Raw genomic sequence first — 144,179 nt, 5'->3', positions numbered from 1 at the left:
GTTCCATTTTCCAGAGTGTCTGGGCTGTTGAGGGCAGATCCATTTCTCAAGGCACCACTTGAGTATGAGTAATCCACTTGGTATGGTATGGACTGGAGCATCTATGGATCTGATATAGCTGTTTCCTTTGACACGCAATTGTTTTTCCTGCTTTTCGCCCAGACTCTATCACCCTTTACTGCCATGTTTAGACCACCAAAGTCTGTCATATTACTGAACATCAAAAAGTATGATGCATAGCATAGTTTTACAGTAAGATTATCTCACAAACAAATAAATTGTCTCCAGTAATATAGTGAGCAGATGTCATCATGTGGTATTTCCAGGCGCCTGCCACTGATAATGGAATTACGCAGTACACCACCCCCACTAAAAGCCTTGCGTGTGCACACTTACAGCACTAACAGCACGGGCAGCGTTTCTCTCCCTTAGCTAAAAAAAAGAGATAACAGCTTGATGGTGCGAGGAAAACACACACTTTTGTAGATTTTTGCTGCACTTTCCCCGTCAACAACTTAAGAGCTCTACCAGTGCTCTGCGCACCCCCGCTACCCCGCTCGCAGGAGCACCGCGGCCAATCTCGGTTGCTATGCAACGCTGGGTGTCCTATAAATTTGACAACATCCGTGCTCTTGATTATTATTTGAGCGCTGCGGTGGGAAGCCTTCCTTCAGGTCATTGCAGCAGATCAGAGTGAGGCTGCAGCTGGGGAAGGCTCACTCTGTGTGTGTGTGTGTGTGTGTGTGTGTGTGTGTGTGTGTGTGTGTGTATGTGACTGTGTGTGTGTGCACAGTGTGTGATTTTGCGCGTACATGTGTGGGTAGATGTGTGCACACGTGGGGTGTGTATGAGTGTGTGCGTGTGTGTGTGTGTGCGTGTGTGTGTGTGTATGTGACTGTGTGTGTGCACAGTGTGTGAGTTTGCGCGTACATGTGTGGGTAGATGTGTGCGCACGTGGGGTGTGTATGAGTGTGTGTGTGTGTGTGTGTGTGTGAGTTTGTCTGTGTGTGTCTGTCTGTGTATGTGTGTGCGGTTTGCGTGTCATCGTGCTTTTGCTTTGTTGTGTGTGTGTGATGGTATGTGTGTCCACAGTGCATGTCTGTGTGAGCTTGCTCGTAACATACATGCGCGTGTGTATGGTGTGTGGGTGCCCATCTAAGGAGGAAATGATGCAAGATCACTGCAGAGGAGCTTTCAGGAGTCGGGAGGAAAGGAGGAAAGGGCTGGCTGGAGCTGGCCTCTTCAGCAGAGGCATGGAAGCAGCAGGCATCAGGCAGCGGCTCAGCCCTTCAGCACATTAACACTTTATCCTGCCAGTGCACTAATAGTGCCAATTCAGGCAAACTCGATACCCTGGGGACGGAAGTGAACGCAGCCAGTCCCATGGCTCTTAAAATCGGAGATGTCCTACAGCGCTGGTTGCCAACCTCTCTAGCCCCCAGCACCCCGCAACCATACCCCGCTCTGATCCAATCAAGTCTCTTGTCTGCAGGCCTGTGGACACACACCCACACATTCTCACACACACACACACACACACACACACACACACCCTACCCCCACCCTAGTATGTGTGTGTGGCGTAAGCTGAGACAGGTTGGCACGCTGGCCATCGGAACGAGAGAAGTGTTCCCATGTCGCATCCTTCCGCTAAGGTCCAAAGAGCAAATAAACAAGACGGATCCCACACACTGCACCTTGTGAGCCCCGGTCATAATCCTGCACACAAATGTCAACAGTTCCACTCAAGACTGGTGGAGGGGGGTCAGAGGGGTCAGCGCTGGTTCAAATGGGGAGAATGGAGGGACTGGTGGCAGGGGTGGACATGGGGGATGAGGTGAGGCTGAGTGGGCCAGCAGGGTTGCAGTGGGGGGGGCGAAGGCGGAGGCGGAGGGGAGGGGAAGGGAGGATGGAGGCTGCTTTGGTGACATTAGAGGAGATAGAGCATTTCAAAAGCTCCAGTAATCCGCCAGACGCACACTTCCCCTGTCAGGCGGGGTCAGCCGATAAGCCAGAGGAGCTGTGTGTAATGTGCGCCATTAAAACCCATCTCATCCCCCACAGAGGGGCAGGCATGTGCACACTGGCATGTAACAGCTCCCTGTCCCATCCCAGAAATCATAAACACACACACACACACACACACACACACACACACCGGCCTACATCAGCTTGAAAAACAGCATAAATCTCTCCACTAATCTGGTCAGTATTTATCTGATGTTTAACATAATTAGCTTGTAATTACCAACTCTGAAGTATCCTCTTTATTATCACCACCATCATTTATCTTACGCCACTCCATAAACGCCTGATCAAACTCTGTAAAGCTCTGTAAAGCACACAAAACAGCTTTAAGAATCTGCCAAGTGCTACTCCTTCAGGGTCAGATCGTTGATTTCAACAGCGTTTGCACAACGTTTGCTCGTTACTTCGAACTGCAGCCCATGGGCCCCATTTGAAGGATGGACAGCTCTCCAATTTCACCACGAAACCCAGACCCAGGGGGGTCTTGAGTCACAAACACAGCTATCTTATCCCCCGCACACATAATGACAGTTACGCCCCCTCACTGAGCTTGGGACCTGAGTCCAATGAGATGTTCCGAATGGAGCACCGATGTTTTTTTTTTCAGCAGCAGAAAAGCAGAAAGAAAGAAAGCCTTGCCCTCGCTAAATTGCACGATGACACTGACAGCATGAGCAGGACAGAAAATTGCCAGAAGATTGCCCTTCCTCACTGTTAGGTCTCTGAGATTTTAGCAGACGGGAGAGCGAGCGACAGGCTCGGCAGGGAAAATAAGAACAGCAGGAGCATTTGAAGAGTGGCCACACCGGCAGACTCCAGCCAAAAGTGCCAGAGAAACTGGAGGAGATGGAGATGGAAAAAAGCTGAATAGCATCAGCAGCCCGTGGCCCCCTCTGCTTGAAAACTCCACCATTACCCCAGCCAATCCTCACACCAATGAGAGAAGTCATTCACAAGTCATTTGCCACTTGGAACAAAAAAAAAGATTAATTTTATTCCACAGAATTGGGACAGTCTTGAGGACAAAACACACCGCAGAGGCGCCAGGAGAAACCACACTGGGCCCTTTTTAGATGCTGCATATAAAGCAGCACTGACACTACAGTAGGAAACACCAGCCAACACATCCAGAGCCACGAGAGCCGTGAGACACATAAGATAAGTCATAAGAACACAGTGATATCTTTTGAATCCAGTGCGCTCATGACACACTGCTTCTCTCCCACCTCTGTTTGATGTTAGCATAAGAAAGACACAGAATCTTCCGCTCTGCATCTTCACACCTTTATATCTATTCCCTGGCTGGGGCTCACGCCTGTGTGTGTGTGGCCTTTCAGTGACAAAAGAGGGAAGGCATCACCGCAGAGAGACAACGTATACAAAACAGACGTCTTGGATCCTCTCGGTCCGAAAATCCATTCGGTGAGACGCTAACCTTTCCTATCAGAGCAGTCATTATTCCCTGACTCCGGCAATTACCCTAACTGTCTACCGGCAGCATGCAAACATTGCTAATTAATTGCAATAATTAAGATTAATTCCGAAATGTCATCCCTTCTCCCCCGTGCAGATGTTTTCCGCATCCTTCACACACAACTTTTTTGCTTGGCACGCAGCAAAACTTTCTGAGGGGAGCACTCGAGGGAGGGATCTCAAATTTTTTCCACACTCCGGCGGGTTTACCCAAACACGAATCGCAGTCTCCCAACCTGCAAACAGAATTCACACTTCTTTGACAATGTGACACTTCGGTTATTCAGAAATAAACCGGAAAATAGAAAGAGAAAAGCACAGTGGAGCAATACCCTGCTTGATTCACCAAACAATTCTGACTTAGGCTATTAGACCAACTCTTTGTGAAGCATTTAAAAGACCAGAAAAGGACTAATGGATCCAAAAACGAAGTTAACACGAGGTGACTCATCTCTCATTTTCTATTTTCCTCACCATCTACTCATTTCCAGAAAAGGAACAATAGATTTAGTGGAAAAAAAAAACTCAGCTATCATCTCTAAATGCCAGCAGACTTGGTTCTTATCAACATTCCTGCAAGCAGAGAGGAGGAGAGCCAAGGTGAGGCAGAGCAGATCAGCTGTACCTGGGCGCCATTGATTTTTCACATCTCTTTGAGAAATCGCAGCAGGCTGCAGGTCATGCTTAATAGATCACATTTTGAAAAGGGTGGATGGCATTGGGGTGGATGGGGTTGGTGGAGGAGGCTGCAGGTGGCAGTGCTGGATGGATGGTGGGAGGGGGGTGAGAAGCATTCCACCATTCCTGCCTGCCTTTGCGCTGAGTGCCACATTCCCTCTCAGCACTCAACACCCCCCATCCTACACCCCCGTGAAAAAGCCAAACCTCGGAGCTCGCAGCGAGCCCTGCTGTATCTTGGAGAAGCCTCAATAAAACAGGATTTGTTCCAGTTGTTTACCAGGGGAGGGGGGTGGTGGTTGGGGGGGGTTGAAGAGCAGCGGCCGGGGCAGGGAGAAAACCGCTAAAGCCGACAGCTGCCTGGCAGCCTCTCAAAACACAGCTTAGCTTCTTCTCTCTCTCCTCGTGCCCCTGGTGTCACCCTAGGCACTCACCAACTCTTCAACGCCCCGAAAGAAAGAAAAAAGTCTGATTATTCAGACTGACTGACACTCAGGAGCACGTCGATGCGACCAAAATGGCCGATGTTTAACCCTTCCACAAAGCCTTTTATTCCCTGCCCCAATCTCAATCATCGCCGGCTCTGAACAAGAGATTTACCGGGGGCTTTTTTGTCAACCACTAGGTGGCGAACTTGTTTCATGTTTGGAGACGTAGTGCTTGCAGGAGGAGGAAACGGAGGAAAGGTGGCATGGAGAAAAAAACGGAGCCAAGGAGAGGCTGGCATACGTCGGTAGTGCATAAATATGCTGGCTTGAGTCCAAAAATAAATATCTTTGGAGGAATTCTGGGGGAAAAAGTTTCACGGTGGACATATTTGCAAAGTATGATTTGCTTTTCCATGTGCAGATTGTGTGTATGTGAGTGTGTGTATATGTAAGAGTGTGTGTGTGTGTGTGTGGGGGGGTAAGATAGAGGGAGAGAGAGAGACAAAGAGAGAAAGAAGAGAATCTGCTACAATGCAGGCTATTTCTACACATACAATGCACAAAACTATTATGAAAAGAAAAAGACTACATGAAAACCTAAGCTGAGCTTAACCCTCTTCTGAGGCAGAGGGAAGAGAATGCCTCTCTCTCTCGTCTTCTCTCTCTTCTCTCTTTTCTCTCTCTCCCTCCCTCCCTCCCTCTCTCTCTCTCTCTCACTCCTCCAGGTCCAGAGTCTTGCAGATCTCCTTCGATGGACTTTAAGAGCTAATTGACTTTAACAGCTGATGAGAACTCTACAGAGTGCTAATGCCATTAATGAATCTGCATTTTTATGTGGGCGAGCGGCAATGAACCTCCGTTTAAGTACCCGCTTCCCTTTTACACTCGCAAGGCCAGAGGGATGCACATGCCCATCTCAAGCCCAAACTCGGTGACATCGGAACACGCTCTCCCACCGAGTTTCACCAGAGGCTCAGAGTGGGCTTCCGGCTGCTAATGGATGTCACGATTGGTTCCAGCGTTCACTCATTTCATGGTGTGGTCTCATCTGGAAGCGCGTGTGAGGAGAACTGGATTCTGCCCTCTTACATCAACCTGTGTGGTTGGCTGCAGCCAGCTGGGAGCTCTTCCAGCTCTCTCCTCCTCTCTCCTCCTCTCTCCTCCTCTCCTGTGCTTCGCTCTGCGTGACGGAGATAACCGCCCCAGCCAAAGAGTTCAGGACATTCTCCCCTCCGGTGAAAAAACCCACCTCGCTTCAGTCGGTGACGACACGATTGCTATTACCTTGGTTTTTTGTCAAAGGAGCTAGGGTGGGTAAACATCTCGCAACTGTAGAGGATGCCAGTCCAGTGCCTGCCTGAGGTGATGCTAGCGCAGGACGGGTTGTTGGCACAGACTCAGATGTAAACGGATGTGATGTAGTGGAAGGCTGAAGAGAGGAGCAAAAGAGTGGAGGCCGTGTGTATGCGCGCGTGTGCATGTGTGTGAATGTGTGTGTGTGTGTGTGTGTGTGTGTGTGTGTGTGTGTGTGTGTGTGTGTATGTGTGTGTGTGTGTGTGTGTGTGCGTGTGTGTTTGCTCTGAGCGAGGAGAGGTGACCCACATTGCTCTCAGTTGTGGCGCTTGCCCTGCCTGCCACCGCCACCTTACCCACCCACCGCTATGTCTTTGGCACACACACAGACAATACACACACACACACACACACACACACACACACACACACCCGGAGAAAAACAGAAAGCAGCAGAGAAGAAACGCACCACAGGGGAAACAGGTAAACAGGCTCTCCTGCTTTGCTCCCTCTTACCCTCCCCCCATGCAATACTAAACAACAACAACAACAACAACAACAAGAGAGAAACAGAAAAATGGAGATGCTTGGGAGGTGATAGCATTGGGGGTGGGGAGTTGGTGGGCAGGTGGACATTCGAGAGCTACACACCCGGTCCCTTCTCTGTTTCGAAATCTATTTTGGTTGCAGTTGTGTCTGCTTGGAACCTTGAAGAGCGGAGTGGCGACCTGTCTAAAGGTTTTGTTACCCTGGCCGACCTGAGGCAGGGCCGTGGGACCCTGTGCCTCTTGACCTGCCCCCAGCCCCCGGTGCCTCCTATCCATACTGCAGACACATGCAAGGCTCCAGCTGAACACTACATCTATTAGGCTTTAGCCTCAGGGAGTCCGTGCCAGGCTGATCTGACACACAGACCCCCGGGTCTTGTGGAGTTTTCTCTCTTTTTTTTTTCTTTTCAAGTCCTTGTACTCGTAGTCGCTGCTTGACGTCCTCCATGTTATGTGAAGCCACGTCCCTAGGGACGTTTTGGACTGTGAGAGTGTGTGAGCGTGTGTGAGAGTGTGTGAGCGTGTGTGAGTGTGTGTGAGCGTGTGTGAGCGTGTGTGAGTGTGTGTGAGCGTGTGTGAGCGTCTGCGAACAAGGACCCGAGCCGTGCTCCTGGTGTAAGCACAAATGCATTGACCTACATTAGCCCTGCTCAGCATTACCGAGTGAGTCATTTCACATCAGCACCCTTTAACATACACACACACACACACACACACACACACACACACACACACACACACACACAGTCACATACACACACACACCCACACACAAAGTCACTTTCTAAACACCCACACAAAACATACACACCGGAACATCTACACACAGGTTAAAACACAGACGCACACAAAAACATACACTAAAAACACACAAATGTTCAATATGCATACTGGACACACACACACACACACACCCACCCACACATACACTAACACACACACACACAAACACACACACACACACGCATACACATACTCATACACACACTCCCCACAAACACACACAACACAGCCTAACACAGGAGGCCAGCACACACACACAAACACATATAGACACACCTGAAAGCCCTCTATTCAGCGGGTGAACAATGTGCAATCAGAAGCGTAGCCCTCTCAAGGTCTTGCCCCTAATATGAGCCCCTGTAATTAATTGGCCGCTTAACGTGTGTTTATTGAGGACGAGCTTGGGTTCTGCTTTAGGGAGGCTCACAGGGACCAGGCTCTGACAGACAGATAAATCATAGCCTTGCACATCTGTGCTACGCCTCCGCACACCCCACACCCCACACCCCACACCCTACTCCCCCACACACACATCCACACCCCAATACCCACAAACACACACACACACACACACACACACACACAAACACCCCTCCTGCCTCTTATTCCCCTACAGATGAGTCAAAACCAGAAGTATTATTGGTGAAGAGCTCTCTCTCCCTTTCTCTCTCTCTCTCTCTCTTTCTCTTTGTGCCCACTGTGCTGTGCTGAGAAAGGTTACTTCTCAAAGCCGTTTGAGCTGGGCGAGGTATGCGCCTTCCGGCATTTTCCAGGTGCCACAGCATATTCCCCAGGTCACCCTCTCAGCCAGCAGCGGGACGCTGTAATTTAAACTGTAGTCCCCCTCCGTTCCACAAAGGCTCCACACACACACAAAACACACCCTCTCTTCTCCTCACTGTCAGTGGTGCAGGGCCGAGGGTGAAGTGTAAATCTGACCGTAAAATCTCAGCTGTGAGATCTGCTGACCCCGTAAATTCCCCCACTGTCGCTCTGGTCGCCGTGGCCACCGCCGATGTCCTCCGCTCGGGCAGGGTCGGCCTATCCCATCACCCGCCTGCGGCAACCCGGAGCATTAGTCACGGATTACACCGTCCACATGCCGATAAGAGCAAATGGTTATCTGCATATGCCGGAGATGAGGAACGATCATCTAATGTTTCCCTGAACGCCCCCATGCTGATCGCTGCTGATCCATCCGTGACCCCCTCACACGAGAGGTCAGCTTGAGGTGTGGCAGAGCACACCACCAATGCAAGGGCAGCCGCAGCAATTTTTAAAGGACGCAGCGTCCTTCCTTTCTCCTATTTCCCTTCTCTCTCTCTCTCTCTCTCTCTCTCTCTCTCCCTCTCTCTCTCTCTTTACCGGGCAGCCGGAGTGCATTGTAAATAACCCAAGTAGCGTGCGCACGCCAGTAAGACTCAGGGTCACGGGACAAAAGGGAGGCAAAAGCGGAGTGAAACTTTCAGCAAAGCAATGACGTCAACGTCCGTGCCGACGTGGCAGATTGAGAAAGGGGGGCGCACTTTCTCGAAACCTTGTGGATAGAAAACTGCCCCCCCCCCCCCCCACCCCACCCCCCAAGAATGTCATGCCGGCCAGTCATCCATGGCTTCTGCTCCTGACGGATATTCCTTCCTCCCATGGATCACATCAGATGTTTACTGTTATGAAATATGTCCATTTTCACACTCCAGTTAGAACCTCTTGAAGCAGGTAACCGTAACGAGGTAATGGCGCATTTAAATGTTGTTGTTTTTTTATAATTTTTTTGTAACAGCAGACACGGTGTGTGTGCTATAAATAATACCGTGCCCTCTTCCTCCATGAGGTCTTGACAGTAATGGGGGAATATCAACGGGAGGCCATTTGGATAATAACCCTACGCTACAGGTGCTGGGCTGGAGGTCAGTGGCATATGTGCAAATATCAAGCCAGGTTCTTTTGACCTGCATAGAAGTGCACAGAAAACCTGGCTGTCGGCTACACACCCCACCTCCACCGTCGCAGCCGCCGCCGCCGCCACCGCCAGCCGTAAGTCTTCCACTAATCTCCAGCGCTAAACTGCCTCTCCTAAATTTAACAGACTCGATACTGTCAGTGGGTGACAATGACTGCTGTCTGACTGCCACAATCGAAGCGAGGTGAATCAAATCACATCAGGCATTTTCTCTCTTTTTTTCCCTTTTCTTCCGCAGAGGCAGAAGTGCAGGTGAAAGTGGCTCCAAACCAAGTTAGAACAGCTGTGACGCTGTTGCGAATCAGATTTAGCTCGATAATCAACTGGGTGGGTGGGTGGGGGGGTTTCTTTATGAGCAGAAAGAGCTTTGAGGGTGAATGATATCAGGTTGCCTGAAAAGTGAGCGGGCTGCAGAGGACACGAGGATGACTTTGTCACTCTGTGTGAGAAGCCACACCTCGCTATGACCTTGGACAGACCTTGTCTACATGCAGCGCGCCCGCAGGAAATTACACAGTGGGGTGTGTGTGTGTGTGTGTGTGTGTGTGTGTGTGTGTGTGTGTATGTGTGTGTCTCTGTGTGTTGAAATAAAACCCTTTCCACATCATAATTTGTGTGTGTATGTATATGTGTGTGTATGGTCACTCTAGGGCGTAAGTGTCTCAGTGTGTGTAGCTGTGCTGAGATGTAAGACGAGACGGGAGACGCGTCTGTCCCCAACATCCCACTCTGTACTGAAGGGGGTAACAGGATGTCTGATGAGGGGACGGAGTGGAGGACATATGTCAGTGTGGGAGCAGAGGAGAGTGACAAAGGATAAGCACAAGACAAAGGGTGTGTGTGTGTGTGTGTGTGTGTGTGTGTGTGAGAGAGAGAAAGAGAGAGAGAGAGAGAAAGAGAGAGAGAGAGGGAGGGAAAGAGAGACAGAACCCACAGTGAGAAAAAAAAAAAGAAAGAGACATGTGTGAGCTGCTAGTCTCATGGGCGTACAGACACACTCACACACACACACACACACACACACACACACACACACACACACACACACACACACACACACACACACACACAGCTGCTAGTGAGCAGTCATGTCATTCTGCATAGGAGGCTAGCAGTCCACTATAAACACAGCCACAAGCCACAACCTCAGTCAGATAGAGTTACCATCCTCATCCCACCCCACCCCACACCAGAGGGGCACTTTTCCCAGTCCATTCTGACTCTCACAGCCCTGCGGATCACACCATTATCTGGATTTCAAAAACAACTTGGGCCTTGTCATTGAGTAAAGAGTTCTCTCCTGAGAAGTATAATGAGTACAAACAAGTATAAATAAAAAATTAGCTCTTTCAACAACTTTAGATAGATTTGATTAAAATTTCATTATATCATACATGTTTGTTTACTGGAATTAGGTACAATCCAATTAGATTAGTTCCATGGATTAAATGTACCTATCTGCTGAATGCCTCTCATTGCACTCAGTGTGACGCTGTGCGAAAATAATAGCTTTTATGGGGTTGCAGAAACCCAGGCATGACTGTGAAGAATGCTGTTATGCGGCGCGCCTGTAACTCTGTGTCGCCATGCGTTTCTCCGACATGAATCTTAACACATCGCTCTTGCTCCGGCACACTGATATCTCTCCGCAGAGAGACGCGCCGTGCTCCCTGAAGACGCGTGTTTCCACGCGCGAGCCGGAGCTGGAGCCGGAGCGCCGTTCCGCGGCGGAATGACTTCACCGTGACACAATGATTCCCATCAATTATGGATGGGCTTAAACTGATATCACGGCTGCTGGGCCCTCGCGTTCTGGCGGGGCCCGTATTCTTTTACTTTCGGCTATCGTTCTTCCCCAGCTGCCGCGGCTCCGTCTGCTCCTCCCGGCACGAGAGAAAATGGCTTCTGACCCAACAACTGGCCCGCGGCGTTTCGCACACGAGTCAAACTCTTCTGTTTCTCTCTTTCACCCCATTTTTCTTTTGTAACAAGCGTAGTCTCCTGGCGAATCATTAGCACATTTCTCTGTTCATATCTGATAGGGCTAAGAGTGCAGGGGCAGGATCCACTGGGCCACTAGACTGGGCGAGGAGTTGAGAGGGGTAGCGACAGGTTAGCCGCCGGTTCAGCGTGGTATCTCTCGGCGGTGAGATAACACCGGACGGTAATTGCTTGTGTCCTCTTGAAAAAGGTCTGCGAGCAAATGAAGTGTATGAAGGAGAGTCAGAGGATGAAACGTTATTTAGAGCACGCGTCTTTAAGTTGTAGAGAAAACAAATTACCTTTAATTGACCGTAATTACAGCAATTAATATCAATTTGAGATTGAATTTCTTGAGGGGGTTTCCCTTATTTCCAAGGGAATGTTCAAGCACAACGGTTTACAGTCAAACCCAGCTGATACTGTAATTAGATGAAGACTATATAATTAGTCATTATTAGCTAAGCCATTATATAAGCAGAGTGGAAACTACAGTCACGGGCTTATGAGCTGTTCACGTTACTGTAAATACAGCCATGCTGAATCCATACGCATTGAGGGACACAATTCTTTATTTAAAGAGCCTTATTTAAAGTATATCATATCTACAAAGATAGAGGTGGCGGGTGATGTTGGGCAAATGTGTGCACAGTGTGGCTTTGGCGAAGCATTGTACATGTTGGGTCAAAAACCTACAAACGAGATTTGAAGTGTTCATGCTCACTAGAGAGCTGATGTTTTGTAGAAGTTGAACTGAGAACTGAGCAGGTAACCAAATGTACAGGTGTCCTATATCTCATGCTTGGGTCACAGGTGTTAGGCTGCTCATTTTTGTGCTCATTTTTCAAAGCTTTTATAGTAAAATATTGCCTTCTCCTCTTTGTCAACCTGGACATTAAACATGATATCAAAAGCACAACATATTCCGCAACATGCCTCCTGTAGCATAACATATGATGATCAGCAGCTGGTTAAACCCCATCTGTTTGAGAAGATTTTAATGATGAAATAAAAGTGTAATGAACGTTTAAGGCAAATCTACACCAGTGGACTGAAATTGATGTAACAGTTAAGATTGAAATGACAACATATCAGATGTCACGTCATACAAACTTACATTAAACCGGCAGTCTATGCAAGCTAAAAGTATACGCCATATGTATATGTTAGCCATATATATATTTGCATATCATTTATGTCTTAATTGTCTGTTCATTTTATGATTAATATGTTAACAATATGTATTTCAACATAATTGATGTCTAAATTGTCTGTTAATTGTATGATTAATGGCAATATTTGGTAAATGATTGTAGGCTATATTTATCTTTATCAAATATAACTGGTGTACAGCTAGAAAAATACTTTAAAATTCATTTAATTTCCATTTATTTGCTTTCCTCTCTCTGTGTCCTCCCACCCCCAACCCCACCTCAACCACTGTTGTTCTCTAAGTAAACCTTCCCGTGACAGACGCCTATGGTATGCCAACACACGACAGCACCCTGATCATTTGCCTCTTGACCTATGACCCTTCTCTGTTAGGCCTCAGGTCAGACTGGCCAGCGCCTCTCTTCCACCTGGTCTGTCTGAGAGGAGGTGAGGTGACTACAGGGTGGCACATGCTTCATTGTCAGGCTTGTACCCCTGTTATGCCCCATAATGACTCTTCACCCTGACTTCTCTTGCGTCCCCACGACAAAGGCACATACCACAAAGCAACAGGCTCAGGGCTTGTCTCGTCACCTCTGCCCCCTACAGCCCTCGGTTCAAATGCTGTGCTAACCTCTTGTTCCAAATGCAGCACCCTCTTTGAAGTGCCACGTGGGTGTGGGTTTAGGGGCAAGTTCAGTTTAATGCACCAGGCATGCTCAATCAACCAAAGAATACATACATGAAATGAGGAGACAAATGGCACTGCCAATCTCAGCTCTGTCACCTCATCCCTACTTCTAGATGTCTGGAAAGAATTTCAGTGTTCTAATTAGAGTGAAATGCATTTATACCGAGGGATCTTCTGCACGATTGATGGATACACGTCAAAATCCGGATCGGATGAGTTTCCCAAATGTACGCTGGGAATCCAGAACACACTTCAGGGGGATCACACACAACATACTTCATCTAGGCTGTGTGGTCTTAAGCCCGGGAATTGCAACCACAAAAGGACAACGCAAGCTCTTGCCTTCCTGTATGTCTTCTGGTGATTAAAGTGCATTTTAAATGCAATACCTAAATATACACTTTACTTCCTGCAACAGACTTCAAAGGCAAAGGGAAAAAATATTTACATAAACAATTTATGAAGCCGTGCATCGTTATAAAGCAAGATATAGCCGGTACACATTCCTGTCTTTTTCCCATTGAAAAATTAACCTTCGGTAGCTCCGAGGGCAACTTCGAAATGTCAACACGCTCGTCTTGAAGGCACTCTCTGCCCCGTAAACATTTAGCGCGAGGCCTGTTCATCGCATACTAATTAGCATACTATGGAAGGGCTCTCCGCCATGCCCTAACACAGAGCTGTGAATATATTTAAGCTGATATCTATTAATCCACAGCAGCCCACCGGCTTGCCCAGCGGTGAACACATGTCTGTACCCAGCCCACACATCATCCTGTGCCAGCCGGGCCGAGCAAGGCATGCTGGGAAACCTTGGCAGAACATGAAAAAAGACCATGTTCCTGTATGTTTTGGCTCAGAGCAAGGTTGATGCGCTGCCCAATCGCGTATGTGTGTGTGACTCCCCTGTCTCAGGCAAATGACACGCTGGTGAACATTTCGTTTTTTTTATGCTGTTTTTCTTTTCTAGCACAGGGTTGGTTGGGGGGTGGGCTTGTGGGGGTACAATGAGCAATTTCTTGTCTTTTTTTTCCTCATCTGAGTGCAGACTGTTGTTCCACTGTAAGGCTGGCTGCTGTCGTGGGACGGGAATGGCATTATTCAGCCTAATTGCCATCCTGCTGTCCAGACAATGCCAACTGGTGCGTTTGAGTGAAATCTCCAAAATCCTCATTGTCGCGAGCCAGCACATACGTACACCCTCTGCTCCTCCTGGTCTCATGTAGGGCGCAGGAAATGCACTGTGACAACACGGGGCTTAGCACATCAGTACAGATGCTGATAAATATTTCACAAGGGCCGCCAACGGCAAAGGAGGAGGAAACCTTTCTGTTTTTTTTCCCCTTTCCCTTTGCTGGTTCTTCTCCTCTTCCTCCTTCCCTCTTCCTGTTTGATCTCCCGCGGCGTGTCACACTGAGTCCCAAAGTCCTACTCTTTGCTTGCCATTCTATGTCAATGGCATCCATAATGGATGAAAGCAAGCAGTTCCCATTACTATTAATGCCGTCTCCTGGTGCAATCTAGGCGCAATGCATTATTATTTAAATCAGGTCCAACTCCCCTCCCCTTCCCTCACCCCACTCACTGTAATTACCATGGGCTAAAGTGGGCATACAGTACCTCACGTTATTGTTTTAAGAAGTTAGATTCGCCCATCCTCTTGACTGATTTGACAGCGCAGAAGCGGCGGAACCGTTAATTAACCATCTGCGAAAGGACAGTTATAGTGTGGGTGACTCGCCGACCTCTCCGAAATAACTCTTTGGCGGCGATTGTCAAATTTACATTCAAGAAATATTTCACCGGGGTTGGAGCTGTCCTCTGCCTCACGTTTTTAAATTACCCCCTGACACAAGAGAGGTGACTCATACTTTTCTTAGTCATTCAATTGATCAGACTACTCCGTGTGGGAAAGAAAAAGGAGTTTGGCGTGACATGTTTGACAGCTCCAGTGCTTCTTATGGTCACCCAGTAGCCCAATGGCTTATTTTAGAGGGGTTGTAGAATGGCCAAGGATAGCTTCTCAGATCGCCCCAGCTGCATAAGATGGCAGCTCGGAGTGGGGCCAAGAGCAGCGCGGTGTAATCGTGAGCGAGAGATGCTAATTGGGTGAGAGGCTCTCACCCTCAGTGTCTCTGGTAAAAGACACCCCGATAATGATACATGTCCCCTCGTACTGAAATAGACCATGGGATCGCAAAAGACACAGGTTAGTCAACAACCTCTGGGGCCACATGTGACCAGCCAGCGGGCTAAAAATAAGACGAAACTTTAGCACATTCACAGGCACTAGGAAGCCATCCAGCCATCAAAGAGAGTGTATTAATAGAGGCGGAGCTGTGTGTTTCTCCAACAAAACAACATACTCGGTGTTAATTTAAGTGTCAGGCTCTAAAGAAGTTTGCTCCCCTTGCCCAAGCGCACCGATTACCCACTCTGAATTCATTCATGTAAGAAATAAATGTTACTATATTCCCTGGCGCCTCCTGTGATTTTAATGAACACTTTGTGCCAAGCAGAAAGCTATTAGAACATAACGTGTGGATTATAAACACAGCCTTTTGCAGCCCAAACCAATTAAAAAAGGTATCATTTGGTTTAAGCTTGACACCGCGGTTAGATTCTATGGGTAAAAAGTAAAAAGGTCAAAAGCCTCTTGTGGACCTTTGACATTGAGTTGTACTTTTATCCTTTTTCCACAGCATTTGAACTAAAACAAAAAGTTCAGTGTAGGACTAAGCCAACTTCTTAGTTGAAAGGGACACTTTATCAAACAGTGAGCCTTATTTCCATTCTGGAAGTCTGTGTGGCCTCCGGTTCAACAGAAACGATGTGGTTTTTGTGAAACACCAGAAATGTTTTTAATTTTTCACGTTTCACTCTGACGGTTGAGAGTAGGCCTAGACTGGGAAAGAAATGTCTGGAGTACTGTGTACCACTAAAATTTCACTGGCTTTGCAGTCGCTCCCACCATCAAACTGTGAGAATCGCCCAGTTACACAAAGTTACCATAGTGAAGCAATTTCCATAAAGAATGCAACTAATAAAAATGTGTGCTTATATGGATATTAATTTACGGGCTAAGTGGTTCACACGGTACAAGCTGTTCAAGCATTCCATGAAATGTATGGAACATAGCAGGTGAAGCAGTGGTGCTGCCCAATTGTCCACAGATGACTGGAGCAGAGAGGGGGTCTTATTATATAATAATATATATATATATATATATATATATATATATATTATAATTTTATAATATTTTATAAAATATTATAAAATATAATATACATTTTATATAATATAACTACATATATAATATAATCTCTAAAATGTAGCATGGTTGACTTCACAACACCAATAACCCAGCAGTGTGCTATCAAATGTCTTAAATCTCCCCCCAACAACTCACTGCTCTCCAACAATAACAAGGAGAATGATAGCCCAAGTATCTTTGTTTCAGACTAAACAGAGAAGAAGAAGAAGGTCTCATCGGGGGCTTTTAATGGACAGAAACCCTATCTATTGTCTTCCTTCTTTTGGCCCCATTTTCTGATCTTAAATCACAGCGGAGACGGGGCTCCTGGAGGGCCTCGCCACGTGTGCTGTCAGTCACGCTCGGCAAACGTGGCCCCTGGGCCACTAGGCCTCTGTAATAATTGTCATTCTATTAGCATGACCCACCTTAACACCCTCCCTCCCCTGGCCCTCCCCCCTCCTCAACTGCCCCGGCCCTCGGCTGGCTGGCTTGGGCCCACCCACGCCCTGCACTCACATCCTCAGCTGTCGGTCCTGGTGCCCCCCCCCCCCCCCCCCCCCCCCCCCCCACACACACACACACACACACACACACACACACACACACGCGCGCGCACACACACACACACACACACACACACACACACACACACACACACACAGAAGCCTGGGCCACACAAACAGTGGCCTGCTGTCGTTTACTCACCCTTTTGCCCTCCTTGCCTGGCGCTCCTGACTGACCCGGCATCCCGGCCTCCCCCTGGGGACACAGGAAAGAGGGAAACACTATCAGATGGGACGTTAAGGAACCGCTGTGTGTGGTACCGCTCTACAGCCCCCGGTGAAGAGTTGAACTTGTTGGGCCTTTTGTTGCTGCAGCATAGAATAATGGGCTACAGGCGGAAGATGGTGGTGGAGTTGTGTTTTTGTTCAGTACTCACCTTGTCCCCTGCAGGACCCGGTAACCCCTGCCGAAGACATCAGAACAGAACAGATACAGTATTCCACTATATGCCCCCAAGCAGTCTGAATATGGCTAATCCAGTTCTAATGTAAATGCCTGATACATTATGCTAATTGTTTATTTGAAAATAATTTACATGACTAAAGTACAAATATGTTATATTCATTAATATGGCATACTCAAACACCCATTTATAAGTCATTCATAGACAAGGTCTGTTTTACCTGATCTCCCTTTAGGCCTGTCATTTCAGTCTGAGAAAACACAAGAGAAGAAAATTAAGACCATTAACCACATTCCTACAACAGCGATTAAAAGTAGCAGTTAATGCTGTTTACTGTTGTTGAAAGTCACACAGGTGTTTGTTTGATGTTTGATAGAAACGTAGTCATTGTCGACAGGTTTAAAAGCCCAAAGCGCTGGTAAACTAGGCAGAGGCCATGACCTTTTTGCTTAGGCAAGTTGTCTGTCCACACGGCCATACTAGAGGGACTGGACACACCAATGAAAACACACACACACACACACACCCACACACACCCACACACACACACACACACACACACACACACACACACACACACACACAGACACAGACACAGACACACACACAAATTGACTTTCACATGACAAGCAAACATTTGGTCATCCTCATCAGCTTGCATCTTCACAAATACTGACAACTTCTCGGAAACAACGGCAAAAATAGCCGTTCATTACACGCATTCAGAATGTGAAAGTCATCGACCTGGAGGCGGAAGCGGTATTTAAAAATCCAGGCTTTAACAAGGATTGACAACACTTTGGTATTTGCTGTAAACAAGACTGACAGCTCCCAAATGACAAGCTATTTTAAAGTGCGTCAGAAATATCAATGACAGAATTACTCAACAAACAACATTTACAAGGGATGTACAACGAGACAAGCATGCATCCATCGCCCCCCTCATGCAAACATGGCTGCAGAAAACACACACATACTCCTCTCTGATCTTCAATATGTAACATTTCACACTCTTGTCGTGTGCCCGGACATTCTTGCGTCAAAGACTTGGTGACATGATGGTCACGCTCTTTGTTGTCAGAGCAGAGATCGGTGCGATCACACCTCTGCTCGTAAAATGTAAAATTAGCGGGAACAAATAGCTGCTCATGCCGTGACAAAGTTCCCCGATGGGTTTACTGAGTGTTTTGGGTGACATGAAAGAAGCAGGGGCGAGCAGAAGGCTGGAAGAAAACACTGATTTAAACTGGCAGCCCTATCCTCTCTCATGATGTGCTAGTAATTAGCTAACCATCCATGGTATACTTTCTGCCAGTCTCATTTCCCCCCGACTCCACTGATTCCTGAGAGTATACAAACCATACGCATGTGTGAGTGACCATGTGTTTACATTCACGCATTCCCTCACAGTATGAATTTCAAGGCCATCTTTGGGTTTAGCCGCGAGATAATGGTGCGTGGTGTTATATTCTTATTTTGAGGGCGTAAAAAAAAAGGCCACATCCTCAATTATGAGAGTAGAATGGATAAAACTCGCCGCCTGTTCCCTAATGGATTGTGCAAATGCTGCGGATAAATACTCAAGGTCCTCTGGGACACAGGCTGAACAGACCGTGTCGCACAGGAGCCAATTCAATCTCACAGGCCTTCTTGCCTCAACTGAACTGCCTTTAGAAAAACTGCACAACAGCCCTTAACCATTTCCATAAGCATTCAGAGGCAGGCACTGTCATAAACTATGCTATGCTATGCTATTCTGTGCTATTCTGTACCGTGCTACATATGCTTGCATGCACAGCCTCTGTGCCTCTCCCATCAGTTCACCTCAAGGCTCATTGAAAAGAGCTGCATGACATTCCAATTCACAGTACAAACCACAATCTTGTCACGCCACTCGACACGATGCTAGACTAGACAGCAGGGAGACAAATGCATTCCGTTTGGGAAGATGGTTGTCACCTGCCTCAGCCGATAACCTTTCCACAACTTCCTTCCACATGATGACTGACTGATGCACACACAGGTAACTACCACCTTGGTGTTCTCAGATAGATTTCCAATGTAATCTGAAGTGTCAGGGTGCTCAATGTCAAGCCATTCTAAATTGGGTGCCAATGGCACGCTACACGGGCATATTTTAAGAACCACACTGTGCGTGTTGAGTTTGCAGTGTTTGGACATGGCTCAACCACAGCTGCTGTCTACCAAGTAATGAAACAGAAATGTTATTCATAAATCCTTGGATGGTTTTGCTCAAGCAAATAGGGAGAATAGTTGCCGGTTCTATACTGGTGCATGTTGAAAAAAGGCAATATTACTATCTAGAATCTATTACAAGACAAGCAATATGAAGGGCTATGGCTGGTGCCTATCTAGATTAAAATAAGACTGAGTTTCCTTGACAAACAATAAGGGTCTATGTGCATTCTTAATAATCGCAACTTCCATCTACTACCTGAAAAGGCACAAGAAAATGCACATACACAGTAGAAAATGTTAGAAATATTATTGATTAATTAATACTATAAACTTTATAATAGCCTACAGTATACTGTTACACTGTCTATTAAGTGTTAAACATCTACTGAAAACTCTAAGATAAAATAAAAGCATTTCCATCAACTGTCTGCATCATCCTGCTAACTCCATCCGGCCGGTTGGCCGACTGACTTCGTCTGTCCTTGCTCTGAGCTCCATAATTCAGAGTGAACACGCCAGTAATGTGACACCGAGTGTGTTCACCTGTGCTCTTAACCTCCCTCCCAACAGCGAGTGCCAGATGTTTCACAGCCCATCGAATGGCTGAGCAGCGTAAAACCCTGCCTTGCGCCCGACCAACCAGCCGTCAATAAATCCACCATCAGTTTTGGACTATGAGAAAGGGGGAGCACCGACAGCAATCCTTTATGGTGGAGAAAAATTATAATGATAATTTCCCTCTAGCACACGTGGACACACATCACCGCACACTCGATTGCCCCAGACCAGCTGTGTTAGTGAGTGTATGGGACATACATACCGATGATCCTGCAGGGCCAGGTGGGCCAGCGTCCCCCTGTAAGACAACACAAGAGAGATTAGAGCTGGTTTTAAAGCATGCCTGTGCCAATAGGAAACACACTGCACAGTGTAAACATGAGGAAGCCATGACATGCCTCCAGCTGAGGCAAGACACTGGGCGGTATTTTAAGAGCAGCAATGGCCGGCAGAAACATCACACACACAATTGGAAGATTTGTGGCAGAGGTGGTGCTTAAGAGACTAAAAGGTCTTGCCCGTGCAGAAGCAATTAGTTCTAGGTAGGGTGTCAGGCTCAACCAAAGAAGGTCGCTGAATGATCACTTTACAAGCCATGGATAAAGCGCAAATTAAATTATATACGGTACACTGTCAGGGAAAAGCCAGAGTCGGATTAGACAAATAGCATTTTCTCATTGACCTTGTTCACTGCTGTACCAAGAAGCGAACTAGGACTGCATGATTAAATGTCTTATGACCTTTTCAAAGAGTTAATGAGGACAATATTAAAATAATGACAATACCTGTATGACACACTAACATATATTATGTGGGCTATGGCTGTTTATCAATAAGGTTAATTTTCATCACAGTTTGTACTACAGTAAAATTGTAAACTGAATCAGATTCTGGCAACACATAGACTATGGCAGCTGGATACATGTGCCATAACTGTATTATCCTTGAGTTCTTGGATGGGGAACTGGTATTAGTTGGATGGGGAATTGTTAGTGAGAGAATTTTTTTTCCATTAAAAGGCAGGTGAGTTCTGCTAAACTAGACGATATAAAGCGAGAGAGAGAGAGAGAGAGAGAGAGAGAAAAGAAAGATACTGGCTGAGTCTAACTTGACACATAATAAATGCAATAAATGCTATTTCAGGGGCTTTGACATGTGGATGAAAAAGCTCACGGCTCATGCTCGCTGAAATCTAAAGGTCACGAAAATAAAAACCACTTGGCGTCATCACTGACATTTGGGTACGTGTCCACCAACCACTGCGCCACGGTCCCTTCCCCAGGTGCACCGCCAATATTGGAGTCATAAACAACACACCTGTGTCTTCTCTCTTAATTGTCAGGTATGAGCCATCAAGGCTTTCGGAGGCCTTAAATAAATACGGTGAGCTAAACATATAGATTAAAGCTTTGTTACAATAACAAAAAAGGAGAGGCACCGCAGGACAGAGCGTTTGGGAAATGTCACCCGTCAGATGGCGAGTGAGGCGGATGAGGCCTGCGTCTCCCAACCAGAGTAAACAGTAGCTCACAAGACACCTGACTTCCAAAGCCCTGCACTTTAAAACAAAGCAGAGAGAAGCTGAAAAAATAAACCCAGCACACCCGCCCTGCCTCCCAAAACGAATGTAAGCGACCTAATTATTTTTGTCGCTTTCTGGCCTGGAAAAGAAAAAGTGTAATTTAACACGGTTTGAATCACAGGAAGCTGGGGCAAAGAATTTGCAAACTTTTAAATGATACCCCATTATTTATTTTCCAGCACACTGAACGCCTCAATGGGAAGGTGAAGTACAGTAACTTATTACGGCACTTCCTCTAATACCCACCTAGCATTTGTGGGTACTGCAGGTGCAGATTCATTTCCACTAAGACTTTTTTTTTAACTCTAGTGTGCTATTCCACTGAGGTAGGTAAAACAGTAGTAACACAATTCATCTTCCACAGATCAGCTCTGATATGGAACCAGCTCTAGCCACAATCTGCCTTTTTAACTACATACGTGGATTTACTCGGCATGTACGAACGGCACGACAGGTCTACCTCCCTCTGTCAGTTTCAGTACAAATAAACAGTTTCTCTCCTCCGTCCTTGCAGGGGGAGACATGGGTATAAAATAGCTGGTAATTCGCTGTCCTAGACAGATCAACATGGCGAGCTCATTACGGCTTCAAGGCCGGGTGACGGTGCACCTACAATCATGTGCAATCAGACAGTTCCTATGGAAGACAAAAACAATAACAAAAAAGACCTAACCAGAGAGTCTGGGATATCAAAGAAAACAGGCGATAGGACAACTAATTAGAGGAGTAATCCCTCAGCAGTGGAGTGAGTGAGCGAGAGAGAAAGAGAGAGAGAGAGAGAGAGAGAAAGAAAGAGTGAGATTGAAGGAGAAACTCATGCTGAAAAGATACAGCCTCAATGCTTTTCAGCTGCATGCAAAATAAAACTCATTTAAATTCATATTTTTGTGAACAGGCTGTGTAAAAAGACGTGCTGATATGATTTTTTTTTGCTATTTGAGCTTGTTTGAAGTCTGTAGAGCATCCTGCTGTGTCGTCATAACTAGTTCTCATTGACTCGGCCCGACTGCAAAACCTGCAACATCTCCATTTCAATCTGAGGTCAACTGCATTTCAGTGGATATGGATCATTTTTTCACCACGTAATCACTGAGGTAACATTTAAAAAACAGACAGAAAGTCAAAGGCAGAGGTTACTTCAGACCTGGCCGACAAAGTCTGAATTCTCAGACATTAAACAGGACTGCTGTTGGGTCCGTTCACGACCTGTCAGTTTGAAACGTGTGTGTGTGATGTAGTGTTGCTGATGCGTGTTGCTGGACACCTTCACTGAAAGCTTTCGCCTCACATGAGAATCACATGAGAATGGAATTCTGTTTTCACGGGGCGTGTCTATTTTGATAATCATATTAATCACGTGTAGATACCAGCGTCAGGCGTGGACTCTGATCAAAAATAAGTTTGCTGGCAAGATAACGCGACGTCTGAACCATTCCATGGCATGGAGCTGGAAAGTGCAATTACAGGATCATATCTTAAAAGCGACATTACGCAAGTAGCTGGTAAAGTCTACTAGCTTGACAAAAGGTGGCTTTTTAGACATTTTAGCTGCGAAGTGATACTGTATGAAGATGAAACCAATCCATTGGTTCTTTGTGGTACCCTAGGTGAGATACCACGCTGTGTACTAATCTGGCTCTGACAGACACACAAACAGGGTCACCACTAGAGGTGTACAGGATCCTCATAATCTGAATTTGTATCTGTACAGACATTCCAATCAGCTTCATTTTGATGTGTAGGTTGAAGGAAATCCAGCTGCTACACCAGGCTTTTGGCTCATTCATGGCACCTTCTCCGCCTCAATGTGAGAGTTTCTCTGAGTGATAGCCGGGAACAGTCAGCTCTCTAGCTGTTGCCTGTAGTCTCGATCTAGCTACAGATTATACCAATCACTTTTCAATAATATGTAGTAAATTAAAACGACTAGTTAGTCAATTCAAAGTCCTATGTTGCAAACAGAATGGGAATTTGTATCTTGTGGCCATCCACAATGATATGATTCGATTTGAAGAAACGTAATGGCTGACGCACAGATATGGAGCCTACTTTTTTCCTTTGTTTAGAAGGATTATCTGTTTCCATCACATTATTTGTGCTTTCCTGAATAACGTGTTTGTATTCTGCTCCATCCCTAGTCACCAGCGAGAGAAGAAAGGCAGGCACAGACCGATGACATTAGCCATGACCCTTATCAAGCACAAGCAGCAGTAGACTCAAAGCAGAGGTGCCAATAAATAGGGGGGTTCAGAAGACTTGGAGAAAGAAGAGAGAGGAGAGGAGAGGAGAGGTGAGGAGAGGTGAGGGACACACAACAGCACAGGGGAGGAATATGCCCCTTTCACTGAACAAGGCCAAAGGAGAAGGTTGTGAGTAGCATCCTCCCCTCCACCCCTGTCCCTTCTATTGTTATGTGCTTTGCTGTAAATAATAAACATTCTGACTCACTTTATCACCTTTGAGGCCCGGTTCACCTGCAGGTCCTGGGTCACCTTTCAATCCCTGGGGAAAGCAACAAAAAACAACAAGAAAAGTGAACGAATGTAAAACAGGCTGTTTATCAAAAAATGCTCCATCTTTTTCCTCCTGGGTTATGTTGTGGAAATTATGATTGTACTGTGCTATACTGCTTCCCTGTTATGGCAACAACGCTCACCTTGTTACCCCCCCCCTCCCCCAGCCCCACAGTGTCATCAGCCAATATGAGGCCATTAAGCATGTAGAGGCCTGCGGCCCTGGCTGACTTTAGCTTTTTGTAATATTGTCCTCCTCTTGCTGAGAGGAAGGTGGTGTTGTGTGAGGTCCCCCTTTAAATCACGCGGCAGTATTCTTTCTTCTGACAGTTATGCGATTAACAGATATCAACCTTTCCAACCCCCCTCCTGATGCCTCTACCCCGACAATCCCCCGCCCCCAAGGAAACCTCCCCTCCCCCCCTCTAAAAAAAAAAAAACGCCCTGCTGGTCACAGCCAAGATTAGGATTTTCATCGCCTTTGCCTCTGGGCAGGGGCTGTTTGGGATCTGATTGGAGCTGAAGGGCCTCGGGCAAAGTCAGGACACCGCATGGTGAAAAGCAGGGGAGAGGACAGGGACAGCTGAGAGGGAAAAAAAGCGGGTGAATAAACGGCCACCGCCACCATCGCTGATGAATGAGTCCTGACATGTATCGACAGCCTAAATTTACAGCGGGCCTTGTTAGGTGTGACACATTTGGGACGGCAGCAAGAGGCGTTTGAAATAAGTTAAGGGGGGGTTGGGGGGTGCATCGCAGCAGGTCTTGGCGGACGGTAGGTGCTAAGAGGGCTCGAAACAGCGCAATTTGTCTTAGTTAGGCTGCCAAAGTGAGAGGGCCATTAATGCTGAGTTATATCAGCTGCGGATGATGGCCTTCTTTTTATCAGCGCGTCTCAAAGATTCCCAGGCAAAGAGATGTGACTAATACACCCAGTGCCTACTGTATGGAACTAAAAGCCGCTGACAAAAAGCTGACCGCAGATGTGTGGCCAGCCACTTCCATTTACTTCTCCGCAGGGAAAGGTAGTCGAGAGTGACTGGTACAAATGCAGCCAATCCAACTGCAGCTGTCCGCTTGACTTTTTTTTGGCAGTCAGCATGGACAAAGAAGAATACTCCAAATCAGTGGAACTTAGTGTGTGTCAAGAATTGAAACATGAAAAATTATTCTAAAACATACTGGGAAAAAAAGGATTGCACGCTTGTATTGTACCTTGACTCCATGGGTAGAGTAGGCCTATGTGCTAAATGAAAGAATGGTCCAGGGTTGTTCAAAACATTTTCTTTTATTTCTACCTGATAACCTTGACAACCACCCACATTCAGAGTGTATGCCGTCTGGCTTATTTGTGCTAACGTGATTTACCGTCGTTGCACATAGAAAGGGAAATAGTGGAATGAACAGCTTCCCACGGAACATGGAAAAATGGTGACCTAATAAAAGAATCCTAATTCATGAGATACAGCAGTTTAGCTCACAAGCACTGGAGGAAGAAAATTGCTTGCCGTCACAAATGCTTGACCATAGATGTAAATATATCGTGCTGCTGAACATAGACTGGTTGCTTGAATTAGTGGTGTGTTGTCGGGTCAATAAAAAAAGAAATGGATCCATATTTTTCTTTTCCTTTTTTTTCTCACATGGTCGGCTGCTTATTTCGTTAATGTTCCTGCTAGCCTCTCGCCGCATGCCACTTCTTGCTGCACCCGGTCAATATTTATGACACAGTTCATAAACAGAGGAAGCCTTCCTGGGATTACAGTTATGTTCAAAAAGATTGGGGCACTTGATTATGCTTTCTGTGCATACGAGCTGACCAAGTAACCTTGACTGCAATTCAATTAGACCACAGGCACACAAAAGTGTCACAGGGACATCAAAGAGGATCGTATTCATTGGGTGCACGGGATGACCATGAGTCACCCCACACACACACACACACACACACACACACACACACACACACACACACACACACACACACACACACACACACACACACACACTTACCCCACCACCGCCCTCATCCCATCTTCCAAACACTTTCTGGCAAATTGACAATGCACTAAAAGACGCGAGGATGGCGCCCTGGGGGGTCTTAAGGATCTTATCTTACATAAAAGATGGACACAGAGTGAGGGTGGCAGCGGACTGGCGTATGCTTTAAATGAATGGCATAATCAGAGAAAAGAAACGAAGAGATGATAGGAAAAAGAGAGGAGAACGTGACCACGTCTACGTGCCATGGTTACTGCAGGCCACTTCTAAATGATGTATGTTGTTGATCTTCAGAGATAGGTCCCCCTCTCTCCCCGTGGCAGTGTCTAATGACCCCTTCAGGGAAGAAGCGGCCCTTTTACTCACCCCCCCCCCCCCCTGCATGCCCCCCCCAACACCTCCTCCTCCAGCGTTCCACACAGGCCAGGCCAGTTAGGAAAGGCCTCCTCTGCCTCTGCCTCTGCCTCTGCCTCTCCTTCCCACCATTGCTATTGGCTCCTTGATCCGGGCCTTTCTCACTGTGGGGGGGGGCATGCAGTTGTGTCGTTAGCGCCTGGTTGTTGCTCTGGGCGCAGTGGTAGATATGGGGGGGGGGTGGTGGTGGTTTGGTGGCTGTGGGCGGTGGGGTGAGAGGTCTGCAGTAGCAGTGGGGTGAGAGAGGAGATACTGGGGGCCGATGCCCGATGCCTCCTCCTCAGCTTGGGCTCACGGAGCTGCAGGGGGGGCAGCTGTGCGCGCTTGCCTGATAATTAGGCAGAGCACAGTGTGTCCTGTCTCCAGCAGTGGGCCGGGCAGGAGCGCAATCTGGCATCTCCTCGGCAGGGGGAGAGCGCCAGCGCGGTGCGCAGGCAAACACACAAGAGAGAAAGAGAGAGAGAGAGAGACAGAGAGGCAGAGAGAGACCGATACACCAAGAGAGAGAGAAAAGGAGGGAGAGAGAGAGAGAGAGAAAGGTGTGCAAACGTTCACGTACCCACAGATGCGCAAGTACATGCAGACATACACTGATAGAGTGTTATTTAAACACACACAAACAGTAGTGATCCTTTCTCTCTCACAAACACACACACACACACACACACTCACACATGCTGTCTAGCTCTCACTCTCTCTCTCTCTCTCTCTCTCTCTCTCTCTCTCTCTGTCACACACACACACTGACGGACAAATAGGAAGAATAGAAAAACAGAGGCAAGCCCCCAACAAAACATTTCCTTTGCCACTTGCTCCTTCCCTCCTACAGTCAAAACAGATTTAGGTCCTCGTTGAAGCTTTATAGAAAAGCCTTTGTGTTTTATTAAACCTGCCACACACGTCAGATGATTAATCCATGTGTAGGCGAAATAAGTTGCGAAATAATAACGCAATTCTGTCTGTGGTAACATGAGCTCCTCTGGGAAAACGCTGTCATTCATTGTATTTAGAGACAGCTGTTTCAGTCCTTAAAAACTCACACCACTAATCGCATACCATCAATAATATTTGTTTTACGAGTGCTTTCAAACATCTATAGATTGAAAGTAGAGCAGTTGAGCCGGTTGCTTCCATTCGGTGGTGGGAAATGGTGGCAGGTGAAGCTCTGGCATCGGCTGCCTGAAAGGATCAAAGACAGCTTCACTAATGTGTGCGATGAAGGGGTGTGTGGGGGGGTGGTGGAGGGACATAAAAAATCCTCCTGAGTGTTTGTCTCCTCTGCTGTGGTGGAAACTGTTGATACGTTGAATGGCAGGCCTTCAAAGCCCCTCTCCCTCTCTCTCTCTGGAACCGGATCCCGCCAAGTAACAGAGATGTCTTGAGTGCCCGGCTCCCGGATGCCAGGGAGGTTAGCGAAGGAAATGTTTTTTTGCGACTTTCCATTTGCTCAGCGTTTGCCGCGGCAGATGTGGACCGTACGGTGGACGGGTGCCTGGCACGTCGTGGTCGCTGCGGCGGCGGACAGCAGGCAGAGGGAAGGAGAGAAGAATAAGAGAGAGAGAGCGAGATAGGCCTTTCTGATTAAGTGTCTATTTCTTCATCTCGGAACACAATGGCATCCCTGAGAAAGCTTTTTCATTCCGTCACAAAGGTAACAAAGGGCCTCTGTGCGGACACACATAAAGACGAGCCTTCCATCAAGGTGTCACTCTTTTTCTTGAGCTGCCATGACAGTTCCCTCCATATGATATTTTTATACCGCCTCTCAAGTCTGGGCCGATGCATGCACCACACTGCAGACTACAGTTCAGTATGCATACAGAGCCCTTACCTTGAAGTATCTGAAAATGATACGTGCTCACATGGACATTCATAGGATTCTATGCTCTCAAATGTCACTTTTAGCCCGCCATATCATGTACTGGTGCTAAAAGCTCACCTAAAGTTAGGTTATGTAAAGAGGACCAAGGGGAAAACATAATACAGGAATGCAGTTCCATTTTTGTGTGTGTTTTGTATGTGACCTGGCTGCCAAATGAAAGAGCAGAATATAGGAGAAGCATCTTACGTTCGGTCCAGGAAGGCCGTCGTTCCCACGCTCTCCGGGGTCTCCATTCTCACCCTGTGGAGCAGGAAGGGCAGAGGAGGAAATCATTTTCACTTCACATCACATCAAATCCCAATTCCAAGAGTTACAATTTCAGCCTCACTTGGAAACTGTCACATGAACAAGATGATGTTTAAATAAGTATCCTATTACAACATGACAGGCTTAACACAGCTGAGTAAACTTACATAAGCACTTCCAAAACCATCAGCGGGCACCTGGTGACCATAACCAGTTGGAGCACTCTCTAAAGTAGAACTTTGAAATCTCTAGAACTGTAATAACAGAATTTGAGGTAACTAAGCTTATTTTGTTATAGTCCTCTTGTTGCATGGCAACAGACTAGGGTCCTCCCGTTAGTTAGGCGTCCATAACTCAACAGTAAATCAGCGTACAGCCATTATGTTAAAAACATAGCAGTTTAGCATATAATAAACGAAAAATTCAGGCTTCATTTTCATACATTTTCATATACATTTCATGTAGAGACTGTTTTTATCCTCCTCTTTAACCGATGTTATGAGGAGGAAGTAAGCAAATGATTTAGGTCTGGATAAAAAAGAACAGAGAAAAAGGGAAAATCCAGGCGGCATTCGTTTCTCAACTCTTAATAGGAAGATGTAGAGGATCATGGGTTTTCACATAAAACCATTGTATGCACAGCAGATTGCATTATTCGGCTGTTCAGCTGTGGGGAAGTAAATCACTATTGTTTACACCTCAGCAGTGAATCAGTGCGCCCGTGTGAGTTACAGAGTGATAAAGGCCCAAATCTCCGAGGAGCCCATTATATACAGGTGTCTGGGCCGAGACCATTTTTTGTTTCCTGCCTGATTTGAGGCTTATCAGAAACAGTTGTGTCGGAGGGCTTTCTCTATTTTCTCTCGCATCTGAGCTGGAGAGTCTGTTTTCTCCCCGCCTCTCTCTGGGTGAGGGGTATTGGACAGAATTGGATGGCTTTGCAGTCCGCGTGCACTCCAGGAGTGTGGCGGCGACTATCTGAGAGAGACCATAAAACTGCCTGTCACCAGCCAGATGCAATCAGGGATGAAGTCACAGCTCCCTGGGCCAAGGTCTCTTGGAGGGATGTGTGTGTGTGTGTGTGGTGTGTGTGTGTGTGTGTGTGTGTGTGTGTGTGTGTGTGTGTGTGTGTGTGTGTGTGTGTGTGTGTGCGTGGGTAGGTGTGGGTGGGAAGCCAAAAATGGTGACAGACTCCAAAATAACGAGTGACAACTGTTTGAAGTTCTTCATCTGACCCATTACACACGCTATTATGCGCTACTCCAAAAAGAAGTGTGCTGAGATCCTTGCCAAAGTTTTCACCCGCACTCCTTCTCTCCCTCCCTTGGCCTACATTCACATTCATGGATAGACATACAAAGCTGAGAAAATGTTTATCTTGTACAGAGGCCCGGTGTCTGTCTTTCACACTTACAATTACAAAGGGAATTAACTTGAGTATTCAAACCTCGGCTAATACTCAATTATTTCTCATGTATTCTCAGGGACAATAATTCTGATCAGTTGTGTTTCGAGAGCGAAACACACACACACACACACACACACACACACACACCCTAATGCCCTGCCTTACCAATCCATCTCTGTGAACATTTGCATTAATTGCATTTATGCATTTGGTAATGTGCATTGTGTACTGAAACCAATACTTTATTTTATTAAATAATAGTATTTGTGGCTGTTGGCCTCAAGCGGTTTTTAAGATAAAACATCTTTTCATTAAATATGTCTTCAAGAGCGAGTACTTGTAAATACATTCTCATAATGGAACAACAAATAAGGGAACAGCGGGTTCACAGTAATGTGGACTTAATTATCAATTCTTAAACAGCTTGGAGTCATGGCGTGAATTTAATAGCCTTTTAAACAAGTCCACGCCAAGAGTGAGCGAGGTAGGCAACAGCTGCATAACTAAACTACTTAGCAATGTTGCCGTAGCGGTGCCTTTTGGCTAAATCTATTGTGTGATTCCTATTCTGTGCAGCACAGCCAAACACCAGCAAATGTTCTTTCAACATCCCTGGAGGCCGTCCACAGATGCATATTAATAATTATATCATTGCTCAAATCAGCTCATGAATTTTAACATCAGTGGCCTTTGACTTATTGGCTCCCTGTCAGACGACAAAAAAATCAACTTCTGCAAGAGTGACACGCTTTCATCCACTTTATTTTGAGCTAAGAATCTTGACGTTGATGCTAATGCCACAATGCTAGCCTCTTTCTTTATGACGTGGGACTGACAACGTTTGACAAAGCTAAACTTTACCTCTAAAGGCAAAAACGTACAGGGGGGACTTGCACTGCAAGGACAGTCGACTGATGATTGTAATTCATGATGGCTTCCCACATTACTCATTGCAGCATCTGCTCTGAGCCGTAAGCCTTTTCTGTAATACGGGGTGTTTACAAAATGACTTCATTGTAGCGCGTTAATAAAAACAACCGTCCAGTTCCGTGTGGCCCAGGTTCTTCATCATAATTAGAGCAGAACCTGTCCAGAGGAGCCTGCAGGCTAACGTGACGTGACAGAACAACGTTATCTCGCCTCGTCCTCTCTGACCAGATCGGGCGGAAATGATTACGAACAGGACAGCCTTAATTAAACCACTTTAAACCGTCCATCTGCTCAGGCCATCAAGGATGGGGCCAGCCTACCCTGAATGAGATAAATCTGCTGCTGCTCCCTCCCTTTCTCAACCCCCAAGCCCCCAACCCCCACCCCCACCCCCACCCAAAAACCCTCATCTTCTCGGTAACCCCCTACTGCATTGCTTCCTGAAACCTGAGCATGGAGTTTCAAGATGGCACAGGATGCAAGCACCACCACACGTCCCGCTGCACACTTCTGCAGCAGTGACACAGTATGGGACTGCCTCCAGTGTTAGCCGTGGCAGAGAAAGAAAGTATTGCTAAAATCACTTTGTGGACAATGCTGCACCACTGTTACTACCTCCTGTGGTGGTACATATCAGTAAACCAGAGTGTGATGAAGCGACCACTCAGCCAAAGAACCATCAACCCCATCAGGCACACTAGGAACGCAAGTCTGATTCCCCGTACAATTCTAAATGCATCTACAGAAGGTGAGAACATCCACTAATCGTATGAAAACAATCCTAATCGATCAGGATTAGACTTGGATTCATGCTTGAACACTTCTCACTGTCTGCTTCACTGAGACACATTAGATTCTTACCCATGTCTGCCTTGGATGGTGAAAGCCTACATAAAAGCTGCTGTATTCAAATCCAAACATGCTCTTCTGACGGGGGGCGGATTAATAACCCAAAGCCATTCAGGGAACTCCCATGATGCAATGAGAAGCCAGTCTGGCAGGAGCACTCACCTTTTCACCGCCGATTCCTTTCACTCCGTCTAATCCCGGCTCACCCTGCAAAGGCAGACAGATGGAGAACATGAGGGCCCTGAAATGTGTGTTATCGTGTTTGTTTCAGTCCTGGGATGGGCTCCACATTGCCCCATTTGTTTTGATACAAAATGAATGCGCGCTAGTGCACCACTAATCACTTTACAGAGATGCTTAATGTTTGATGTATTCCATGCATTACGTATGTCACATTTATAACCATGGAACTAAATACCAGATGCTTGCAGAATGATGTCTTTTTGATTCATTTCAAGAGTCAATTTTAACAGAATGTACAAATATACTTCACAAGGCCAAAGGTGACATCCACCTACCACAAAAGCATTGTGCTGTACTGTATGTTTTTATGGTTTCGTTATACTGAGCTTCACACGGAGATGATCCAAGCTGAACTTTACACAGCTAACCCCACCGCAGGCGGAAGTGCATTATGGAAGCCATGCGGCGATCAATATCCCACAACTCCAGACACTTTATTTTCAAACTGGATAATCCACACCAACTGAGGTAGAAGATTTCACTGTGGCGTTTTGATTTAACCTGATCCCTTTCAACAGATTATATTTGCTTTAGTCCAGCGGTACTTCATATCTCTACAGACTCAAGCTCCACTGGCTAAACAATCACTGCCTTTCTGCAGGAAGAAAAAAAAGCCCCCCCACAGAATATAGATTGTTTGGATTATCTTGACGCCCCAGTTTCCGTGGCACAGACGTAGATATTGTGGCTACTGTAGGTGATAAGGATCGAGCCCTATTCTATTTCAGGGACCACGACGGCCATTTTATTAGGCTTTAAAATCTTATTTAGGGGTGTGGTGAGATGCCTGCACTTTTAGGTTGCTACATAAACATGTGACAAACATGTCAAGGGACATGATTTATCTGTATTGGGATTACATGACCTACCTTACTCCCAGCAGTGCCGTCCAAACCAGAGACACCTTGAGCACCGTTATCCCCCTGAGAGAAAAACACCGCAAAGCAAAGACTTACTATATGACAGTGCTGAGATATGAAAGAATTGACGATGGAAGTAACAGCGGCAAAATAATCATCAATCATCAAGTATATTTCCGAGTGTCAGAGTTGTGAAGTTCTATTTTAACACACAGTGTTGCAGAAGGAGAGTGACTGGGGCCAAATGTTGGACCTCATCAGGCGAGACAAATGTTCGGGGCAGAGCTTTACCATTTAAACATGATGTCTTTAGCCTGGATCGAGTTACACCGGCTAATATGTCTCTGCACAGCATTCTTAACGTCCGCCATGGAAACACGTCTTGGATTAGCACATCCTCCACACGCGGCAATGAATATATTTATTGTTGAAGTGTGGCTTGCGAGAAATCTCTCCATGGTCTCATGCAGAATCCCCATGGGATCAGAGTAGATCTATTGGGTGTGATTATGCACATAGACATGCTATTCTCCTAATCCTAATGCATTTCAGAAACATTGCTTCTAATACAAAAAAACTGAGGCATATAGTAATGGGGGAAAAACAGTGAGAGATAGGGCCAAACTGACCAAAGGGAAGAATCAATGCTCCCAGTGGATTATGAGTCTTAACATACTAACACACATTATCATAGCTCTATCATAATTCTTTCCATAGGGATTAACCTGACAGAAAAAAACAATTCAACCAAATAGAATGTTGGACAAAAGAATTCTCACTTGCTAAAAAAGTGAATCAAAACACAAAGCAAAAATGCAATGCTGTCTCGTCCTGAAACACTGTGGTGCTATGGTACAATATCTGAACTCACTAAGACTGAGCTCAAACAAAGAAGCTCATTGAAAAAGCCCTGACTGAGTGAGCACAGCCTGGCCATTGAAACTGAAAGATATGACAGATCTTGGCTCCCAAAATGGGGGACATGCTGTGTCAACAGTGCCATCAGGGGTCGTCAGACACAGAAATGCACTTCCTGAGAGAATGCAATGAATTTTGGACTCCTCAGAGTTCAGCTTTCTTTGTCAAACGTCCTATTGAAGCAGCCACAGATGAAGACAGATTGTCAATCTTGCTTATGGCTGGAACAGGAGGGAGAGTAGCACCCTAACTGAAATATGTGATTATTAATGTTACATTGTGAGTTAGCACTATCATATTTCCAGCATATGTACATTCACAGATGCATACAGATGCTATTCTGCAGGCAATATTATTATGTACTGTTAATACTGCATTTGTTGCATACTAATCAAGCTCATGTCACTTTGACTGTCTGAGAGAAATAAAGAGAGAGAGAGAGAGAGAGAGAGAGAGAGAGAAAGTGAGAGAGAGAAAAACGGGTGTCGTTGCCTCTTAAAGGACGAGCACTAATTTCCCAAATGAAATACAGGCCTGAGAGTATAATAGAGTGGCCTTAGAGGAGCTGACTGTCTCAAGTGAGCTGGAATAAAACAGGTCTGGCATACATCTCAGCAGCCCACTGACAAGCCAACTTGTCTGCCAACTTCAGCAGTGACCCAGAAGAGAGGCTTGAAAGCGCCATACCTTGATGCCAGGGTTCCCCGGGTCTCCGTTCTCTCCGGTCTCGCCCTGCAACGGAAATCGGCTAGTTAGCAAAACGAGTACATTTTAATTTATCTGCATAGGATTTCCCACACTGGGTATGGTCACCAAGGTGCCAAAACAGCCGCAAAGCTGGGAGGAGAAGCGGGAACAGGGGGCGCAAAGGACAGTCCCCTGCTGACACATTAGTAAGTGGATTTGAAGGGTCACTTCATGGTGCTCCTATTCTCCTGCAGATCTATACAGCTGTTCTGGGCCCCCTTTTTAAAGCAGTGGACCAGCAGCTGCAGTCATGTATAATATTACCCATTAATTGGGAGGCTGCATGTTTCCAGACACACTGTGACCTCGTTGGACGTGCTTGGCTTCACAAAGGACTTGCCTGACCAAGTGAAAACACATTGTAAATTGCATTGCTACTTACACAAGTGTGAGTGTGTGTGTTGGGGGGGTGGGGGTGGGGGTGACAGGGCAAGAGGCCCACACTTCGGAGAGCTAAACAATTACGGCATCATGTGCTCAAGTGGCCAATGGAGGTCATATACATGTCGTCCAAACACTTGTGCGTGTGTGAATCAAAATGTTTGACATCTGACTGCATGGCTTTGGGAGGACGGGTTCAATTAATGGTCCAAATCACACACTGAACCCAAGTACACTGTGCAAGTTCAGCCACACACTTGAGAATTTGACATAGACTTAAACAGGTTGGAGCGCCTTGAACGTTTGCCATGAATGAATACAGAGATTTCAGATTAAAAGATTACAGATGGCACGCCTCACAGAGTCTCAACCTGAGTTTTTAATTTAAGAATGCTTGATGAATGCAGGTGACAGCATGTTGGATCACTTTAGTGACTGAAAAAATACAGTCTATCTGGTGGTCAGAACAACACTATTTCCATATATATATATAAATAATAATATAAATATGTTAAATTAAATAAATTGCTTTGAGCAAATCCCCACTCTTCAACATGACTCATATACAGATGATAAGATATTTTCAGTGGACAATAGAAATTATTTTTTTCTAAGGATAATGTTAATAATCTTGGATATATTGCTGAAAACAGCAGTTGTACAGTGAAATCTTAATTTTATGGCAGAATACTAATTTTAGAGTTTTTGTTCTTGCAGGGGCAGCATATCTGCTAATACTGGGATTTATGAGCAAGACCACGGAAAATGGATTTTCTTTAGTGGAACGTACATCCTTACTGCTCCCAGTTTATCTCCTTAATTTCCTGAAGGGCCGTAGATTAACTAAGGCTTTGTAATCCCTGCCAACGGAATTAAGGTCTTCCCCATAACTTTCACCATGATAATGAATATTCTACAGGAAGTCAACACATCCCATGTAATCCTTCTAAAACCTACCCGTGTAGGTCATAATTATCGACTTCACACAACCATTATGAGTGAAAAAACTGTTAGTGAGTCATACCGTGCCAGAAGGAAAACCAATTTGCCAATAACCTGAATCAAATACTCTTAAATATCCAGTGGTACAACACTTGGCAAGCTTGTCTAGTACATTTATATTAAACACACCTGGGCAAACAGAACTCGCTGCCACAAAATGATTTGATCGATTTGTTCCAGATATGTCCAGTTGGTTTGCGGTTTCCAATTTTCACACTGGGAGCTGTGGAAGCTCTGCTCTTAGTTTTGCCTTGGAAGCATTTCATCTGACACTGTTCGCATATATCCTACCTCTCTCTCTCATTCTTTGCTCTGCTGTCTTGCCTTACAATGGGGGTCGCACATGTTAATGTGTGAGGCGCGAGTCTTTGCAGACTTTTTGTGTCTATTATCAGACATCCCAGGAGGATTTTTACCGTGGGCAGATTTATATGCATTTATTCGCCCCTAGCTTCCCATAACTTGAGCTTTTTTTTGTCATTCATGTGAAAAAGGAAAAGAAAAATGGTGTCACCATGGAAGATGGAGGACAAATTATATCCTTGACTATGAGCGTGAAATGTGTTTGATATCAGGTTGACTCTTCAGTCAGCCGTATTCAAATGTCTTTCTCTCATGAAGCAATGACAGAATACACACTCAGCAGGAGACCCCCCAAATCCCTAAATGCATGACAAACAAGCATCATTCATGGTTAATGCCTTTTTCTTTTCTTTTTCTTTTTTCTCTCTTTCTTTTCTATGCACTGCCAAAAAAGACGTGTATCTACTCATGAATTCCCTGATCTGGGGGAGGAAATGTAGGTTAGGCCTCCCGCTCTGATTATTCGTGATAAAAACAAAACTGGAGCAAAAGTTCATCGGGAAACGGATCGGCGCGGTGGAGGAGACAGTGGTTTGTATACACTGATGTATCTTGATGACACTTAATCAAGTGCATGAGCGCAGCTCTCCATCTGTAGCGAGTCCACTCAACACCATTATGGCGCTTTCAGAAAAGCACTCGATTAAACAAAGATGGCGCCTGTTAACAGGATTGCCTTGACACGGATACACTGGTGCAGGTATGCGCTTCATTAGTGAATTATGTCGTAAAACAGATGAAGTATGAGCCTTGATTCAGGAATTGATTTAAGATTAAATAAGTACTTGACACTCTTCTAAAGATGGATGCCATACAAGACCTAAGGATCTTTACAAATTGCTTTGGCATTCACTGTTAAGCGCTCGACTCGATCCAACAATATCCCTACAGAGCTTGTTGCTATTCTAAAGGGACGTCAAACATTCCAAACCTGCCAGTCCAAAACCCTGTAAACCTGATAAGCCCTCTGCCAAACAATGGCCTTGAATGCCACACAAATCTGCCTTCAAGCAGTATAGAACAGGCTATCTAACACTCTAACTACCCTGACCGATTAGATTGTCAACAGTTAGAACAAACAATGTCCTTTGGCATATACTGATCAACTCCAGTCACCACATATGTCGTCTTTTAACTGTTCTGACAGCTTTGTCAACATCCCAAGCAACACATTATGCTTTCTGGAACTCATCTCCAAAGGCCTCTTCATCACTTGATTAGAACGTATCCAAACTAATTGGAGGTAATAATAACCTATCATGCTTCCTCCCACCAGAGGAGCTGCCTTCTGTCTAGTTTCATCTGGACGGCAAATTAATGAAATTGGACTAGGGGGTGGATAAAAGGTCAAACAATTCATTTTTCGTCCAGATCGATGTTATTTAATATTTAATGAATACACTTTGGAGAGAGCCACGGAGAAGAGTCTGCAAAGTTATCCACTAACCAAGATTTGGCAACACTTACGCCCAACACTAATTAGAGCTAATTGTTCTCTGTGTTGATGAGATAATTGATGACAAGAGTATTGATGACAGTGGCTCATAACCTCTCGTATTTAATGAAGCTTCAATTCAATCTTCAAAAGCGTCAAAAAGCTTTAAAAAAAAGATCAGCTTCTACTAAATGTAAGTCAATAAAGGCAGGCAAGATGAGACAATTGTTTTCTAATCACCAGTAGGCTCTGTGGCAACTTTTGTTGACTTTCAAAAGCTTTTCAAATGTGTTTACACAGAGGGTCGCTGTAATTGATCTCTGAGGTAAGTATCCGAGTTCACAAACGGAGAGAAATCAATAAAATTAACTTTCCTCTGCTCCTCATCCCTAATGAATTTGGTAACAAATTCAATGCCACTTTCCAACGAAGAACATACTAATTACAGGGAGTATGCAGCGAAAGAGCTCCATTCTCACTCGTAACGGTCGGTCCTACAGGTACAGTGATTTAAAGCCAGCGTTGCTCGCTGCTTCCATCAGGAATTCCTGAGTGCCTGCCGAAAAACAAAACAAGCCGAGGTCCTGAAAAATGTCCTCGTCCCTAAACCACAACATAGTAATTAGGCCACTGACCTCAAAGGCCATCTGGTCTTAATAGGCATATCACCACCTGTTCATCCGAATGAATTCCACTCATTCCACAACTAAGGCCTCTACTCTCTCCAAGACAGTGTGTATTGCTGGAGCCAGGCCAGAATGCACCCAAAGGCTTTCTAGACAAACTGCTCCTGGGCAGTTGATTTGCGATGAATACCTCCTGTGAAATTGCACTGAGCGTGAACATATAAAAGTGCTTTATTTAAAAACAGCTGGCCTCAACATTGTGTCCTCTCTGCCATTAGTATGCAAACATAATCACTGATTGGAAAAGAGAAAAGTTAAAGCACACAAACACGACACATGGAAAGGTTAAATGGATTATTCTTACCCTGTCTCCTTTATCTCCCTTTTGTCCTGGAAGTCCTGCCAATCCTGGCAAGCCCGGATCTCCCTTCAGAAAAAAAAGTCAGACTCAAATGATGTGCCTTTAATGGAGAGTAAACAATTTTTTCCCCTTCCCGTCAAAGTTAACCTAAAGGTGTGATAGAGATTCAAGCCGGCATCTCCAACCAGACTTCAATGAACTTCTATCTCTGTGTACTTCAGAGAAGATTAGTTTAACACACCGAGTGATTAAGAGCATGTCTCCCACCAAACACCATCTTATTTGTGCCAAACTGCAGCTAATAAGCTTTTATTTCTGCCTCTGGCCACCATCCAAGAACACTTGCTTTCAGAACTGGGGCCGCTAATTAGACATTTGCTTTTGCGTGCAGCACTACCTTTCAGCCACGGACTCACAGCCCCGCCACTGGCACTGATGTAAGCGGTGGTGTGGGTGTTATTGAGTAAACTGTCTCACCTTCTCCGCAGAGCACTGGCACCTGTCGCCGGACTGGAGTATGGGCTGCGAGAGCATCCTGGGAAGGTAGCCCGTGACCAGCGGAGGACTCGTGGCAGCCGGCGCCTCCTTGGGCCCACACTGTTCAAATGATTGAGTGCTTTAGTGATTCGACCGGGCTAATTCTGCTGAGAGCGAGCCGCAGTGATACATTGCAGTAAAGACAGCGCAGTAAATGCCTACACCCTGAAACAGCCTTTTTTAATCTCAAAAACTGTAATTATTTGTTGGGGGGTAGGGAGGGGTGGGGGGGTGGGGGTGGCACAGCGTGTTATTGGCTTGGTGGATTCCGATGCATATCTACATCCAGCCTTAGTGCAAGGGGTAACGTAACACTGGTTTAACAGCATAGCTATTAACACGCTAATGGCAGACGGCTAATGATGTCCTCTGTCACTGCTCACACGAGCACGGAGTCTTTCTTAATTGATCTTAAGGAACATGAGCCGTGGAGAGACCTCTTTGGAACTCTCAGAACATTTCAAGACGCTCTCATGGCGAAAACAACTAGCCACTGGGAGATGTTCCAGAACCATAAATACTAACTTGGATGGTCCTGACAGTCAGGCCACAGTAGTTCACCCACCAGTAATGAAAATATAAATACTAACCAAGCCTTGTATCTTCAAATACACTGTTTTTAGATGTTAGATACAAATGATTTCTCTTCTCTTACCGTGGACCCTGGAGCCTCACAACAGTTCACCATCTCTGCCAGTTGAGGATCACAAAAGATTAAGATTTGCTGCAACTCAATCTGTACCAACACAAACAAGACAACATGTAGAGAGAATCATATTACAAAGGGCGGTGTTGATACCCAATATCAACATAGTAAAGTGTCCAAACTGTCTCTATAAGCTGCAAACACAACTGTCAGTGTTTACAACCAAAATATTGTGCAAGTCTTCATTAAATCCCTTGTTATTTTGAGTAATGACCATATATTTGACATGGCATCACTAGTTTATGTCTTAACTGATGCAACATTTCATGACTATATTCATAACCCCAAACTGAGAACTTTGTTACAAAGAATTTGAGGTCATTTTGAGATGCACTACTCAGCTTTCTAACGTGAGGATGCTCTATTAAGAGACTCAGTGCTGACAGAAAATCCTCTCAAACACCTGGGGGAACGCCAGGCTCTTTTTACGGCAGAAAGGGGGCTGTAACTCAATCACTCACATCCACCGGCCTCCCATCCTCCGTCCGTGTGGTTATGAGGGTGCGTCCGTTCATGTCCGTGGAGTCTCGCTCGTCCAGCTCCCTCCTCTCTATTAGCTTACAGTCTAAGAAGATGGAGACAATGCTGGTCTGCACGGCTACCCCGAGCGTGTGCCACTGCCGGTCGAACAGGGCGTGCAGATCGCGACTCTTGAAGGTGTGATGAAGGTTGTTCTTCAGCAGGCCCAGGGAGGAGAACTCTACCACTTTCTTGGCACCGTCCACCACAATAGACACCTGGGCAGGGGAGCAGTCGAGGGAACATGTTAGATGAGTTATAGAGTCGAGAAAACGTCAGTCATGAGGAAAAATACTTTTTCTTTTTTCAATCCAGCTGAATGTCCTACCTGACTGCTCCCAGACTGATCAAATATCTGCCAGAGATACCAGCGATCTTTCTTTGTGGTTTTCCGGAGCCGGAATGTGGCAACAATGGAGTATTCGCTTGGCAGTCCATGCGGAAAGACCAATCTGCAGGGATAACAGAAAAATGGTTACTGGTTGCTTTGTTACACAACAAAAATGAACCTGTTTAGACCCCCCAAACAAAAGCTGAGCGCTGTCTGGGAAAATGCATTCCACTGTCCAAACAGTACATTAGCTCTTGAATTGGAAACTGAATTACAAGGACAATACTTTTTTGGGGGAAAATATGATTAATAAATGTCTAAATGGCTAAATGTCCTCTAAGCTCTTTGTTGTTGTTTGGAGAAAAAGGGGGACAATTGTTATTGACTGGCCTGTGATCAATCCTGCAGGTCTTACGTTAACATCTGTGCTCATCCATATGATTACAGGCAACTTAATGGCATGCACCTTGCTTTAAAGAAAACAGAGGAAATCAATGCTCTATATTAACCTGTAGGTGCATGCCTTTAGAGGTATATGAAACTGGAATAATTTTGAGTATGCTTTTTCCCCTCCCCATCTCCTACTCATACATATGCAAAGGGTCTGTACCATTAGCTCAAAAAGCTGTACAGCTGTCAAAGGCAATTTAAAAGATTAAATTAAATTCTTGACAGACTCCCACTACAATGCATAGGTTCTGAGAGGAGAATCGTCCTCTACCACCCTCATGCCAGCAGTAAAGAGCTGCTCATCGTTTCATAAAGAATGTGCTTAATTGCCTAGAACTAGAAGCTATGTATAATTAAATGCTATATCAGCTAAAATTGGGGAACCAAAACACAATCAGCAAATATTACAATGAAAAAAAAGTAGTCCAGGAAGTCCTTTCAGAGTGAGAGAGAGAGAGAGAAAGAGATTGAGAGAGAAAGAGAAAGAGAGGGAGAGAGAGATGGAAAAAAGGGAATAGGACTTCAGACAGGCTCGTAATTAGGTTTTGCTCCAATAGATCATCGTCTATTCTGTCAGTACTATACTTCTCCTGCAAAATATACCCCTTGCATTCAGCAGGAGCAGTGGAAACAGCAGATTATTTGAAATGATATATGTGCTGACTTTAAGCCATGGCAAGATCAAATGCTTTTGTGCAAAGAGAAGAGACTGTGGATGGTATGGAGAGAAGCCCGGCCTGAAGGCTTCCCAGTCATGTAGGAGGCCAATGGTGGCCAGGCCATTCTTAAGACTACATTTTCTACAGAGATGGACCTTCAAAACGAGGGAAAAATGCAATTAAGATTCCAGCCACACACAACTAGTTATACATATAAAAGCGAGAGCACTTGCTTTGTAGTACCAAGCTCCAGGACAACCCGGTGCCTTGAGATTTTTTTATGTTCTGAAATTGCTGAGCCATCAGTTTATAAAGTCACACTGAAATATAAACGTAGTTCTGGTTGTTGATTAGCCATCTCCAATGGGAGAGTGGAAGAAGGGGAAGGTACAGGACTTTGAGAGACTCCCTGAGTTCTAAAGCAGTAAGGTCACTTAATAGGTTATGGTGACCCAATGAGGGCAGTTATCTGAATGATTGAAGCTGAAGCTAGAAGCTGAAGTCTTGTCATGTATCTAAGAAAACAGTCATCTAATTTGCTTTTGAACTACATAAGCAAGGGCTTCTGTAAATACACAAAACAAACTGCAACACCAGTTACATAGTATATACTATAATGACATTACTGTTGTTTAAGTTGAATGACACAGAAAATGACTAAAATGTACAATAGACAGACATCTAATCTATCCTCTGTGACATACCAACAAATAATAAAAGCAGTCCTGAGCACAAAAAAGTGGTTACAGCAACTGCAAAAAACTATAGAGCAGAAACAAAACAAAGCAAAATGCTCAGAAAGTGACCTGCACTGGTATGTAACAGTACTGGCAGGAGCTGGGCACTGGCCAAACATGATCCAGACTCCGAAAGATGAGCCTGCCTGCATTTCCTGAGAGTAAAGTGAGAGATGTTTGGAGTTTGTGCTGGGGCTTCTTTGGCCCCTCTACCCCCAGCTGACGAGCACCATCACCTGTCAGAATGTTCCGATAATTGAAGATGGGGGGGAAGGGAAAATCTCTCTCTCACCCTCTCTCTCTCTCTCTCTGTATCTCTCTCTCTCACGTTCTCTCTCTCTCTGTAACTCTCTCCCTCACCCTCTCTCTCTCTGTATCTCTCTCTCTCTCTCTCTCTCTCTCTCACATTCTCTCTCTCTCTGTAACTCCCCCCCCCCCCCCCCCCCCTCTATTTTGTTCCTACTGTGCCAGTCTCAGCCGAATACTAACAGACTACCAGAGAGCCCAGCAGAGCGAGCCTGTGCGAGCCATGGGAGAAACAGATACACACACAACAGGGACTGACCGAAGTGACTGGGGATTGACGATGGAACAGATCGCAAATCACCTGCAGCAGCAATTCCTCTCTGCGGACACGGAGGACTCTGAGACTGCACGGTGTGTTTACAGTAGTGTAAAAATCTAAAAATACTCGAGCCTCCTCATTCCCTGAGACACCAACTGGGTGTTCTTTTTCACAGATAGAAGAGGCAGGAGAGCGGATCAACAGTGTCCCCACTTTGTAAACTCCTGAGGAGAAAACAGTCGGGGTGCCCTGCAAATGGGGTCCCTGGAGTGTTCATTCATTTTGTCCAAGTGTTTATTTATCTCTCATGAGAATACACATCTGAGACTGTGATTATATGTAATCACAATCATCTAAATAATTACCTGTATAATAACTATGTGTGTGCATAACGTTAAATGCAATATTAATTTCCCATAAATATGGAAAGCCCACATTTTAAGTGGCTTGTGCCTTGTGTGCAGATTATCTTGAATTACATCAAGCAGTAAATTACACAAACCATAAGACATGAATACAATTTTTCCAAAATAAATGGTGTGTGCACAAAATGGTAATTTCTTCTTCTAGCATAATGCACCGCAATATGGCCACACGACAGCACCAGGCCTCGCAAAGAGAATAGAAAAGCAATAACGTTGATGAAGTGCAACCTCTCAGTGTAATAAAATATGTTCATTTGATCTATTTCTTTCACAACCTGTCTTTTATTCTTCAAATAAAACCTACGTGCAACCATCTATGTCTTTTCCCCCCGGCCTGCCTGGTGTCCATTCAATTCACTCCAACAGATTCCACAGTGCTGCTATCATAGTTTACTCTTATTAGCAAACAGAGGCAGATTTATCTCTGTGACTAAGTGATATCTGGGTCAGCTCATGTCATCACGCCAGGAAAGCAGGCAATGGTTATACTGCTTTTTCTTCCGGATATCAGCTGAACTGGAGGCAAAGTTACACCCTGAGAAAATATTGGTTTGCAGCACGGAAACCCAATATTAACCTGGCATGTTTTCAAACCTCCAGTGGCCAGTGTGGGTGCTGATTTCATGCAGGGGGCTTTAGCCGTTTAATAGCTTAATGCGCCTTCCTTAACTACCCGGCAGCTTTGCAATGCTGTACATTCAGTCCACAGTCATTCATCAAGCCTGAAAATAGATAACCAAGCAATTTTAATAGCTTGCCTTTTATACTCAAAATCCCACTGACTAATTCCAGACTGCAATTATGCTCGTTCCACAGAAGTGAAATAACAACAGATCGTCTTGCCTTTTGTGGGCCGGAGCACAAATATTGTGTCTCCCAGCACAACTCAGCAGCCTAATCACACAGTGACATCTCCAGAGCAGAGGCAAGCTACTGTCTCATCACACCCAGCTTCCCCGCAGCACTTACTCTGTAGGCTTAATGAGGGGCCTGCTTCCCAGGCGATACATTGGTCTGTCGTCAACGACTTTTCTTAACAGGAACTTCTCTGCTAGGTCGAATCCTGCAGTGGTCAGAAACACACAAATGTATGAGATACATTTTCAAGGAATAAAAATGGTCCAAACAATTCTTTTTTTATCATGCTATATATTTCTCTTTCATCTGTAACTTTAGGCAGGATTATTTTTCACCGGTTGGACTCGTACCTGTGAACTCATGCGTTTCAGTCATACTTGATGCAAACCTGCTTTCCTCCAGCTTCAAGGGAGGACATGGAACATCTAAAGATGAAACATCACAGGCATTAATGGCTTAAAACCTACTACATACTTCATACTTGAATGCTACAGAGTGGAGACATGTTTTCCCACAAAATCTTTGAAAAAGCAAGTGAAGACCACTTCCACAGAGCCAAATTAGTATTTCTGACAGGGGGGGGGGGGGGGGGGGGGTTCTGGTTGGCATACATTCTGCATTCTAATTTGTCTTCAGTGGTGTTGAATTGTCTCTCACTTCATTTTAACACTGGGGTATATTACATGACTGCATATGATATATGGACTGTAATAAGGGTCGTAAATGCTTTTAGTGAGGGTTTGTTTGTCTCTTTTGTTTGTCTCAACCTGATATCCCCAACTGTTGTGACAGCTCTCCAAACATGCACAACATAGTCAGAGTGCCTGCAAAATCCCAGTGTTGCAAGAGGAGAACAGACAGACAGCCAACTGATCACTGACATGTTTTGGAAAAGGTGATGCTGGACAAAAGAGATCTCACATTAATCCTCTGTTGGAATTAGACACATCAACTGTCATAGCGTAGTGCTGTGTCATGTCCTCTGTTTTGTGGGGGGTTGTGAATACCAATAAGAGGCAGTAAAGTCAGTCAGCCATGTGACTACACACTGTCTATCATCACTAACAATCAATTAACACTATGGGTCATCCAAACAATTCACTGCCAGTTCATCTCGTGAGAGGTGCTGGAGAAAAAACAGCTGATTGAACTTGAGTCTGGTCCGCAATGACCTCTTTGGTTTGGTGCAAGTGCTAAACATGGACACCCAGACAGTCTAAACAGCAAGGGAAGAAAGAAAGGTGTCCTTTGACAAAAGCAGCCTGGTTAGTTAACAGCATACATACCAATTCGTTCATTCAGTGCCATTCCACAGCCCAAGGGAATGGTATTTACAATCCAGAGAAAAACAGTCCATCTCAGGAAGTTAGTCATGTCCTCCACGACATGTGGGAAAAGACTTCTTTGAAACCTGGAAATGTATCAAGGTCAACTTAATGACAACTCACACAGACAATTTATGTGACTGTTTACACAGTAACTACAGATGACAAGATGAGAATATGTAGGCTTATTTCAATGTGGTAAAACTCTCTCTGTTACATGAGGTTTCATAGAAAAAACATTTTACCTCTGAATTTCAAGCATGCAGGTTAAGAATCACCATGCAACCCCTTCAGTGCCAGGAATAATGTGAAGTGATGTGATGTGATGTGATGTGATGTGTCCTTGTGACTGACTGAATTGACTTGCTTTGACATACAAAACATGATTTATTTGAATAGTCGGATTCCTGCTTCTGGGCCCGGTTATACACCAAATCTGCATCAAGTGAATCAGTGTGGACATAGGTCTTTGGCAATTTAAGATAACATTGTAAACATCAACCTCAATACTCGTTGGTCAGTAGAGCTCAAATAAAGGTTGTATCGTCCAGTCGTGGTTCAATGTACGATAGTTTTGTTATCGTTCAAAGGTATTTTTTTTTTTACTTTGGTGAGTCATTTCGTTTGTTTATATACCGAAGGGTTTGTGCAGAATCTGCACACCATTTGGACGTGCCTGTGTGCGCTTTAAGCGCCCAAGAAAGAGCTGTTGACCTATGTTTTGAACTTGAACCTGAAACATGAATCCGCCGTCTCAGAGCTGTCTCGGATATGCAGTAACATATATCCCATTAATAAATAGTTGCTATAGATCACGTGGATCTTGACTCAGAGGGCGAGAAGCCAACTCTTCCACGTCCATCACCGAAGCGGAGCCAATGGTAAGTGTAGGCTTCCTCAGTTGATTCGTGTCTCACACGAGACAGCATAGACACGGAGTTGAAAACTTGTCAGCCAAAGAACCACAAAACACGCATTTATGCGAAGTTAAAAAAATGAATGAATAATTCCAGAATTGTTTTGGACATGCCATCATTCATTACTATGTTATAAAATAAAATTACATTTGTCCATAACTTAGCAAGCCATAAGGACGTGGTTTCAATCAAACTTATTATCTTAGCGAAAAAGCATAGGCAGAAACGCGGTTAACCGACCCAGTTAACCGACCCAGCGCCTGCTCTTCAAAACAGATAATCCATAAATCATTACGGAAGGAAAACACTTGTTCATTTCCTAAGGTGTATAATATTGTATCATCCACCGGACGCGCATCGGAATTGGTGCATTAAATTGGGAGCACTTCAGAAAAAGAGAACAACTAAACGTCCCATCGATACCCTGTAAACTATCCTGAAGGAAAGACGTGCCGATAGGGATGTTCATCACTAACATGTGAGAGAACATTAAACCAATGATACTTTTCAAAGAGACATATTGCACTTACATCTGCCGCGGAACTTTCCTCCGAATCACAGAAGAACAATCCTTTCAGGGTTTTGTGAACACATGTTATCGTAATCTGCAATTCCAAAGTTCACTTGGAAATAAAAAAGTGAGAATGGGATCTCACGCAGGATCCTAGTCCTTATTAGTCTCACTGACTGACCCTCCCACTCACTCATTACTAAAATACGGAGCCCGTACTATCATTGAGGACAGCCTGCCGCGATGACGCGTCACTTCATGAGAATAAACACGTTTGGTTTCATTCCTTTTTTTCAGTATGAAAACTCCAACCTTGAGAATAAGATAAATATTTGGTGAATAATTTTACGGATCCAGTATTAGTTCTTGTAATTTAGCCTACAACAGAATTTGTAAATATCAAGTATTTGTTGACACTATTATGGATCATGACACTATGTAGGCTACTTGTATTATCGACGGAAAACATTTGTTTATAATGTTTTTTAATGGTATTATTAAGTATGGAATCCTTGCCCGGCGTGCTGTCAGTTGCAGGAGTTTGAGACTATTTTGGTCGAGCCGAGTCAAATGCCAATGTTTCGCAATGTCTGAGCAAAGATTTTAGCTAAACTTACTACTATTCGTTTAATTCACTTGAACTATATTTGACTACGTTTCACTCTCAATGTTAATAGATGCCAGACCACACACCAGGCCACTTTACAAACAGCTGTTCATAACTGGCAATGTGTGAGGTTGTCTCATTATAAGTTCAAGAAAGTATGTGGGGTAGTGCCAGTTCAGTGCACAACTTCCAGACACCCATAGCTAAATGACGTAGCAAGTTTTTACTCTGGCTTCGATGAGAATGCCTGAAATGTTTTGTTTAAATTAAAACACTGCTTTGTTTTGTCAATATAAACATGTAAATGTATCCCATCAAACCATTTGGTGCATTAATTTTCTGGTTATTTACATGTAAAAAACTAATTTATTCAGAGATTTATGTTCTGTGATGGACTGAACAACATGATCACCACAAGTCTGCTGACCTAAAGGAGGTATGATATACCCCACCTTCTCTCTTGATGGATGTCCAAGACATCACATATATTATATTAAAGTTTTTGAAGACACTGTATTTTAGAATACTGAGATAGCTTGCTCTGTATTTTGATAGCTATGAAGAAAACTTGTTAGAAAAATGGTTCTGTGATAAATTAAAACATTTCAGTATGGTCCTTCTTTAAAAGAACCTGTGAGAGAGCTTTTTAAAGAGAAGAGGCATCCCTGCTTGCTGCTATTTAGTGTGTGCACTGAACAGTAAAGGGATGACATGGACTTCAGTGGCCACTGCAGGGGGCAAAAGTTTGGCAAATGCTATCATTGCTGAGAGCAGCTTTAACGTGAACGTTTTCTCTGAGCAGAAAAGCCCTCTATGGTTCCCTCAGAGTCCCATCCATTCATTCTCTTCTTCCCCCATGTCTCCTAGTTAGAGCTAATTGGGTCTGTGTGGAACCAAAACGGAGAAAGGTCATGTAGGAGCAGAAATGTTTTGCCTGGGAGCAAGGAAAAACAGAATAAGGTTTTGAACAGAATTGTACTGTATACCTATAGATAGCTGACTCACTGTAACACATGATTCAGAATTATAGTGTATACTTATAGCTCTGACAAAGGACTCTTTGGCAATGGATTCTACACGTTGAAGGGCATCCGTTTTGTCTTCTGGGAACCTCGATTTCTCTTAAACATCCTGACTGAGATTCAAAGCACAGCTCCAATATCACTTTTCATAATGAGTTCTGGACATCTGTTTAGTCCTCAAACAGTGCTGAGTGTGTGTTCAGTTTTGCATTTCCAATATTCAAAATAGCTGCCTTCCAAGCAAACAGAAGGAGCATAAAACATTGTGTACATAAAAGTAGATTTTTCTCAAACAGGCCTGCTCAACACCTGTTTTGTAGCGTTTGAAAAATGGCGTGTTCAAAAATGAAATAAGCTGCTTTCAGATGGTGACATATGCTCATCTAGCTTTTTTTCCTGCCAAATAAATTTCATTTGGTTTCATTAAAAAAAATGATTGTTTCCCTTGCTCTAAATGACCAGGTGTATGGCTTACTGGAAAAGGCATTCCGTAAAAGGCGCTTTGCCACTTGGTCACGTTAAAGCACTTGGCAAACAATATCACTGTTGACAGTCCAACCAGAGTGACTGATTGAATCTGAATGAGAGGTTGAAAACCCTGAACAGCAGACCCTAAAGTGCTCCAGTTACTAATCCAACAGAATCCCTATAAGGGGGCATACTGCATGCAAACTCAACATAATGGTTCAAAGGAAATGCAAGGCATTTCACTCTATGAGTTGCTATTCATTGTTCACTGTCCAGCTGACTCTAACCCACACACTCAGCAGGTACATCATTAATGTACTAAAGCATGTCATATGTTTTAAGGAATAATTGTAGGGCGCTACAGCACCACAGACCTTACATTAACCTCAGATAATCTTTCAACAAAGCATGACAGAAACAATGGATTGGCCAATATCCCTTTAGGTCATATGATACTCTTTTGACCTCTGCTGTATTTTGAATCCTGGATGATATGGGTACACCATATACATAGGGTCTGTAAATTGCCAAAGTTGATTTTTAGCCATCAATATATTGCTTACTGGATATATTTACCAGATCGTTTAGACTTGACAAGAAAGCAATGAAAGAGATTAGTAAGTATGCAGACAAAGATTTTTCAGCCAATGACATAAAAAATGTATGTTTCAGGTCAAATAATTTAATCAGAGACCCTGCCAATGGATAGATTGTAAGGAATGGGAATAAACCTGACATACAAGTGGTACATGTTTTACAAGCCATCACTAGTAAACACAATTAATCCTCATATTCTGTTCATTTCTTATAGCAAAGCAGTCTTTGAAAAATGACATCTGTCTGAACGGACTTCTTTATCATCTTGACTGCTACTCCAAACATGTACAGCAGGCATTCAATACTAATATTCTGAGCTTGAGCTTGGTAAGCTATCAACCACCATTCCAAATGACAGGTAAACCAAGAGATAAACTTCTTCATGAACGTTATCATTCTTCTTCATATGATGATATATTTGTGTGGCAGTTGTCTGAGATGTGCTTAATCCTGCTCCTTTGCCTTACACCAATAGGAAAAGGGAAAGAATTTGCTGCTGAAATACTATGCATCCATCAATACACCTACAATCCATATGCAGCTCTGGAAAAAAATGAAGAGACCACTGTTTTATTTATAAGTTAAATTATTAGTTGACCTGGTTTTACTATTTACAGACATGTGTTTGAGTAAAAATAATATTTTTGTTTTATTCTATAAACTACTGACAAACGTTTCTCCCAAATTCTAAATAAAAACATTGTCATTTTGAGCATATATACAGAAAATATATAAAAAAAAATATATACAGATTATTCAGACCCCGAATAATAAAACAAAAATGTTACTAAAATACATACCAATAAATGATAAAACCAGTGAAACTGACAGGTTTGCAGTGGTCTCTTACATTTTTCCAGCGCTGCATATTGTATATTCCCAAAGATGAACTATGAAGGAAGTGGTTTTTTTTTAAGTCTTAAGCCTTTTTATCCTTTTGTCTTTTAAGTCACTAGTGGCTGGGTAATATGTGTAGGGCAAAGCCAATCAAGAAAAGATACAAACAATATCTCAATGTAATTTATGGCTTCTCTCAAGGTTCACTACCACACTTGCCATCTACTGTTGGAGAGTAACACGAAACAATAGTACTCGACGGAAGATCTCATTGAAAATCAATCATATGGAGCACTTTGATCAATGAACAGAGTAGCCCACGTCATGGGAAAGCCACTAACAACCCCATCCCCCAACCCTCTGTGTCCCTGTCATTGGGAACAAGACACACTTACCAGTTAAATCATTTTAGATAGAGAGAAACCCTGTCAATAGCTTTTCAGGGTAGTGATGCCAAAACACAAAAACACTTGGCCCATTCATTCCCAAACAGACTGTTGTAGTTGAGTGGACCTTCAAAGAAACAAGCAGAGACTCTACTTCTACAAAGTAACTGTAACTAGTATGATCAGTTCTGAGGTTGTGTGAGGTCACTTTGTGACCTGATATCAATTTCCTCAAGCCATGTTCACTCCATAATCTAATGCCTTACGGTATTTGGCTCTCTAATATTTTGTCAGTTTCGTTTTTCGGAAGTGGTGATGGAGTGTCTGCTTTCCTTCCTGATCACTTTCCATGCTGTGTTAAATCGCTATAGCGACTGAATGGACTTCAACGTGGCTTCCAAGTAGGTAAACTGATGCTGTGTATAAATAAAGCACAGAGTCATAACTGGTAAGCACAACATGCATTACATTGGCAATCTACTTTAGTGCAGCTTGTATCTGACTGTCACTGTGTACAGCACTGATAAACAAGATTTACGTCAATGAAAACATTTACATGATTTTGTCATCTTTTAATGTGAATTAGAGGATATAAAAACATAAAGATAATCATTGTTCAAAAGGGACAGAGATGCTGGGCAGAGAGTATAATGCACAAGATCACTATGCATAGTTCAACTTAGCTCTATTTATTTAAAATGATTTTTTCTGATCTCAAAGTATTAACGGCAGGCAAGACTGCAACTGTCCAACTAACTGTACTCATGACTGCTGTGAAAGTTAGGGAAATATTTTGCCTTAAAGCTAACAATGAACTTTATTTAATATTTAGCTCATAAGGGCCGGTTCATACTATATTATAATATACATTTCATACTACATTTTTAATTCCCTCTTCATTACCATACCCCTAGCTGAAGAAGGTTGCAGCGTAATGCTTTTGGCTGGACTTCTAAACTAAATGATGTGCTACAACCTTGATGCTACCACTAACAAGTTTAGGTTACTTTGGGGTAACCTTCATGGATCATTCCGGAATTTTGAATTGGACCCCCAAGTTCTTCAGACTTCCAGTTTAAATGTGTATAGTTGCTGTCTATAGAGTGAGATCATTCTCACTCACCCTGGTTCCTCCGAGGGCAGCTTATTATACAGAACCAGTCCCCTCCTCCCATCCTCCTCTGCAATCAACTGACTCCTTTCACTTTTATAATGACTAATATTAAATATGACTGCACTGGGTTATATTTGTATTTTGGGCTGACTCATTTGAGGAGATGAAGAAAAAAAAACAATAATCATGAGAGTGGCTATATGGCAAGCAGTGCATCTGAATGAAAATTCAATATAGGAAATTGCTGAGTTGGCAACTATGGGGCGTCCCAAAGAAAGTAGAGCATCATCCCATAGCTGTGATACATGGCCCGTGGTAGATGACACAAGAGTAGATGACATTTACATGCATTCAGACAAAGCTGTATTGTGTATTTTTTTGAAAGCCCACTTTTGTGAAGCAGTTATGACTGAGCAGTCATCCCTGATGATTCATAGTCACTTCTAATGTCCACAGTGTAACCGGTAGATGTTGTTTTCTGCGTTGTTTTAAAAAAAATCTTTTGTAAAAGAAAGGAATGTAGACTACCGCAGCTGTAGCTTTATTAACCTGCACAAATGATATATCAACCAGACATAGCTGGTGAGTCCTCTGGTTAGCTCTGGCCAAGTCCTCTCTCCATAAGATACTGAAGAGGAAAGAGACGGGTAGGGGGTGCATATGGCATACTAGCATAACTATGGTACATAGTATGGCACATAACTATGTTGTGTAAGTAACATTGTCTACTAAATAACTGAACTTAACATTAATATTTGAGAATACGGTGGTCTCACAAGTTTGATTCATTACTCATTGACCTGTCACCTCCCACTATGACATCTCTGAATATTGTAAATAAACAGAATGGTAAATGACTACTAAAAAAGTTTCAGAAAGATGTATGTTATCTGCCTTTTCTTATTAAAAAGTGTATAAGCATTGAAACATTTTAAAAGTTGTGGCTTTCAGTATTTGGCATTTGATCCTGTGGCAGACAAAGAAATATGGGTGATTAGGAAAGGGATTTATTGGCTCTTGAAAAATAAATTAATAAATTGTCCCCCCCTCCCAGAGGCATGGACACTGGCTTAGTGCCCCTCAACCCCTTTCCCTCCCAGTTTCACACTTTCTGTATATAGTTCTGTATATGTTTTCTGATATATATTATTATATTGTATATATATATTATGCTATAGTTGTTGTTGTTGAATTTGTTATTGCAAATAAAAGTTTGTTTACAACAAAGATTTATACATTGTTCTTTTGTGAATAGAAGGATGTATTAACTGGAGCACAAATATTTTGTGAAACAATTAAAGTACCCCACACATAACTGTACATGAACTTGCATTGAAATATTCAATGTAGATTTATAAATATCTCACTAATATAAGGTAAATTAAAAGTAATATGCAAACAAATGGTGATTTCCAGTAATAAAATTGAACTTTGCAGTAAATAATGCACATCTACATTTCTGCTAACAGTGGGACTCGAACCGGGAACTTTGGGGTCAACTCTTCTCTCATAAATGCATATATGTATTGAAATATTCAATGTAGAATTATCCATATCTCACTAATATAAGGTTAATAAAAGGTAATATGCAAACAAATTGTGATTTCCAATAATGAAAATGAGCTTTGCATGAAATAATGCAAACCTCAATTTCTGCCAACGGTGGGACTCGAACCTGAAACCACATTTATGATGTACATCAACATTAAAAAACTTTAGTCATGGAGGATTAGGCCATACAAAATCCCTTCCTTCTTTTTTTCTCTCCTTTTCCCTTTTTTCTCTCTTTTTTCCTCTCTTTTCTTCTTCCCCCCTTCTTCCCCCCTTTTTCCTTTGTTCCCCCCTCATGGTGTGCGAGTGTGCCCCAGCTTTGGCGCAGAGTCTGACAGTTGGGCACACATCAGGCAGATTGATCTGTATTGGGTAAGACCTCAAATGACCATCCCTTCCTTCATTCCAAGGGCAGACTTATTGGGTCGTGGGGGGGCGTAGCCAAGACAGTATTCTAAAGAATAGAGGGAAGAAAACAAACTACAGAGTGTGCTTATGTGTTCCAGTATGTGGGAGCTTCAGCTGACAGAATGCACATAACATAGTCCTCTGGACTTTTGGAAGCTTTCTAGAATGCACTGGAACAGAAGGTTCGACTAAACTTGGGCAGAAATATCCCCGCCCTCTGCGTGACGTGAATTCAAACACGTGGTTAGCCTTATTTGTTGCAGGAAGTACGATGAAAATGGCGGCTACAGATGCACTGCTAACGGAATCGGTCCTTGGCTGGTCCATTTTTGCAATTGTACTTCTGGTAAGATACGATTTGAACCCTGCACCCACTACCTTAGATAATGCCCTAATGAAATGAAAAGATAAAACGGTATACAACGGTTCAAAAGGCTTAACATACAGAGTAGCTAGCTTGCTAGCTATAGAAGCTAGCTTATGGATTTGAAGTTTATAGTCCACATTAAGCTAACATCAGATAGCTTTTAGTACGTAAACATTTGAGGCATTGTATTCATGAATTGGCAATGTTCCTATGTTTTTGTTCCTTGTTCGCTGTACAATGCAATGTCTTCCTTATGAATAACGCCTGTCATATCAGCTTGTTTGAGTTCGTGTACGTCACCATCGACCTGCAATCAAAACAAAACAACATCAGCGTTGAGAGTTGTCAGATAGACATTTAATGTAGCCAACTCTGGTGTGTTTGAAACTGAGTTGAAGGGCTGAGTTGTCACATAGTCATGTAATTAGTGTAACATGACATGTGACGTTAGCGGTAAAACCTGACAGTGAGTGAGGTCAGAGCCCGTCTATTAGAGATTCTGTGGTTAGTTATCAAATAAGCTAACGAATTCAAGAAGCTGTGGGAGCAGTGAAGGACTGAGCATTAAAATGAAATAGCAGAGGGCAATGGAAAGACTCAGGCTATCAATAACATTAGTAAACACTTATTAAACGCATAATCAATGACTCTTATTGCTAAAGGTTCGTCAACACTTTAAAACACTAAAGTGCACAGAGACCGGTCTGCTTGCATTCCCACCATGAAATCTCCCCAATGCTTTCTCTGGGTTCATTAAAACACAGCAGCAGACTGCTTAAGGCTGTTTGTTATCACAGTTTAATGTTCCCAGTATTTTATTTACACTTAACAAGATGAGAAGTTGCACCTCACAAAACCTTCTCCTGTTAATTCATGCAATTCGCTCAGCGGGAACTGGTTTACATTCTGAGCGTGGAGCCACTATCTGACAGGATGCTCCGCCAGCGGCTTAAGAAAGCAGGCCTCTAATTGATCCTGTCTGAAAACGGCATCCCTTGATCACAGGGGATTGGGTTTAGCAGTGTCCTCACAGCGGTGTGCGCTCGCATGGAATATGACCTTGCTGGTTTGAATCAGTCCAAGGCCTGTTGTTCTGTGTAAGTCTGTCTCTGTGTTAAGAAGTCTACGGCGATGTCAAAAAAGACGTCATCAGACCGTGGTTTATAGTCTCCTCTTGCTCTTACAGAATGAACAGTGAAAGGATTGGTGACTGTCGATTGCATAATACCTTGGAGGAATTAACGTAATCTTCCTCTCCTAGATAAGGAAAGCCTTCTGTAATAGTGCTGATATTTTCTTAATTTCCTAACTGTGTCCAATATGGGGTACATCTCTATAAATTACATCTCTGATTTTTACTAAAAAATGTGACTAGTGACACTTTACTTTTTATGCACTTCACACAGTACAATGTTGCCCTCTCAATTCCCAGTGGACTTGAATATCTTTTTAAAAAGTTTCAAGCAGGCTACTTTCACTCAGTGATAGTCCACAGGGACCAGATTCTCAACACCAACATTCTCACCAGGGATTTAAGAGAACAGATAACCTGTCTACAAGTCAGTGTCATTGACTGCCCTAGATACCTTACATAGCACATAGCTATATTGCTATGAAACAGCAGTAGCACAATGCAACTGATAATGACTATAGAGCTCTTTCCCCTTGTTCTTTTATTTCCTTTTAGTTTTGCATCAATGCATTTTTGTAGGCTTATATAGCCTGACTCATCATCGCATCAATTTCACTTCCCTCTTTCTGCACCAGATGATTCCACAGCATTTGCATGCTTGTTCACCACAGTGCAGCTTGTACAGATCAACAAAATACATAGCCCAGGCCTAAATAACAACAGCTCTGTGACGTTTGGTTTCCTTAGTTCAGAGTTTACAAGGTAGGAATTAATGAAATTCAGCCCAGCATGTCATCTGCAGGTTAATTAAATGTCATAGTGCCAGAGGAGTCAAATCTCCCTTATCCATTTCCCAGCAGTTGTTTACCTTTTGGGCATTTAGTTGGGTAGTTAGCAGACATGCAGTGAGAGGATTATGGCCTCATTAAAATGTAACACCTGATCGAAATGGGAATGAAACAGACATTGTAGACAACGTGTGTTTCTCACTTGCCACACAAACACCATCAGCAGAGATGGCACTGATAAAAGCTATATAGGTTGCTAACTGATATAATTGGCAACGATTTATTTAGAGATGTGCTGTAGTCCAGCTTTTCTGACGTTTTGAGGGGTTTCCATTCCAGAGCACAAAACTACATAGTGTATGGTCTACGCGGCTAGTGGGACAGACAGGTGTGTTTATTTCTACTTCACATGACCATATACCATCAAAAAGTGCTTATAAAAGTATACTTTAAGAAACTATAATACGGCTCCTCAGAATATTTCGATAGTGCGCTGTGCGTTGGGGTCCTGTTCATCCTGTCGAGATTTATTTTTCAACAATGACCATTGGTACTATGCAGTATCCCTTACATAAAAACCTGCATAATTTGGCTTTAAGTAGAGGTTTATTTCCCCTCAGTTTTAGTTTTAAACTATCTTCCCAATTAAATGTATTCTTGGTCTTTGCGGCTTGGCTTATTAAAAGCGGTTATGATTGGGTAAATAGATTACAGCATATGCCAAGATTACTCGCACTCTTAAACAAGGCATAAAGCCAAGAGAGTCTCCAGATTGAAAACAAGGTGTCCAATGATCCTTTGCTTGGCTGCAGCAAAGAAAGGTATCTTGAGGTAAGGAAGAAGAGTAAAAATCTCCTAGTCCTGACATAAAGTCCTGACATAAAAAGAACAACATCTGTTGCAGTGAAATGGATAAATATTTATTATTTAATTGTTGAATTGTGTGTTGCCTTGCTTGCATGCACTGAATACTTGCTGAAACAGCGTTTGTTTTGTTTCCCCCCTAGGTCATCTTGGTCTTCTGTTGGGTCTACATCCGGAAGTATCAGAGTCGCCGCGAGAGTGAGGTGGTCTCAACCATTACTGCAATATGTTCCCTGGCTGTTGCTCTGATAACGTCTGCCCTCCTCCCTGTGGATATCTTCTTGGTGTCCTTCATGAAATTCCCAAACGGCACCTACAAGGTATTAGTTCAGTCCATTTGCTTAGATAGTCCTGATAGCCTATAGGCCTTGGAATCAGATCTATTCGGGGCTCGGCCGGCCTATCAGTCATTTTCTTGATAGTACGCTGCACTAATCTTATTATGGACAGATCTAAATCTAGAGGCTTAAAATCTAATTAGTTCAGTAATGAATTGAAGCTTGAGTGAGTATTACATATGACTGACCAGTGTCAGGATTTCTTAAAAGTGGTTTGATAACAGACCATAGATTACTATGGAAATGTCTGTGAAATAGTCAAATGTTGTATAATTTAGTTCACGCACACAGTTGCACATTTCAAATGCATACCACAGACCTCACGCAAATCTGGGAGATCGAGTTGAGATAATTGGATCAGTGGCACATTTTGCAATGAGCTGCAAAATATGAAGGCAAACGTGTCGGATCAATACTGAAGTGAGTGCGAAATGAATGTTAGTTCGGCTCACATGTTCCCCAGTGGTTGATTTTTAATTTGAAGGACAACCTGTCATTACAACTTAGGAAGATGAATGCAAGTGGAGATACACAAGTAGGAGCGTTCTACAGTTCTTGCATACGGTTTCTATCCAACCTGATTCGGCTGGCCTGTCTGCTCCGTGCTGTTGCAGAGCGCCTGCTCAGTGTGCAGAGGAGCAAGGGAGAAGAAAGCCCACAACACACTACACACGCTAGCGTTTACCTCCAGTAGCTCTACCCTAAAGAGATTATGGTAATGCCAGGCAGGTCACAGAGATGACTGATGATGCCTGCTAATAATTCCAAACTTGGACAGATTGCTTGAGGGTTGAGGGTAGGGTGGTGGGCTTGGGGGAGGGGGTTCAGGGTGTGGTGCAGACCAAAGTGCTTAAATCTATCCATGCTATTTTATAAAAGCCTGTATTTTCATTTTTTTTTTTTTGAGGAGTCGGTCCAAACGAGATTGAAATGGCTTTTATACAGGCCCAATACCATAAGTACACGGGAGAGGCTGTCTACTCCAGTTTTTGTTTCTGCGTGGGCTTGGACTGTTTGTGCAATCCTCTAGCATAAATCTCCCATGCATTTGCATTGTTTACCCCGCCTCAGACCATTTACATTAGAGCCCACTGTAAGTTTCCAACTGCAGAGATTTCCCCCTAATAATGAATTATAGCTGTGTCCTATGACAGAGCACTTACTCTATAATATAGACATGACACTTGGATGTCTGCTTGTTGTAGTATATTGCTGTTGTCATATACATTTGAAGTATGTTCAGCATCTTGTTTTATGGCTACAGAATTGTTTTTCTAAAGGCTTCCCAATTTGATTAGCAGAGGATATCAGTTGTGTTGCGTAGCATTTCAATGTGATGCAGGGGTTTGATCTTGAACTACTGGGGCCACGCAGTGGATTCAGGGCTTGGATAGAGTACACCAGCCCACTAGCAGCAGAAAAGAGTGATTTACTTCAGTGCCGTCGACAGCAATTCTCTCTGGCATTTGGATCAGCTTTGAAAACCTGTGAGTCATCATGGTGTCAGGTCACGTTTTTGATGGTGTCTCTGGTCACAAAGGAAAGGATTGAGAAGAAGAAAGTCTGACGAAAGAAACATCACGCCCTAATAGCATTGCAGTGACCCACTGTATGCAATTAGCCATAGACATTTATTTTCTTTAACATGCACATTTTTGATGTTTTGTCCAATGCCGGATGCCTTGCACCCTTTGAATTCGTCCTTTAGGAGTACACAGCAGCACATAGCAAAGTATTTTAAGTGCATTCATGTAATGATGTCATTATGTGGAAAGACTTAATGTGAAATCATGATTTTCAAAGCCTTTCGACATTATGTGTTTTGCGTTGATACACATAGAATTTATCGAACTTCCTATTGGGGCTCTTCCTCCTTCCCTTGTGTAAGCCTTGTGTTTATCCCTGATGGGAGTGAAATGTCCAGCCTGTGCTGTGCATACTTCAGTAACTGTGTGATGGCATGGTGTGTGGCGTCAGCTAATTGGGTTAGCCGAGCATCTGAATCATTACACAATCTGAGTGAACCTCAAGGTGAGGTGCTATCCTCGCTGACCCTAATTGGCAGACTGCTGTTCGCTTCTCAGAGAGCGCACTGAATCTCCCCGCTTAAAGTAACAGAGCGGCACCTCAGCAGGGCTTTCAGAGCAGAGGTGCTTGTGAAAGTCCCAATGGTGTTAGGTGTCTGAAAGCTAGGCAGCATCTCATTTGTACGCATCTGCAAATAAAGTTTCTTTTTTAAAAGACTGTGCACCCCTTTTTTTTCTCTCTGTACAGGACTGGGCTGCAAACAATGAAACAAGAGGTCAAATTGAAGACACAGTCCTGTATGGATATTACAGTAAGTAGGCTATGTTGCATAAGATGCTTTTGCATTTCCACATCTTCAGTTTCTAGTTTCTGGTCAGGAGAGCCCGAACCTCTCACCTCTCACCTCTCAATCTTTTTTTTTACTTGATATTACATAATATTCAGAATAATATGAATATTCATGAAAAGTAATTAGCTTGTTTTCCTTTCTTTTTCAAAATTCAATCCACCTATGGTCTCAGATGTGTCAGTCCTGATCTCTTTGTCATAGTCACATTTGTCTTTGCAGTGACCTGTCGGTAGCTATAGATACCAGCAGTGATTAGCTGTAGTTTGCTGTAAAGTTAATGGAGGATTTTATTAGTGAGAGACCTTCTTGGATTTCTGGAGTTAAGTGACTGCGCTCCTCAGGGTCACGGGGGTCGTCCTGTCAGAGGGGATACAACAGTTAAGCTATCAGTTAATGCATGGCGCTCACAGAAGCGTAAATACACACACACACACACACACACACACACACACACACACACACACACACACACACTCAATCACACCCTGCTCACACTTACACTTATTAGACTCACCCTCACCCTCACTCTCACCCTCTCACAACCACACACACACAGTTGCTCACACACTTACTCACGCACATACAGTTGCACACACACTCACATAAGCTCAAACAAATAACCTCTGTGTCTGAGTGCTTTATATGAATTGATATAATATGCCTGTATGTGTGACATTCACTTACTTACATGTGAAATTACATAAAAATCACATCAACATTACGACAATAAAGAGGATTTATTGGGATATTTTGGGACCACCAAATCTCTCTCAGTGGTACTGAAGAGACAGATCTAAACCTATTGGGGGTTGTGGAGTGTTGCTGTGCATACCCTCAAAATCACCAGCAAAGGCATCAGGCAGGTTGGCTAATGGGCATTATTAAAATAAATGTCAAGCCCACACTTGTGATCTATTAGGTGTATTATTGTTGAAGATTGTTTCATTGCCGCCACGAAGCCCCCTTCATTTACGCTCCCTCGGCTTCCCCCGTAGGTGCGCTGGGGCATTTTTTCCCGTCCGCTTTTTCTTCTTCCGCCTCCTCTTTTTCTTCTTTTTTTCTTCTTAATTTTGGTAAATTGAGTCACGTCACAGACGCTTGATCATCAGCCATTAGAGTTCTGCAGCAGATGCCGGCCCAACAGCCTGTCAGAGCCTGTGTGCGGGGACGTCTGTTTAGGAATGCCAAGCTCATGGGAGACAATCTGTCTCCCGGCTAAAAACCCAGCCAGTCCAAGGCGCTTCATTCTGTCGGGGAAATGGCATGATGGTATTAGCTGTGACAGTGCAGGTAGGGTCTATGCAATCCTACCATCGAGCTGCTGCTGTCGCTTTGTCCTTCAGACGAGCAAATATGATTTTGCGGCCACAATTGATTTTTTGGGGTTTCTGTCAAATAAGTCCTGAGGAAAGTGCCCTTAAAGCAAACTTTATCTGAGGGATACTTTTAAAGGCACATCCACTGCAGCCTGGACTCTTGGTATTTATTTGTATTAATGCACAGCCATTCCACAGCACCCGATCCATTTATCGGAACTGCTCCAATCTCAGTTTATTATCCTTTTATTTCCCATGTAACTGGAAGTAATTTGCTGTCTTGACTTACTGAGAATTAAATTTAAAGACATCGTCATGGAGCATTCTGTTTTCCTGCTTTCATAATCCACATGACAGGATGGTGTGACTAGCTCTAACTCTGTGAAGAGCTAAATTGACCAAATGATTGATATTACGGGGCTTGTGGTGAGAGGGGGTTGTTGGATGTGTGTAGTTGGTGTCTACTTAGAAAGTGAATGTGTAATTACTGATGTGCCAAATAATATCATACTGTACGCTCCAAACTTTACATACTCACATGGTATCCCTACTGTGTCTGACAACAATACCCTCAGAATTCAGTTAAATAACCCTTGTGCTGGTAAATGACGCACGCAAGTCACGCATAGCAAGCTGCATCAAGACGGCGTCTTTGAATCACAAACTTGCCATTTGTCCTTGAGGATAGTCTGCGCAAGATGACTGGTGGGATATTTTCTCATACCTCAAGCTGAGCTTAGGGATCCTGGTTATTCAATTTGCAGAAGTACACCGTCAGTTGGCCATGTGCAGTGTTTGGATACCATGAGCAGATACATTGCCAGTCTTTCCATCCTATCTGTCTCTTTCTGTCTGAGAGTTTCGTGGGATTTTCTGGCCCTTCCTCTAGTTCAGGGCTGTGAGGTCGACCCTGGGCCTCCTATTGTTTATATTGTCCTATTATTTTTCCACAAATCTTGTATACATTACCACCATGGCTTAGTTACAACATGGATAATGTCTGTTATTTACACCTGACATGTACACAAACGTCAAATGTGGTATGCATGCAAAATCACTGTGATCTCATTTATCACAGATTTAATTTCATTCTATGGGGAAAACTGGTCACACTTCGGTCCAAATCGGTTCAATGTGCTCTCGGCACAGGAAAACAAAAACCGAGCTCAGTACTGTCTTCTGATTTAACGAACGGCCATTCTCCCCGACATTAATTGTGTAGGAGTATCATAAAGATAACATGAAGACATTTGTTAATAATCAGTCCTGCGTGCTCACCCAACTGTTATTTGGCAAGGTTCTTGCTGAATTCCTAGAGAGGCCTTGTCAGAACACCAGACAAAAACACACTTTTCTTTTTGTTAGTGTTTCTACTGATGTTCTATTAGTTTCTCACTGGGAGTGGCGACCAGCGTGTCTCTGAGTTGTGACCCGAAGGGAGAGGGAACTGGAGATGTAGCCACTGTCATGGCTGTGATGGTCAACCAAGCAAGAGATGTTGCTCTTAACACATGGATATGAGCTGAACCAGAGGCTCCATGGCCGACTGACAGAGACCTACAGAACACACAGGTGTCCAAACATACAGGGACTAAAACAGTGTCTGTGTGTGTCTGTGTGTGTCTGAACAATCCTACCATCCTACCAATAATTTGTGTGGGTGTGTGTCTCTGTGTGTCTTTGTCTGTGTCTGTCTGTGTGCGTGTGTGTGTCTGTGCACGCCATGCGTTGTGGTGAGGGGAGCGAGGGGGAAAAGCATCACTGGAGAGAAGATAAAAAGAAAAGTCTGCTTTGTATGCCGCATGGGCTCTCTAAGGGGCTTAGGGGTAGCCGAGGGAGAGGAAGCATCAGTGTTCAAATGGATGGAGAGTGTGAAGACCTTGAGCAGTGGCACCCACCCCCCATACACACACACACACACACACACACACACACACACACACACACACACACACACACACACACACACCATCCCATCTTAAGGAGGTGGATGAAGGAGTCGGAGGGCGGATGATGGCACAGAGGGGTTGACATTTTCTCGCCTGTGGCATGCAGGCTTGTGATCATGGCTCAGGGACCGGGAGCGCGGGCCTGAGCCGCTCGTTGCCTTTTAAATGGTGAAATAGCCACCGGCCGTCTGAACTGGGAGGTAAAAGGCTCGTGTAGAAGCAGAAAATGCACGTGTGTGAGCCGGCTGGATCTGTGTGAGGGACCGATTTGTATCGCCTGTGCTGTATCTGTTTTTTTTTTCTTTTCTTTTCTTCTTTTTTTTTACCCCAACACAGTGATGCGAGCTTTGATTTTTTTTTTCTTTCTTTGTTTGCTTTAGTGTTCTTGATGACAAATGTCTGTCATCCTTTTATTTGCTGTCTTCCTCTCTTGTCTCATCCCACTTCTGTCAGTATGGTGGAATATGAGCAGCTGTCTTTGTCAAATAAATATTAACACGCCAGCAGTGCAGGAGAGACTCTGGAGAAACGAGAGGAAGCGGGAAGGCATGATGGCTTTCTCACTGAGCCGTGTAACGTCAACATCAAAACGATCCAGTCGAGAGTCTCTTTATTACTGAAAGTCACATTGCGCCAGGTTGATGTTTTGGATTGCCTCTCAGCCTAATCAATCCATTAAAACATAAGGTGCCACAGGGCTACAGTGTTCGTCAGCCACTGACTGCCACAGGAATGGATGCATTTAGCGGCTCTAACCATGCTGTCATTGAGATAGCAGGAAGCTCATGAGTGATTCAGGCCTGTGTGACAGGGTGGCTCTATCCCCTTTCTCTTCGCCCTTTTCCTCTCCTACCCATCAAATGTTTGTGAGCATTTCTGTCATTGTGCTTTTGCCAGGACTGTCCTTAGGCTCACACGCAGTTCACGTTTGAGTCGTTGATTAGCTGCTGCTGTTGTTGTTTTTGTTTTAGTTCCCTGTGCCACTTGTGCAATGCAGTTCTTATTCCCTCACCAGTAGGTGGAGATCAAGCTCCATCTTGTTTTAGAGATTGCTGATGCATCTTAGTCAGAGAACACAAGGAGTCTTGGAGCCAACATAAAGAAATGTTCATTCAAAAGCAGCAATTGACAAGCCGTTCCCATCTTTCTCTTTAGAAATATAATAATTTCAATGCTGACATAGAGATTGTCTATTTTGTGTTGCGTAATTTCCCTGTGTGGTGAATTGATCTGTATTCTGTGGCAATCACTCTTATCAAGCAAGATTGTGGCACACATTTAATGAAGAAGCAGTTATTGACATACGTTTTCACACACAGCAATTATTTCATTGTCCAACATTCCCTTTTGTCTTACCAACCCACTACCAAGAACGTGATGTTCATAATTTGTCTAATTTATTGACGGGATCATTAGTCAATGACCCAGTAATTTATGCAGAATATGTGACACATACTGCAGTCACAAGTAGTCGAATATAGTCAAGGCCAGTCTGTGCTTCTGCTGCTTTTCCACTCAAAATATAATATCCTTTATGCAAATAACCTGTGCTGGCCTAGCTGCCTTGGCTTCTCTGAAATGTGGAAGCAGATTGTGTCTTTCACATTGTGTTGGTAGCTGCTCTTCTAAAGACTTGCCACAGAGCCACTTCAGTCTCTGTATGAGCTCTTATGAAGAGGTAATGTGCAGCACATAATGTTCAGCCAACTTCAGCTCGTTTGCCCATCTCTCGCCTTCTAGAAGCGACCGTGCAAACGATTTGTAGCAGGATGGCAGTGTCTGCAGATTTGGCAATTTTTTACAAATGGGCAAACTGAAGGAGGTGAGCACTTTTTTCCCATTTTCCCTCCCATTGCCAGTTGCCTTATTTACAGGGGGGTTGATGGATGTCCAAAATAGCTTAGCCCTGATCTCAGATGAACTGTAATCTTTTGAAAGCCTCTCTCAATGTGAGGCATCCTTCCATTTCTACATCTGCTCACTCGGCTCTGTACTTCAAAGCAGTGGTGCTTATGCCCCCGGAGCAACAGGGCAAAATACCCCTGAGCCTTCTAAATAAATCATTGGATTTCGTTATGCCCCCCCCCCACCCCCACCACCACCACCCCTGCCCCCCTCCAGTTTTTTTGGGTTGGCTGGTGCAGAGGGAGGTGGGCAGGAGGGGAAAGGGTGGAAGGTTGCAATCCTCATGATAACTATGAGCATAAATGTGTTCTAACCCTGCACTGTGCATGTGTTGAGTGATTACAAATGGAAAGTGCTGGTCCCGATAGGGGCTGCATGGCTGGAGACTTGTGACAGATTGCACGTCTATTGGAACAGGCAGCTGTGTTGGTGCGAGGTCTTTGAACTCCCCAAGATAAGTGCTCAGGTCTTATACCGGGAACAATGCGTATGACTCTCCTCTCTTGCGTCCTTGGATTATTCCCAACCCAATCCCTGAGAAATCCATCCTTGAGGTAGAGATTTTCAATGATCAGGAATCGCTGTATTTTAAAACCAGAGAGATTGTGGGTAAATCCCCATCGTCTTGTGTTCAGAACATCCCCAGAGATTAACCTTGTAGGTTAAGTTATTAAAGAGAAAATATATATTTGTTCAGCTGGCCTTATTCCAAGCCCCCCTTCGGAGTGTCCATTTAATGTAGTGGTCCTTTCAAGTGGATGGTATGGCCTTGAAGTTTGTCCGCGAGTTGGAAGGTGAAATGAGGAGAGATCCTGAATGAAACTGAATGAAAAGTCCCTGGATGTCAGCTTTCCATGTTGTCGGCCCTCAGGCTCTCACAGACCAGATTGTCTTTATTTAGCATTCTAGTCTGCTAGTGGAAATGCTTTTCAAGATTCCCAGATCAACCCCAGACATCTGACTACAATGAACTTATTTAGTAGGGGAAGGAATTGCCACAGAGGTGACAATACGCTACTATTAGAATATTTGGGCCACGACACGATATTGTTGCTTTTCTTTACATTTTACGATACAGCTAGTATTACGATTTAATTCTGTGATTCTACGTATACGTGGTGCAGTACATTTTTTCTCGACTCTGACTTCCTTTCCCATTTTCGCTGTGATGCAAAAGAAGAATGGCTTCAGAAGTAATGTTAACAGAGTAGACGTATGTACCAAAAACATTAAGATAAAAATATTAAATTAATATATATCTGAATACTTGGTGCCGCTGTGTCGCGATACTATACTAGATGTTTTTTTTTTCTTCCACCTGTATTGTTTAGTATTCTTGTTAGACAATAACAGGGGTTTTGAACTATAGCTAAACATATGCAATGCTTGTTGTGTAGGTTTTGATGTGCTCTGCAACCTGAGTTTGGAATTCAACCTTTGTTCCCTTCCAGCTTGTTCTGTCTCAGCTCACTGGTGAGAAGGGGTAGCAGCTAGATACCGGTACGCTAGGAATTATGTACCAGAGGAAGGTTTGGGGGAGGCTATTGTGCTAGCTAACAATAGGAGTGGAAAAACATTGAATATGACAACCTATATATGTAACAGAAAAATAATGGAAGAAGAACTTCAAACTTCATGTGCTACTCTTTTCATGAGGCTTCGAGGCCTCTGGGTGAAACTTGCTGCAAAGATTACAAACATTTCCATTGTGCTGTTTTGTATTTTGTGGCTCTCTAAACATTCCTATGACTAACTCAGACTTTTCAAATATCAGGAAAGTGTACTTTGGGTCATGAATGAACTTGGGGAAAAAAAAACATATGGTTGAACTATGGCAACTATGGTTGAAACAGCCTACTGGGGCTGAGGGCTCATTTTACAATGCTGCTCTTAACCATGCTACACACCCTTCTGTGGTCTCTCTACATTCATTCACAATTCAGCTCTTGTAGTATTACATAGGCACTCCAAGAAAGCTGATCATGTCTGCCAACCTGCAAAGATGGACCAATAGCCTCACAGACTCCTCATGTGTCATTGGTGGGATGAAGGTTTTCCCTTTTTTCAGTTCCCCACTGGGTTGGAGACCGTTTGGTATGTGATTTTGTCATTTCATATTTGAGATGTTCCTCAGTCTTTTTTATTATATTTTGACATATGCAACATTAGATCATTATTGTCTATGGATTGTGCCACCATTTTGGGTTGCCTTGCTGTTCTCCCAAAGTGAGTGCTCACCCATTCGCAATGCCATGAAAACAAAGATACTCAACAAGTGTCTAATGACCAAGATAATGGCCCCTGTCTGCTCGCCCTGATGGGACATGCCTTGCCTACACATGAGGATTAACCAGTCCCACTCGCACACCCTTGCAATCAGACCATCATCACTTCAGGCCCATCATAACAACAATTGCAGCCTTGGGATTGTTTCCTAGTTAATGTGATATTGACTTTTACTTAAGAGCAGTCATAAGCTCTGAAGATGTGGTCTAGTGGGACTGTGGCTGGTTCCAACTGTGTTTTACCATCAGTATTCTTGTGGCGCTTGTTCGGAGGACGACGGGACCCCAGGGGTCGCACGGCGAGAATCCAATACAACGGCAAATTATCGCCCACCCTGATTTGTAATCCGATGGGCCCTGTACAGGCCAAGAGGGTAATGCTCCAACAGTAGCGGATTCTGTTAATTTACAGCCTTGTGACAATCAATCGCAAGTTTGCCGCGACTACCCATTTTTGCCAGAGGAAAGAGCGTGGAGATAAAGGAATCAGCTATGACATGGGGTGCACTTTAAATGTGTGTTTATTCTACAGCCTCATTCAGGAGATAGGGACTATGAGGGTGTTGTAGCAGTAGTTTTTACTTGTTTGCAGTAGAAGTAGAAAATTGTCCTTAAAGTCTGTTGAGCTTGATTGAAGCTCCAGGTATCTTACTATTGTCCATTAGTCCTCAGTCTTCCCGCAGGTCTTGCAGAATATGGTAGGAACCATGGAGTGGTCTTTTCTTCAAGTCTTTTAGTGTTATATGGTAACACTATGCCCTCTGTGTAGTTCTCCTCTGTAAAACAATGCATTTGATAAATGGCGTGGCTTTGTAAAATAGGACATACATACACAAGCTAGATGTCTGCCTTCGTCTTCAGATGTCTATGGAAGGACATAGCAGTTGGAATCCAGGTGGATTCCGTAAGCAGGGTGGGTCTCCGAAGAAACCATTTCCCATCTTCCTCTGTGTGTCGAGAAGAGACAAGATAACACGGACAGCATGGCTGAGCTGGAAAAAGAAGAAACCCGTAGCTAAGATGGGATTCAGTTGAAAAGACTCTCTTGCCAGCACCAACAAAGTGTTACCCCAGACAGATTAATGTCTCGTCCCAACAGGCCCACCCCTGCCACGTCCTGTGCATCCCCACACTGCTGCCAGTTTACAGGAAATGAAAAGGGGGGGCACGGACGCAGCAGGCTCTGAGATTTCCTCCAGCTCCCGAGTCCTTTGTCACTGCTGCTCTTGCTCTCACTCTCTCTCCCTTCCCTGCCTCCCATGACATTTCATTTTCACATGAATGTAATACATTCTTGCCGCCTGGAAGGACAGGAGTCGTGCTGTCAGTGCCCTTGCGGCAGGCTGCCTCCTTGTTCGGGACATGGGCGGAATGCCCCCCATCATTTCTGACCTTGAGGACACTGTTGGGCAAGGCCGTGTCTGGCCTTTGTGTGTGAGGGGAGACGTGTGTGTGTGTGTGTGTGTGTGTGTGTGTGTGTGTGTGTGTGTGTGTGTGTGTGTGTGTGTGTGTGTGTGTGTGTGTGTGTGTGTGTGTGTGTGTGTGTGTGTGTGTGTCTGTCTGACTCTCGTTTAAGAGTTGGGCCATACGTTTTGAAATTATTTAGGGCAAACCCCATTGTGCACGTCATCCCCTGCAGCGCTCTGACCTCTCCTGGTTTTTTGACAACCTCTTTGCTTATGCGCTTATGGCCTTTGCACACTCACACAGCCCACTGTGCCTCTGTAAGTCTCTGAGCTCTCAGAGTTGCAGGCAGAACCCATTGTTCTGCCAACCCACTGAAGACCATGTGAGAGTGTTTTGGAGCATACAATTGAAAGGTGCATTCATGTGAAAACCATGTAGAATAGGAATTTTAGGCATGTGGGAGGTATATTCTGTGTACACGTCTTTGTATTACAGATGGACAGTAAGTGTACCTGGGACCATTCTTATAAGAGACCTAAATAACTGTACTGTGAATGTGAGAGATGCTATGAGTCATCATGACAATGTCACACCAAAAGCATATCTGTAGTTTTAAATGTGTCTAAAGAGCATATTCGTCATATCTTATATTCTTTAGTCCTAGCACTGTGACTGCATTTTGTTTGTTTGATACTTTGAAGTAAGAGTCATACTTGGCAATGTTCTGGAAAAATCTCTGTTTTCAGCTGATGCTCAGACAGTCCTCTGTGGCTCTCCCTGGCCTAACTTGTCTCGCCTCAACTGGGGGGAGAGAACCGGGCATACGTAAAAGGGGCGCGATCTCGGTGGATGGCTGAGGTTGGCTGTTGAATTATTTAGCTCATTCTTGCCTCCGTCAGGGGGATTAATATGCTAAACTTCTCTTCCTGGTCAGGTGCTTTTCCCTGGCATTGGATCTGGTTAGAGAGTAATGGATGATCTGCGCTAATGCAGGGGCCGCCTGGTCCCTCAATGTGTTAATATTCATGGTGTTATGATTAATATTACCCATCGGTTTGCGCTATGAACATATGTTCCAGGAGGAGCAGCACTGTGTGGGCCTCTGCGTCGTTTGTTATCCTTCAAGACCCGGCTCCCTCTAGCCTACATGGAGCTTTAAGTTAAGCGCTCGCAAGCAAACACCTTAGCGAAGCGTTTAGCACAAGTTTATCGCGGCGAGTACTCCTCCACGCTTTCTTTCCCCTGCTGATAAATAAAGCTTCTTTTCATTTCGCGAGGCACGTCTTTCACTCACCTCTGATTTCTGCCCAAGGACAACAGACTGCAATAGTTTTTTGCTCACTTTCTCTTTTTGTAATGCAGCATTCTTTTCTTGCATCAGTTATTTTGTTCTGCCGTGGGCTTTTTCCATGAAGACCTGCGTGGCAAGTGCTAAGGAATGTAAGGATGGATAATGATGACTAATTGTGGATCATCAGTCATTATTTTGAACGCCATGCCACTCCAGCCAATGAATGAGTTTTCTAATAAAGAAGCTCTACCGTTGCAATGAATTAATGAACATAACCAATTGGAACTTGAAGTCTGGCTGAGGAAAAAAAAGGCTTTTTTCTTCTCTCTGCTGTGTCCATTTGTCTCCATCACTTTCTTTTTGAGGAGGGATTAATGAGTTACTAGCGGGGCTCTCTTCTTCATGAGTAGCTTTCCATATTTTAAAAGCTGCGTCGAGACACAAGAACCGTTTCTTGGCTGACATTCTAATTGTGTTCCTTGTTTAGTCCTGCATTCTGAACCGTGCTAATGAATCACGTTATCACCTCGAGGAAGTGCTAAGCCCACGCGCCTCTCTCAGTGTAAACCCCCCCCCCCCCACACTCCAATGTGTTTCCACAGCAGTTATTTTGGGGGTTTACTGGGGCTGTCTGTAGAGACATCCATTAGCTGTAGATAGCGAAGCCCTCCTGCTGTCTTAAAATAGATTCTCTGCACACACACACACACACACACCACTCTAAAGTGTCTATGCCTCACCTTGCCTCCCTGAATCTCTAATGCCACGTGGTGTTAGCATCCTGTCTAATAAACAATGCTTGCACAGGAGCATCCAAACAAACACGGGCCTCTGTAGCTGTCTCTGGAGGATGCTAGAGAGAGAGAGAGAGAGAGAGAGTGTGTGTGTGTGTGTGTGTGTCGGTGTGTGTGTGTCGGTGTGTCGAGGCAGAGGAGGGAGAGTGTATAGCGGGGGTGTGTGGGTCGGTTGGGGGGGGGGGGGGGGTGTATGCGCTCACCGAGTGCACTCTACACACAGAGAGCACTGAAGATGCAACAGTGAGAAGCCAGCAAGAACAAAGGCTTTTTTTCTGGGTCTGCTGCTGTTCAATCTGACATCCACTGGTGGAGGATTTCACCTTGCTCTATTTAGGTTTTTCTCCCCTTCCAAACAATGCATATGGCATTTCATGGCCTGATGCCCTCGTTAGATGAAATGGCACACTAACCAAACACTACGGTCTCACTAGCCAGGTAGTACATCAGCACATCACCAAATGAATGGTAACGTAGCGAGCGTTCAATATCATTTTGGATGGTTTGTTCCCTGCATATTTTCCTGAGTTGCTTACTGTATGTGTTCAAAGAAACGTTGCTTTCACTTCAGAAAGGGACCTTTTCTTTATCACGTCTATGATCTTGGCTTGATTTTAAACGGGACCAAATGGCGCTTGTAGATAAATGTGTTCATGATCGCCTGTGCATTTTCATAGAAGTAAATACCTTTTCATGCTGCTGTTGATTGATGTCACACAGATTATGGGTACACATACTCAGAACAGAGAGATATGAAGTGATAGGGCCGCAAGGGAGCGGCTCCCATTTCAATCAAAAGTGTATTAAAGGAACTCCACTCTCCACTCCCCCAGGGGAGTGGACACACTAATGCGCCTTTCCCTTCTGTATCATTTTGACAGTTGCCGTTAGAAACAATATTGGTCTTTCTCAGTTTCATGATTCTGCTTCGTTCTTCTTTAAGATCTGTCAGCAGGTGACCGCTACGTATATTGCATAGGAAGGCATGCCCGCACTGACTTACTGTATATGACCATAGGGAAATATGCTGCAGTTGATCCTGCATCCAAGGCACAAAACAATGCTGCTCCTTGTGTCTTTTCTCAATGTGTGCTGTGCCTCGTCATATCTGTAACATGTACTATTACCTCCCGGTCGAGGATGTTTGCATGTGACGGGCTATTGTGAGGTGATGATTAACACCTCTCTCTTTCTTTCTTTTTTTTTTTTTTTCTTTCTTTCTTTCACTCTCTCTCTCTCTAGCTCTGTACTCCATCATCCTGTTTTGTGTCTTCCTCTGGATTCCATTCGTCTACTTCTACTATGAGGAGAAGGACGACGACAATATCAACAAGTGTTCGGTAAGGCTTCCGAATGGAGCTCTCGTGTTCTGTGCTGCTTAAATGACATCACACAGGATAAAAATAAACAATGTATCTGGTTCTTTATGAAAAGAGTATTTCATTAAAGTACCCCCCCCCCCCCCCACACACACACACACACAGCTTTCAGCTTTCAGCTTGAGGGATGATGCCTTCACAGAGCCCCACTCCTTGGGTCCACATGTGCCTTCTGAATAAGATAATGAAACATTTTCTCTGGAATAGATCTCGTAATGCAAAGAGTCGGAACGAGATGGCCTGTTTGGTAAGAGATAACATTCAACGAGACGTAGACCCGATTCGATTTAAAGACAGCCATCGCCATTAAATCACTCTGATTATAGAAATCCTAAAACCCCTCAAATTCGCCACACTTTTAAATGGACCCCCTTCCTAAGAATCAGTGATTCAACTGCAGGGAGGTGTTGCTGGCCTAAAAATGAGCATTTTTTTTTCCCCTTTGCAGGATAGCTTGCAGAATTTTCAAATATTTGTCTCCAAGGACACCATCCTGATGTGGTGATAACATGCAGCAGGGCCTTTTTATTTCTCCCTGTGTAGATTTTTGAGCTGACAAAAGCTCTTTCTCTCTCTCTCCTTTTCTTTCTCTCCTCTCTTTCTCTCCCTCTCTCTCTCTCTCTCTCTCTCTCTCTCTCTCTCTCTCTCACTCTCTGTGTGTGTGCTGAGTATCTCCTTTGAAACCGTAGGGCCCAGAGAAGCAGTGGGAGATAGACAATGTCTCTGTCAGTTCTGAACAAATGCTGGTCTTTTCTCCCTTTCTCTCTCTCTCTCTCTTTTCCCCTTCTCTCTCTCTCTCTCTCTCTCTCTTTGGCTCGTTGTTCATGCTCAGGAGCTCTTCTTCTGAATTGGTCTCCCTCTAACTTGCCTCTTTTTCTTTCTCTCTATCTCTGTGTCTCTGCCTCCTATCCTCCTGTCTGTCTCTCTCTTTTCTCTACACCCTCCCTCTTTGCAGAACAACCCCCTCCCCCCATACACACACACACACACACACACACACACACACACACACACACACACACCAACCACCCCTTTGCCCCCAGACGAACTTTGATTTTATTACCGCCTGATTATGTACAGTGTGATTTTCTCTCTTCATTACAGCAAGTGAAAAATGCGCTGAAGTACACAATTGGATTCGTCATCGTCTGCGCGGCGCTGCTGCTAATTGGGTAAGTACGTGGCTCCGAGGGGCCCACACCAGTGCAAGGGGGACACAGAATATGTCATTAAACCCTGCTAATGAGAACCGGCCGCTCGTCTGTTTAAAATCCTTAGCCCCCTCCCGTCCATTGCTATTCCTCTCTAATGCCAGCACAGGCCACGGCAGAGGCCCCAGGCAGCTAAGTGGCCTGGCTCTTTCTTCTCCGGCCCAGAGCTTTGAACGGGTGCAGACTGGATTTAAGAGGCATGATTGAAGTGTCCCAATCAGGGAGGGTCCTGGGGAGAATGGGCAGGACACTGGCGATTGATCTTAGTTCGGTTCTCTCAGCAGCTTTGTGTCGGAAACAGTGGATTCAAGTCGATAGCGCACAGCAGATAGCTAGCATTAGCATAATAAAGAAGTCCAAAACTTGACAGGGAGAGTCACAGCTCAAGTGCAAGGCATGTGTGATGCTTTCATCCATGGGTCCTTGGCAGGCGATAATTTGGTATCGTTGTGCTTTATGAAGGATGAAGCTGTTTTATGAGTTCGTCCCCAGAGTTGCTACTGCTTTATCCACTGTATCTGAAGCTCTTTACGTCCTGGGTGCTGTTGGTTTGGTTCAGGAGAGGCAACTCCAGATTAATACTAGATCTTGCCCTTTTCCCAGTCTTTTCCCCCGTTTTTGGCAACGTCTTTACTTCTGGCCCATCTTTGCAAACGCTTGACAAGAAAATTAGTGATTTGGCAGAGATGTGCACAGACGCCAGAGAGATGAAGACCTTCCAATCAATGCAGCCCCTGCAAATCAGAGTGAATACCACCGCCGCAGTGTCCAAAAGATTTTTCATTTGATGTCGGATCTTTTTTTCCCCTACTTCACCCCTTTTTTTTGACCTGGAAATCCCAACACTTCAGTCTAGGCTGTACCCACAGCCAAGCGCTGATTTTAAATTCCCTAAAGTGACTTGATACCTAAATCCATAGTGATACATGGCCCTGCACCGTGTCCCATTTAACCTCAAGTTTACACTGTTTATGTTCAGCCGCGCCTGCACAGCATAAACATAATGGATATCTTTTCTTTGCACTTCTGACAATAACATGCTTGTAGCTAAGATCATATAATTTAATGTTCTCTCAAGCATTAAACGACGGAGGTGTGCAGCTAAGCGAAAAGAACGGGAGGGTGACAGGAGGCACCCCTGCCAGGAGTTTGACTTAAACAACTCCGGGGGGGGGGAAAGAGCAAGAGAAAAAAAAAACGAGATTGAGCAATGGAGATGCATTGGAGACCGAAGCAATTTGGTGTTCATTTTACCTTTTGAACCATCCCATTGCCCCTCTGGTCTGCTCTGGGGATTGTTGCCGGGCTCTCCTGGCGCGCTGCGACATGATGGCTTTTACCTCCAGCCCTCTCTCCCCTAGTGATGCCTGGTGAGACTGGACCATTGTCCTCCTGTGGCTGTTCATTCTCAGACCCATAGCTCTTTTGTTTTTTTACGTCAGGAGTTCAGTCGAGCCAGCATGTTCCAGAACTTTTACTTTTCCCCTTTTTTAAGTTTTCCCCGTGAAAGGCAGCCTTTGGGATTGGATGCCTCCTTTCAGAGTGCCCTGTAAACCACTCTGCTTATTTGTTTATCGTCTGACTCAAGGCCTCTTACGAGTGGATCACTTGATATCCCGGCTGCAGGCTTTGTTTTCTATTTGTGAGGCCGCATTGTTTTTGGCGGGCTGCTAATTCATTCTCTGGTGCTTCCTTTGCTTTGATTGGCATGTTTACAGATTAGCGCAGGACTTGATTAATGCTCTCATTTCACAACAAGAAAAGAACGGTCAGACCAAACACAGTTTCATTAGCGTGGTTTTTGGAGCTGTGCGGCTGGACACATTGCTTTCATGCTTGAAAGGATCTGCAGCACAGGTCAATTTGGGTTAGCCACATAAATAACCGTGTGAATTAAAACTAAAGATAGCCTGTCCTCATACATTACTCAGAAACAAAAGCAAACAGAAGTTTCCAAGCTGTTATAAATAAACCATTATGCGGTGGAAGAATATTCCCCTTCACTTGAGTTTTCAGCTCTTATGAGTATGAAGGGAGGGACAAAGAGATTTTGTAGATGTGGTAATGTTCTGAAACCCAGGTATGTGCTGGTATGCAGGTTGGAACATTCAGGCTGATGTCTGTATACACATGAGAGGTGACCTGTTGTCAAGTTGTTTACAGTGTATGATGTACACACGCCTCCTCAAAGTTGTTTGGTACAAATGATGCTGTGGGCTGTTGACAACACTGATAACTTGAGAATTCCCCATACCATTTAGATGCACGATTAAAAAGAAAAACAAATGCCTTTGGTCATTTAGCTTTGATTAAAAATGCATATTGCCTTTTTTCTCTGCATTTGATCATCTAATGGGCTTGATTTAACATTGAGAGTATATTTCAAGGCCAAGAAATGTACTTGTATTTCTGTATCAGACATCACTGTTACTAGTTAGTGGTTTTGTATGGTCATTGACAAAAACATGGGCATTTATGTAGACCTGTAAATGGTTAAAAGAGTAGCCTACTTGAAGTACATTTAATTAATTTAATTGAAAACTCATTCAACCGTCTGGATAATATGTCAAGGACTGAAATTGTCTGACATGAGGTTACTGCTTGTACAACAATCAGTCAAGACTACAAATCCATCACCGGGTTTACTTCAGGTTTAGTACTGCTGTTGACGTACATACAAATATGAAGAAATGTTATCACCACCCCATGACCGTCCAGTCAGCTTCTTGGGTGGACTGGAGGGAAAACTTTGCCGTTTGCCATGAATAGTTGTCTGAAAGGTGGAGAAAGCACCTAAATTCAGCGGTCCGACAGACATAAGCTGACCCCCAGACATGACACAACATTTTCATCTCGCGCCATTTGCAGCCACTTCAGTGAAAGTGGGAAATAGGGTAAAACATCCAGGAAAGTCCCACCACTGAGAAAAATAGCCAGACTTCAATTTGCCCAAAACACCTGAAAATGTCACAGTGTGAAAGAATGCCAAGTGAATGAAGCAGACCAAAATTACAGCCTTTTTTCACAAAGCACATTATCTGTATGTATAGAGATAAGAAATTGAAGCCCCACCAAAAATAAAAGTGCAATTGGTGTGTGTGGGGGGAGAGCAATTTAGACTTCCATAAACATACTTTTCACTCCAGACGTCAGCAGACAGCTTGGCTTTATACCAAGGTCAAGGCAAAACACATCGCAACATACCACTGCTCTGAGGCCAGCAATAAGCCCAGGCCGCAATTCCATCAAAAACTTCTGTGAAGACCTGAAGTCAACAGTTGGCCGAGGACAACCTTCAAATATCGGCAGAGGCGGCACCGGGACATTTCCCTTGGCCTGAAGGCTGTTTTGGCTGGCCGTGAACAGTCAACTTGATCTGCTATAATATAGCAGGCATGAATGAGTTGACGGACATCACAGAATCCACGCATCAGGCGCGACTCTCGCTCTCACCGCATAGCAACCGTCTACCTGCTTCTCTACTGATACCATTTTAGACAAGGCACCCAGTGAAATGGATGGTCAGAATAAAAGGAAAGGTGGACAGATGCAGCTAAATGCTGCAAAATTAGCGACATGTTCCAGGTAGCAGGTCAGGCTAAAGCTAAGTAGCTAATAACAGTGTGACACAATAGCCTGTAGGTTTGCAGTTTGCACGTCTTATGTCTTTGTGGAGGAATTGTCATAGCAATGAGTGCAACATAGCGATCATATGGCATTGAAGGCAATATGTTTCAACAAGTAAAGACATAGTAAACCTAGACTATAAAGTTGCCACATAATCTAGGGAAAGAGTACAAACTGTACAGCGACACATGCTACAGTCATGTAATAAATCCCTGAAAGTAAAACAGTAACCTGTGTGACACAGGTAATGATAATCATCTAAACATTTGAGTGAACTCTGAATCTCATTCTCTTTTTATAACGTGCAGGCTAATTGTTTTGCCTTGTGCATTGGTATGTGCTAAGATTGGTGTATTTCTAGTGAGTTTTTGAGAGTGCACTCATTGCCATAATATACCTTGAAAACTCAGTATGGATGAATAGAAAGCTCTGAATATCAGACAGCACGTTTGCAGAAGACAAGTAGGCCAGACTGCCTATTGAAACATGCAGGAAGGTCTTTGATGCCAGTATGAGGCACTTGATCAAAACTATTAATTCAAAGTGTAGAATATTCAGTTAAGGCTGTTGTAAGCACTTTCAGCTCATTTCTGTCAGAATTGGTCGCTGTAGGAGTCCACCTTCTCCTTCTGAAGCACTTCACACTGGCAGTCGACAGACAGGAATTTCTGTCTCATACGATTTTCTGAGTGATTAACATTTTAAATATTTATCTATATCACTACGCAGACCAGAAGTGATCCCATTTTTGTCAGCACATTGATGTTAGTTGTATCAGAATGTTACCTCAGCTAGTTCTCTGTGATTTGCAGCAGCTTGGTCACAGGTATTCTAGCATGACATAATACGATTCAACATGTGGCTCTAACAGACGATGCTTGAGGAAGTGAGACAGGTTGAATAAAGCCTGAAGTGGAGATGGAGCTTTTTAAATGGTTCAACATGAACAGAGTTGCCAGGAAGTGAAATGCCACCTGTTAACGAGGACCATTGTTTTCTCCCTCAGGGCTTTCGTACCGCTGCAGCCTCCGCCCAACACAAATGCCACCCAGTGGGAGAAGATGCAGTACCTGGTGGAAGAGTTTGGCAACCGTAAGTAACTTAGATAAGATGCTCTTCGCTCCATCTAGAGACCCTATCACAGATGGCCCAAAAAGCTATTGAGCTGGTTAAGGTCCCAGTAGTACCCTCCTCTCCTCTCCTCTCCTCGCCTCTCCTTCTCTCCTCTCCTCTCCTCGCCTCTCCTTCTCTCCTCTCCTCTCCTCTCCTCGCCTCTCCTTCTCTCCTCTCCTCTCTGCTCTTCTCCTCTCCAGTCCAGATCAACCGAGTCCAGTCAAGTGTAGTCCAGTCCTAGCGGTGTCTGGAGGTGTTGTGGCTTGATTGAAAAGTGGTGTGCTGTCTGTGGCGCTGACACTCAGGCTTGGCGTGCGCGACATTTAGCCTCGTCACTGTCAGCCCGTCTCATTGAGGCGCTTGTGGATGCTGCCACACTCTGCCGCCGGGAGGTTTGTGTGTGTGTGTGTGTGTGTGTGTGTGTGTGTGTGTGTGTGTGTGTGTGTGTGTGTGTGTGTGTGTGTGGAAAAAAATGCAGCTTTTGAAATGCCACTCAGAAGCCTTTCCTCAGCCATAGACTTATGTATGCCATTCCTGTTTATCGGCAGATTCAGTGAATGTGCGCCCCCCACCCACACAATTTTTATTCATATATTTATTTATTTGGTTGTTTGTGAAACGTGACTCGAATTTAGTCGTGCACACTGCCGTGTAGAGAAGCCCCTTGTTAATGTTTGTTTTATGGGAGAGGCGCTGAATTTTTAAAAACCATATCAGTGCTTGCATGTGTTGGTAATTTTCATCGCTGTGTGTGTGCACAGCTGTGGTTCTGGAGTGTTCCTACGGTATTTCTTCCCTCCCTAGTTCCTGTTCAGACTAATGGGAACTCGAGGCCAGCGCGCCTGTGCTCGTATGGATCCGTCACCCCTGGCGGAACCATGGCGACCTCCAGGCCTGCTGGCATCGAGGGATCACCCAGGAATTGAGCCCATCTGTCACAGCAACCCCACACCTCCACACCCTCACCACTCCCCTCTCCACACCTGACTCTGTGGTGCCTCTGTTGGCATCTTGAGGCATTGTGGGGCCACTAAAGGAGTTCACCACAGGCCATGACTTTTCTTTGTCAAAAAGGAAGGAAAAAATCCCAGCGGTCTTTATTTTCTCTCCTCCTCTCCAGATGGTGGGTTAATTGAGCAAACGGAAGTCAACACCCCCTCCCCCCCCAGCCTCACCCTCTCCACGTCCCTTGCTAAGTTAGCCCCCTATGACCCTTGCGTTTGCAGCAAACTACTCATTTAGGCCGCCCCAGCTGAAACTGGGTGCCCATTAGGGCTTGTGTGTCAGTGCAGCAAAGCCTGGCTCGCCCCGCTGCGGGTGGCTCTGCTGTGGCATCGCTCGCTCGCTCCCTCCCTGACTGACTGACGGAGTGACTGACTGATGGAGTGACAGAGTGACAGGAGGGGTGACGGAGTGGTGGAATGGCAGGAGGAGGTGGGAGGTGGAGGCCACTCGGGCTCCTGTTAGGTGTGCTTCGGCTCATGCCACGCACCCCTCTCAAGGTCGTAAATCAAGGCCAGTGTGACGACAACAATGGTCCTATTTCACTGTGTGCTCCTTGACTGGGTGAGTGTATTTGTTTCTGGGATGAAGTAGGTCTGTATGTGTGTAGCTGTGTGTGATGGGCCACTGTATGCATGATGGCTGACCATGTCGCCTCTATATTTTTTGGACATAGCTGAGCACTCCCTTGTTCGACAGGGGTGGTAATTTTCATAGAGAGAGCTACAAAGAAGGCAGTCCTTCACTTGGTGTCTTTTTCTCTCTTTCTCTCTCTCTCTCTCTCTCTCTCTCTCTCTCTGTCCCTCTCTGTCCCCCTGCTCTCTTCCCTCTTTGCCTCCCCAGCCTGCGAGACAAAGAGCCGGGGAAAAATCCTGCGTAATCCAATGATAGCCTTGAGTAACTCTGTGACAGAGTCACCATCCTCTGGAGGGGAATCTTCTAGCTGTCAGCCCCCTACCCCCCCCACCCCACCCCCAAGGCTGCCCCCTTTCTCCAACTAACCCTTTTTTTTTCTCAATTCATTCTTTTGTCTCCACTGCCCCCCTCTCAGGAGCCCTGTGTTCTAATGAATAGAGTTTCTGCTGAGGTTTTGGAGGGGATAGGGAGTCTAAAAATAACTAGAGATGCATTTCCGCAAGTAAATGCGAAGTGCGATTGCTCAACAGCAGCAGAGGATCAGTAACCCTTGCCCAGCAAATGAGAGATTAGACAGCCCCTAACGCTGATTATTGTAATTATTAAATCTCGAAGACATGAGCATACAGCACACAGTAGGCTCTGTGATTTATAAAACTGTTCAAAATGAGTTGACAGTATTCATTTATTGTGTGCAATAAGCTACATTATATGCCCAGATCAAGATCCAGATCAGGCAAAAAATGTATCATCTGTCCATTTATTAAGTTCAAGGTGTTAAAAGAAAAGTGTTACAACATTCTACCCCTTCTCCATGCTTTAAATGTAAAGAATGTCGATGATAGACTGACTAGAACATTTCTGAACATTTCATATGTTACTGTATTGGAGCAACAACAAACCCACTTCTTTGAGAATTAGATGGTTTATGGTGTATGCTGAGTATACTTGGTTGTATTTGATTGACATGCCAACAAATGTCAATGTATATATATATACACACACACACACACACACACACACACACACACACACACACACACACACACACACACACACACTATCACACAATCACACAGGTGCAAAATATACGTGCTAGCTGGCCATTGGCTGTAGTCTGTAGTGAGGCGACACAAGTCAAATTACGTCGCTGCTAGTTGATATAGATATATATATCTATATAAGTCTGTATTTGTCATTCAAAAAGGGAAACCTGAAGACCTTGGACTGCGGACGTACAAACCGTAAATAGGCGCATATAAACCTGTTTGCTTACAATTTCCACTCCACTCTCTCTCATCACAGACGGTTTGGTAATATAGCTACAGTGGGGAAAATAAGTATTTGAACCCCTGCCGATTTCGCAAGTTTGGCCACTTGCAAAGAAATGGGTGATCTATAATTGTAATAGTAGGTGTATTTTAACAGTGAGAAACAGAATATCAACAAAAAAATCCAGAAAACTGCATTTTATAACATTTATGACTTAATTTGCATTTGATGCAGAAAATAAGTATTTGAACCCCTAGCAAAACATGACTTAGTACTTGGTGGAATAACCCTTGTTGGCAAGCACAGACGTCAGACTTTTCTTGTAGTTGGTCACCAGGTTTACACACATCTCAGGAGGGATTTTGGTCCACTCCTCTTTGCAGATCCTTTCCAAATCCTTAAGGTTGCGTTTTCAATGGGAGGGAATGAGGGAATGAGGTTCAAGCCCAATATTCCACGTTACATGGCCCCATCCATAGTCCCTTCGATGCAGTGGAGTCGTCCTGTACCCTTGGTAGAGAAACAGCCCCAAAGCATAATGTTTCCACCTCCATGTTTGACGGTGGGGATGGTGTTCTTGGGGTCATATTCAGCATTCTTCCCCCTCCAAACGCGGCAAGTCGAGTTGATGCCAAAGAGCTTGATTTTGGTCTCATCTGACCACATCCTGTCTCCCAATCCTCCTTAGAATCATTCAAGTGTTCATTGGCAAACTTCAGACGGCCCTGTACATGTGCTTCCTTGAGCAGGGGGACCTTGCGAGTGCTGCAGTACTTCAAACCATTACGGCGTAGTGTGTTGCCAATGGTTTTCTTGAGATCATTCACAAGCTCCCCCTGTGTAGTTCTGGGGTTATTCTGCACCTTTCGGATGATCACCGATACCGCACGAGGGGATATCTTGCATGGAGCCCCAGACCTAGAGCGATTGACAGTTGTTTGGTGTTGCTTCCATTTACGAATAATCGCACCAATAGTTGTCTGCGTCTCACCAAGCTGCTTGCCGAGGTTTTGTAACCCATTCCAGCCTTGTGCAGGTCTACAATCTTATCTCTGACGTCCTTGGTCAACTCTTTGGTCTTGCCCATGGTGGTGAGGTTGAAGGTGTGAAGTATGATTCTTTGGACAGGTTTCTTTTATAGACGTCACCAGTTGAGATCAGGTGTACCTTGTTAGGCCTAATGAGGACTAATCTGTGTGCTTCTTGGGCACATAACTGGTCATTGTGAGCCAGAATTCTTGCTGTTTGCTTGGGGGTTCAAATACTTATTTTCTGCATCAAATACAAATAAAGTCATAAATGTTATAAAATGCAGTTTTCTGGATTTTTTTGTTGATATTCTATTTCTCACTGTTGAAATACACCTACCATTACAATTATAGATCACACATTTCTTTGCAAGTGGCCAAACTTCCGAAATCGGCAGGGGTTCAAATACTTATTTTCCCCACTGTTCTTCTAATCCAGAATAAGATAATAAGAAGTTCTGATAAGAAATGATACTGCCGTTGTCAGCCCTTGGTCTTTTGGTTGTGGAAGGAGAAAGGAAGATAGTTCAGTTACACATGTTGAAGGAACAGCCAATCAGAGTGATCTCTTTCACCGACAAGCTCTGTTGCCTATTCAACATGCTCAATCATCCAAAAAGCCGCCGTCTAGTCGACTAGAGCCACAGATCCTCACTAACGGCCTGACATTGGCCGACAGCCGACGGCCGACCATCGGCCTGGTGCGTCATGAGCTTAACCCCTGCTCCGCCTCCGATCGCCTCACCGATGTCCTGAGGGGCCGGTGGCGTCGTTAGCTGAGCGCAAAGGGTCAATTGAATACCTTTTGAGATGAGACCTCCTTAAAAGTCCCCACCCGCTGCCTTGCTTTTAGACCACGGCCCCCAACCAACCCCCCCCTTTAGCATCCTGCGACTCAGCTGCACACATTTTCAGAAGTGCTTTCAAGCTCCATGTTTGCAAGGGTACTTGTGTATTTGAAGCACTGATTTATTCAAATTATTGAGTCCTATCTGAGAAAACATACCGCCGATGCTATTAAGACAAAAATTGGCAGAACTTCAAATTAAAAAAGTGATCTGTGATCTGCATTCCTATTGGAGGAAAGGTGAGGGCTAGAAGATGGGCGAAGCTCAGAGAGGAACGCTAGAGATTGCGATAGACAGATATATATCGGGAGGTTGGGCTGGGGGGTTAGCTTTCATTCCACCACCTACCGTGGAGATCTTATCTGCGATCGGCACTTAATTATGCCACGGAGGCCAGACAGGCGAACACACTCTTCTTCCCTCTCTCTTTCTCTCTCTCTGCCTTTTTGTTTCTCTCTCCCCTCTCTCTCTCTCTTTTTCTCTTTCTCTCCCCCCTCTCTCTCTCTCTCTCTCTCTCTCTCTCTCTCCCCACCCTCTCTTCCCTCTCGTTATTGCTCTCCTACCACATCACATAAAGAGGCCTTGGAAGGAAGGCTGCGGCCCTTCTTCAGTGTCGTGAGAGATGGCCTGATGCAAGAGAGAGAGAGAGAGACTGCTGCGCGCTACTCGCCTATTTTCTCATGCCCTGTTGCAGCCTCTGTCCCGCCTAAACGGCACAGCTTGCACAGTAACCGCGGCCGAGGTTGGAGTGCGCTAGCAGCGTGACGGCAGGGCTCCCACTCCAGACAGGGATTGAAACGCGGCATGTCTAATGCCGGCACGCTCCAGCTTTCCCCATGTACCCTGCTGCCGACTCCGCTCACGGTGAATGCCGGAGCGTGAGAGACGACATGATCAAGAGGCACAGTGTGAACGAGAGTGACTGACTGAGTGGGTGCTTGTGTACATATGCTTACATGCAGACATGTATGCATGTATGTATGTTTGTGTGTACTAGCCGCCTGTGTACACGTGACCTGTGTGGATGTGTGGAGGACTAAGTGTTGTTTGCATGTTCGTTTGTGTGCACGATTCATCATATATATATATATACACGCACGCACGCACGCGCGCAAGAAAGCAAACATGCAAACGCACACAAACACACATACACGCACTCGGAGAGCTAGCTGAGTGGCAACGCCGAAGGAGCTCTTTAATAAATATCTCTATCTCGCTCCCTCTCCCTGCTACTCTGCCTGATGTACACGCACCCTTGGGGGCTCCATGCTCTGGGAGATAAGGGCCTCCTCTCCTCTCCTCTCGTCTCCTCTCCGCTCAGCACTCGCTCGCCTCCAAGGCAGTGCAGATGTGGAGCACCGCGCCACCGATAATAGACAATATATGCCAATGTCTAATCCCTGGAAAATCTGCTGAAGGATTCGAGCGCACAGGCAGCAAACATCCCTCCCCTCCGCCTTTGTCGGGGAGTTCATAAACATAAGCGCTCTCGCCATGCAGAACACGGGGGCCATTGTCTCCATAACCAAGCTCGCCACTTAACAAAAGCGGGGAGATCACAAAAGGGAAACACCTATTGAAATGTTAATGCTCATTGCAGCTGTCAGACTTCAAAGCTCTTGTTTTTTCTTTTTTTTTTTGGCCTGTCCTCCTCCCCTCTTTCTGTCTCTTCCGACTACACGAGGAGAGCAGGTGTATAATTCATCTTTGTTCTGTGATTTGCCTCTGTCTCGGCTTCTCACGCAGCCAGGTTGCGAGCCAGGCTCGAGCTCAAGCTTTCATTCTTTTCATGATGAAAAGCTGCTTGCGGGGTGTGCAAGAAAAGCATTTCGGTTGAAGGCACCACCTTGTTGGCTGGCCAGCATTTGGATTTATGCATGTTTGCACGTGTGCAGGAGGGGCTGATCTCCCGGCTCTTAATGCCAGATTCTTGGCTACGCTGTGTTGTGGCAGCATCTCCACTGAGGGATTGTGGGATAGGTAGCTGGAGCAGGGCAGTGGTTGTGGTTCTGCCGCCGCTGCCGCTGCTGTTGCCTCTGTTTCTGCTGTTGCTGCCTCTGATGCTTCCCGCAGCCCTGGTCCCTGAGACAGGTGGGGTCTTAACAGGGAGCGAGACCAGTCACTGCCCATCCATCTCCCTCATCTGGCTCTTGCCCTGACAGCTGGCATCATGCCCCGTATCTCTCTTTCTCTCTCCTCTCTTCCTCTCTTCCTCCCTCTCTCTCTCTCTCTCTCCATCTCTGTCTCCTCTCTCCACCCCACCTGTCCGTTGTCCCTCCTGAAGCACGTCTCCCCATGCCAGAAAGATCAGACATGGCTCGTGGATGACGCGTCCGTTTGCGTGTGCTTGTTGTTCATCTGTCACGTCGTGTGAATGTTTGACATGGGTGTGTACTTTTCTTTCTTTATTTATTTCATGGAAATGGATGTTTTCAGGGCTAAAGCACTCCAGTGACCTTTCTGTGATGGGCACAAAAACCTGTGCCATTTCAAATAAAATGAAAAAAAAAACTTCTGCCTCCACAAGACCCCCTCCCCCAGCCCCAGAAAACTTAAGACTACTGTAGTGTTTTTATAATAGCACCAGGACTGAACATTTACATTTGACACATTCTCTGATGGTGGTTTCTTTCTCTCTCTCTCTCTCTCTCTCTCTCTCTCTCCCTGCAGATGGCCTGGCTGCTCTGTCTTTCTCCATCAGTTCACTGACCTTGATTGGCATGCTGGCTGTGATCACTTACACGGTGAGTGGACAGGAGAGCTCCCGCTCCGTTGATTTGCATGTGCTCAGGAGCAACGTAGCGGAGCAAGCGAAGAAGAGGGGAAAAAAAGAAGAGATAGAGCGAGCAAGTCAAAGAAAGCAACAGAGGAAGGGGAAAAAAAAAAGACTGTCCTGTCCAAGAGGAGAGTTTTGTGAGTTGCCAGGCGAGCAGCTTATGGGGACACAACCTGCTTTCTGCTTGGTTTCAGAATCCGGGCGTTCATTTATGAGTGTTGAATAGGCAGACAGCTTGTCAGAAAGCTGAGGAAAGAAAATGTGCAACTTTTCCCCTCCCCTCTCTCTCTCTCTGTCTCGCTCCTGTACTCTTTGACGGTCTCTTTCTGTAGTTGTGCGTACAGTGGCCGAACCAAACCTGCGCAGGTAGTTAGAGCTGCTGCAGACCAGTGTGTAGCACAGAGAAACATTTTGAGGCGTAGGAGCTGGAGTGATTCATGAGCGTCTATGAGCTGGCAGCCGGCAGTAAAAACGCTCACACCATTGTCAGGTGAGTAAGTCAAGGTTGATGACTCAGTGCTCCTCCATGTGCCGGTGCCTCTCAATTTACTTTGCAATAGATCTCCCAGTTTGCAATTCAGCCCATTTCACAATGCTATCTCCACTGCCCCATACACACACACGCGCACACACACGCGCACACACACACGCACACACACACACACGCGCACACACACACACACGCACACACACACACTTCCCTAATCTAAGCCCCCTAACCAAACCTAATCATGTCACAGTACTGTCATACTCATTGCAGCTGGTGATGGCGCACCTATAAACCTGTTTTGCGAGCCGTCTAGTCGGTCGGTCGGTCGGTCGGTGTGGCGGTGAGCCCGTCGATGATGGAGCGGCTGCCTGGCATTAGTAATGTTTTGTGATTCTTGCGTTCCTGGCCCCTTGCTCACGTCTCTCCGTGCCGCTGTCACACCCTCACCTGAGCGGCGTCCGGAACATGATGTATAGGCATCCCCTCGCACCATCGCCTTTATTCGCCACCTATTTATATATCTCTGGCTCAAAGGCCATTAATATATGCCGCTATTTTGATTCCCTCAGCATACTGTAGCTGTCTCCTGCCTGCTCCCACCTCCCGCCCCGCCTCATTCCCACCCCAAGAAAAATCGACTGTGCTGTAACACTCGTTAATGTCGTCCATTTTTCACAGCTGCTATCACCACCACTAGACTGTGAACATCTCCGGGGGTGCCTGCGTCAGGAGGGGAGAATCATAGAATGCCCCCTTGTGAGGGGAGAGAAGGGTGGGGGGGTGAGGGGGGGAATCAACTCACAGACAAAATGGCTGCGGCAGAGAGAGCACTGGCATCTACCCAGTTCAAAACGGACGTCTGGGAATTGCGTCAGCAGTTACAAAAAAAGGAGAGCTAAATAGTACACAATCGAACGACAAAGTTGCAGAGCCTATCTCCCTTTGGTATGGCTAATCCTCTTTGACAGGGATTTCTTTCTGTTCCCTCTCTCCGCCCCTCCCTGACCACTGTTCTCTTGTGCTGAGCTACACGCGGCTCGCTTTAAAGAGCTGATAATCACCCTGCTACACCGATGCTCGTAATGTGCTCGACTCGGCTCGCCTTGTTGCTGACCCCGTGTTGTTCGTGGCTTCAAGAGCGGCCCGCAGTCTAATCGAGACTCCTGGTGCGCCTTTGTTTTTGATGTGTTGTGCTGCCGAGACTTGAAGTCAATCAAAGGCGGGGGAAAAAAAAGAAGAGAAGAAATAACATAACAGCCCGGGGTTTGCGGCGTATCTGTATCTTACACTGTCTCTGCCTTTTACGTTTCTTCTCCTTTCTATCCCATCCCTTTCTCTCACGCTCTGTTTTCTTCTTTTTCTGGTCCTCTGTATCCGTCTTTTTCTCGCACATGTCTGTTCCCTTGTTCTCTGCCTGATACTGCTTCTCACTTGACCCCTTTGTATGGGCCTGATGGCTCTGGATAACATTCCCAGTTGAGTTCAAGTGCTTAAATCATTCTCAGATTAGAAAATATGATCTGCACTATTCTGAATTATTCGTGACTCATGGACATAGACACATAGATAGCCTATGTGTCTATGTCCATGAGTCACGAAGATTCAGAATAGTGCAGATGCATTGGCTACCAGATTAAGAATGCACTAGGAAACCGGACCCGTCAGACCTTGACTTTAGGCTAAACATGTATGCTATGGCCTTTGCTACATGTAAGGGTAGGGTGGGCTTGGGGGGCCAAATGAAGAGGTGGTGATAAATAACATCTCTCCTCTTTCATCCATTATACCCCTGAAAGAATATGTTTTGCTATACTGCACAGGCAATGTGCAGAACTATATTTACGGAGTACCTCTGGCTTTAACTCCCCTTAAGGCAGCCTTTGCAATGGGCAAAATAATGATTGGGCCACCTTACCTGGAGCTTTTGTAACAGGCGCTCAGGTGCCGCATTTCTTTGGTCCATTATGTTCATCACTATCACATGCTCAAATAGCAAATACCATTTATTTTTACCAGCAGTTTAGCAAATAGCAATCATACAGTTTTGCAATCATCTAGTATAATAACCATAGCTAATTTTCAATTTTTTTTCTGTATCAAAAGCGTGATATACCATTATTAACAAAACAAATTCACAATCTCAGTTTCCATTCCACACTGATGGCTCCTCACTCCCCCATAGGACCTCTGCCTTTAACCTTGGCGACCATGTCACAGTAAAATAGCCCCCGAGCAAGTGGGGGTCCTCTCCCACCCCGACGCTCCCGTCCCGTCCTCCCCACGCCTTTCCAGGAAGGGGGCGATTTATCAGACAGCGCTATGTGTTGTTATTATGCATGATTAACCTAATGGAATCTAAGTGATGGGCCCCATATGCGGTCCTGCAGTGTTGTCCTGGCCTGGCCAGGTTAATTTATCACCAGCCCGCGTGCTGAGGTGGCCACTCACTCTTAATTCAAACAACTGGCCCGGGATGTAAACTGCGTATAACAACGCGGCCCCGGACGGGCCCACTCCACTCTAAGTAAATGCACATGCAAGCACTTCCAGCCTGCCCTGCTGTTTGGTGGAGTTCTTTATGTACTCATTTATTTGGCTAACAGAACACTTTTCAACAGTGTTGGGGAATTAAGATTCCACTAATGCTGGGATGAATTGGAACCTAGCCTTATTCGGGATCTAAAATAGCTGGGATAGTGCTGTGCTGATAGCAGTATGGTTCCTGTCCCGCTGTCAGGTTCCCTAAAAGGTTTCACAGGAAGAACTGCAGTCATGCCCAAAAGAGAAGTGGATCTCTCTTGCCCTCTTGGTTCAACCTTTTCAATATTTTACCACGTTGCCTCCTGATGGCAAGGACAGAAAAGGCTGCGCAATGAGTTTGAGCTTTTTGGTAGCTAAAAGGGAATTGCTTTTTAAATTGTAGTTAAGGCAAAAAAAAGAGAGCATTTTCACAAACACTTCTGCTCAGTGGAACGCTTGTTGTTGCCCTTTGAAATCGGAACGCAACCGTACGCAAACCTCGTCTGCCCCCCACTGCGTACTGCTTGTTTTAAATCCCACTTCCTTGTGCCCTATTTAGCAGATTGTAATAGCATTAGGTTTTGCTTAGACTCTTGTTGACGGTAAAGATGCTGATTTATACAGTGGGCACGACGGAGCTCAAGGAGCACTAGCACGAGCATGGCAAGATGGCGTGAGGTAGAGGCCCGTTTCGTGGGGCGTGTGTGTGTGTGTGCGTGTGCGTGTGCGTGTGTGTGTGTGTGTGTGTGTGAGAGTGTGTGTGTGTGAGTGTGCCTAATGACTTATGCTAATTCTCTGAGTTGCCGGCATCGTCCCCCTCTCTCCCTCAGCCATGCCCACGCGTTTTCAGCAGTCAGGCAGATCATTTTGTTTCAGTTCTTCCCCTTGAACTGGTTTTCCCATCGCTGCCACTAACCCCACCCCCACCCCCCACTACCACACACACACACACACACACACACACACACACACACACACACACACACACACACACATTAGAATTTATTTCTTGGGGGAGGAGGGGGAGGGTTCTCCAAGACACGCTTCATGACACGTTGACACCTTGCCATCCTGCTCAGGAGGCCACGTTTCAAGGTTTTTGCACTCGACCGGCTTGTGAGTGTGTGTGTGTGTGTGTGTGTGTGTGGCCAGAATTGGTTAGGTCAGAATTGTACAAAACCACCACTTTTCATTCTGTTACATCATTGTTAATTAAAAAAAGATTATATATTTTTATATTTTTCGTATTCGTCAGATTTTCTTTTTTCTCTGCTTTGTTGCCAGCATATGCAGATGCCAGGCCCTGTGTAATGAGGGCATTGCGTTAAAAAAAACCATTTAATTCACTTCAACTCTTCATTTGGCCTTTGGGATGACATTACAATGAAAATTATTGGCATGGTGACTTTTTAATGTGATTGTAATATTTGCATATGCATATGAGTGTATATCATAAGCCCTTACTGCATGTCTGGGTTGTGGATGGTCGGGATGGAGGTGGGGAGGGGGGGTTGGTTGCTGGTGGTGCATTTCAGACCCCTGTGACTGCGGGTGCTTTCCCCATCACCATTGCTGTTGCTCCAGCCACCCAGCCTGCCACCCACCCACCCACCGCTCAGCACCGGCCCCAGCGCTGTGATTTAAAAGGCTGGCTGGTGCGGCTGACTTATGGCCCTTGTGGCTCCATCTCGCGCCCTCTGCCCTACCTCCTCATCTGCCCTAAATCTCTCCAGCTTGAAGACGCTGATATCGAATAAAAAGGTTAGGAGATTAATTTTCTCTGATTTAATCACGGGCCACTAAACTGACCTGGGGGAGGGGGGGGGGGGTCCCACTGCATTAGCACATGTCTTTGCTCGTATGTATACAGTATGTGTGTGCAGAGAGGGTGCCCACTAGATTGAGCCCGGGACTCCATTTAATAGGAGAACTCGTATCGTCTGATTGTATCGTCTGGGTGTGCTGTTGATATCCCAGTTATTGAAGAGTTCCCTCACAGGTCAGGTATTGTGGGTGTTCCATCGTGCTGTGCAGGAAGCATCTGCTATGGCTTATGTTGGTAGTTGCTTCATTCGCGAAAACTCTCAACTTGTTATTAACTATATCGTCAAGGCCTGCTGTTGTTTTAGATGTCATTGTGGCGAGATGTATGGACCTCATGCAATCTGTTCCACACCTGCCTGTGCTAGCTAAATTGACAGTGCTGTATTTGTTAGGCATGAGTAAATAAAATTACTCCCTAATTTCCTTTAGTCTAATCTGGCTGTATTTAATTTCCGAACGTCCCAGGGACAAAAATGAGACATAAATATTAAAGGAAACACTTCAGGTGCCATCTGGCACAGGTTTTCCGCGGCCATTGCTTGTTGACAAAGATTTAATGTTGCTCGCTGCGACGTAAGTTGTGATTTCTGGCCTGCAGGGGGCAGGTTGCTCTCGTGGAAGACGCATATCGTCAGAAACCCAGTCCGCTTTTGGCTCAAGAGCAGAAGGAACATCTCCTGATAAACCTCAGCGTATGCTCACTATACAACATGAAGAAGTGCACTTAACAAAGACATCGACATACTCATGTGTTGTCATGTCACACAAGTGTTTTTTGTTACGAGATCTTGAATACCTGTAATCGTCTGAGAATTGCTCGTCAGCCGTAGTTCAGGAATTTCCTTTCCAGTGCTAAAAGTTCCACCTTTTTTTCCGTTTTTTTTATGATGCTACCATTCTTGGTACAACTTTGGTTGTCAATGCAGTGTCAAGACGGCTTGGATCTGATAGTAACTGTGCTCTCTGTGTTAACTACATGTAATTTTTGGTCCCAAGCTATGCACACATCAAAAATCAGCCCTTCCACTGGAAAGCCAAAGCCCCCAAACCTTTATCATCTCGGCTGGAGGAGCATTGGGAGGAAGGGACATGTATTATTCACACCCGGCCCAATCCCCACCCTGACATGCAGCTCAGGGAACAAAGAAAAGCCTTGTGTGTGTGCTGGGGGTCTGTGTCCATTTCACCCCCACCCCCTCCGCTCTCCATCCACTCTCCTCTCCTCCTCTCCTCTTCTCTTTTCTCTGTGCTCTCCCACTCGCCAGAACCCAGCTCTCAGATAACAACTCCTCTCTCTGCTGCACCACGTGCCCGTCAGAGCATCTCTACCTGCCCTCCTTTCTCAGACTCTCTCTTTCTCTTTCTCTATGTCTGTGTGTGTGTGTGTGTGTGTGTGTGTGTGTGTGTGTGTGTGAGTGTGTGTGATCATCGTCCCCTACCCTGGAGTCTTCTTCTCTTGACCGGGTGGGAGAACACACCTGTTTCCCCTCTGCCTTTTTTTTTTCTTCTCTCCACCATGGTTTCAATCTCTCTGTCTCTCTCTCTCTCTCCTCTCTCTCTCGCGCTCTCTCTCTCTCTCGGCTGGGCGACTGAAGGGCAGGGAGAGTGCTTCGCTCGGGGGATGCGGGACAGGTTCTCCTTTTATGAGAAGTGCTTGGTATTCAGAACATGGCTCCGGCCCTAAGAGCCCCATGATTCATTGCAGGGGGCGACATTGCTCATAGCAGTGATCCACAGTCCAGACTAATAATAGTCCAGCCTGCATTCGCCTCCCAAGTGACTCCCCTCCACGCTACGCAACACTCAAGAAAAAAGCCTGCAAAGTTACTTTTTCTCTGTCCCCCCCCCCCCCCCCCCCACACACATTTGAAATAAAGAGGGAAGGGGTGAATCTCCAGACTCGCACTGAAAGACAAATCACTGTTTTTTTTCCCTCTGGTTTAAGGAGTATAATTGAACAGAAAGTCATACTTGTTTCATGATGAAAACAGGCGAAGTAAAAAAAAATGAAAATACCCCTAAATTCTGTGTGTGTGTGTGTGTGTGTGTGTGTGTGTGTGTGTGTGTGTGTGTGTGTGAGTGTGAGTGTGAGTGTGAGTGTGAGTGTGAGTGTGAGTGTGTGAGTGTGAGTGTGAGTGTGAGTGTGAGTGTGAGTGTGAGTGTGAGTGTGAGTGTGAGTGTGAGTGTGAGTGTGTGAGTGTGAGTGAGTGAGTGAGTGAGTGAGTGAGTGAGTGAGTGAGTGAGTGAGTGAGTGAGTGAGTGAGTGAGTGAGTGAGTGAGTGAGTGAGTGAGTGAGTGAGTGAGAGAGAGAGAGAGAGAGAGAGAGAGAGAGAGAGAGAGAGAGTGTGTGTGTGCTTGCTCATGTCCTCAGGAGAGAGCGTGGGGAGAGAGAGTGAGGGAGAGTGCCTGCCTATTTTTTTTCTCAGCCTGTATTGATTTGCCACCGTGCAGGTATTGAAGATGGCCCCTCATTTTTAATTAAAGTTCAGACACCTCATATTGTGCCTGCTAGGAAGCTCCCAGTCCCACCCGGGCTTGAAGGCGCCTCCAAATCCCACAGTCTATTTGATTTTATTTATTTTATCATCCATATATATTTTTCAAAGCAGGACGGAAGAAATGGCTATTGATGTGTGCGAGGGTCTTTAAGAAAACGTCTTGATTTATGGGACTTAAAAAGTCGTGCCACCGAGTCCTTTGTGGACGGTCCTTTACTTTCTTTCTTTATATGTCTGCCCCCTGTGTGGGCACTGATCCTTACTGAGACTGCAGGATGGCTGCAGTCCCTGCCGCCGGTCTGGCACCGCATTCTGTCACATGGGGGCACTGTTCAGCTTCAGATACTAACGGAGAAGTCTCCCACACACACGGCCAGCTCTACCTCACAGCCGCAGCCGAGCTCAAAATGGTCGCTGCTCACCACCAGCACACACTTCCAACACACACACACACACACACACACACACATTCACCACTACTCTTGATGACACCAGATAAAGGACCCCCTTTTTTTTTCTTTTTTTTTTTTTATGTAAGAGGCGACCCCGGAGGCCAGCCGCTGTAATGTGATTTGTTGTGTGTATTTAGTCCCTGTGCATTTATGGACATATGTCACTGTCGGTGTGTGTGTGTAGGGAGGGGGCAGAGAGGCTGGGTGGGAGGGTGGGAGGGCAGAATGAGGGATCCGGGAGAGGGATGGTGTCAGTGGGCGTGCATGCATTACATGGGCCTGTAAGGTCCGCGCTGATGACTGCTCGCCATGTGTAATGGCTCTTTGATGTGTCCTCTCTCTTTCTCTCTCTCTCTTTCCCTCTCTCTCTCTCTCTATCTGTATGTCTCTCTGTATCTCTCTCTCTCTCTGTTTCTCTCTCAGGCATACGGTATGTCTGTGCTCCCACTCAACCTCATCAAAGGCACGCGTAGCATCGTCTACGAGCGTCTGGAGAACACAGAGGACATGGAGGACATCGAGCAGCAGGTCGAGAAGCTCAAGTCCAAGGTTGTGCCCTCTCGGTTTCCAAATGATCCTCTATCCACTTGGCCATGCAGATATTTTATTTAGTTTATGCCATTAACCAAAATGAAACGGACTACATGTCACATTAACTGTAGCGTCTAATGTTTTGCTTGTTGGTCAGTTGGTTGCTGTCATTCCATGTAAGAAATCAACATTTCAATGCTACACTCTCCCCTCCAACCGCATTAAAATGGCTCCTTCAGTGATCCTTATTAAATGAGTGAACATGGCCAAAACATCTGGTCCTCTAGCAGGTGGTTCTTTTTAATACCCTCTCTCTCCTCCTGTTTCCTCCCTCCCTCCATCCGTCCATCCCTCTCCTTCCTTCCCTCCCTCCCTCCCTCCCTCCAGTGTGAGGACGGCCGGCCGCTCTCCACGCGGGACAGGCGTAACCTGCAGGATCTGGAGACCAAGCTGCAGGTGCTGCAGCGCCGCAGCCGACACCTGGAGATCGCAGAGCGTAACTGCTGCACCAAGGTCGGCAGCGCCCTCCGCCCGCTGAAGGTCAGTGCCACCGCTGCCGTGCGCACCGTACCCGCGCACCCATACCACGCGCCCCACACCCCCCCCCCCCCCCCCCACACACACCAACGCATCCATCACACTCAGCACAGAGAGAGACTTTCCTCTGCTCTTATTTCATGCTCTAAAATCAGCAGGTCCTCCAGGCATTACCTATGATTTAAAAAAAAAAAAAAAGATAAAAAAATAAAAATCCAACTTTTTTTTTGGCTGGTGGTTTCAGTGAGAGCCCTTGTAGTCTGAAAGCTGTGAGCAATAGTTTCGTCAGGTTCGCAGAGCCCCCGGCACAATGTCAAGAGAAAGTTAAACGCAACACATTACACCATGTGGATCGGAGGAGAAAAAAAGAGCCTCTCATAGCATGTTTCACAGGGACAGGCTCTCGAGCTTGATATTTGAAAGTCTATTTTTCTCTCTCTCTCTCTGTCTCTCTCTCTCTCTTTCTCTCTGCCTCACTCTCTGTCTCTGTCTCTCGCTCTCTGATGTTTGTGTTCGTTGTCCCAGATGAGTGTCGTAGTTACCCCATCTCGCTTTGTCTGTGTGGGTGGAGGCACCTGTGGTGTTTTTTCGCGTGGTGGTGCGCCTCTTCTGCAGTGGTTAAGGACTGCTCATTGGGTGACGCTCCAAGGCAGCGAGGCAGCCCACGAAAAAACACAGCCAGCGCTACATTCCCCTCAGGCCACTTTTGTCCACACAGCTGCCGCTCAGGTGCCAGAGCCATCAGACCAGCCAGCCATCAGAGGGGTTTTTGGCCGTACCCTAGTTTCCTTTTGCCTCGTAGCACAGTGTCTTTGATCAAGACCTGGAGAGCCAAAATGGCTCCTGATGATCATGTTTGGCGCCATTCTCGATTGGAGAACTTTTTAGAAAATGGACAAGTTGCCTTTAGCAGGGCTGCACTGAAAGAAATACCCTTAGGAAAGCCTTACTGAATACACCGGACACACACACACACACACACACACACACACACACACACACACACACACTTGGGCTGTCAATGAATATTATAAGTTTGATTATATAACATTTGATTGTGAAAATTACTATACGATTGTGGGGGAAAAGCAGCACTATGGTAGCTGTCTGCCTTGTGAATTCTCAGGTCAAGCTAAAATGAGCAAATATTTCAACAACAACCATGTGGAGAGTGACTTGCACTCTAAAAAGCCCTGTTTGGAAACCCTTTGGACTTGAATTATGTTTAGATAAATATACCTATACAACTAGTTATATCTCTTGTTGTGTTGGTTTGCCTTCATATGGATATAATGCGCAAAAATAAATATATTCGAATGGTTTGAACCTATGTGTTTTTAGAAGGAATAATCAAATGTCATTTTTGGCCAATTTCGATGGTGTTAACTAGGGCTGGGCGGTATGACGGTATATACCGTGCAACGGTAGAAATGTGTCTACCGGGAGAGATTTGGCCATACCGTTTCAACCGCGGTATACTCTTATTTTGAAATCCAATCGATTTATTTTTAGATAATGACCTCCAAACTATACATCATCCCTCTTATTATACAGTAACTCGCCAAAACGATAGACGTCCCTCCAAAAATACCTCTTTAACGATTGTGTTGCTGTTTTGTGATTTCTGCTGAGAAAAAATAGTTCTTCAGGCAAATAGAACTCTAAAGTTTCAGGTGTTGCGTAGCAACCCATTACTTCCCGTTACGTTAAATGACCGGACTACTTGCGGAATGATATGAAAGATGGTCAGCGGTCATTACATTTTCGCAGCAGTGAAAATAAAGAAATTACAGTCCTGCGAACGTTGGGGTGGCCCATTCAAATCAACTGAACTTTTTTGAACATTCTGAAGAGCCGTATAGTACGATACCAAGTACAATTTTTAAGCACATAACCTGCAAGGACTGTCATGCCTACTTGTTGAGTAATCCTCGACTGTTGGGAAAGATTCAATATACTGAAAAATATGGACTGAAAAGTGTCTAGTGTAGGCATTTATTTGCAGATTCTGTTCCATTTTTCTCAATGATGGTCAAATATTAGTAGTTAAAGATGCACTATTTCGATAGTTTAGATTTCTTTTCAGTATTTCAAAGTGGAGCGTCTAGCAGCGATTATCATAGATATATACATGTATGTATGTCAACGGCGATTACGGCCAAACCAACGAGATTGTAAGTAACATGGAGACAAAACTTTTTTGGGTACTCCACGTAGATCATAAACCCTTGAATATAAAAACGACTCAGTGAAATCTGTTGAGAAATATAAACGCTACAGTGCTTTTTATCCAGAAAAACCGCAGCTCCATCATTTACTTGCGTCTGTTTACAGGCCAGTCATCACCTCGTCATCACGTTAGCACGTCGCAGCAACGGGCTCAGGCGGTCAATGGAGCGTCTATGTATATATGTCTATGTGTAATGGCCAACTTCTTAATTTTCTTATTTTAATATGTGGCCATATAAAGAAAATATCTCATCATTAGTGCGTTAACATATGGACACACATTGAAAAGAAAGTTTTAACACTTGAGTTATCTTCTGAAAGTACATGAAAGTACCACTGACACATAAGCACTGGACTAAATGCCACAGAAAGATTTTTCCTTTTTCTTTTTCTTTTTTTACATACACTTTGCTTCAATTTTACTATTTAAAGATTCAATGGATACTGGCCACTATTTCTTAGGCCAATAGCCTATTGAGGCAGTACAGTTTCTGCACCTTAGTGTTCTTAAGGGTCAATAAATAAATGTCTGTGGACACATTTCGCCACCGCTGGTGTCCTCTTTTTCAAAAACCCAAATCTGGTCACCCTACGTATAATAAACCGTGATATATACCGTAACCGTGATATAAAATTACAAATACCGTGATAGAAGATTTTGGTCATATCGCCCACCCCTAGTGTTAACACACACACACACACACACACACGCACACGCGCACACTCTTCACAGCCCTTCATTGGTGGGGCATTGGGCACTTCCTCCGGCAGAGTGACATGCCATCATTACGGCTCTCACATCAGGGAATATCCTGGTCAATCAGGGGCAGATTGGGCCGGCACTCCAGTGCCTGCCGATCATGTTTACGGGGGCGAAATGGCCGTGTTGATGGCAGCACTCAGCGGAGCAGCAGCCGGGGCCCTCGCTGATGAGGGGAGCGCAGGCAAGGGAGCCTGCAGGCAGGCCGGGGACACAGGCCCATCAGCCCCCCACTTCACATCCCTTCACTCGCCCATCCCCTTCCTCCCGACAGACCTGATTGCCCGAACCCCCCCCCCCCCCCCCCCCCCCCCCTTGGTGGAACATTTCTCTCTCTTTTTCTTTCTCTCTGTCTTGCCCCCACCCCATCTATCTTCATTAGGTTTGATGGATGTTTAATTGCCTTAACTATTGCATGCAAATTGAAACAATAATCAGATAATGGATTCACCCACCGTCCCCGCCCCACCCCCCGTAGGTGTTTTTTGGAGCTATCCATCTCTGTTGTTCCATCCCAGATCAAAAGCCTCCCTTATCAGGGGCCTCCCTGTGAATAGCTGATGGAACTGAGTGTCTTTGAGATATGTCGAGTGACAAGCGTTGCTTGAACAAAGATGATGTGATTGACGTTTTCATTTTTTCTTTTGCCCCTTTTTGCTCTCCCAGTCTATTTTGAGGGCTTCTTGTCATAAGCTCCAGAATTGTGTGGCTTAGCCGTCAGTACTTTATCGCCCCACAGTTTTTTGATGCCTTTTTAAGTATAGACAGATATTGACACCGAAGAGAGTGACATCTCTCTTAGCTGAAGGGACTGGCCATTGGGGATTAAATGACTTGAATTGAATTGAATTGAATTGAATTGAATTGAATGACCTTTGGATAACAGTGGAGCCCATGTATACACCAGAGGTTTCTCAGGTCAGATTTTTCTGTCTGAAACAACATTGTCAAAATGTTTCAAGTCTAACTCCCTGTTTTCAATTAGACCACTTGAGTAAAACTGGGATCTGCTTTCTCTTACTCCTTGTAGTCATAGTTTTATAGAGGTGCTTTATAGCAGAGACTATTGGAGTTCCCCAAGCATGCATTTGTTTGTTCTTTGTTTTGTTCTGGGAACAGTAATTACCCCAGTCAAAGCATCTGTGGACAAATATAAGGGATATCCCCCGACCACACACACACACACACACACACACACATCCATGACCCGCAGGCTGCCAGGAGAGAGAATACTCTCAGCCGTCCAGGGTCCTGTGATGGTCCTCTCCTATTATCCACCAGCAAACTGGCATCTCTCCTCTCCTCTCCTCTCCTCTCCTCCCCACCAAAGGACCACACTGACCTTGGCAAAAAAGCATTTAAAGCATGTTGACATGCAACACTGCACCAAGCTGCAAACAAGTGTGTCAGGGGAGCCTGGTGAGAGAGAGGACGGCCTCAACATCACTTTGGTGTTCCCGCTCCCATCGCACTGTTGTGTGAGGGCTCGAGATCCCTGTTAACGGGTCAAGGGAGATGTTTGACAGTATGTACACATGGCACCTCGGTAATTTAGATGACAAATACGGCACAGGGCTGCCATCTAACCCTCCCCGCCGAGCCGAGCCCACAGTGACAGTTGCGCTGGAGCATTAGTAGAGGCCCTCGTCTACTGTATGGCGGCTGCTTGCCTCGACTCGTCTGAGTGACTGCTGTGCTAAATGGGGCTCCCTATTGTTCTGTACAGGTGTGTGCGTTTAGGGATGAATCAGTCATTCTGCAAGATGGCAAAGGTTGTCACACACACACACACACACACACACACACACACACACACACACACACACACACACACACACACGCATACCCACACACATACACACCTGAACACACCCACCCATAACAAAATCTTCCTCAAGGTCATGGTCAATACTTTGAACCTGCATAATGCATTGTGTTTTTATGGAGATGGGTGCTGTCACCCTTGGTTTTGTCTGTCAGTGGGTTTTTCAGCTCTCTTTGTTTTTGCTGGAGGTTTCAGCGTGTCCCCCCTCGAGCGCACGGCTGCTCACGCTCTCTGCTGTCACCTCTGGCGCTGGGGAGAGAGTGGAAGGGGACAGGCCATATGGCCATGCGCTGACAAATGATGTGACCTTTAGGTTACCATGATGGACCAGAGGGGACCTAGTAGGAACATGTTGCAACCCCCTCAGCACACACATTCAGAGTGAAGAATCTGGACAGTCACCCTGACTCCCCCCTCCCCTGTCTCATTTCCAAAAACATACACACAGACACTCACACACACAGTCTCACACACACACCTGCACACAAGCTCGAACGCAATTTTTCCCCCTAACTCCCATTCATGCGCACTGGCACGCTCACGTCTGTTTTATACACACAGATTCTGTTATACACACACACACACACACACACACACATACACTCTCACACACACGTAAACACACACCCATTCAGACAGGCTTTCTGGTGCATTAGTGTGCTGACGTGTGTATGTGTGTCCTTCTGCAGATTTTGCTGGGGGTTTTCTTCATCCTGGTGGCACTGCTGTTCGCCGTGGCACTGTTCATTTCTAAGTAAGTACTTTTAAATGTCACACAGCACTGCTGGGTTCATTGCACAGTCGTCCTCCCCACCCCACCCCCCCCTACACACACACACACACACACACACACACACACACACACACACACACACACACACACACACACACACACACACTTCTCCCTCCATCCCTCGTGCCCTCTTGTCCTCCTGTCCCCCTTAGGTACAGGAAAAGAAAAAAAACGTTTAAATTCACCACCTTTTCTGCCACTCCGTTTTTCTTTCCCTTTTTTCTTGGGAGTGACAAATGAGTGTGTGACAGGATGTAGAGAGTACTGCTAACCCAAGGAGGTAGGAGCTATGGAAGAGAAAAAGGAAGAGGAAGATGACAGGGTGTAGAGTACTGCTAACCCAAGGAGGTAGGAGCTATGGAAGAGAAAGAGGAAGAGGAAGATGACAGGGTGTAGAGAGTACTGCTAACCCAAGGAGGTAGGAGCTATGGAAGAGAAAGAGGAAGAGGAAGATGACAGGGTGTAGAGAGTACTGCTAACCCAAGGAGGTAGGAGCTATGGAAGAGGAAGAGGAAGATGACAGGGTGTAGAGAGTACTGCTAACCCAAGGAGGTAGGAGCTATGGAAGAGGAAGAGGAAGATGACAGGGTGTAGAGAGTACTGCTAACCCGAGGTGGTAGGAGCTATGGAAGAGGAAGAGGAAGGGGGCTGGGGGATGGTGGATGGTGAGAAACCATGCCACCTTGCCTAACTTTCTACTGCACATGTCCCTTTTTGCATCCAGCTGTTAAGGGACATGTGAAAAGCATAACGGGCTCTGGCGTGTCATTAATGTGTGTCTGTGTTTTTGTGTGCCGCAGTTTGGACAAGGCCCTGCACTCTGCTGGATTTAGCTCTGGGTTTGTCGTCTTCGGAACCAACCTGACCAACCCCCTGAACGAGCTGCTGCTGGCCCTGCAGCCGGTGAGCACAGAGCTTTGGTGTTGTGTGGTGTTCACGTCCGCCTAATGTGCCATGACTCATACGTAGCTCGAATGTTTGTACTTCACAGCATCGCACCACACGATTTTTGATTAGTCACCCTGTTGTGTGCGGACTTTGAGTCTAAAGTCAGTATTCAGTACCCTGGACTTGCAAAGGTAAAAGGGAGTTTTTACTTTAAATTAAACGGGCTTCGTTTGATGAGTAAGAAACCCCTGACAGTTTGAAATTGCTCCCTGACTTAGAGCTCCATGAATAGAAACCCTTTGCGAAATCTTTGGTCAGTGTTTGTGTGTGTGACCTACTGACCTGTGGTTTTCATCCTCACACCCCCGTGCCTGTCCTGAAGTCATGGCCAGCCCCCGTGTGTGACCTCGCGTGCGATCAGGAGCCTATTGTCCACCGTAGCGGCGTTATTAGCCAGTCCCCAGCCCCAGAATGATGTGATCAGGTTTCACCATCTTCAATTTCATGTCCACCATCCCATTACAGATTGCCTGATAAATTGCAGCTGTTGAGAGGTATTAGCTCACTGATTTGAGCCATTCTTCTGAAGGATAAGAGTGCACTCCTCTGCGTGTAATGAGAATTATTACCCCCTTCTGCTGATAGATTCGTAATTATCGAATGGTCGTGTGAATTACCAACCCCCCCCCCTTTTTTTAGCAGGGCAGCAGAATTCCCTACCCTGGAAAGGTCAGTGTGTATTTTTGCTAATTTCGAAAATGTGCGTCAGGCTTGGCAGAGTTATGGCCGACGAAAAAAAAGTTGGCAGAAGAGTGGAGCATTAACATTTCTGAGAAGCGGCGACTAAAGCCAGAGACACTTCCAGAGAGGGAGCGACTCGGCGAGGGTGGAGAGCTGTTGGGCTGGTCAGGGGGGATCATTTCCAGCGTGACTTTCAAACAGTTCCCCAAAGAACTTCCAGCAGCACCCCGAGGGTAAAAAAAATGACTCTCTAGCAAATTAGTTTGGGCTACTGCAGAATCACACAGAAGCATGTAATGATTGGGCAGCACCTCAGACACACACTGGAAAAAAAGTGGGGGAAAAAACAACAACAGAAGAAACAGAAAATATTCCTGAGGGTAGTTGTCATTTCTTTCTTTTCATCAATTACACTCTGAGAAGAAAACAAAAAAAGGCAGAGCGGGGGAAATGAAGTGTGTGTGTGTGTGTGTGTGTGTGTGATAGAGGGCATGCAAAAACAAAAAAAGGCAGAGCAGGGGAAATGAAGTGTGTGTGTGTGTGTGTGTGTGTGTGTGTGTGATAGAGGGCATGCAAAAACAAAAAAAGGCAGAGCAGGGGAAATGAAGTGTGTGTGTGTGTGTGTGTGTGTGAGTGTGTGATCTGTTTGATAAAGGGCATGCACACTAATAAGGGGTCAGAAGACTAAACGCTAAACAGCACGCTTCCCGTCCATGCCCACGTTGCTCACTTAGTATTCCGGACACAGCACACGTCGAGAGGAGGAGGAGGAGGAGGGGGGGTGGTGGGCGGTGGATTTGGCCCAGTCCATTAAACGCGTTCTCTTGTCCTGCATGTCCAGTCAATTGCGTATTCATAACGGGCACTGGAGCTACTTCCTGTTCAGAAAGACAAGAGGTGCAACGTTGTCGTGGTTTTTAAGCAGCGCGTGGCTCTGAAGAGGAACTGTGAGGTCTTGTTCTCGTTGGCCCTTTTATATTTTTTTTAATGCCTACGTATCATCACTTTGTTTGGTACTTCTCATTCTTAGTGGTTCCTGCAGGTGTAGGATGTGCCCATGGATGGGTATCTCATCCATTACATACAGTGCAGTGAATTAGAGAGAGAGAGAGGCAGGCAGGCAGGCAGGCAGGCAGGCAGGCAGGCAGGGTGGAGTGCAGTGGCCGAGGAGCCTGCTCAGCCCCTGGTCTCTATTGTTAAGGCTTCATGTTAGCTCATGTTACAACCTGAGCATATCCCTCAGAGAGAGAGAGTGAGGTAGAGAGAGAGAGGGGGGGGGAGCAGCCAGCAGCCAGCTCCGTCTGAGGCTAAGGCTGAGGCTGTTGGGAGAGCCCAGGCTAATCTGGCTGTCAGAGGAAACGGCGCCAGAACCCCCTCAGGATACAGGGATGGCCAGCTGCTGAGGGAGAGAAAAGCAGCCAGACTCATTCTCTCTCTCTCTCTCTCTCTCTCTTTCTCTCTCTCTCTCTCTCTCTCTCTCTCTCTCTCTTTCCTTCCCTGTCCATCTCAGGTCTTCCCGCTGGATTATGTTCTGATCACTGTCATCACCATGTACTTTGTCTTCACCTCAATGGCGGGCATTCGCAACATGGGCATCTGGTTCTTCTGGGTCCGGGTAAGATGTTTTTCCTCCGAGTCTCCCTTGCATTACCACTGCGTTAATCTTTCCCTGGCTAGAACTCCAGCAATCCTGATTGGAAAAGGCCTGTGTGTGGAGGTGAAGTCTTTTTATCTCTCCCCTTCTGAATATAGCTAGATAGGAAAGAAGAGGTTCTTCTGTGCCTCTCTCTCTCTCTCTCTCTCTCTCATATTTTCTCTCTCTCTCTCTCTTTCTCTTTCTCTCTCTAACTATTTTGTTACCTTTGACAGCTGTACAAGATTAGACCCAAACGGACTCGGCCCCAGGCTCTGCTCTTCCTCTGCATGATTCTCCTGCTGATTGTCCTCCACACCAGCTACATGATCTACAGCCTGGCCCCGCAATACGTCATGTATGGCAGCCAGAAATACCTTCTGCAGGTAAGGAGGCCCTGGGCTGGGGTCACGGTGCCGAGAAATGGACCGGTGCTTCGCGCATCAGGGGGCTGGGATTACATCTTGGACTGCACTGGCCATCTTCAAGACACATACACGCACACCCTCACACAGACACACACAATGATCTTACACATGTGTGGGAGTACAGCCACACACACACACACACACACACACACACACACACACACTGGGGATTACAAATGTCATCTTCTTTGTAGAAGAAAAAGAGACACCTTATCTGTAAGGGCACGGGAGGGAGCCTGTGTGTGTGTGTGCCTGTGTGTGTGCCTGTGTGTGTGTCTGTGTGTGTGCCTGTGTGTGTGCCTGTGTGTGTATGTGCCGGTACATAACAGTGCTTCATGTTGGTGTAACACCCGCTGGACCCAAAGGCCTCGAGAGAAAACCCATCTGTGGAGCTTCTGGCTGAGGAAGACCATTTGCTACACAGGTTCATGTCTCTGATGCCTCCCATATCCTCAACACCTAAATGCTTCTAATAGGGTCTAGTCCATTCCAACAGTGACATGTCGCAGCAGCACAGGTGTGGACACTCAACAGATCTACTTCCTCCACAAACCAATCTCCACACCAGAGAGTCTCTTATTCAAACATAAACATACACAATTGTCTCTTATTCAAACATAAACATACACATTAGCCGCCCTCAAGCACAGAAGCTGGAGTTTCACTCGTCCGCCTTTGCAGGCTGCTTTTGTTCTCTCTCTCCGTTTTCTGTTTTTGTTATCTCTCTCCGTCTTCTGTTTTTACTCCCCACCCTTTCCCCTGGTTCTCGTTTGTGCCATCAGGCCCGTAATGCGAGCGCTGGGCGGCGGTAGGCTCACGAGCGCAGACCGGTCGTAATTTGGCTCCCGCTCCGGGTGTTCAGTCAGAGGCGAGGCCAGTGGCACAGTTGCCTGAGGAAAGCACGGAGGCAGGAGACGAGAGGAGAAAAAAGAGAGACAAGGGAAAGGGGGAGGGAGAGAGAAAGAGAGAAAAAAAATCCATGATTGGCTCATTGCAGTAACTGGCCTCCCACTGTCTTCAGTAAACATCCCAGTGGGTGGCTCAGCTGACCAATTAGGCCAGAATATAAATGCTCTCTGCAGTGTCCTTCATTACTACTGTAAGCTGAATTAAATCAGTATATGCAGCCACCCCCGCCCCAATGTAAAAACTACCCCTGCTTTTTAACCACATCTTCAAGCTTTTTTTGGGGTGGGGGGCTGGGCGGGGTGGATAAATTCAATTCACTTATCGCCTGGCTTCTTCTGCCCTATTTGTCGATGCTGCTGCCTCCTTTCCTCTTTTCCTCGCCTCCTTTCGTTCCCCACCCCCGGGGCTGTCAGTCATTCGTGCCGCCATCCTCCGAGTCAATCCATCGGAGCCTGCAGACGAGCGCGGCTTATTAGGCCGCTCTTGTCTCCCACCCGAGACCGCGCAGCGCTACAATTAGGGAAGCGGCACGGACGTGTGAGCATGCTCATAAGACGGCGGGCAAACAACGAATGGATCTCTCTCCCCCCCCCCCGCCCCCCTCACGTCCATTATTTTTAGCACCAAGACAATGTGCATCACCAGTTATACATCTTGATCAATTGGGGATGAGTATAAAGGCCAAGGTGCCCCAGAGGGATTTTTGTTGTGTACTGGTGTGTGTGTGTGTGTGTGTATTGGGGTGGGGGATTTTCTGTTCTAGAACATTCCACTAATGTGTCCCAATTTGTGGATGTCTACATCCCAGCGAAGCAAATGCTCTAGTTGTGCAGTGTGGTTTCAAAAGGAATGCCACACTGAGGAGAGAGTTAAGTGGAAGTAGCCAGTTATATGACATTATAAGCTCATTAAGTCACCGCTTATTGACTTGCTGAAGCATTATAAAGAAACAAGATAGACAGAAGAATCAGGCGTTTTTGGTGCGAAATTCCTGTGCCATTTTCAAACATTTCAAACATGAGTCCAACCTTTTTGTCATCCTTTACCAGATTGTCAGATTGTCCTACATGCATTAGGTAATTAGCTGTGAAAGACTGTTTTCTGGTTCATTGTGAAGGCAACATCCTCTGTGTTGTATGCTGGTGTTCACAGACATAATTGCTGATGGTGCCAGTGTGGTCCCATGCAATGCTGTCATGTACTAACAAGGTGTGACTTGTGATGCTGGCGGTACACGCTGTAATGCAGGAACTATCCCTGGGATTGAAATTAATTTGCCCTGTGTTTAATTACTTTTGGGTTGCAGTATATTCCCTTGCAGTTATCTGTGACTCATCGCCACCAACAGATACCATCTGAAAGGAGGAGGGGCTTTTGAGTCATTGTTCATTTCAACTTTAAAAAAAAAAAAAAAGTGTCTCACACAAGCTTTTTATGTTCTGTCAGAGTCCAGTGCCCATACCCGGCCCATCCCCAGGGAACCAGAGCACTCCAGCCCCATCCCCAGGGAACCAGACTACAGTCAGCACCAAGATCTGTGATGCAAACGCCCCTGAGGGTAAGTCCATTCTTTTCACTCCCAACATCAGAGGAGGGAAAAGGTGTGCCGGTGCAGCAACGTGTCCCCTAGACCCGCAGACAACACTGGAGTAAGAAACAGACTGACAGAGAGCAGGAAGAAAATATTTATCATGCACGCTCAAGCGCATAATCTCTCCCTCTACGTTGCATTATTTACCCAACAAATTAAATCAAAGAACGTCCGATTGCGCGCTTGTCGCTCGTGAAGTCTGCCGTCTCCGCAGTGTCAACAACTAACCGCGGCACGCAAAGCCGCCCAAGCAAACACAAATTCTGCAGAGTGCGCTGGCTTCTCTCTGGAACAGGACCTTACTGCTGTTATCTATTCATCCGCTTAATACCTGCGTTCTGCCAGCCGTCGTGGTGATGCAGAGAATGCGGAACGTTACACATACGGAGCGTTTTTTTTAGAGCGAGGTGGCGAGGAGGGCAGTGAGTGTCGAAGCCTAATGAGGGATGAAGTATGATGTTATGCGAGAGATGTGAGGGAAGGTATTGAGGGCGCTGTGTGTGTGTGTGTGTGTGTGTGTGTGTGTGTGTGTGTGTGTGTGTGTGTGTGTGTGTGTGTGTGTGTGTGTGTGTGTGTGTGGAGGGGGGGGGGGGTATTCAAGAGTTCATGTAGCTTGAACAACAGGCAGCCTCTGGTCTCTTGGTTTAATATGTTAAGGGGAACAGATGCATTATGGGTGATGCTGTTACATGGTAAAGTCATTTTCTTTGGAATTCCTGAAAAAGTAAAAAAAATCGTCCATGAATATGTCCCTATGCTTCCCCACTTGTAGATCTGACAGACAACTCCAGACGAGGGCGTGGGGGGTTGTGGGAGGGATCCGAACAGATTGGGTAGAGACGCAGTCTTTAGTGCTAGACACAGACTCATTGCCACAAAGTGGTAATTGGCGCACATGATGGAAGACAACCAACGCTGTTTACATAATGAACATAATTAAAGAGCACATGAATAATCTGTCTACTTTAATGTAATCTGTTTATTTGTCTGATGGTAATGTGGCTGTATTGCATTTTCAACAGCATGTCAAATATTAGCCTCCTCTGAATGTTATTTTCTATTATTACATTCATCAATTGTTCTTGAGCACAACACTCAATTTCCTCCAGGTGAGGTCTGTTGATTATAGGGTGCAAGTGACCAATTCTTGCATATATGACTTGATCTCAGGTTTTCACTACCCAGCCTAATGGATTCCATAGCAAATGAATACGTAGTTGTTAAATAACAAAAGAGACAGGGACCAAGCACACCCGTTTCGGGTAAAGGAAGAAATATATGCACATAAGATAGGCTACTAATTGTATTTGTTGGGGTCTATCATGACACAGAAATTCCTGCATATACTTATCCTATATATCTCCTGTTGTACTTTTTATGGCTAAATATTCTTTGCCATATATGCTAATTTATGAATGCAGGAATTCCTCTATTAAACTGGGAAAGGACATCGTTTAGACTACAGGAAGATGAATGTTAATGAGCTTATGTAGAGGGTGACGAGATGTGTGAAAAATGTGTGATTTCTTTCATAATAAGGCGGGTTAAAAAAAGGGGACGTCTGGTCACCATACTTGCGTACATGGTGTCCCTGGAGAGCTCGCATTCATGCAGGAATTGAAATAAGATGGTGGAAAAAGCATTCTACCAAGCATGTTTTGCGGTTCAGTCTTACTTTTTCAATCTTTAAAAATTGAGGGGTTGAAACATACAAAATAATTTGTACTTCAACGTTGGTGGAACGAACTGCATAGCACTACCAGAGCAGGGGCGTCCCTCTACCATTAAGAAGCTTTTGAAGACCCAACTCTTCGGAGAGCACCTCCCTTCCTAACTGGCACTTCGACTAGGGCTTAACTTGCACTTACAGCAGTTACATTCCTGCAGTTCTTTTTCTTTTCTATTTCTTTTTTTCTATTTTTTATGTAAAGTAGTATTTATTGTTACACTAGGTCTCTATTGCTCGTAGCTTGACTGTCCTCTCCCTTGTACGTCGCTTTGGACAAAAGCGTCTGCTAAATGACTAAATGTAAATGTAAATGTAATAATAATGGTATTCACCCAGGGGTAAATCAAACAGAACCAGTCAAAGGGCTGTCCCCCCATACGTGTCTCTGTGTCACAAACTATATATGCTACAGTGAATTAATTACATTGTGCATGACACTTAAAAACCACAGTCCATTGAGTTTTTGTAGCGCCCATGTTGTCAGGAATCACATCAGGCATGATGGTTTGAGTCCGAGTGCATATTGTGCTGTTTTGCTTCTTTGTGTAATTGTCAACGAGAGAGAGAGAGGCCACATTTGCATGACAGTGAGGCCTAACAACATAATCCCCCTCTGAATTTCTCATCCAACTGCAAGCCCCAGCCTCTCCTAAAGGCGAGTAAATCTGCTCAACAGAAGTGTCTCTGCGGGTCACCCTGCAATCGATCCATCTCCAGTTGACTCGCAGTTTAAACCAGTGAAGTTTCAAGGGCCACCCTATCTGCCAAATACCACGCTCTCGCCCAATCTGCTCTCGCGTGCGATTGGCCCTCGCCCATCTGCGGTCAGCGCACAATGTGTGTCTCTGCCGCTTCGCTATCAGTGAAATGTCTCACAGCTCTGCGCGATTCAAAAACACAATGGCGGTGAGATCAGCGGGGCCCTCTGCAAACAAGATGAGTGCTTCGCTGGCCGCAGCCAACTTAGTGCCCTGTTTTATTTTATCTTTGTTCTCGGCTGCTGAAGATGGCAAGATGGCTCCCGTTGTTTGTGATTTTGTAACTGCCGTGAAGGCTCCCCCCCACCACCATACTGTATCTGGGCATAGACAAGGGTCTTTCGAGCATAAGAACAGCGTGGAATCAGGCCGCCCATATGCCAGATTTTGGCCTTGGATCATTTTGGTAATCACTAATTGGCTGCAAGAGTCCCAAATAGAGGAAGTGAAGGACTCTCTTTTATGGTCACAATGGTAACAAACCACAACATTCTTCCCGGCATTGTTTAGAAGTGAAGATCACGTCTGATGTGTATACCATGGTAACCAGAACCACACTTAAGACGACCCCTAATGGCGTGCACTTAGATCGAGCTCCAAGGACAAATTGAGGCACTTCATGTTAGCCAATTTTTTCAGCGCTCAAAGAGGTTGACTGCAGTGTGTTATTACCCAGCACACCTGTCTTGAGTGGCAATTCATGAAAGGAAACTTTCATAAAGTTGTATTCATACTGGACAGGAACAGATTACAACGGACAGTCAGGTCTGCAGAAAGGATTATTGGTGCTGACCTGCCCACCATCCAGGACCTGTACACATCCAGAGCCAGGAAACGGGCAGGGAAAATCATTGCAGACCCCTCACACCCTGGACATAATCTGTTCCAGCTCCTCCCCTCTGGCAGGCGCTACAGAACTATGTACACAAAAACCACCAGACACAGGAACAGTTTTTTCCCCCTTGCCGTCACTCTAGTGAACAGTTGACAGATTATTATATTTTATTATATATTATATTTATTTATTATCCTAAACTGTTGCATGCATATTTTTCAGTTTAAGTACATTGAGAGCAATTAAACCCAGGAAAAATTCCTTGTATGTGGAAATGTACTTGGCCAATAAAGATGATTCTGATTCTGATTCTGATTCTGATAGTGTGAGTGTCCATTTAAGGCAACCGAATAGACAGCCTTTGAGTAGGCTTTGGTGTAGTCTAAGTTCTCCTCTAGTGAGCTACTGAGCTGCCATTGGTCTGCTGTGGCTTTGACGTCGCCACTGATTTCCACAGAGCTGAAATGCTAATAGTGAGCTACGCTAGCCTCCTGAGCTGAGGGAGAGAGAAGCAGCAGCCTACTTCTCTGGTCGGGGCTGACTTAGCAAAGTGATGACATGCTCTCTGACCATGTCCTCCGCCGGAGCCGAAGACAATCCCTCATTAGCTGCAGAGGGGTGCTCTTCCTGCTTTTTAGATCTCTCTTTGTGTGTGTGTGTGTGTGTGTGTGTGTGTGTGTGTGTGTGTGTGTGTGTGTGTGTGTGTGTGTGTGTGTGTGTGAGAGAGAGAGAGTCTATCTCTGTCTGTGTGTGTGTGTGTGTGTGTGTGTGTCTGTGGATCATCCCATTGAAATGCTCAGCAGGGCCTACTCCCCAGCAGCCTTGAAATCCACAGTTCATTAATTGTGTTTGTCCAAGGTCAGCATGGACAGCCTGGTGTTCAGTGCGCCGGCCATGCAAGGATGCCTCCAAAGCGGTCAGTGGGCGCCGTCTCCTACTGTATCTCACGTGTCAGAACACAGGGCCTTACTTATCCCAGCAGTGCTTCTCTAAAGACTGCAGATGTTGCATAAATAAACAACATAGCCAATCCAGCTTTCCATGGGTTGAAGGTTTCGTTGCTGCTTCTGTCAATACCTGTGAAGGAAGATGCCACAAGAGGCATTTCTCAGTGGCTTTTTTTTTTTCTTCCTGTGACCTTTTGAATTTTCTCCTTGACCAAAACACACACAAATGTTCAAAACCTACTGTTATATATAAATATAATACTTTTAGCAAGGACTTTATGTAGAAACTTTTTTTTGAGACCGTTAGGCAAACATGTCAGCACTACATGTGCACTAGTAGCATTGACGCTATTATGCAATAACAATTCTATATGCAATTCTATATATACTTCATAAATGAATCTACTTAGATTCCATAACGTTAATAAACTATGCAAACAGCTTAATTATATATAAGACATTAACATTCTGAGGAACTGATGCCTCATTTCCCTGTTGAAGTGTTTGGTGCCAGTCAATAATCATTGTCCAAAGAAATCTTACGAATCCTCGCCAGCCTCTCAGCTCTCCCCTCCAATGACTACTTCAGGTCTCTGAACGTGTGGCCATCCACTGTTTCACTCCCTCTGTCTCCAAAACAAAACAATGCCCACCGCCAACCCATACAGGAGCACAGAGCCCAGCTTAGACCCCCCCAAACCACCACCACACACACACACACACACACACACACACACACACACACACACACACACACACACACACACCACAACAACCTGTGCCAGTCTCTTGCCTTCACCCATTCACTTTTTCATGTAAAAAAAAAAAAAAAAAAAGCCCAAGCCAACCCCCCCCTGGCTGACTCTGGAAAGCATCTCTTCCCTTGCATAACAGCCCGTTGCACAACCAAGCGTGAGTAGGAGGAAGTGTCAAGCAGGGAGAACACATGCAATAGAGAGGGGACGCCAAAGGAGAGCCACGCCGAGCCTCCAGAACTCGGAAACGGGCTCCGGCTCAGGCTTCTGCAGCTCTCCAACACTGTGCTCCATCAGGCTCCAGGCGGGGCTGGGCTGGGCTGGGCGGAGGCAGCTTCACTGCCCTCCCCTGCCTTTGGCTTTGGCGTTCATGTCTGGTAGTTGAGTGTCTGTCATGTTTCCCCCAGAGGCGTTGTGGTGTGTGTTTATGTGTGTCTCTTGTGTGTTTGTGCTTGTGTTTGTGCTTGTGCTTGGTGTTGTGTGTCTTTTTGTGTGTGTTTCTTCATGGAAGCTTCTATTCTCCTCGCTTGTCTCCTGCTTGGTCTCCATGCAGTAATCATGCATTCGGTGAATAAACTAGACTAGAATATTCTATGACTAGAATAAAAAGGCCTTACAGATTTGCTCCTCGTTTTTACCCTTGCAAAAGAACATTTTCGTTTCCTCAGTCATTAAATGCTGGTCTCTGAGCTAAAAGTCAAGTAGGGCTTAATCACACTTTATTAATAAGTTAATGCAAAAATGTTCTTCAGTACATGAGAATGGCCATCCCATTACATAGCTTAATGATTGAAACACATGTTGAAGCACATTTCTCCACTCTGTAGCCACATGTTATGCGTATAATATTATGCCTGTGTTCATCCTGGACCACAGAGACATGCGGTATATCTTGGGATCTTGTGTGTTGCCATGGCTACCACTCATCAAATTGCTGGATGTTCCAATGCGATCCTGCAGCTGCGGATGCAAATGAAGCACATTTTCCCTGTTTGCTCTACATCAACCAAAGGCGTCGTTTTCTCAGGTTGTTATTCCAGCAGGTCAGAGATTCACTTGTGGTGTCAACATCTGACATCTTGTTTGTCTCTCATTATAAAGGTCTTAACAGAGAGATAGAGAGAGAGAGAAAGAAAGACAGAGAGAGAGAGAGATAGAGAGAAAGAGAGAGACACAGGCAGGCACCTACGTGTTGCTAACAAGCAAAGAATATTCACTGCCGTCTTTTTATACTCTGAATTCCATCTTTACATGTTTGCGCTCCATCACTGCTACATGTGTTTACACGCGTCGTATGTGTAGCCTTCAGGCTAGATCATGTGCTTGCAAAAACAAAAAAACAAAAAGATCCACTTAGTTCCAAGTGACTGGGTCTGTAGCATCGTGCTCTTAAGGAGATGAATTGTTTAATGTTGTTTGCTGCTAGCGGTCCAGCTCTTGTCTAGCTTACTTTGCAGTATTTGCTGTTTATAATGCCTGATTTGTTTGTCTAGGCCAGTTCATTATAGCCGTGAGGGATGTTTGGGCTGCTCCCCGCCCAGGACACTCACTCATGCTGGGAGCATCACAGCAACCATATTGCTCCCTCATGCTCTTTTGACTTGTAGTGTAGATTGGCTGGACCTACAGTGACTATATATGAGTCAGTCAATAAGAATCAACTGCCCACCTTTTGCAGAGATGAGCCCCCACATTCCCACACCATTCCACCGTGTTAAGGTTTAGTTGTCCACCGCTCACGGACTTTGGTTCAGCTGGTAGTTTAGCGGAGTGATTTGTGTAGGTTAGTAGTTCCTGCCTAGGTCACGAAAACATTGCAAAAATGAGTACCAGTAATGTTGTTTTTTTTCCCCTCCGCGATTGTAATTAACTGTTGAATCTGATTTGGAGCTCCGGCAGCGTATTCGATCGGGTGGAGCGGCTGGAGGTTGAGATTGAAAGCTCCGGGTAGTGGATCGGGCAGAAGGAGAGGTCAGTCAGTCAGCAGGCATCAGGCAGGCCACCGCTGGTCACTGCTTAGCCCAAGATGAATTGAGACAAGGGCCATTATTGGAACCCCTTGAACCCCTTTAGTGGGCTTCTTTATTTTTATTTTTTTTAACTAGACTCCTGGAGGGTAATGGAAGCCATTTCCATTGTTTTTGCGTTGGCTGTGTGTTTTGAGATGGAGTGACTCACAATAATTGAATCTTTTTCAGAAAACACCAAAAACATCTATGAACCACAGGTAATATTCCATAACCAGAGAGAAGTGAATAATCCCAAATGGTGAATAAGCCTAGCAAAGATTCAAATAATATTTGGAAACTTTGGTTGTTTTGGCGTTTACCTTGATTCATTCCTTTTTTTATGCTTCCAAGTTCAACGCATACCAGCATATGACCAGCAAGCAAAGTGTGGGACAGTGCAAAGTGAATGACAGGGAAGGAAATTGACATAAAATGGCTACTTTTTTGATCAAACGCTGAGCGCAGCTATTAAATGAGGGCACCATATGCGTTCATTCAAGTCCAAGAAGTAAGACACGTTCTCTAATCGGGCGCATCAGGCTGTGCAAACGGAGACAGACAGTCTTGTCACCGATCTGGAAGGAATAAGAGGAAGAGGCCCAAACTCTATTACTCTATACTATTAATATAGACTTTTTGTCTCTTATATAAAATGTAGTGAGACTGTATAAATATACTGCCTCAACACATAAAATCAGACTTCTCATCTGTTCCCTAGCAACCTCTCACATTGTATTACATGCATGCTGGAAGACACGTTTTCATGTCTTCCTGTACACAGACAAAAATCAATTTTCATTATGCCTGTATGAAGAGGATTGCTCTTTGATATTGCTCAGAATGGCTGGTGTCAGTCAAGACCCGACTCCATTAATGCAGAGAGGAAGTGCCTCTCAGACTCCTGTAAGGAATCTAAGTGTCTTTGAGTGGATTCAGACACAGTTCCGTGACTCTTGAATGAGTGTAAGGTAAACAAATGGCAGATATTCAATCACATTTGTTGTTGAAGTTGCAGCCTGCCATTGGTGTCGAAAGCAGACATTTTCCCGTTTCCCAAAAATGCTCTTTGAAAACCGTACCTGCTGCATTCAAAATGGACACAATTCTCTTTGGTGGCTGTTTTACATCATTTGAAACTTTAGTTTTCAAAGTTTTCTTGTGACATAGCCTTTTGTCAAACCACCTGCTCTGAGAGGTATTTAGTAACTTAAGCAAATGTCAGTGATCCTGAATTCCTTTGAAAGAGGTGATGCATCGCTCAAAGTTCACATTGACGGCATTCAGTGAGGCAAAATTATAACGAAGACTGGCCTTGTAGTTTTAGCTTTCCTACAAACTACTGAAACTTCTTTTTGGCGCTTCAGTAATGAACCTCTTCCTGATGCAAGTTTGAAATGCTGTCTTTGTGGGTTAGGGTTAGCACAAATGTATAATTTCCTCAACAGAAAATTTTTGTTAAGATTTGCTCTCTCTAGGTACCACATCTTTGTCCTGTATAATTGAGGCAAAATCCTGAATGCCCTGAATGTCTGAGTATTTAATTAGGAGCATTTAGCACAATAAGTCTAGCAGCAGGAACACATCAAAACATTTGTTGTCTTTAGTGCAGTGCATCGAAGGAACACTGAAGCACCCAGGCCTCCACCCTCCCTTGGACCCCAAATGGCAGTCGAGCGGGTTGATTGGGAAACACAGAGATGGAGCACGAATCATGCTGTCTACGGTGTAAAGGCAGGCAGGGGTGGCAGGAACACCACAAGCCCAAAGCTCAGTTTCATATTGAGTCAACGAATATTTGCTCTATATCTATCTAATATCTGGTATACTTTATTGGATTTTATTCGTGTGTGTATTTTACATCTCTTAACAAAGAGTGACACCTTTGGTATATCTAATTATACTTTGGATCTTCCTCCTCTACTGTTTTAGAAATAGTTGAATATCAATCGTCATTTTTTCCCCCCTTTTTAAAAGACTATTTTTATTCTCCTGCTCCAATTTAGCGGTTAACATTCAAGATTTGCCTCACTGTGCACTTTCTTGGTGATGCCTTTTGATTCATCGACCTTTGATTAGCATTCAATTTAATTGATCAGTGACTCCGGCAGCAACTTCCAAACGATCAGCCTCAAAATAAAGTCACTCGATTGGAGACTGCTGGCTTCTCGTCGCGAGCGCTGCCAAGAGTCTTAATGAATCTCTTCAACTCGTCATTCTAGGAGCGCTGGCTTGGATCTAGAGTAGCTATAACCATATCTCTCTCTCTCTCTTTCTCTCTCACTCTCTCACTCTCTCACACACACACACACACACACACGCGCACACACACACACGCACACACACACACACACACACACACACACACACTCCTCAGCCACCACTGTCAAATGTGTTCTCTTCCCAAATCCCTTATTGGCTATGAAAGAGCTCCAATTATGGGGTGAAGAATTACAATGGGGTAGATGATTAATGAAGAGTTTAATTAATAAAGTTGGCATGCCTGCTCTGGCCCCATCCCATGGAGTGCAGGCCTGCTTGGTTGTGTCGCCTTTGTACACAACAGGGAAAGATGACAGGCACGCAACACACAACTCAGACCATGTTTTTTAATCTTTCCGTGGCACAAAACCATTTGAAGTGGCTCTTAGAGGTGTCTTTATTGTGTGTGTGTGTGTGCGTTTGCGTGTGCGTGCGTGTGTTTACTTTCAAGTAAACGAATACATTGGAGTCATGCTGCTCGTTTCCCAAACTTTTCTCTCTCTCTCTCTCTCTCTCTCTCTCTCTCTCTCTCTCTCTCTCTCTCTCTCTCTCTCTCTCTCTCTCTCTCTCTCTCCCGCTCTTTTTGAACCCACTGGATATCTCCCGTCTATGCATTCAGCCCACTCATGGCTCTCAGACAATGAAAGCGAAACCTGAGTCGGAGAGAGCAGGATGGCATTCTCCTGGGATTCTGATGTTTTCATTTTGGAGAGGAGAGGAGAGGAGGGGTTGGGCACCGCATCCAGTCCTGGCAGAGCAGAGGAGAGGAGAGGAGAGGAATGATAAAAGTGTCAGTGATAGTGGGGAGAGTGCTTTTTAGCGAGGACAGCGGAATACAAAAACAAGCCCAAAACAGCAGCACTGAATGCTGAAAAGAAGGAAATGGAATGGAGGGGAAAACAAGGCGTGCTCCGCAGTCTAAAAATGCGACCCCGGCCCCCAAAAAGATGTTTGGCGGAGCCCCGCTACCTTTCTCTGTGGTGTATGGTACAACACTAGTGCAGTGCCAGGGCTGGTGTACCAGACAAGACCAGTGCAACCACATGAATAATTCTACAGTGAGGAGAGAGAGAGAGAGAGAGAGAGAGAGTGAGATAGAGAAAGAGAGAAAGAAAGAGAAAGCATGTAGAGGGAGACAGAGGCCTTCTGAGAAGAAGCTGGAATCACCCAAGAGGGCTTCTTTTCTTTTCACTGTCTGTCTCTGTCTCGCTCCCTCTGTCTCGCTCTCTCTGTGAAGGTGAAGCAGGTCAGTGGTGTACACGGTAATCTGTTTAGGCAGACCACTGTAGAGGACCATCTGTGAGTGCTAGGCCTGTAACCCAGGTGAGCAGCTGGAGAGGCCCAGATGGTGGGGGCTGGGCTGGGGGTGGAGGGAGGGGGTGCAGGGAGGGGGGGCAGGTTTGGCCACTGCTTGTTCTCGCTGTCACCTGGAACTGGAGATCTCTCCGGAGAGTGTACTGGCCCATTGCTATCTCTCTCATCAAAGCCGTGTGACACAAGCATGACCCGCTTACGGGTGTATTGTCTGCCGAACGGAAGAGCAGTGGTGCAAAGACACACACGTGTGTGGCAGTGAGTGTGTATCTTATCAGATGAGTGATGTAGTATTTTTAATATCCATGGCATGGCATCCTTGAGACAGAAATCTAAACAAAGTCCTTAAATTAGTTTGTTTGTTATTTGCTGTTACGTAGACTTTATTTCCACTGAGACTGGTGCTTTATTGAGTTAAGCCTCTGTAAGCCAAGGTTGTTGTGCTCAGGATGTGACATTTGTGACAAATATACTAATGATCAAACAAACCTAATCTAATACCCTAGTTTCCATACATACCATCACAACACACACCGAACGTTCATCAGCTCCATGTCCACATGCAGACATTTGTACCTTCTGTCTGTCCACACACACACACACACACACACACACACACACACACACACACACACACACACACACACACACACACACACACAATCACCTTCATTGATGCTCAGTCCCCCATGATTGATGCAATCAACCCCTCTGTCATTAGGCTTTTTTTCTGTGGAGGTAATTATCTGAGTGCGAGATTCCCTGGAGGTGGTGCGTATTATACCGTGTGTTGTCTTTATTTCCTATAATGATCTCATTATGATTAACAATCAAGAAAAGTGTTGCCGCAGAGTGCAAATGGCTGGTACCAGTGTGCGCTGCTTACCACTATTATATGACCGTTTAATCACTCAAGAGTTCATTCTTATCCGAATTTGCTGGCAGGCTTCTGTTTTTTTTTTTTTTTTTTTGTCACAGGATCAGGAAGTGTGGTGTTCAGCCATTCCGATGTATTAAACAAATAGTCAGAAAAGCACGTGTCCCCGACAGCACCCGTCCCCAAAATCGCTTGTAAAGCGTGCTGCTTTCTGTCGATACCTCAACAGGCAGTATTTTTATGATTATATGATGTTACTGGACATATTAGATACAAGAGAGTAGTATCTAATCCTTAGTTGCACACAATATTAACACAAACATATTCCCTGAGTTGTCTGAAGGTCTTTTTGGATGGCCGCCACGAGCATCCTTCACCACTATAAACCAGTTCTTTTTTTTTTTTTTTTGTGAATCCTTTTTTTTTTTTTTGCCTTGAACCTTGAGAGAGCTGGCCTCACTGAGTGGGGTGCATTAGTGCAGGAAGAGCATGGAAGAACTCTTGTGAGTGTTTTTGAGCTCAAGAGTTCCATTCAAGGTTGATGAGAAATCCAAACAGAGAAAACCTACGTCACAAAACAGACATGCCTGGAATCACCATCAGTAGTTCATGGTCTGGGCAACTAAACTAAGGTAGTTAACAGGGCTCTGGAAACCCAGGAGCATCTTGAGATGTTCTTGTGGATAATGAGCAAAAATTGATTTATGGATTAATGGTTTGGAAAGACTATCTAGTAGTTTCAAGTTTGTCACAGCCAACTAAATCTGTGCAGTAGCATCTTAGTCTATTAATGACAGATGCCTGAGATCTTCCTTCCCTCGAATTCCCAATATAATTCTTCATATCAGCGTTCAGCCAGGGTTAATCCTGTGTGGATTCTTTTAGTATGGAAGGGTTATTGGACTCAGTTTCTTGACTACGAAAGATACAAAGCCTAAAAACGAAATCTACTGAAACGAAATATACAGACTGTATATAATGCCATCCTGGGTTGCAGCCCAGGTCCAATCTAAATTGCCACTACCTGGGTGTGACCAGCGTCGACTGGCTTGGTCTGAATTGATTAAACAGGCGTTACGCTTTTGTCAGGTTGTTAGTCTGAAAAGGATGTGAGAGTGCTGTTGATGTCCTCTCCCCTCCACTTCCAACACTGCGATTTGTCTGTTGGTGTTCGTCATACATGCTTAAGCTTGTGGTGTTGTGTTTCTGTGTATCTGTGTGTGTGTGTGTGTATCTGTGTGTGATTGTGTGTGATTGTGTGTGTGTGTGTGTCTGTTTGTCTGTGTGTGTCTGTGTGTGTCTGTGTGTGTGTGTCTGTGTGTGTCTGTGTGTGTCTGTGTGTGTGTCTGTATGTGGTGTTTTCTTTGCCCACACACAGCTTCACCTCTCATGTTTGGCCGTATCCCCCCCCCATCCCTTAGGCCCTCTGCATCACAGACCATCACCGAAAGCCTGGAGTCATGGGCCACTCTCTCATCCCAGTCATAGATACAGCAGCCCCTCAGACACAGTGGATAATACTCTCTACTCATTATTTCTTTTCTCCTCTAGCTTCCCAAATAACCTGAAGCGTTTGTGCCTTCTATTCAGATGTCTAGTGAGTCGTTTTTATGCCGTTTGGCGTTGAAGAAAAGCGGCCTGGGCTGTTAAATAGAGGCTTTGCTCGCTGAATGCTGCCACTATCTTTCCTCGTGGTCCCCTTTGGGCTTGGAGCACTCGTGTGCACACACCAACAGTGTGTGCTGGGAAAAGGCACACACACACACACACACACACACACACAGAGAGAGAGAGAGAGAGAGAGAGAGAGAGAGAGAGGCACACACACACACACACACACACACACACACACACACACACACACAGACACACAGACACAAACATGCATATCTTTACAAATGACAAGCTGTCTGCTCGCAGTGCAGTAATCACTAGCACGTCATGCTGTCGTGTCAATCCAGGCATATCTCTGTCAGGTTAATGGAATGAAGTAACCATTGAGCATGTCAGACGTCTCAGCTTTAATAAATGTGTTGATTTAGTTTATGTGTGTGCATGTACGTGTGTGTGTGTGTGTGTGTGTATACGTGTGTGTGTGTGTGTGTGTGTGTTGAAACACCCCCCGCCCCCCCATGCTTGCTCTTGGTGAAGACGTCCACAGTAACACTTCTCACTTCCTCCTACCCCCCCCCCAGCATGCGCTTCCTTGAATTAAACATGGAGGTGAACACGGGATGTGTTCCCCTCTTGGCCAGCAGCAGCACGGGTTCAAGGGGGGTGAGGCTCGATCCTCGGTAACAGGGACACAAGTTTCCTCTTAACCTCGCGTGCAGCGTCTTTGTCTCTTCTTGTCCGACGTGACAGGTCCTAGCTCGGGGGGGGGGGGGGGGGGGGGTGCCGTGGCGCTCTCTCCGGTGATGTTAACAGACTCAACCCGGGGCTTAAGTGGGGGGCCGGGGTGTCATTAGCACGCACCCGTAGCGCGGCTGCTGCGCCAATTACACAAGGTGCCGTGGTGGCAATTGCTTTGCAATGCCTCACAGTAAACATTCACGCCGTTCCTCTCCACATGGGATTGTCCTTTGTCTCTTGCCAGCGTTCGGCAGCAAGGGAGTAAAGCTGTGTGTTTTAATGCTTTAGTCCCTACATATTGAGAATTCACTGTAGGTGAATGCACCATGGCTCAAAATGGCGTCTGTTTTTTGGACTGGACAGGTTTCATCCAGTTGCGGCACCCTTGCCCCTGGCTCTTAAGTTAGCAGTTATCTTTATTGGCAATAATAATTATATTTTGCATGACCTTGTTCTCTCAGTTCAAGGCATTAGATGAAGACTGGCATTTTGGCAGGGATATTGACCGCCACATAACACAAGGAAAGTAAGAGTATTAAAAGACTGAAATTCGTCAAGCAAAGGTGAGGTGGGTTCAGTACGGCAGACTCTAACATCTAAAAAAAAAAAAAAGTCTTTGAGAACTTGGAAGCAGTGTGTCATTTAGTAATTGTGATATGCCAAAAAAATTAAATCAGAAAATTACCGAAGAGATGTGGTCCCCATACAGACACACACACACACACACACACACACACACACACACACACACACACACACACACACACACACACACACCCCAACCAATACAAAATCTAATGTGCCTCGGGGTATTAAATTAAATATTTCAGTGCCTGGTTCAACTGACAGAAAAGAGACGAAGCACAAGGGAGCACAAAGCTCATTGAGAGCAGAAACCCATTCAGAGGAAGTTCAGAGTTTAATGCCATCGCTGGAGACAAAAGAGGAAATTGACTCCATATGAATAATCTGGCATTCTGGCACTGTTTTGCGGCATCCTCATCCCAAACCCTGGGATATCCATTTACAGTATGCGAGTGAGCAGCTTCGTCATCACCTTACATTTGCACAGCGGATAAGGGTCTGGGACCTAATCACCTCTCACTTTCTAATTGACTTTTTAAAATCCCAGTCATATCATACCATGTGGGAGGCCTCAATGTTTCATTGGGTAATTCGTCGGTCACTTACCGACAGTATTTCCTCAGTCATGTGCATGTGATCTTTTTTACTTGTGCATCATTGGTCGGTTGACTGACAACATCGTCAAAATCTGCTGTGTCATTGACTCTGCTCATCCCTCTCTCTCTCTCTCTCTTTCTCTCTCTCTCTCTTTCTCTCTCCCTTTCTTTCTCCCTCTCTCTCCCCCCATTAGCTTTTGCATTATCCCCATGATTTTAGCAGATGCCGCCGCCGGAGTAATTAATGACGGGAGCCGGTCCCACGGGGCCACTCAGTAACGGCGACATCCGGATGCCTCCCTAATAGCATTAATCGCTCACAGACTAGAACCGCCCCACCCCCACCCCCACCCCCAACCCCACCCCTCCACCCCAAAACAGAAGAAACAACATCACATATCTAGCACTGTCATGGGGTGCACTGCCATTCTGAACACGTTTGAGAGAAACAGAAAAACAGCCCCTCTTACTGACTCACTCAGACAGACATTCTAGACTGAATTGAAATATCTCAAGTTTGAAATTAGGGTTGATGCTTCTTTCTGAAGTGCAGAGGATGGGCCCACAGCAAAGGTCTGTGTTTATATCATAAAATACTGTATGTTCTCAGTCTGGCTTGTAATGAGTGGAAATGTCAAATATAGCCTCAAATAGGCTCCCTGATTTCCTCCATAAAATTAGTTTAGGGTCACAATAACTAAAGTGGCTCCCTGATTTCCTCCACAAAATTAATTTAAAGCCACAAGTGCCTCCCCTACGGGTTCCATGGTCAATTTTCTTCTACAGTTCGCTACATGTATTTTTTTCTCTGAAGACTGAGCCCAGCAGCTCGTCAATTTGTGTAGACCTTTAGGAAGTCAAAATCTAGTAGAACAGCTGAAAACATCCACCCTCCATCCCCCCATCTAACAGAGGACCTCTGGGCCACTTCAAGTGATGAGGCCGGGTCTCGGAGGAGACTGAGGCAAGCAGGACTGCCACCACTGCTCCTGCTCCTGCCCCTGCCCCGGCTCTCCCTGTCCTCATGTGACTGATTCTCCCCATTACGACAAGACAGTCTGCCAGAGGAGATGAAAAGGGCATGCTGGGATATCAGCGTCAGCGCTAATCGGCCCTAATGGCTCCGGTGACGCCGCTGCTGTCGCCACTGTCGCCGCCACCGCCACCGCCCGTCCTCCTCAAGCGGAGGAGCCTCGAGCCGACGCCACACAGACTCCAGGGTGCACACTTCCTCCCCTCTCCACACCAGTCCTCTCTTTTCACATTCACCAAAGAGAGAGAGAGCCTCTCTGCCTATGCTTGTTGCTGATGTGCTGAAAGGGGGGGGGGGGGTGTAAGTGTTGGTCAATCTTCTGGACTGAGCAGCGATTTTACCAGCTGCCTCCCTCCATCCATCCATCCCTCCCTCCATCCGCTGGTTGAAATGCAGAGCAGAGGAGCTCTCCCTAGGTTGTGCATTGGTGGGCCTGCTGGACTTGAGGCTGGGTGAGGGAGTCCTCTCGAGCACATAAAAATAAGCCCCATGGTCATCGTATGCCCAGGAAAGAAAGCGCTAGAAGCAGCATACTAATGCCCACGCTTATGGTAATGCTTGGCATATTTAGTGCTTTTTATTTTGGGCGGGCGAGGGAGGGGCGGAGTTTGGGGCAGAAGGTTTATGTTAAGAGTCAACCTACATGCGGCGTTACATTTGTCTTGCAATGCAGTCGTGATTAATAATTCATCTCTGAAATATACAAGTCTGATAGTTTCATTACTTTAATTAATCAGCCTCATGCTTTATTCATGACGTCTCCCTACTTGGGTTAGGATGAGCCATGGCATTATGAAAAATAGCAGTTGTCACGTTGAGTTCAAGTGCACATTATTTAGGTTTAAGGTTGGTATTATACAAACACTCACACCTTTTCTCCTCCTCTGTTATTACCATCTCTAAACCTGTAATCTCAGTTTGCCCCTAAGATTGGTTTTGACATTGGGAAATTTGTAATGTTTATTTTCTTCTTTTTTTCTTCTTCTCTAGATCAGTGCACAGTGACGAGATCATACCTTTTCCTGCACAAGTTCTGGTTCTTCAGCACCATCTACTACTTTGGTAACTGGGCGTTTATCGGGGTGAGTATAAGACGGCGGGGGTTTGAGGGGTTCCCACTGTGGGGTATGAGCGTTCATGTTTACACATGCTGTAGCAGAAGAGCTGAATGGCCGGCCTGATCAAAGGTAAGAAACACTGGTCATGGGGTTGAGTTCAAACAAGAACCTTAGCTTCACTTTCCCTGAGTGAGGTATCGAAGTTATAACCATGACAATATGGAACCTCAAAGGAGCCCGTAACACAAACACAAACACAAACGCACACACGCACACACACACAAACGCACACACGCACACACACAGGGGGTTGGAGTGGGGGTTTGACCCTGCCTGTTTCAGCACATTAGTGTCCATTTAACTTCCATGAAAAGTATCATGTCGTTAACCTGTAGATTTTCTTGAGTTTTATGAATTCTCGCAGCAGTGCGATTCACAAGTTGTATAGGTTAAGTGCTCTGTTGTCATGGAAAGGACGACTCTCTTTACTAACCTGATTGTAGAATTGGACCCCGTGATAATGAATCTCACCAAACCAGCAAACGTACAGTTCCAGACTCATCACCACACCATCGCCATTCACACTTTGTCAGGTCAGAGTCTAAGGGGAAGGTTGTTGGCAGCAAACCGTTTTCCCTGTTCCGTGTAATTGCGGTGATTGCTGGCACAGTACGGCAGGCACCATCAACCTAGTCTTGTTTGGATGCACCTTTCTTGTCAACAATTTTCCCGAGCAGTCCCGCTCCTCATCATCATAATATGAGGAGAAAGACCAGAGAATGAAGGCTCTAATTAAATGACAAGTGAGCTAAAAACAAGATGAGAAAGAAGAAAATGAAATCAAGGCCCTAACAGTGGCAGATGTAATGAAGGCACAATCATGTGAGAAGCCAGGTGTTAATTATGCTTCAAGATTGCTTTCAGACATCCCAACAATGCGTGGCTCTGGGCTCTTCCACCTGAGAGCACTGGAGACTGAGAGCCACGTCCCGCTCTAACTCGGGCCACCACCCTTAGCACAACACATCGTCCAACAGCAGACACTCAGAGAGGAGCAGTGCAGTGGATGGAGTTTTGATTGAACAGTCTATTTTGAAGTTGACCCGCAGAATAGGGTGGACATCAGGGCGTATTGTTCTCAGGCTGGTGTTGCGGTTTTACTGAATACTGCAGCGTTTCAATTGTGTGCTGTGTCATTATGAGTTCTAAAGGGTGGTTTTTTTTGTAGGGGAGTCGAAGCCAGGCTTTGTTTCTTGCACATTGGTATTCAGGTTGTTTTTAATGCAATCTTTTTAGCATTTTTGCACATTTAGCAGTCAGCAGTGGGTGGTACAGTGGGATTGTTTTTGGCTGTGTGATCTGTTTTACCAGGGAATTAAATCTCCTCAAAAGAGCTCCCCCTTCATTCAGCCCCTCTATTGACTAGTCCTACTCTTGTGTCTTTAGTTTGTCTTTCAAGTCCCCAACTCTTCTTGATCACGATTCTCCTCTCATATCAGGTGTTTCTCATCGGCCTGACGGTCTCCTGCTGCAAGGGGAAGAAGTCGGTGATTGAGGGAGAGGTGGAGGCGGACGACTCCGACGTGAGTGATGATGACTACTGAGGGAGGCAGGGATGGAGGGAGGAAGAGGAGGGAAGGGGAGGAGGAGGAGAGACAAGCAGCTTTTTTCATTGCCCAGATCAGACGGTACCCATACCAGGGCCATGCTGACAGGGTTTGCACACTGGATCTGCTCTTATTAGGCACAAATCATTTGAAATGAGACAAGTGGGTAGTTGTCTCCACTGCTGTAATCTTAATAAAGTAATGCTTTTGTTTGTTTAGGTTTTTTTAATTAGTTTGTTACTGACATCGACATGCGTTTTGCGACTGACACAATTCCAGAAATCCTGAATGTGGTCTTTTCTGTCTTAAAGGGTTCTTCTTCTGTTCCATAACAACTCCATTCTAATTCAGAGTTTATGTATTAACCGATTGAAGTGTTCAACTTCTCTTCACTTGCCAGTGGGCCGCATGTTCTATTTCAGTCTCATCAGGACCAATGACCAGCAGTTGATGCTCTAGGTCTCCAAATATGTTTTGGTTGAAAACCAAACATAGAGCGGAATTTTAATCTTGCACTTTGAGATTTAGGCATTGGTAATCGTGTTCGATTTGAGAACTTTAAGTATAAGCAGGATGTTGTTGTTTGATGAGGTACTTCAGAGTTTTCTATATAAATATATATATGAAAAATATAAAAAATACAAAAGTACTTGGTGGAGCGTTCTTTGTCTCCACAGCACTCTTTATGTCTGTGTTATTTATTCGAATTGCCTGTTTCTCTCACTGTACATTTCTGGAGGTATGTTGAAGGAGTCTTTCGGGTTTGTAACATATATCTTGTACCACAACCAGATTTAGTAATCTTAATTTTGTGATGGAAATGATGTGAAATTTTATTTTACAAATTATACAAATGAAGTGGATTAGTTTTGAATAAACATTCATCTCAGATTCATGGAGTCATAAATATTTTGTTTGTTTGTTTGTTTTTAACAAAAGTTGGTATTGTGTACTTGTACAATGTTGGATTACCTTTTATTTAATATCCATATTTTACAGGAAATGCTAAATGATACTTCACTACATTCACACACACACTCACGTTCCCCTAACAGCAATTTCATCACCCGGGGAAAAGCACTCTGACACTGTGGTAATTGTCACACCGGAACAGCCTGGCTCACCTTAGAATCTCAAGTCCACTCTGCTGTTCCCACTGTGTTTACTTTCTCCCCCCTTCACCTGCAGAGTTCCAGGCTCCACCCACACTTCCCTGAGTGCCCGTTGCTATGGACACTTGGGCTCACAAGTTCCATTCAATCAAGCTGATGGGCAGAGTGGCGAGCCTGTTTAGTACTGCAAGCGCGTACTCAGTTTAACTGCCCCCTGGACCACAGATGGACACCCATTGTTTTCAGACTTGTGACTGCAATTTTCTTAGCATCATTTGTGCTCCTGACGTTGGGTGAGACACACACACACACACACACACACACACTTTTCATGTTTTCACCTTTGGCCAGATGTTCATGTGATTTCATGCACTCTCCCAACAGATGGCGCGGTCCTCACAAAATAAATTAGGAGTCATCCACACAACTTAGCCAGTGACACACCTCCCCCATCTCAAGGCATGAAGAGGTTACAGCTCTTAACCTTCCCTCTTATCACCATCTTCCAACTTGAACAGTGGAGGGGTTTTAGAGAGATGTGAAGGAGTTAGCTGTTATGACTTATCAGTTTTTTCAGGTCAGAAAGGTGAATAGGAGGATTTTATGGTATAAAATAGAAAGTTTTTTCAGGTCAGTTCCTGCTTTCACTGCTGGAAGACATTTATTGAAAACCACACAAGTTGTGCAATTTGTACCACCTTACAGTAATGCCTAAAAATTTAATAACCTTTTTTTAAAGTGTATGTTCATCTGTGGCTCTGAGCCTAAATCCACCCGCTGCATAATTTTGGAAAATGCTAAAAAGTAAATTGGACTCACAAGTGGGGGCTGGGGGGGGATGGGCTGCCCATTTCACGACACCCATACAAGCCATAAAATGCAGATTTTTATAAAAGTGGGAATTTTGTCAATAGTAACGACAGCATTGATGTGTTTCATCACAGTTTAGTCATACTGAGTTTACGGCTTTGCAAAAGAAAACACACGTATCTTAGGGTAGACTTCCATGCTTGAGAGCATGAATTGTGGAAGAATGAATTGTTTAGAACATGCTTTCGTGATGTACCTCGGGGAATGCATTTGTCTTTGACTGCAACATGGAAGAGGGAATCATTAGACTGCACTGGTTTCACTGGGTTTTTCCAGGTCAAAGGAAATTGGCAAACAATGGTCTAAAAGGCTTTCCTCCCCTTGTGTTGCTCCCAACCTCAATCCTCATTGACTCATGCCACTTGTTTTATTCACTGGGGGGGAAAGACGGGGGGGGGGGGGGCAAAGACTCCACTAGGCCAGGTACATTTGATCTGCCTTAGAAATCAGTCAGGACATAACTGGCTTTTTTTGCTGACCCACATACTTTACGTGACCCTATACACAAACCCACTCTGGTAAACTCTAATGGATCAATACAGCAAGCCATTATCAGAGTCGATTATTGTGGTCTATCCAGTGCTAATCGCTGATAATGAATGTGTCTGATCAACAAATGGCCTTTATTCCATTGATTCTACACAAGCTTTACTTTTAGTTAACCACTGACAGCACATGCATGTCCTAGTTTTGCCTGATCTGGAGGCTGGGGCAAGGTGGATGAAAAAACAGTTACAATAATGTAAATATGCGTACCAGTAACCCTGCATACCACGAATGCCCATCCTGAGCAAGGGGTCATGTATAACCACTTAACCATACAGCCTGGGACACTAAAATGTATTAAGATTACAACAAACTTTGTTCCTAAGGCTGCAGTCAGATACTCAAACAAAATTACGTCCTATGTCCTCCTAACCACTTTTCCTTGAACTCTGTGGAAAACCTCATCAAATGTATAAGGAAAACCGCAGTGCTAAGAGAATCTGAATCATCTCTTTTCCTTTCGTAGAGGATGGTCCAGTGTACCATATCCTAAAGGAGATTAGAAAGGAAGAATTGAAGCACCTTTCCTTAGCATTTAGAGAATTTGACCAACTCTTTATCATGGCTGCCACTTAAATACTTCCGGGTCATTTCACTCCCTAAGCAAAAAAGACTATCTGACCACAGCCCAGGAATAAGATTCTCAGGTATGCCGCTACATCCTGTCAAAGATGGCAAAAGAGGAACCTACCCCTGAACTACAGCACATGGGACCGAACTGGAAGTAAAAAGGATACATTCAGTTCACTCAAAACAGCAAAAAAAGGCACTTCAGGGGGGAATATCAAAGGAGGAGAGAGCATATAGGGTTGGAAGTCACTGGAGGTTGAACCTCCAAATGTCTAGCACAATATCCATCTGCACCTCACTGACACACAATGTTGAACTCGGTCCCCTCAGCCCATCCCGTAAGCCTTGTCCTCAGATGGCCCCCGCTGTCTTAGTCCCAGTCACAGTGGGGTAGATAGAGACCTGACACATAACAAACAGGTATGGCCAAATGGAACAGGAGTCGTGGGGGGGCAATCAAGACGGGAAGATCAATTTGATCAAAATATTAGTCTAGAGACCTCAGTCATGATCCGCCTTCGCTGAGAAGAGAGAGCAAGAACAGGCTGTTCTGTGAGGGATCCACGCTGTGACCTCGACTGGAGAATTATGATGCATGTCCCCATTCAGGTTCTCAGGGGCAGATAAATGTAACAGGAAAGAGATTCAGTTTCAAGGAATTCAGCTGCCTATTCAGAGGAGGACCATGAACAAACTAACAGCTGAATGCATAGGAGATTCATTGATTTTTTGATGCATTTGGGTTTGTATAGGCTTACTATGAAGGGTTTTAGCCTTCACAATATGAACTTTCACAACTGTAACTGAGAGGAAGCAGCCATAAAATCTCTAAAGTATACGATTGGCCAGTTACTCTATAAATTCTAACTCCAAGTCCATCCTGATCCCATGACATGGCTTGACAGTGCAGTATCAGAAGAGGCCAGTTTTTTTAATATAAGAATGTTTTTACAGTAACACTGTCACAAAAGCATGGAGGAGAGCCTCTGAGAGTCTCTCTCTCTCTCTCTCTCTCTCTCTCTGCAAAAAACACTGCCTGTTCTCTGCTGTGGGCTGTTGTTTGTGAGATACTTAAGTGACCAGCCATTCAGGACCCCTAACAGCACCACTGCACTGGGCTTACTTGTGCTGACAGCTTCCTCATTTGCACTCGTTTTCCACTCAGCCCTACAGCCCCCTGTGCTGCACTGGGGGACGGGTGTGAGCCCCGACCTGCCCCTGCACCCTAGATCAGTGCCCCCCCCCCCCCCTCCCCATGTCTGCGTCGCTGACACCCCCAGGGCCAGTTTACCTCCTGGCCGTCTTGTGCTCTGGTGAGAGCCGCCCACCACGGCATTTCCTGACACGTCTGTCAGTCTGACACCCAGAACTATAAAAGGAAAGAAATATTACATGGTTGTCCTCCTTCTCGTTGTCAACTTTTCTGGTTTAGAAACAGCAAAACAATGTCCGCGTGAGTGACTGCCATCAGATTGACTGGCTAGCTGGAATTCACTCCCCTTTAGGTTACATGTAATTATATGTGTGATTGGTTTTGACACTGAGATACCTCGCTCTCCAAAGACACAGAGAAAAAAAAAGCACTTAAAACAGTCTCTGGAGTCTTCTCAGGGTATTTCTTTAGTGCAATGTAATAGTCATGTAGTGTGCAGTGAGAAACACAAGAGGATGGAACATTCCTCTGTCTGAGTGGAGGATGAAAAAAAACTGACTTAGGCCCTGCAGAGTGGGTGCATTCTCCCTTCACGGCCTCTGATTTATATGCTCCATATTTAATAGGGCAGAGACCCGGGTTTGATTAGAATCTCTTACCAGACATGCATTGGAGAGAACTGAGAGACGTGCGCCGCGACAACACACCGCTAAACTGCATGAAAGAGAGAGGAGAGATCCCCAGAGAATGCGGTGCTGCCTCTCTCTCTCTCTCTCACCCTCTCTCCCTCCCTACCACCATTTAAATGAGTCGGCTGATGGATGGGAAAACAAATGTTATTTGGGACATAGGCCGTGCCAGAGCCCGAAGACCCACTAAAGCATTTATTTACATGAAGCGCACGCTATCAGGAAAGCAATACACCCATACACGCACATGGTATTATTAAAATATACTTATACTACTACTAATTAGATAGAGAGCCCATTCGTTCTCATCAATTATGCATACGTTGATTAATAGCTGGCATAATGGCTCCCTGTCTTCCAGTACACAGACACTGCTGTTAGCCTACTGCTAGGTCTCGTGCAAATGCTAATACTTACGGAGATAATGACTGACACTAGATCAATCACTGCTGTCCTTACAGTACAAATGAAGACGTAATCAAGATTTCACTGCAGATTTGGATATATTCTAACCATCAGATCATTTTGGATGAATGCTCTGGATGTGATGCAGGTAGTTAGGGCGTGGGCACCATATGTTAAATGATGTTTGTGAAAGATGTGGGGGGTGAATGGAATTATGGAGTCCTTGTGAGGAAGACCAGAAAGGTCAGAAAAGTCCAAAGTTTAAAATTGCACAGAAGTTGCAATTTGAAGTTGACACATTTCATATCATTATTTATGAACTCTCTGTCAACTTGGTCCAGAAACCGAAGTGGGAGGGGAGAAGAGCTGAGCAAAGAAGAAGTAAAATCACCAGGGAACTATCTAGGAGAACTCCTGGGGAGTTGGTTTGTTCCCATAATTAAGGGACCGTCTTTAATGTTTACTGAAGTAACTGAATGTCCATGATTACTTTGAATTGTCTTTCACAGACCATAAACAAGACAAAACATCAACACAACTTCACTTCATTTTGATTTTGTTTGGTTGTTGTTGTTTAGAAATTGCTTGGAAATGCAAGTGGGCCTTTACATGTTAGTTGTTCATCAGTGAAGACGCGTCCTTGTGGTGTGCACTCCAATGCTGGGCTCAAAAGCATTTGGCAACCAGGCGGAGGTCTACAGTTTCACTGAGATTCTCTGGAGAGGGAAGATGGGAAATAGAGCAAGGTTAGGGCAACTGATCAAAGCAGTTTGATGTGTGGGCTTTGTTAGAACATTTGACAGAGCATTTGAACACTAAACTTCTGTATCTCGGAGAGTGAATTACATGTGCCATAGACCATGTTAGTTTTACTTGCTAGCTTTCAAATCTGACTTGGCATAAGAATCGATGAGCGATTTAAAGCGTGTGTCTCACACCAAAAATGTGAGAGTTGGCAACCCATAGGAATAAATATTCCAAAAACACATTGTTCATCAGTTTGAACCTTTTTTGTTCTTGTTTGGACAGTGAATTTAGTTGTGTATCTTTAAATTGGTTTCAAATGTGCCCTTTGCCTCTACAACACTGCCTGTTTTAATTTACAGGCCTTGTTTTTAATTAACTCTTTCAGGCTTATACAGGTAGACTAACTTATAAAAACCTTCACTAATTTATTTTATTTTCCAAAGAAACTATTGGTTTATTGCATTTTGTGAACACTACCAGTAAATTCCAAAGAAAAAGCCTTATAACGATGCTCCTTTCCATAAAATGAACCTGCAAAAAATCCACTTGCCTGTACATTGTTTGTAAATAACATTACAGTTGTTCATGCATTACATGAAAGTACATTATATCATACTGCATTACACAAAAATGCAGGAAATGTAGTATACAAAGTCTCGCTTTAGTGCTGGAAGCCAAGGGAGCCATCACATCCCCTCAGGGCCCAACTTTAAGATTTACTATTCCAATATCAATTCCAATAACATCCAACCCCCCAAAGTATGAATATAGTGAAGCATGAGTTTCTTCTCAAAGTACTTTACAGATGCCTGATGCCTAAAACATAGTTGGAAAGGAAGCTAAAGGAGGAGGAGAAGGAAACATACAGGTAAGGGCTTTACAGGTGTACATGTGCAAGCATGGTTATCATTTATGAAGCTCAGTGAATATTAAGCAGTACCGTATTCTTTCGACTATAAACTGCACCGTATATAAACTGCGGGACAGTATTTTATGTAATTTTATAAAATAAACCTGTGTATTAACTGCAGTTTTTCAATTTTACACCATCCTGTTACATACAACTAAATGCCATGTAGTTGTGGTGTAAGTGCTCCTAGCCATTTAAAAGTTGTATGGGATGGGCATTTCAAGCAAAAATGCTACACCCTCTCCTCACACATATGCACACACACACAGAGATATGCTACCTCATTCTTGGTTGCTATGGTTGCCTAGTTGCTATGCTAGCTAACTAAAGGAAAGAGTTCCATTTGCATGGCATGATAGCTAGTTATCTAACTGATGTTACAGTCTCCTCAAAATTATAATAGGAAAAAATAAAATAAATATTAAAATTAGTTCATAATACACATGCTAGCAACTACCAACTGTTAAGATGGTTCCCTAAACTAGATATAGCAAGGATAGTTCATAGCTAGGTTAACTGGCGTGGCACACACCTCTCTGGAAGGTTCAAGCTCCATAGCATCCCATTAAAAAGGCTATGGACGACTGAGTGTGAATGATGACATTTGATGAAATTTGTGTTATCCCATGTTGTTTTACCTGATACACGAATGGGATTCAGACAGACCCATTCTACCTGGCAGAGTTACTCTACACTTTACTAACTTCAAGCATTCAAAATATGCATTTCCATGTATAGACTGCACCTAAGTACCGCAGGGCTGCAGAAATTTGACAAAATCAATGTATAAACCACGCTTATAGTCGGTAACTGCATCTGTGACAGTCCCTTAGTAACACCAAGCAGAGGAATGCAGCTACTGTATGTGGGATTGTGTACCCAATGTGAAAGGCAAAGGGTGGCAAACACTTCTTTCCAACATCTTTCCAAAAGCTTGGAAACGGACCCCTCCGAAGGCTCTTCTGAACTGGACATGCATTTTAGAGAATGATAGAGAACCTGGGCGCACTGCAGAAAAGGGAATGAGCCAACCCCTCTAACAGTGGGGGTTCTACATTGGATGTGACCAGACAAAAGGAGAGCAAAGATGTTTGAGTGGGCCATTCTGAGAACTACAAGGAATCGTTTTTTTTTTTTTTTTTGCTTTTCAGTGTAAGCTTTGTGCCATCTAGGTTGTTTTCCTCCACCCGTATGATTGCACTCTTGAGTCTGAGTATGAATGCAAAGAGAATGAAGGGAATGGAAACAGAATCCTTGGAAAAAAAGGTCAAAAGGTTAACATGGTGCGTACACAGAGATGAAGTGGATTATTAGGAAAATACACAAAAGGAGACCATAAGGTTAAAGGTAGCATTGGTGATTTATTTTAGAAGCATTCTATGTATAATATAAATATTATAATATATATATATATTTCTTGAAATTATTTTTACATCCTGACAGCAATGAACAAATGAATGCTCTGACAATAAAAAGAAAATAAATTGGTCTTCTGTCGCAGGTTACTGGAGTTGCACAGGCACATCCAGCCAAAATGCCTCCTCCTCTCAGTCTGGCTGACAGGCGACCAGCCACTCAGCCACAGAAGTCTGTGGACAGCAAAGGAAATAAGGACGAAGGAGTCCAGAAGTCAAGCTTGCAGTTCAGTAAAAGTACCCACCACAGAGACAGGAAGCCAGGCAGTTGGTGGTTTGTACTTGGTGGGGTGGCAGTTAGCATAACAAGCTATGACCTAGCTCCTCCACCTAACACAGCCCCAGCAGGTCAGGAGGTAATGATGGCAGCAACTGAGGGAGTTGAAGGGCCTGGAAAGTGACACCATAGTTGTATTACTGTTGGACAGATAATTATGTGGTTTGTTTTGGGGGAATTTATTATTTTCCTGAACTATGTAGCCAATGTAGCTAGCTACTTGTGTAACTTATGTATCAGTCCAACACTAATGCTAGAAGACCATGGAGCTATGTTTACATGTACCTTTCTATGTAATCTATCTGTGTATATGTTCACTGGGGTCTGTCTCTCTGTCAGTGTCGTTTGAGGTTTATTATTTTTAAATCTTATGTTAGTCTATATTGGCTTTGAACAAAAAGTTTTACAAATGTGTAGCTTATTTGCATACTTTTGCAGTTGTCAGAATGCAACATGTAAATGAGACATATTTTCCTACTTGTTGTTTCATATATAATACCCTAGGTTTGCAAAGTGCTGAGAATGACATAACATCAAGTAAAATCAGTTATACAAGCAGATTGGAGAAGTTTAATTTCAGTGGTGAGCTACAGACCAAACACGAATACGCTCTAGCCTTCGTTGCTGGAGCTCTGCGGACCTCATAAGCAGTGAACTCCTGAGCTCACTCAACTTTGACTGCCCGGTGCCGATTTCCACTCAGTCATTCTGAAAGGGAAAAGTTAGGCTACTCATGTAAGAACAAGTAGAGAGAACACGGATTGGCTTCAGGGACACGGTGTTATGTTCGTGACACGGTGTTATGTTCGTGATTTCAGTTTTCAGTTTCAGTCTTATTTGTGTCCAACCAATCAGTATTACAAATCCTAAGTATAATACAAGTACACTTGTATAATTCAAAGTGCTTTTGTTACTCTGTCCTGCAATGAAGCATGTGGGGTGGGCCTGGCGGGCATCCTGTATTTCTCCACAAACAATATGGCAACCTTACATGTGAGTGAGACATGAGGTAGTTGGATGCGGTTAGCAATGACACTGATTCGCTGCTCTCCTCTGCCCAATGCTCTTGTGGACTTGTCCTCCAGCAGTAGTCAGGCAGTGCACTTCATGTATTCTGTGTTTTGGCGGAGTAGCTTTGGAGGGGTCTGAAAGAAGAGGCTGGGATTTGTTTGGTTGTATACTTTCAAAAACAATCTTATACTTGCTGGTTTCTCCTACATCGCCTCCCCTACCTTAACATTTTGCCGACCTTTAGGTGCTTTAACCCTCTGAAGTCCACGCTCCCTGTGCAGGGATATGGTGGTTTTTATGGGGAATTGCTTTTAAAGCTCAGCCAGTTTTTGTCGGAGAGACATAGAAATTACACCCCCAGAAACCTTGAACCCTTTTCTTTTCAAATTTACACAGTTTGAAACAAATATATAAATAAGCACTTTGTAAGGAGAATAGGACTAGTCTCTTGCACTTTTCAGTCTCTGAGTGAGGTTTCAGCTCCTAACGACCCGCCCATTAGCAAATGACAGCTATTCATATGATAAGGGTATGGTAATTCAGTGATCTCTATTGGGCCATGGTGTGTCAAGAAATCCTGTGGGGGGTACGGGCCACAAAGACATTCCAGGGCCATTAGGTAAGGGCCATTGTTCTTGTCTGAGGTGTCCCAGGTGTGTTTACACCTAACTCATCAATATGCATTTGTAGGGACACTAGTTTTGAAAAGGTACAGGTCACTCTAAAATTATAAATATATAGTAGTGAAACCACACACACTTTCTAAATGCTAAACTCACCTTTGTAAAACTAACACTTATGTTTACAAAGTTCAGAGTTCAAAAGCCTTGCTCCAAAATCTTTACAATGTATTTTTTGTACAAAGTCTGAGCACCTCTGAAAGTATGTTTTTGGAAGGGTTTGTTTAGATTTGATTTAAATTCAATCTTTTTTTACTACATTCCTTTCATTCCCATGTTATTATTGCTGAGGTATTCTAGAATATAATCATACATGCCACTTTTGCCTCAATGTTTTTAGTTAGGTGAAATAAACTAAAATATCAAGGCATGGCAGTCTACCTAAGAGAGTGAAAAACAGGCTCGGACTCAGTAGTGTTAATAAGGTTCCATTTGTGTGTTTATGTGTGTTTATGACAGAGACCTCTTCACCTGCCTTTACTGGGTGAAGCAGTCTCCAGTTCCAGAGAGTGTTTGGAAGCAAAGTTCAGTAAGTTTGGTGCCCCGATTTTTTTTATTGTAGACCTGGCTGAATCATTCAGTCATTTTTCAAGGTGTTGAGTGTAAATCTTCCAGGCAACTGTTTGGCTCAACATGTGACGTTGGGAAGGTTGGCTAAGAGGGGGAAAAAAACATTAGGCTGTGGACTGCAGGTGTAAGTCTCAAGTCAGTACAACGTATGTTTTAGAGAGAGAGTCAGAGGAAAAAGCGAGTGAGATAAAGAGAGAGCGAGAAAGGGAGAGAGAGAGGGAGGACTGTATCCATGTAAATGGGAAACTTTGAAGTTAAGAGGTGCCATCTGCCCACCTTGCTCAGCGGTGAGTGCTCTGTTGCCAAGTGGCACATGTGATAATCGCCAGGCGCCTGCCTGCATTTCATTATGACTCACACTCCTCAAACACTCCCCGCGGTAATTGAGGAGAGGTGGTGCTCCTGGTGTTTAAAAGCATTTTATTTACTACACCAACAAGTTTGGACCAGTGGAAATTGTGTTTTCAAAAGCTAAAACCGTTCTAATTAGCTCAAGTGGTTTATGAACAGCTAGAGGAGGAACAACCTTTCGATGATAACTGGGGGGTTAAACACATTGTAGGAGGACGTCAGGGCACAGGGCAACATCAAAACATTCAAGCGACTAGATCAAGTATGTCTTCAATTTTTTTGTTTTTTGGGCATTAATGGTTCTATTGGAATATTGTAATACACTATGTTTTATTGCCATTATATAATAATGTATGCTTGTAACAAATGTTATAATATTTTATGCTAATTAATTCATCACTGAAGTTGAATGTAGGGAATGTAGATTTTACAGAACAGCACTGGTGCCCTTTCCAAGGAGGAATTATATAACTGGCTGCTGTTCAGAACAGAGCATTACCACAGGGGGCAGTTTTGCACTGGGCATCCATGTCAGCGGAGGCAAGCGCATAGACAAGTGCTGTCCATGGTGCTGAAATCTCTATGCTCCGTCTAAATGGAGGCAGAACAGACTCGTTCACTCTATTTAAGTCATTACCAGCAAACCTCTTGATGAATCACAGATGCAGTTTTGTGTGAAGTGAAGGGCGAAGAGGGGGGGTCAAAGACAAGGCTCCAGGTCACAAGCCTGCTGGAACATTGGGCTTCCCTAGCAGATGGATAAGACGGAGGCAGAAAATGAACACAATCCCCGAGCAAATGTTATGGCATGGATGTTTATCAGACTAGATCCATCCTGTGCGCAATTCACTCCTTTGAGGTCTGCGTTTTAATTTCCGAGAGCATGGTACATTAACACTAGTCCCAGATCTAAATTCTAATTTGAGGCTTTTTTTTTGTACACTCTAGGTAAAGCACTCACAGGTACTTTAGGGAAAAACAAACTTAAAATCTCTGCTGTTATGCTTTAATAAAACTAGATTTGGATTAGTTACATACATTACACAAAAACATAGTTACACGAGTGAAACTAGCGCTGCGTGTTGATGCAGAAACCCCTGGACAGATGCATCACAAAAAATCTAACCAAAATCAACTGAAACGGTTGCCAGATTAATTCACTTGTATTCACTTTCACTTCACAAGTATTCAGTCCAGTGGGCTTTTAAGCTCTTCAGGGTAATGGGGCTTTACTGCTTTACGCTCAAATCCCAACATTCTATGCAGGCTCTTACCTCGTGTTTCCCTGGGCCTGACTGACGTCTGAGTTGAGCGTGACAGAGAGTGGGTAGTCAAGAGCATTCATGTGGTTCAGGGCCCTCTGAAACCTCACCTTGGCCCAGGCTGGCGTACGTGGAGTTTGTGGGATCACATCTCAATTTTTTGCTTCTAATTCCTCTTAAGGCTGACCAACATGTCTACTAGCCCTAACTGGGAGACTGTTGTTTCTTCTTCTGGACCTTCTTATGGCAGCATGCACTATGACCTACGACCTGTCATGGTAGATGCGTCATCTGATAAGACTGAGACCTATTCATGGACTCTATTTCATGGCTTCAGTGCTGCTGTTTAAGACACAGGCTCCTAAAACAGCTTCTGGATCATGGAGGCAGAATGAGGCCCTGGTGACTTGAGGCAAAGGATTTCAAATGCTAGGTTTTATCACCTCTAAAAACAGCATGCAGCCAGTCTGACTTTCATGTACACAATGATGACTTTTATCGGGTCCACAAAATGTAAATGTAGTATGTAAATACAGCTCCTTGCTAATTAGCGCTGGGAAAACAAAGGAAATGATCTTAAACCAGGAGACTTCCACCCACTACATATCAATTATTACCAGCTAGGGAAAACAATTTTAAATTGTACGTGGAATGTTGGAATGTACATTAACAAGCACATCCTGATTTCATAAGTAAGAAAACTAGAGGTTGTTTTACCTTAGTAAATGGGGGAGGATTTCCTAGGTTCATATCCGCCTCATGGGATATGTCAGTCTGCATTTTTTGAGTTGTATGGAAACACCTCTGCCACTAGCACAAGTGCATAGACCAGAATAGTGTAAACCAGCCAGGAAAATGCTAGGCTGTCAACAGCACACGCTAAACAATTTGTACTTGACAGCAGTACAAAGACAATAGCTATCATAAATGACACCATGCACCTCCTCAATTCTAAGTTTGTGATACTTTCCTTTGGCCAATGTAATGTAGCGTACCTCTGACAACAAAAGAGGTTGAAACCTCTACAACCCTAACAAAGCAAATTGGCTCAACAACCTCTTTTTAATTACCAAATCGATTATTGGTTTTATTTACAGTGGAATTGGACCTACCATAGACATAGTCACACACGTGTACTAGATTTGTATTCTTATATGTATTGTGATAGTGATTTGACTACGCTGACGTCAGTAGGGCATGAAGAGGGAGCGTGGGGATCTCTTATCCCCAAAGTGAACGTTAACACACTTCCACCTCCTCAGGTTTCCCCCTTGGCAGCTGGCTGATTGACGCACATCGACAGGCCAAAGGAGCCATGGCTGCTGCGAGAGTCACGGCTGTCACGGTGAGGGGAAACGCGCAGGGGGTTACGATCATTTGGCCCGGAAGGACGACGGTTGGGTGTTTTGGGGTGAGGGAGTGAAGGAGGAGGCGAAGGAGACCAGGTTGTGACATTTCACCGAGCAGATGCTGCACGGTGAAAATAAACAACAACAGAGCAGTGATGCTGCAAAAGTAGGCCACAGTACGCGCTCAACAGTGAAAAAAATATTAGCCACGTGAAACCTTTTCCGAGGCCTGGATGTCTGTCTGGGGCCGCTGCATACGGCTGTGGTAATTTCTTTGTAAATCCACCGAATTAGAAAAGCCTTGGTGACCAGTGAGCTATATTTTTCTCCGCAATCAGTGTTTTCACCCTTGCCTGTGAATTCAACCCGTGGCTTTCTTAACTCTCCTGCAAAAAAAAAAACGAACCCTCATCAGAACAATTGCAAAAGAGAACATTAAAATATATCTCCCCCCAATTACGCCAAATGTGAGAGCCATCCATCTACGTGAGCCAAGCCACAGATCTCTGAGGGAAAAGAGATAGGTTACAGGGCACTCTTTAATTTCCTTTAATCTCCCTCCATAACAGGGGCGAGATTCCCATCTCACCCAAGGTGACTTTAATGCATACTAATGTGGGAGAGCGGTGCGGGCGAACTCCTCATACCTCATACCCACCCCTACCCTGCGTGGGGTTGGGACGAAGATGGGGCCCAACCAAATTGCCATTAAACAACAGAAGGGAGACCATTACGTGACTGGTGGTGATTCACTTTCATTTGGTCGGAGATGATTGGATTTGCTCTTCGGGTCATGGGTAAAATCAGTGGGATCAGTCGAAGTCGGATCAAGTCATATGAGGTGAGGTTAAGGGCTCCTCGAGACACCATGAAGGTGAGACAGAGAATCAGCTAGTGAGACACTGCATTTTTGAGCAGGTGGATCATTTTGAGCACTTCTTTTAAAGTCCTATTCCCTTCAAGGCCTAGCAAAAGTACTTACTAATAATTTGGATTTGAAGGTGTTTTTCCACGCTTTAAATCTGTATTCATACCGAAAGCATACATTGCAAATTCTTTGAATGCGCCTGTCTTGATTTATCATCGGTGCATCTTTTAGATCTCACTGTTTTACCATCTTTTTAAAAAATACCTACGGATGGTGATTTTTATCTGAATCAGAGACTCATCAAATGGAAATCCAAATTAATTTCCTGTTGGTGGACTAGTTTCGTTTAAAATCCATTTTCTCTCAAGCACCTCACAGACTCCCCATGCACACAGACTACAACTGTGCTATTTGCGAAATGGAAAGTTGGCTGATGAAAAAAACCTTCAAGCTTGGAATTCATCTCTCCAACTCCAGAACATTGCTGTCATGTCCCCATTGCCAAAGATGAAAAGACTGTTCTGCTAATCTCGTGTTAGCCCTTAGCTCGATCATTACCTAAGTAATTGGGCCGAGCAGGCATGAGTCAGCAGTGCCTACGCCTGCATTTCAGCCAATTACGTTTGACAAGAACCCGAGCCCCTCCCCCAGTGTCATTGATTCAACATTAGTCAATGATGCCACGCACACTAATGTCTCTGTGATGTCTCCCCCCCCCTACCCCCAATGCCCTGGCCGGTTTTGGGGATAGACATTAAGCAGAAATTGGAAGGTTTTTTTTTAAAGGAGAAACTCCTCTCTTTCACTCGTTACTCCCTTCTAGGGCTCAAGCAGTCGTGATGTACGCAGGCCTGGCCTGACCACCCATTTAGAAATGGGGCTCCCAGAAACAAAAATAGGAGCCCTGTAAGAAAACATCAGAGTAGAACTTCAAAATGTCCCTCCCCCTAACCTATTTTTGGTTAAAACAGAGCAACGCTAGAAAAAGGAAATGAACAATGCAGCCATCAAAAAAAAGAAAAAAGACACTGAGTGTGAACAGTGCAGCAGGCTTTTAGAGGGGCTTTCTCCAGTCACAGTGCCTCAAGCCTTCTTTACCCCAGGCCCTTGTCGTGTCATGTAACATTGTGTCACATCCCCTTTTGCCTTTTCTAGGTTCAGCTGCGGAAGTGTTTCTGGCGGGGGCTATGACATGTTTTCAGCGCTCGCTGTACTCCACGTCCCAGCAGTGCAAACACAAACACATACACACATACACACATACACACACACACACACACACACTGTACCTGATGTGAGGGAGATAGATAAAACAAACAATCTGCGAGAAAAGCTTGTCTCTTTGCCTTTTAAGTGCTGCAGTGGTGGTGTGAGGACAGGCTTGCTTGAGACTGGCTGTCTGATGTTCTCTCCGGGGGCACGGCGGGGGCGCATGGACAGCCCTGGAGGGGGGGTGTAGGGAGGGGAGGCACTTCAGTGCTGCCTCAGTCGCAGTGGCGGCTGTCATGCTGATGGTGGGACAGAGTAAACAAGCCTTCCCAGAAGCCCCCTCTAACACAGCGTGTCTCATCCCTACCCCCCCCCCATCCTAGGCTCCGTGGCTGATTTAGTCCTGATCTCATCCAGTTAACCTTTCAGCCCCTTCACTCCCACCAGAATGCAAATCCCATTACTGTGTGTGAATGTTAGCCACCAAAGTCAAGAAAGACGCATTTTAGCGTGACAAAAGCTCCTTGAGTATAAACAACAAATTCATCGCACAGTTGTGTGATTCGGTGACGGTGATGTGCCAACGCCGCTGTCCGACGAGTATTGTTTCTGTGGAAAAACGTGCCAGCAGGATCTAGGTCAGAACGTGCCACGACAAATACAGCTGTTGATGAGGTATGAAATCACACTATATCATACCACCTTTTCTCTTGAATGAACTTCACTGCTGACATAATTCTGTCAAATCGAATAATTGCATGACAGTGAAATCTGATTTCCAAGTGGAAATTGCTCTCGCCAACAGTCACCCTATAGTCACCCTATAGTCAAATGTCATTTCAGGGTCAGTGTGTTGCCTCAGGCCATTATATTTTTGTGCTGCATTTCACAATGTGATATGATCATGAAATGATGTGGCCTATTCCCATTCCTATTTTCTCACAGCAATAGAGAGAGATTATCTGAGCTTTAACTATTTTTTGTGACATTTTGGTTATAATGGGTAAACACTCGGAATCATTCTAATATATTTAACCCCATGAGATGTACCTATTTTTAAAAGTTTCAAAACAAACCACATTGCTGTGGTCTGTAATAGCATGCATAACCTACTTAATGCATAGTCATATGGAATTAATCCATATTTAAATATTCCTGTCAGAAACCGTCCCTATTCCATCTTCATGGAGCTTTCCATTGGTGAATAATGCATGCACACCTACATATCTGGGGCTTCTGACACAACAAAAACAGGTCAATTCTATATTTTTTCTGAGATCTCACAGAAGCAATGCAGCAATTGCACACTGATGGAACCATTTGATAGGAATGCTATTTGCTGTGCTCCACTCAAAACACTAAAAGGTAAAATAATACATTTAACCCATCAGAGCATTTAGTGTCATTATGTACTCAAAAGTGCTGTTGCAGAATCTAAAGTCTTGCAGAGCCTTATGTATTCGGTAATGTGTCAGACTGGTAGGGAGAGAGAAAGCCATGTATCTTAATGCTGGTGGGAGGGAATTAAATGTTAAATGCATACTCAAGTCAATCCAATGCGGTGTGAAGGTCGAGCTCAAAGTAGTGCTGCAGATTCACACAGAAACAGCACAGGCGAGAGGTGTTTTTGTCAAGCTACGAAAGGGGAAAGCCATCTCTGTTAGCATGTCACTAAAACTAAGGCAGCAGTGAGGAGTTTTGGTCTAAAACTAACAAGCTAACTGCCAAAGGCATAGATGACACTGATAAAAGCTTGCTAGCATGCTAATTGGTTATGACAGGTGGTGTGTTTGTTTGTCATTCATATGACCATGTACTATGAATTTGAAGATGATACCAAAACCAGGTAAACTATAAACCAAATCAGAAAGTTGCAAATTCCTGCATATTGTTGCTTTAAAAAAGGTGTAGTTTAAAGCCAATGCAGTTGTCACCAAGAGTTGTCAAATCTCGCCCAATGAGACCAAGTCAAGATCAGATCGACTTTCAACAAAGGCGCTTGTATTTGAGTGCCCCGTTTGGTTATTACATAGTGGACTGGGTCTTAAAGTGGGAGAATCACGGTTAAGAAAGAAAATCTTCAAGCACATCAGACATTATACCACCCAAAACAAGGTACACAGGACACAATGGAGTGGACGCAACCTCTGAAGCAGTACGAACATATTTCCTCTTTTATTTACATTCCTTTTTCAAATGTTAACATTTTTAGCTATAACTCTTGATCAGCTTGGCATTTTTTTTTCTCATTAAAATAAATTGGCACAAGTAAAACATATGTAGACAAAAGTTTATTTACACCATACAACATTTTTGTATTTTTGTTTTTTAAATATTTTATACAGGACTGCAGATGAGAGAGGTTGCTGGGAGCCTTCAAGCAGGATCTGCAGTATTAAAGTTGTGAAATATATTATTCATATAAAAGTGAGTATTACCTTTATTGCATTTAAAGCAATGAAGAATGTAGCTTGACAAACATTCATTTTAAATGACAGAAAAATCCTCTTTGTCTCTCGTTTTTCTCTTCATATTATAAAGTAAAAAGTGTAGTAATGGCCAAACAGACTGTTATAAACTTTTTAAAAACCTGCATAAATATATACATTGTGCTTCTGGGTCCAGTTTCTTTTTCAAATGGAAACTGAGCCCGACGAAGCTGTGGATTACACGCAGTGGGTCGTTTTTGCGTTTTATAAGGACTCATCTCAAAAGACGACCTGTTTTGAAGCCAATTCTTTCCACGGGTACTTTCAAACACATGATGGTAAATATTTGTACACCTGGCTGTCCCCACTAAGCACACTAGTGAGAATACAAAAAAGAAACACT

The 144,179-nt window shown here is 44.8% G+C and overlaps 3 protein-coding genes across 8 annotated transcripts in view; 1 reads left to right on the top strand and 2 right to left on the bottom strand.

The window, feature by feature from the left end:
* The window catches only part of LOC105890963 (collagen alpha-1(XIX) chain), a 110,172-nt gene extending 62,189 nt beyond the window's left edge, over positions 1 to 47,983 (bottom strand). For both annotated transcript variants that reach the window (XM_031579222.1, XM_031579221.1), the window contains exons 1-18: positions 47,315 to 47,983; positions 45,829 to 45,953; positions 44,893 to 44,967; positions 44,654 to 44,747; positions 40,846 to 40,969; positions 40,460 to 40,735; positions 39,948 to 40,028; positions 39,233 to 39,352; positions 38,759 to 38,821; positions 34,528 to 34,572; positions 32,932 to 32,985; positions 31,982 to 32,026; positions 28,573 to 28,626; positions 24,025 to 24,078; positions 20,257 to 20,292; positions 17,458 to 17,487; positions 17,211 to 17,237; positions 16,976 to 17,029 (exon numbers count right to left, since the gene is read on the bottom strand). In XM_031579222.1, coding sequence (XP_031435082.1) covers positions 16,976 to 17,029; positions 17,211 to 17,237; positions 17,458 to 17,487; positions 20,257 to 20,292; positions 24,025 to 24,078; positions 28,573 to 28,626; positions 31,982 to 32,026; positions 32,932 to 32,985; positions 34,528 to 34,572; positions 38,759 to 38,821; positions 39,233 to 39,352; positions 39,948 to 40,028; positions 40,460 to 40,735; positions 40,846 to 40,969; positions 44,654 to 44,747; positions 44,893 to 44,967; positions 45,829 to 45,953; positions 47,315 to 47,316 — 1,359 coding nt within the window. In that variant the 5' untranslated portion in view covers positions 47,317 to 47,983. The remainder of the gene's footprint in view (positions 1 to 16,975; positions 17,030 to 17,210; positions 17,238 to 17,457; positions 17,488 to 20,256; positions 20,293 to 24,024; positions 24,079 to 28,572; positions 28,627 to 31,981; positions 32,027 to 32,931; positions 32,986 to 34,527; positions 34,573 to 38,758; positions 38,822 to 39,232; positions 39,353 to 39,947; positions 40,029 to 40,459; positions 40,736 to 40,845; positions 40,970 to 44,653; positions 44,748 to 44,892; positions 44,968 to 45,828; positions 45,954 to 47,314) is intronic.
* A 6,530-nt stretch (positions 47,984 to 54,513) lies between these two features.
* lmbrd1 (LMBR1 domain containing 1) lies at positions 54,514 to 126,244 on the top strand. Its single transcript, XM_012817107.3, has 16 exons — positions 54,514 to 54,631; positions 57,580 to 57,756; positions 60,049 to 60,112; positions 72,341 to 72,438; positions 73,582 to 73,649; positions 78,322 to 78,407; positions 85,885 to 85,958; positions 94,198 to 94,323; positions 94,693 to 94,845; positions 100,346 to 100,410; positions 101,250 to 101,352; positions 103,589 to 103,693; positions 103,948 to 104,097; positions 106,495 to 106,606; positions 123,679 to 123,770; positions 125,246 to 126,244. Exons 1-16 carry the CDS (start codon positions 54,557 to 54,559, stop codon positions 125,348 to 125,350), a joined length of 1,653 nt encoding a protein of 550 aa, XP_012672561.1. The 5' UTR covers positions 54,514 to 54,556; the 3' UTR covers positions 125,351 to 126,244.
* Positions 126,245 to 143,500: 17,256 nt separating this feature from the next.
* Positions 143,501 to 144,179, bottom strand: part of adgrb3 (adhesion G protein-coupled receptor B3) — a 143,574-nt gene continuing 142,895 nt past the window's right edge. For all 5 annotated transcript variants that reach the window (XM_031578853.2, XM_012816972.3, XM_031578851.2 and 2 more), the window contains one exon: positions 143,501 to 144,179. This exon is cut by the window's right edge and continues 500 nt beyond it. The gene's annotated coding sequence lies outside the window, so the exon portion shown is untranslated.

Source organism: Clupea harengus, chromosome 13, assembly GCF_900700415.2.
Source record: "Clupea harengus chromosome 13, Ch_v2.0.2, whole genome shotgun sequence".
In the NCBI taxonomy this organism is placed as follows: Eukaryota; Metazoa; Chordata; class Actinopteri; order Clupeiformes; family Clupeidae; genus Clupea; species Clupea harengus.
The sequence above is the reverse complement of the archived record's forward strand: the minus strand, read 5'-3'. Positions and strand labels throughout refer to the sequence as shown.

Coding starts and splice junctions, on each gene's coding strand:
- lmbrd1 (XM_012817107.3), top strand. CDS start 54,557: ATGAAAATGGCGGCTACAGATGCACTGCTAACGGAATCGGTCCTTGGC. Junction 101,353..103,588: donor TGCTGCTGGCCCTGCAGCCG/GTGAGCACAGAG, acceptor TGTCCATCTCAG/GTCTTCCCGCTGGATTATGT. Junction 104,098..106,494: donor GCCAGAAATACCTTCTGCAG/GTAAGGAGGCCC, acceptor ATGTTCTGTCAG/AGTCCAGTGCCCATACCCGG.